The sequence below is a fragment of the Pempheris klunzingeri genome, chromosome 19, assembly GCF_042242105.1.
Source record: "Pempheris klunzingeri isolate RE-2024b chromosome 19, fPemKlu1.hap1, whole genome shotgun sequence".
In the NCBI taxonomy this organism is placed as follows: domain Eukaryota; kingdom Metazoa; phylum Chordata; class Actinopteri; order Acropomatiformes; family Pempheridae; genus Pempheris; species Pempheris klunzingeri.
The window spans coordinates 19,894,063-20,013,855 of record NC_092030.1 but is presented as its reverse complement, the minus strand read 5'-3'; the positions used below and the strand labels follow the sequence as shown (position 1 = coordinate 20,013,855).

At 42.9% G+C, this 119,793-nt stretch overlaps 7 protein-coding genes across 8 annotated transcripts; 4 read left to right on the top strand and 3 right to left on the bottom strand.

The window, feature by feature from the left end:
• Positions 1-6,770: 6,770 nt before the first annotated feature.
• Positions 6,771-58,557, bottom strand: adamts6 (ADAM metallopeptidase with thrombospondin type 1 motif, 6). The gene is made up of 24 exons (XM_070850218.1): positions 58,458-58,557; positions 57,978-58,366; positions 56,047-56,221; positions 55,189-55,412; positions 54,948-55,031; positions 53,112-53,257; positions 50,199-50,242; positions 47,568-47,673; positions 45,672-45,818; positions 40,556-40,697; positions 35,711-35,818; positions 32,463-32,608; positions 30,373-30,436; positions 27,669-27,771; positions 25,770-25,903; positions 21,442-21,565; positions 20,695-20,775; positions 18,844-19,007; positions 17,500-17,638; positions 15,335-15,464; positions 12,696-12,900; positions 12,433-12,609; positions 8,804-8,960; positions 6,771-6,957 (listed from the first exon to the last, which is right to left on the bottom strand). The coding sequence occupies exons 1-24, from the start codon at positions 58,555-58,557 to the stop codon at positions 6,848-6,850; spliced, it is 3,399 nt and encodes a 1,132-aa protein (XP_070706319.1). The 3' UTR covers positions 6,771-6,847.
• Positions 58,558-62,751: 4,194 nt separating this feature from the next.
• Positions 62,752-65,777, top strand: LOC139219176 (placenta-specific gene 8 protein-like). The gene is given in 4 exon segments (XM_070850980.1): positions 62,752-62,789; positions 63,983-64,108; positions 64,173-64,284; positions 65,673-65,777. Coding segments are annotated over 4 exon segments (381 nt in total).
• Positions 65,778-66,894: 1,117 nt separating this feature from the next.
• cops4 (COP9 constitutive photomorphogenic homolog subunit 4 (Arabidopsis)) lies at positions 66,895-71,104 on the bottom strand. Its single transcript, XM_070850326.1, has 10 exons — positions 71,010-71,104; positions 70,379-70,458; positions 70,132-70,283; positions 69,913-70,016; positions 69,678-69,831; positions 69,385-69,535; positions 69,117-69,287; positions 68,731-68,846; positions 68,407-68,491; positions 66,895-67,565 (listed from the first exon to the last, which is right to left on the bottom strand). Exons 1-10 carry the CDS (start codon positions 71,081-71,083, stop codon positions 67,432-67,434), a joined length of 1,221 nt encoding a protein of 406 aa, XP_070706427.1. The 5' UTR covers positions 71,084-71,104; the 3' UTR covers positions 66,895-67,431.
• A 1,166-nt stretch (positions 71,105-72,270) lies between these two features.
• Positions 72,271-81,167, top strand: lin54 (lin-54 DREAM MuvB core complex component). Its single transcript, XM_070850314.1, has 14 exons — positions 72,271-72,374; positions 74,036-74,811; positions 75,571-75,682; positions 75,834-75,964; positions 76,528-76,683; positions 76,941-77,133; positions 77,324-77,397; positions 77,477-77,671; positions 77,780-77,874; positions 78,322-78,393; positions 78,528-78,630; positions 79,149-79,286; positions 79,375-79,577; positions 80,189-81,167. The coding sequence occupies exons 2-14, from the start codon at positions 74,056-74,058 to the stop codon at positions 80,388-80,390; spliced, it is 2,430 nt and encodes an 809-aa protein (XP_070706415.1). The 5' UTR covers positions 72,271-72,374; positions 74,036-74,055; the 3' UTR covers positions 80,391-81,167.
• A 2,995-nt stretch (positions 81,168-84,162) lies between these two features.
• Positions 84,163-88,471, top strand: ppwd1 (peptidylprolyl isomerase domain and WD repeat containing 1). Its single transcript, XM_070850219.1, has 11 exons — positions 84,163-84,309; positions 84,410-84,512; positions 84,951-85,054; positions 85,176-85,296; positions 85,401-85,848; positions 86,148-86,338; positions 86,727-86,916; positions 87,152-87,333; positions 87,420-87,501; positions 87,589-87,771; positions 88,250-88,471. Exons 1-11 carry the CDS (start codon positions 84,177-84,179, stop codon positions 88,391-88,393), a joined length of 1,881 nt encoding a protein of 626 aa, XP_070706320.1. The 5' UTR covers positions 84,163-84,176; the 3' UTR covers positions 88,394-88,471.
• Positions 88,472-88,514: 43 nt separating this feature from the next.
• Positions 88,515-95,393, bottom strand: trim23 (tripartite motif containing 23). The gene is made up of 11 exons (XM_070850220.1): positions 95,295-95,393; positions 94,295-94,457; positions 93,723-93,844; positions 93,356-93,634; positions 93,083-93,265; positions 92,789-93,004; positions 91,832-91,966; positions 91,616-91,745; positions 91,412-91,522; positions 90,372-90,496; positions 88,515-90,274 (listed from the first exon to the last, which is right to left on the bottom strand). The coding sequence occupies exons 1-11, from the start codon at positions 95,391-95,393 to the stop codon at positions 90,095-90,097; spliced, it is 1,743 nt and encodes a 580-aa protein (XP_070706321.1). The 3' UTR covers positions 88,515-90,094.
• A 1,174-nt stretch (positions 95,394-96,567) lies between these two features.
• mzt2b (mitotic spindle organizing protein 2B) lies at positions 96,568-103,353 on the top strand. Of its 2 annotated transcripts, XM_070850222.1 has the most exons (5): positions 96,568-96,609; positions 96,841-97,029; positions 98,425-98,588; positions 100,047-100,184; positions 102,080-103,353. In XM_070850222.1, exons 2-5 carry the CDS (start codon positions 96,854-96,856, stop codon positions 102,223-102,225), a joined length of 624 nt encoding a protein of 207 aa, XP_070706323.1. In that variant the 5' UTR covers positions 96,568-96,609; positions 96,841-96,853; the 3' UTR covers positions 102,226-103,353. The 2 variants fall into 2 exon arrangements, with proteins under 2 accessions (XP_070706323.1, XP_070706324.1); XM_070850223.1 differs by lacking the exon at positions 100,047-100,184.
• The last annotated feature ends 16,440 nt before the right edge of the window (positions 103,354-119,793 follow it).

The window sequence follows — 119,793 nt, the reverse complement described above, 5'->3', positions numbered from 1 at the left end:
GTCCAGTGTCCTGTGACCTGTGTCCTTGGGTGGTGCCTTTGAAGGCCATTGCCACGAGTGGGATCCTGTCTGAACTGGTTGAAATGTTTCTGAATCTGCCCGAGGACCTGGTCTTGTGCTTCAGTCAAGACCTTAAAGTGTTGGTTGTTTCTAGAAAGCAGAATCTGTAGGCGCTTGTTCAGAAACTAATATTGAAGAGTAATGTTCTTACAAGAGACTGTTTTTGTTCCTCGTGGTTACGTCAGGCTTCCAAAAACACACAAATTAAATTGGGCGATCACTCAGAGAGCTCACTGTCCCGTTGACATGCACAGAATAGTCTGTACGTTCGGCTGTGGCCTCCATGTGTGTTTGGTTCACAGCTGATAAGCAGAGCTCAGGGCTGTAGACACTGAAAGAAAACAGCTTTGAAAAGGCCGTGGTGCACAGCTGAAGCATTTCGCCTCACATCTTTGAAGGTGTGAAGGAAAAAACACATCCTCTTGGTATATGTGATGGGGAGGCTGTTGCCCTCTCCTCTGCAGCCAGTGCCCTTCTGGGCTTTGATCTTGTCCGTGGCAGTTCAATCTGGGCCTCAGCTGTGGGAAAGAGCAGCGGGGCTTAACAGTACAGAGCCCAGCAGATAGCAGGTGCTGGAGTCGTGACCTTCCCATCCCAGGCCAGCATTCCTGCCTGTCAGACCCCCCCACCCCCACCCCCCCGGGTCCGTGCATGCACTGTCTCCAGCCACACCATCTGGAGCTGTTTGTCCCGCTGCACTGTGTTCAAATGGAAGAGTGTCCTAAACGCTTCAAGCACTCATCGACGACACCGCGGTACCACAGCAAGTTGGATTAAGAACGATAAAGAGTCAGAGAGCTGTGTTGTTGGTCGCTATGCTCGTCCTCACACCTCCTAGTTGGCGAATAAATACACAAACAGCCGCTGTCTTTAAGTTCAGCGCTGCGGTCAAGAGCAGGGGAGCATTTACTTGAGTGCTGTGCTTAGTCAGGAGTAAATCTGCACTTACATGACTGTTACTTGTTTTGGAAACTTAGGACTTTTACTCCACTACATTTGAAAGACAGATATTAAGCTATAATATTAAACTCCTTCAGTCCTGTGCATGAGCGACTCTCTGCAGAGAAGAGAAGGAGGCGAGACGCTTCACTCATTAACTACTTCCATCATCAGAAAAAACCCTTTTGCTGTGGTAAATGACACAAAGGCTTATGAGGACCATAAAGTGAAAATATTAAATTATGAAGCAAAGCCTGCTTGCAAACAAATGTGGCCAAAGTTTGTTTGCTTTTGGTGCCCAATGGCTCCACAGTTTCCTGGATATGAATCCTTTTGATCCACGACATGACAAAACAATGACAAGTTACAGTTTCAGTTGTGTTTCTGTCGGCAGGTCTGTGGGCTTTGTAGAATATTCTGCAGGCTTTTTATCCGACAGGGTGTATAAACAAATCAGTGCATTCAGTGGTTTGTTTCCGAGTCAGTAGCTTCTGTGAATGCGTTCTAACAGCACAATAATGTGTTGACATTAAAAAAGGAAATGTACTTTTCAATACCAAAGTGTTTCTAAAAGCAAGTACTTTAAATCAAGTTAAAGTGTGACTGGACATTTTGCTCTGTCTTTGGCAGGAGTATCTGTACTTTGACTCAAGTTACAGAGTTGTGATGCTATTTATTCAAATGTGTGACTGTGTTTTGTGCATGTTTCAGTTCCTCCTGTTGATTGTCGGTACCTGATCGCTGCCGTCTTGATATCTTGCACACTTTTGATTTGTCATGCAGCTTGTCGGGGGTTTAATTGCCGATAAGCAACAGCAGTGGCTTCTCTTACTGTCATTAGTTTCCATCTGAGGTGCAGAAAGAGGAGAAATCTGTTCCACATCCTCTCTACACCTCTTACTATAAGCAGCCTTTGAGCTCCACGTCTCGGGGACCTGATGTCTTCGGAAATCACCTCGTCGCTTTTACAAATACATGCGGGACACGTCAGGGAGATTAATATCATCCCTCGACTAGTAAAGTCAACATACTGGAATAAGTGCGTTATACAGTTCTTTTCTGTGGTCGCTCAAAATTCAGTTTCAACTCAATTAAACATTTGGGGCACGTCTGTGGCACACAGAGCCTGTGTTGTCAGTGCAGTGTTCGAGATACTTTACAAATCTTTCTGTCTTCATCACCAGCAGTGGTGACTGTTTCTTGAGTCGACTATACAAGGTAGCCTAAGGAGGAGAAAATTAAGCTTTTTCCTGCCATAGTTTCAGTGTGGAAGCCACACCAGTCTCAGCTGGAGGCAGACAGGCTACCGTGAGCTCATCGTACCATCGAAGTAAAGTAAAAAAAACAAAGCAGTTGATCACTAGAGCTGTGGTCACTATGAGCGGCCTCCACTGTTCCAATAAAGCCTCATGACAACATGTGCTGTCTTGACCTCGCTCTTACTTTCATTGCCTCATCATCTGCAGGCCTCTTGGCCCCGTGCACGCACACAGTATCCAGTGAGCGGCTTACGTTTCTCAGGAAAAACCTTCTGTTTGTATGGTTAATCTACAATGAGCCATCGTCGACGTATGTGCTCACATAATCTTGTGCAAATGTATCGTGCGAAGTAGCCACCTCGGGGCTGTCGGGTCATCTGCAGATACAGAATCTCTCGGCCTGAACTCCATCACCTTCTTTTTTTTCTTCTGCTTGTCGCCCTCAGCTCTGCAGGTTAGGACTAATGTAATCACAGACCCCTGCAGACGGGCCAGCGCGGGAGACAGAAGCTGGGCCAGACGTACAGGTATTCTAAACTGGTTACATTAGACCAAACAGGCCATCTGTCTCCCTCTGTAATTGGACACTGTGGATTAGAAGGAGACGGCAGCGTTTCCCAGCCAAGTGGGCTAGTTACTGTTTATTTGGAATTAATTACCAAGGAGAGTGGAAACCTCACAGCTCCCAAAGAGTGAATCCAGACACTTGAGGCTGGGACAAGAGGAAGGAGAGTGCCATACCAAAGCTAAGGCAACAGAGCCGGGACAGTTCAGAATGGTGTTTGATGGTGCTCACTTAGAATAGCTGACGTTTATTATGTTTGAGTCTCAGATGATGATGCAGCTGGCGTGTCAGAGTTGGGAAGATAAGGACAAAAGCTTTTACAAACGTTGCCCTGCTTCTCCGATTCAGTCACCCTAAACTGAGGCAGCGAATGAATGGATTTCTTCAGCGGTGGTAACGGGTATCCTGGTGTGATGCCATTAGCTTTTCTCATGCTGTGGGTGCTTTCCAAGAGTTGAGTGAAAGGACAAGAGTATATGTCTCTTAAAGCCTGTGAGAACGGAGCATCCACCCTGGCACCGACACCTCTCATCCGATCCTCGGTGTGTGTTGAGCTTTTTCCTCTCACAGGGATCACCGTGCACACGGCTAGAAATGTTGCACAGACGTGTTTTGACAAGCAAGTGCGAAAAAAGAATGAATCCACTCACACAGAGTCTCTTTAAAAGCTGCTCTTTTTATTGTATCTACTTTTAAAAAAAGGGCTGGTGAAGGGCTGTATCACTGCATTTTTTTCACTATGCTAAATTTCAGTTTGCATGCAGTGAAATAAATGTACAAGTGAGACAACGCAATAAATTAGCATATAATTTACATTTGAAAAAAAAAAAAATTAGTAACAGTGTACCAACATTAATACTGAATATAAAATATAAGCAAATAATCACATGATGCTTTTCATTTGTCTTGCACTTTAGGTACAGGTATAAGCAATGTGACATTCAAACATCCAAGTTCACAGCAATGAGTACCAGTTTGATTGATTTCACTTCTCTTTTTCTGGAGGCTCCGTTTCCCACAGCCAGTAGATGAGTTAGTCCAAGCAGTTTGAATTCAACGGACTTCAAATGCTTCTCAGCATCCACTGTCCTTTCCCAACTGCCTCATTCAAGGTTTGGTAACCAATAAAATCTGCTCGACATTGTGATACTGAAGGTGGCTACAAAAAAGTAGCAGCAGCAAAATTAGAAATTAGTTGTTAACAGCTTCGATGAGATCCTTGCACGCTCCTGCGTTGTCTCTCAGATTTCTCACGACTCCTACTGTACCTCCATAACGTAACAAGTGTGATGGAGACGTTTTTACAGGTGTTCCCTTTCACAACCCGGCAGAAAACGTCACCTGGATAAAGGGATCAGTTACAACTGGGTGAGTGTCCATTTTGTTGGTAGCACAAATAACAATACACGGTTAACAATGAAAATTCCCAGTGTGAGGTATAAACAGATACAAACAAAACAATAACATGACCAGCATTTACCAACAGAGATATTGACAAGGATATTATTTCATATTGTTTGGATCCAGCCTCACGTTTAAGCACACTGGAGAGGGCTGAATGGAAGCACCCACTTGATAGCACCAGAAGCCTGGGAAGGCCGTAACCCTCGGAGCGGAGCAGGAGGAAAAGTAGAGGTAAACACAGTACTCCACGGAAATAATCAAATAAAATAACATGAAAGAGAGGGAAAGCACCATTGAGTTGGCTGTTTTTGTGTTGTAGCTGAGGGACAAAGATGATGAGAGGAAAGGGAAAAAGGACAAGGGGGTAACTCTATCTGGAGGGGGTGTCTGAAGCCCGGATACGTGGTCTGGCAACACGTCCATACTGAATGTTGATATGTGTGTATATTTAGCTCTGGCCCCTTACTGACAGGAGCAGTTTGACATTTGGGGAAATACATTTATTCTCTGGTTTTTTGCTGAGACTGATACCGCTCTCATGTCTGTAGCTTAGCTTAGCATAAAGACTGGAGACAGGGGGAAACTCCTAGCATCGTGTTCACTTAACCCTTACTAAAACAAAGTGTGAAACTAAAACTACGCACACTGGAAGTATTTCTACCATCATTAGAGAAGAAGCGGCTGGAAAACGCACCCTGAAATGACTTTTTTCTTTCACCAAATTCAAATTGTTTCGGTCCAGTAACATTTGTACAGCGAGCAACTTTCATAGGAATGAATGCAGCACCGTATTTAAACACGGCATCCAGTTCTCATTACATCCAAATTGAGGACCAATGTGACGTTGCCAGGCAATCAATTGGGTGATTATTTAAAGGTTCAATTTGTAGAATTTAGGGGGACTGTTTGGCAGAAATAGAATAGAACATTAATAATTCTGTTTTCATTAGGGTCTTTCACATCCATATTCAGTGGCTCCTCTTCCACGGTGTTTGCCATGTTTCTACAGTAGCTCAGAGCGGACAAACTGAGGGCCTTTCGTGTTTTTACACTGAAGCGGCAGCTTGAATGCAACAGTTGAAGATGAAAAAGTGGTTGGGTACTGACGAACCAATGACAAATGTTGTGAGCACTAAAATATATTTGAATGGTGAGATCCAAATGAGGTGTTAATTGGTGACCTTTAGAGATGCTGGTAGGTAGGCAGAGCCAGGCTAGCTGTTTCCCCCTGTTTCCAGTCTTTATGCTAAGCTAAGCTAACCACCTCGTTACAGTACAGACATGAGAGTGAATGGTATCGACCGTCTCTTCTAACTCTCGGCAAAACAGCAAATAAGCTCATTTCCCAAAAATATCAAACTATCCCTTTAACAAATCCGTTAACTTGCTGCTGGAATCCAAAAATATGACAGCAAACCAACATTTGATTAAATAGTCGTGCAGCTTGAAGGAGTAAGAAATAGTGACTGAGTGTGATTCCAATGAACAAGCTGCTTCATACAATATGCTCCTTCAAAATGAATCCTTCAATAGTGAACTGAAAGCTCCTCGGCGGGTTGTTTAGTAAAGGCCAGTTTGGTAACAGTGTTTCATGCGGCCCAGGCACAGTCTGACGACATCTTCATGCTACTTTTGGACTAACGACTGACTCTGGGTGAACTTTTATGTGAGTGTTAGGAACTAAGGCACCCATCTGGGGAAAGAAAAGGTGATTTAAAAATCCTCCCATAACCACGTGGTATTTTCTGGTCCTGGATTAACATCATATATAATATACAAATCCTTACAGTATATAAGGGTTTAACTTATGTTACAGTATGTAATATTTTCATTCCAGCACAGAGACATTGAATATGAATTCAATCACATTACATTCCCTTCCATGACAGTAGGCTACTATCTGACACAAACATGATCAGAGGACAATATCTCAGCTCTGTTTGGAATTGTACAATAAATATACAGTACACTGATGGGGTTTCTCTGTCGTGTTTGAGCGGTAAATTGGCAAAGTATTTACACGAAAAAGTGCACCGAAGCCAAAAGTCTGCCTGCCAATAGCACCATCACAGTCATCCCAAAGACGGGAGTCCGACACGTCCAACTCCCATCCCCCTCCGCACGTCTGTCCGCCTCCGGGGTACATCCTCTGCGAGTGATGTGTCCAGCACTTTGGATTCATAAAACAACAAACACGAAGGAAGACTAACAATGATATTAATAATTATTATTATAATAAAAATAACATCACCAACAAATAATCTTCCGAGTTCCACTTCACAGAAGTGAAATTTTTTTTAAAAAACAGTTTGTGTCAGCGTTGTGGGCTGAGCAGTGGTTTGGATTCCACCACGATGGAGGGCAGAAGGATCAGGTGTGACAAACAGGGAAATCCTTACTTTGCTTCCTCTCTTTCGCCAGCGTTGAGCTCTCTCGCCTGTCTCCCACTGGTCCAGAGGGGGTTTTCTGTGTTTTTTTTTTTGTTTTTTTTCAGTCTGCCCTGTTTTCTTCTTTTCTTCTCTTCAGTGCTGCCTCAGCCTCCTTCCATCTTTCTTGCCTTTATCTCTCTCTCTCTCTCTCTCTCTGTCTTTCGCTTCGACTGGCTCTTGTGCCCCCAGGGTCAGTGCCCCTGGCAGGTCTTGCAGCACATCTGTCTGAAGTAGGCACGGCTGCAGAACTTGAACTTCAGCACCAGCGGGCAGTAGGCCACTTTGTTTACATCTTTGCATTCTGGAGAGAGAGAGAGTGAGTGAGAAGACAGAGGAATGTTAATACGTTTTAAATTGGCCTCCTGAATCACCTTTTAATGTCTCATACAGGTCTTAAAAAGAGGACAGCCCAACGGTTGTGACTCTCGTCAGAGCCTCTCACAGGTGAAAACCTCCAGCCCAAACACGACCCTGTAGCCTGAGGTGTACTTTAAGGTCTCTGCAGCGCACTCACGTCGCTCACAGATAATTCTTTATAAGTCTCAAACATGATGGATGCCACCTGAAATCCTGTCCACAAGAAGCACAAGCATCTAGTAGAGAATGTAGCCAGGCTCCGTGATCCAGCAGCAAACAGGTAGATTAAGATTTATTGCCTTCCTTTATTTGATGTTAAGTAACTTAACAGAAACTGCAGACCAATGTTTCAAATAACTCTTCCCCAACTGGCCAATGTTTAAAATAAATAAATCCCATCCATAGAATTGCACCAGTCATCTCAGAAAGTAGGAAAATAAAAACATTAGTACAAAATCTGACTTTTCTTAAGACAATATTAGGGAATAGGCACTAGAGGAAAGCACTTACTACCTTTAATCTTAATCTTCTAATCTTTAATCTTAAATCTAAGAGGAAGCTACGAAAATGGCGGCCACGGTGCAAAAAAAAAAAGTTAATAAAGCAAAGCTGAACGCCAAGCAGACGAAGCTTGTTCCAGAATGAGAGTGAATCCAGGGTTGGCTTTCACCCGCTGGCGAGCACCCTAACCCCGACGCGGTCAGTGGAGCCGGGCAGGAAGGGCCAACTCTGACTGTTGTGTTTACAAACCGCAACTGACAATTCCTACTCACTCTAACTTTAAGGATTCTGGGAATACCTTTAGCACAGTGGGGACTGTTTAAACAACCTTCTGGGTTTTTCACATACAATAATGGTATTGATTTTTCAGTCGAAGTGGACGCTCAGCTCTCGGACGCCGATGTAACGGTGATACACACCGGGGACAAACTGGGGCTAACCTGCTGCATGAGGGCCGGTGCATCCCCCTCAGGCCTCAACAGAAGAAAACTCTGCAACTATACTTGGACGCAGAGGCTGAGACTGAGACAGATCCTGGCCTCGTTCACTAACTGGGCTATCTGCCATCCCTACCATGCACACACACACTCGTACGCACACACAAACTGCTTGCTGGATGCCGGACAGGCAGTGCTTTAAATGCCTTATCACGATCAGAGTGTCTTCCCTTATTAGGTTTTGGCCCCTGCCTCCGCAGAGCCAAATGAAACGAGACATTGCCTCACTGCTGTCCGTAAAGGAACAATTAGCCTACAGCTAATCCCATTAGCCAGCCTGTAAACGCTGCTCACGTTTTCCATTCAGGCTAATCGAAAGGCCCTTCTCGATGCATCTGAATAGCCATCCATCATGTGTAAGTGTATATGGAGGGTTGAGCTGTTTCGCTTTGACCAGGAGCCAACCTCACTGGAAAGATTAATGTAGCTGGCAAAGTGTGGAGGAGTGTGTCATCCAAGCGTGTTTAGGTCATAGTAGAACAGTGAAGATGAAGATAGAGACAGCTTACAACCTTTTCAGTTTTGGGGGGTTTTGTATGAAAGCAGTGCACGTTTGTTCGTTACAATAAGGAAGTTGCACAAACCAGCTGCATTTGCATTTGAAGGAGCAGGAAGCAGATTTAAATAGAAACCTGCGTCCGTCTGGTGACCACACGTTTTATTTTGTGAGCATGATGAAAACTGCAAGCAGACAACTCGTCCAGCCAGCGCTATTAAAGCGTGATGGCAGACTCAGATGTGTGTGTGTGTGTGTGTGTGTGGATGAGCTCGCCATACGTTTCATCAGCTTACCGTCGCCGTTGGAGATGGGGGTGGCGTCGCACTTGCTCTCGCACTGCTGCATGGTGGTGGGTCGGAGGGACTCTGCGCACTCATTAGACGGCTGCCCGGTGTAAGAAAGACACTGCACCGTCCTCATCTGCTGGCCGAGGCCGCACTGGGCCGAACACTGCAGCAGAAGACAGTCAGACTTATTGTCTAAGCAGGAGCATGTTCAGCCCACTGGAGTTTTACAAGGCAAATGAGGACCATCTTTCCTCTGTGACCCTGAGCGTTGTGCTCTCATGCATGCAGACACACACTCAGGCATCCTGAGTTAGCCTTCCACACACACACACACACACATGCATGACTTGATCCAATCAACCAATCATCAGGGCACGGAGGCGGCGAGCAGACCGAGCCAGCCAGAGTCACCTTCCCTTTTGTCTGATTCAGCTGGCTGCATGTCAGTGACTGTGTTTCCTAACTCAGAGTAACCAGGTCAACTGTTGCTCCTGAGGTTTTTTCTCCCCACACACACACACACACACACACACACACACACACACACACAAAAGAAATGTGTGTATGTGTAGAGGAGAAACAGACAGACAGAAAATTGCCTCTTGTTTCTCCTGAGGAATTCCTCTCTAATTCTTTTCAGACTAAGAGCTGAGCTACAAGCAGCGTGCACAGCTGAGGGAGACGAGGGTGAATCATTTCAGATGAAATTATGAGGCCACATCTATTAAGTGCTGCTGGCAGAGAGGCCTCGAGAACTAGAAATACCCTCAATTGATGTTTGGATTGAAATTATTTATGACATCTTTAGGATGGAAAGAATAACTTTCTCCATTAACTGCAACAGGATGAGTTTTTCAGAATATAGAAACGTTGGGTCTTGTGCGTTACATCTGTACGTCAATCATTAGTTTAAACCTGCAATAGCTGATAGTTTTGGCCACTTAAGGGGCTCATTTGCATATCAACACCTAGTTTGTGAACTTCATTAGCAAATAGTTGCTCCTTGTTTGGTCTCCACCCTCTCCTGCGTGGAACATCTGACTCTTTAGCAGAAAAATGTACATCAGGGTCGACTGTCTAACAGCTCAAAGGTCTAAAGTAGCTGACACAACCACACAAATGTTAAATCTATTCACTCACTTACTGCAATGCGATCAAGTCCATTATTTTTCGCGCATTCAACATCTTTTCAACGGTTTGACAGACCGAATATCGTCCAGCTTAAATCAAGGCCAAATGGTTTGGATTGAATCTGATGAACTATGATTAAGTAAAGTTCCTTCCCTTCGCACACAATGAAGATTCATATAAATGCCAAATCGATTTGTTTCCTTTGGATTATATACCTTTAATTACCATTTATTTCTTTGTTTCACCATTTTTTCTTCCTGTAAAGCAATTTGTAACCTCTGTTTTCAAAGGTGCTTACTGCAGGTTTACTGAGGACTGTACTGTATTTAAACTGAATAATTTTGATCATTTGGATGAAAAGCAGCGTTGAGGTGTGGCTCTCTCCCTGTTTTTGTCATCTTAGCTGAAGAATCCATTTGTGTGTTTTTTTTTTTCAAACTTATTATTTCTTTTTAAATGCTCATAGCAGCAGCAAAAGTGATCTAACAAATACAGCTGCAGAAACGAGACAAAAACAAGCAGAAACAAAAAAGTCTGCTTCCTTTTATCTGCTCGTCCATTCTCCTGTGGATGATGCATCCTCGCTGTTTCCTTGCCATAACCAAAAGAACATTCAATAATAATTATGAATGCATACAATCCTCAGTGAGCTGCAGTCTTATTTGGGATTTATTTACAAGGACGTCTCCAAAACCCTGGAGTATTAAATGTTGATGGGTTTTTAAAAAAGCCATCCGAAGATGCCTTTTGCATATGGTCTGCGCTGGCTTGATTTTCAAAGTGATGAAGTAAAACTTTAATAAAAGAACGATTTTATCCAAAGGACTCGCCTTGACCACAGAATTACAGGAGAAAATATTTGTTGATGCATGAAAAAGGTTGTACTGATCCCAAAATGAGCACCTGCGTTTGTTCTACTATCAGTGTGCCAGTTGTAATAAAAACCGAGACTGGTTCTACGGGTGGCCGTTAAACTCCTTTGCAGACTCCAAAAACACCTTCAGCAAAACACAAGCCTCGAATAAAATGGATATCGCCATAATTGCTTTATTTTGGAAGCGCTAAGAAACACACCTGTCAGCCATCATACGTGTGCGCCCATGTAGGAGCGTGTGATGTGAACCCGGCCTTCAACAAGCGGCCGCCCCCCCTCGCTGATGAGAGAACTACCAGGCTTTCTGTCACCTTCAATGATCCTCTCTGGCGGCCTCAGATCAGTGAGCCCGCATGTCATCCCTTCCCAATTAGAGAGCCTTTATTAGGACCCGCTGCCGGCCATGACAGATGGCGTACGTCAATGGTGCGACTTAAGTGGGATTTGAACCGGTGACCTTTTGGCCTGGGAGACCAGGAGCCCGGTAGCTGGCAACAATCTCCCCTTTCTGACGCTTCGAGGGCCGGCCAGCGAGGGAGCGGAGCAGCGGGGGCAAAGCTTGTAATTACAGTCAGAAAAAAAAAGACGGCAGAGGGAGAGGGTTTACCAAACACACACACACACACACACACACACACACACACACACACACACACACACACCTTAAGTGCATGAGAAAGTGCTGTGTAAGAGCAGACTCCAGCTGTTGCTCTACAAGGTATTAACCTCGGCTCGGCGTGACGAGCAGCCCGCTCTTTGATGGACCGCGCTGAGGTTATCAGCCAGGTCTGCTTTGTTTATGACCGTTATTGGCACTGATTGAATTGTAAAGGTGTGTTTACTGATGCCTCTGTGTGTGTGTGTGTGTGTGTGTGTGTGTGTGTACGACGCACATGTGGCCGTTATGAGGAGAAGCCGAGGGAGCGCTGCGACCTAGACTGCCTGACTCTTGACCTTTGACCCCTGACCTGAACAACACAGAGCTAAAACCACAACATCAACTTCAGCAGAGCGACCCGGAGCGACCCACAAAAACCATCTTCTAAACATCAGAGCCCACTGTTTAAAATTCCACTTTTACACTAAATTATTAACAAATCCTACAAAATAACAAGCCATACTTTTTGTAGATACAACTCTCTCTGACGCACGTTTTTTGGCTTCGCCGCCCCAACATGAGTCAGCTGTGTTGTAAAGTGTTCAACAGCTCTGCTGAGCGCACTAAGTCATGTCAGGGTGAGCCCGAGAATGCTACTCCTCGCTCTTCCTCTAAATCGTGTTCCTGGAAGTGATAGAGAGGTCTGGTCTGAGGCAGAGATAAACTTCAAACAGCCAGGAGGATATTACTGCCACTGATCACACACTCCAGGCCTGCTGGAGCACACACACACACACACACAACCTCTACACACACACACACACACACGTCACAGGCCTGCTTAGAACCCCCCATATGTCATCCAGGTGTAAATTATAGTAACCATTCACCAACACATGGAATCTATCTGTGCATCTTTTGTCTTTTAAACATTCAAGCTATCCTTTTAAAGGATTAACTAGCGTACTGTTGTTTGGGAAGCTCTTTTTGCTCTCAGGTCAGGCCGTGAAGCAGCAGAGGTTCTTGTCCTACCTGTCCCCATTCGCCTGGGATCCAGCGAGGAGGAGGGCAGCGTCCTAAACTGCAACGGATGCGGACCGGAGGTTTGTTGTGGCTCGGGCAATGGGCGGGCGGGAAGGTCTTGGTCAGGTCGCTGCTCTTACACAGGGCGATGCGGTGCTTGAAGCCGGGGCCACATTTAGGAGTGCACTGAGGAGGGAGGGGGGAGGCGTGAGACAGACATCTCGACAGCACAACACAACAGAGCTGGAGTCGGTTTGAGAATATCGTTTTACCTCTGACCAATCCAGAGTGACCCACTTCGGCGGGCAGGACTGGTTGTTGCACGACTCTCGCTCGATGGGTCGGTGAGTCAGACAGTGGGTGTCCTCCAGCGTCTCCTCCTCAGCAGGACCAATCTTTCTGATACACAGCACCGTCCTCGTCCTCATCCCGCCGTCACATGTCTTCCCACACTCCGACCAGTCGCCAATAAACCACCTGAAGGAGAGAAACAGGAGTTTGTGACCTGGCAGAGATGCTTAAAGGGGATGTCTTGTGCAAAATACACCTTTTAATTTGAAATATGTATCTAGAGTCTCAATCTATGAGAAAACACCATCCTCTCTGTTTTTCTGCTGCTCTATCGTTCAGTAAATGTTTAGAATTTGCCCGTCCTATGAGAGATCTGTTGAACATGTGACCTCCTTCAGCCCTTAAGTGGGCTGCTGGTACCATCCAGTGAAAACCCAGTTCCCCTTTGCTGTCCGCCATTGTTTTCTTGCTAATGCTAGCTCTGGTAATAAGAAGGTACCAGCAAAGCAGGTGTGTGTGTGTGTGTGTGTGTATAAAAGCACTATTTTATTTGAGATATCACAATCTTATTAATATGAGGATGAAATGGTGTAAACAATGAAAACATTATTATATTAAAAGGTCAAGGTGTGGATGGTTTTTCTTGTGAAGTACTTTCTTACAAGCTCAAGGATGGATCAATACCGGCTGTCCGGGACCCAACTTTGTTTTCTATTGTTTGGTAGTTAGTCTGGTGAACTTGGCGTTAGCTAATGTGGCTCCCCTTCGGACAAATGGGGGTGGGTGGTTCCTGCTCAGGCTTGTGGGAGCTGACCAATCGGGCTTTTCCTGAGCACTACAGCATGTATATAACATATTACAGAACAGAACATGAGTCCTTTAGGTGTCCAGTGTTGTGCCGGGACGCTGAGCTTTTGACCTCCAGAAACATGGACCCAGTCTTATTCCCTTTGTCTACAGAATTAATATCATAAAAGTGCCCAGACAACAGCCCTCCAAACACATCCAGCCTGTGAGATATTACATCATCTGAAGGAATGTATACAGAATTAACGACGTGTTCAAACATCTGTGTTAGCTTTCATTACTAGAGCCCATAAAACCCCGGCTATTCTAAAACAATTGTGTTTACACGGTCTCTTTTAGTCGGCCTTTCCTGAGGCCGCCTTCCTAACAGACACAAATGTCATCTGCGCGCTGTAATTCAATACACAAACGTGTGTTGCAACAGCCTTCAAGTACTAATCAAAATAAATGAGACACCACAAGTCTGCGTCCACTGAATGCAGATGTGAAAATAAATAACCCAAGACTGTAGTCTGAATGTATGAAAACAAATGACCACTTATACAGTAGATTTACGACACTATCAGTTTTTTTGGGCCGAAAGGCACTGACACCCGCTCTCATACGCAAATAACTGTCAGATAACCTGAAACTAATTAACCCGACGCATTTAATCCCTCTTTTTCCAGACATGATTGAAGTGGGTCTGGCCGTGCTTCCAGAGACAGTGTGGGGTTTACAGACACTTGGCCACCAAACACAAGCTCATACTCCACCTGTACACATATATATATTACCTCTGGAGGATTGATAAAGAAGCCAAAACAATCAAACACAGGTGGTCGTTTTTAGGGCTCTAATTTTTGGCTGCAGGCAGACACTGAAAATAGTTAACATATGAAGTTATAAATCACTACCATTTTATTTTATTATTTTCTTCCAAACACATTTCACAAACTCTGGCTCATTGCAGGCGGATTAATATCGCGAGTCAGCCTCATTTTAACGCAGCACCGACTTAAAGCTGCTATACTCCAAACGAGTCTGTAAGTAATGTGAAAGAGAATCATCACCATAAATATGCTTCTAAAATAAGCTGGTAAATACTTTATTTTATCTTTATATTACTTATATACTTTATTTTGGAGAGCAGCTCTTTTACTTAAGGACAAAAGAGTCTGTAAAAGCCCTTTATTGAAAATGTTACTTAAGTAAATGTGAAAAGTTTGATTTTGATGAGCATCAAAATATACTAAAAGTACTCTTTATGCAGAATGACCCATTTCAGAATAATATCTATTATTAGATTATAAATATTGCAGCTTCTACTACTACTAATGATAATAATAATTTATTTATTGAATCTGCAAAGAAACTAAAGATAAATGTAGTGCAGTAAACCGTACAATATGGAGTAGAAGCATAAAGTAGGAGAAAATAGAAGTACTTAAGTACAAGCACCTCAAATTTGTACTTAAGTACTTCAGTAAATGTGTTTGGTTTATGTTCCACCACTGAGAGAAAGACTAAACAAACTGGATAATTGATCAACATAAAGATTATTGGCAGCAATTTTCAGAATCGATAAATTCAAAATTTAAATGCAAATCTTGCTTCCAGTTTCTCAAATGTGAGGATTTTCTTTTTTTGTTTTTCTCTGATGTTGTAAATGAAATGATTTGGTTTATACGGACTGTTTGTCAGACGAGACAAGCTGACTGACGAGTTCACTTTGGGCTCAGGCTACTAATGATTGACATTTTATTACTCATTTATCAATTCATCTAAAAACTGATCCATATGAAAATACTGATGAAGACTCAGTGTTACGTACTCTGGGGGACACGGCTCAGTGTTGCAGTCTCTCTGGTTCTCTGGAGGTTTGCTGTCGGGGTCACAGTAGCTGTTCTGGACCACCGAGTTGTCATCCAGCCTTTTACACACCACCTCCTGCCTCTGGGATCCTACGGGGGGGGGAGGGGGGGGAGCAGAGAAGAGGCCGATCAATAAGGCAGCACGGAGCTCAGCTGATCTCGAACACTCAACCCCTTCAGAAACATGGAAGCCGGCCGCCGTGTCGAGTGCCGTGTTTGAGCGGAGATGGTATCGCTTTCAGTCTGTAGTCAATCCAGACATGTAAATTCCTGATTCTTTGCAGGATATCTTGGCAAATCACTTTTACAGAGCAGAGAGCTCTTTACTTTGGCTTCTAATGGAGAGAGTGAGGGCTACCGTATCGGTGTCACACCTCCCACTGTGTGTGTGTGTGTGAGTGTGTGTGAGTGTGTGTGAGCATGCATGTGCTTTCTGTGCGTCTGTGCATGTGTATATGCCATACCAACTCAGAAAGGGTCTGTTTAGGCCCTCGTGGGACATATCCCACAGCAGACTTGTCTGGCAGATGTAATGAGATATGGATGTGTGTGTGTGTGTGTGTGTGTGTGTGTGTGTGTGTGTGTGTGAAGTATAGAAAATCTACCCATCTGTGCTCGAAGTGAATTACAGTTTGGAGGAATAGTGCAAAGCATGGGGTAAAAGAGTTTCAGTTATAAGGCTGTCAGAAGGTGTTTTTCATAGGTTTTATTACTGCAGTGATATATTAAACGACGCTCCATGATTAGCTGAGCTTGCTGTATCGAATGGGTGTATGATTGAATAACATTTTGCTGATTTAAAGCTCAGCGCGCTCAGAGACACACAGTAGACACAAATTAGATCATTTGGATCAACAATGCAAAGGCATGTTTACAACACTGGAAGGCCATGTGTGCTTCCCCATCTAAGGAAAAGCTTCAAACTTCTGCTCTGGACTTGGAAATCCTTCCTCAGAAAAACCCACATGCTTATTCAGTCATGCTTTTACAAAATATTACAAACCCGTCCAGGCCACACTTGACAACTGGGAAGAAACACTATTTATTGTTACATGAAACCCATTGCTTTTGGGCTAAAAGGTTTGGTTTAGTCATTCTTGAGGCCATGGTCAACATTTCACTGCGGTTTCAGATTTTGAATGTTTGACTTTGTAGGACAAGCGCTCCAGAAGAGCGGCTGTATCTGTGTGCAGCACTGGTAAACCAGAAGCTATGCCGAGCAGCTCATTCACAGAAATTACACCATATTCATTACTCTGGCTACGATATGGAAAATATACATGCTGAATTTATTAGAGGGCTGGATCTCCAGCTATCAAGTAATGATTTTGGAAACCCATTGCAAATTATGATACTGGGTTTCCACACATGGCTCTGCAGCATTTGTGTAATTACTGGTTGGGGAAGATTTACTGAATGACACACACACACAGAAGATATGAAGTAATAAATATTTGAGAAGGGTAGAAATATTCAAAAGGAATTTAAACACCCACAGCGTGTTTTGGTATTCAACACCAAAATGCTTCCAGTGCTCTTTTTCGAAAGGCAACCGGGCCGAACACTGCAGCTCAGCAGAGGGTCGATCATTTAATACTGAAAACCACTTTTATGTGTTTATGAAGCGTTTAACACACAAAAAAGGAACTTAATGATTGAAATAATAACTATGGATTAATCTGGAAATGTTCAAATTGATTTTAAAAGAATACAAAAATTGGAGAGTTTCAGTATTTGGCTGTGATTTAATAAAGAGTAAATGAAAGCATGAAAGGTCTTTTTTTCAAGTGTGCTGACGACTGAAGGGGTTTAGTTTGACACAGGCTGCGTTTTCCGTCCACCTGTTTTTCTGACCTTAGTGGAAACACCAGAAATTCAAAATGAACTTGATGTGTCCCAAAGGCGTTTTTATGCTTGATGGAAGAATTGGTGTATCGATGCGAAGGAAACTTAAACTTAGCAAATAATGACGTGTGAAAAGCTTAAATGTGCACTGAAGAGATGGAAACATCAGATCTGAAGTGATGAAAAGAGTTGAGTAAAGTTTTTGGTACTTGTGATGACACCGTCCCTTTACTCTGCATTTTCTTTTGCTGATTTTCCAGAAAAAAAAGGGAAGACTTACCTCCAGCGCAGGTAGCAGAGCACTCAGACCAGGGCAGGTGGTGCCAGGAGAAGCCCATCTCATTGTCACCACTTCCTGTGCGCTGGATGGGTACGTTGAACTTGTAGCGTATTCCCAGGTTCTGCTCCTGAAGGAGGACCTGAGGGTGGAACACAAGAGATAGTAGGAAGAAAAATAAGGTTAATTTATGGTAACAAATCTTTGTTCAGTATAAAAACAAAAGTCGGAAACATGGTGAAAACACCTCTCTTCATCTTATTATTTATCTGCTCACAAAGCACAAATCACACTGAGCAACTTCAGCATTCATTTGGAGCCACCTGATGAATTAAAGTCCAGGATTCACTCTCCTTTAAGCTGCTGCTGGTCTCCACCTCAGTCTGCTGTTTGGTGCTGAAGGGTGCAGTTGGTTTTTGCTGAAAGCAGCTAAAAATAGCCGATGAAAGACTGAAAAAGCTGTGAGTTTGCTGGTAGTAAAACCAAAACAATGAGCTGAAAGATGCTAAAACCTACAGTATCAGGTGATGTGGGTTTGTCAACACTATCGACCTCTTTCACCTAAAACCTCCGAGTCATTGTTTTATCAGTCCAGATCAGCGAGGCTCCGGTGGGTTTATGTGAGTCCACTGGAGGCAGTGAGACACCGAGGGAGTCAGACCACAGAGGAAAGAAAAAGAAATGGCTAGTGGTGGAGTGGACAGTTGGAAGTCTGTTCCAGTGGTGCTGTGTGGTCTGGTACTTCAGCATTCATGTCAGGGCAGAGACGGCTGAGTATTACGACAGTGGCCTCACATCAACACACAAACATGAAGATCATTTTGAAAAGTGCATTCAAACGTTGTTTTTTTTTTTCATTCGCTCAGGTTGAACTTAATCTTCATCTGTCTGGTCCACAGCTTTACCATTCTGGATCGCTCTCACCCTCTAAAAACCTTCTGTACACGACCTGCTCAGCACTGAACAGCAGGCAGACACAGTTAGATACTAGCTGGTGAACACAGCGGAGCGTTCAGCAGCTAAAGAGCCAGATGTTCCTCTCAGGAATTGGTGGAGACCATAAACAGAGCTAAAAGAGTTTTCACATTCACAAAATGGACACAAACGTGACTTCAAATGAACACCATGCTTCTTTAACTACTGGATGTGTGAATAAGCAGATACATTTGCCACATCAACTTAAAACTGTTCAGGAGACTTTAACGATGTGTTCCTGTGTCGAGGTTACAGTCGGGGAAACAAGCTTCCAGGACAAGCTGCTCCTCTCACTTTGCAACTCTTTGGTAATAAAGAAAACATGCAGTGCTTTTTAAAGTACACAGAGTACAATAAAATACTGTTTATTACCATGACAACCAGGTTTTCGGCGGTAGCTCCCAGCGCCTCTAAAGACTCCGGCTCATCAGAGGGTCTCTTGTAGTGGAAGGCCGTCCCCGCGATGTCGAACTTCCTGGGCCAGTCGATGGTCCACGCTCCGTTGATGTAATAATCATCCCCCTCGGATTTCAGAGCTAGGCAATCACAGAAAAACAAGAAATACTTCTAGAAGGCTGAAATCAAAAGCAGACAGGAACGGTAGCTGAGACAGCAGGTGGAGACAATCATTCGTCGTGATGTCATTGCCGTCGTTCATCTTCATCATCATCAGTTTCAGCCTCCCTGATGTCACTGGCAACTTTCTAACCCTCGACACACACACACACACACACATTGTACATGAAGACATTCACGTGCAGCGACATGTACGTACGTCTAATTTAGGAAGAGAAAGAAAACACACTTCAGGTGAAAGCCTGGAAGAAGCTCATGAATACCACTCTGTCTGGTTGTCAAAACAAAAGTTGGTCTCCAAGCACAACAGATCTGAAAATATCCACTTTTCTCGGCGCTGAAATGAGGCCAAATTGAGGAGAAACCATCCAACTGGTCGCTATTCTGCCTCTCTGGCTCGCGCTCTGCAGAGTCCCCCACTGCAGCATTAGATGAACAATAGTTTACTCCTCTTTAACGTATCACTATCCCCCTTCTCAATGAATTCACCCTCAGCACATCTGCCGCTGATTCTGAGCACAAGTCTTCATAAGCATCCCGGCCTTCTATTTTTATATTATTAGCACACTTAGTTTTTAACTTTGATAAAACTGTGCTGACCTCGATAGCGGGGGCTCCGACGATGCCGCGAAAGAAACATTTTATCATTATCACGAGGGTTCACAGAGGAAATTCATAACAAAGTACAAATTGCTTGGAAGGAAGAATGTAGCCCGACACAATAGCCAAAATTGCACTCTTTAAACTTTGATATATAGACATCATATCCCCCATAATCCTGGTGGACCAGGCAGCTGTCACCACGGCCCTATAAATCTGATGCAGCTCTCTGCTTCAAAGTGTAACTTAAGCCCTCCATCAACACCATCCGCTATAAATTCAACACACTGTCACATGTCTTTCTCTTGTTAATGAAAAGACACAGAACCGGCTTAATTGAATCCGGTTGTTTGATTGTTTTGGGTCTGAAGCTGCCAGTGTTGCAAACAGTTTTTGTTTAGTCTGGAACAGATTGGATGAGCCCGGTGCCAAGACAGCCATGACATGTGTTAAGATTCAGGGATTTATCTTTTTTTTTTTTTTTCTTTAACAGGCTCTGTTTTATGGCTTCACATTAGGCAACAGGAGATTAAACTATGGCATCTTCTAATTTGTGCCTGACAAAGACACAAGGAAATCCCTGGAAATGTGGTTGACACAGAACTGAACAGATAATGTGAAACAGCTTGATGTCGCAAAATTGCCAATTCATCACACTGCAGAGAAAATACTTGGTTTTATGAGATGGAGCGTGTCCAGTCACTCTGGCACACGGTGGTGCTCTGAGCTAAATGCTAACATGCGTGCTAACAATCGCTAATTACACAAAGAGCAGCTGTCATGAGCTTTGCAGGTATTTGGTTGTAAACTGCGATGGATGATGATCTGTAATAAATAAAAATCATGGCCTCATGGTGCTGCTGGAGGAAAGGTGAGGAGATCACCAAAATCTGTGAGCTTCATCCTCTGGGGAGCATGAATGTTTGCACAAAATCTCATCCTATAGAGATATTTCAGTCTCTCTCTCTCTCTCTCTGCACTAGCATGGCTGATAAGAAGTGCACATTAGTCTGATTTTAACTGGATCATACGGAGGCCGACACTCACCGATATAATTCTTGGACATGGCAACTTCTTTGATCTCAATGTGAACGGAGCCTTTTGGGATGTGCACCACCTCCATGTAGCCTGGAAGAACAAGGACGCGTCGTTAAAGTGGTATTTCTTTTATATATATATATTTAAAACAGAGATGAGATGTTACACGTCATGTTAGGTAGGAGTACATATAGAATAAATTCCAAATCACCCAAAAAGGACAAAGCAGGAGGACAAAACAATCCCCTCCTTTTTTTTTTTTTTTTTACAGTCACACACACGCACACACAGTATTTTTAGATGGTTTACTAGCCATACCATAGAAGGAGAAATATGTTTTCTCTCTCTCCTGCTCTCTATAGACGACCCCAGACAGAGAGCCAACTCCTTGTCCCTATCTCTACTCCTGATTTCTTCACTCCATGATGTAATTAATGGGGAAAATATTATGTTTTCATCTATATTCTGACAACATAATTCTAAATAGCCAAAAACATATGCTGTGCTGGTGGGTGACAAAGGCACATTTCCATGAGGGATTATCTTCCTGGCTTCAGGGATGTGTGTTGGCTTCTGGACAAAAGCTACTACGCCAAAAAGACAATGAGTTACTTTGTTTTCTTCACAGTCTCCTTCAGAGACTTAAAGTGTGTCACATGTGCTCATCAAACCAAAACACGCCACCTCTGCTCTTCCTTTTCCACACCGAGTGAATCAAAGACGCCTGACATCTGCTGAATGGAGGTCTGATTTTACCTCCTCTGGGTAGAGACTCGTTGAAGAGTCCCTCCGTTGCCTCGCAGGTGCTGCCGTCCCCTCCACACACACGGCACCGATCCTCCTTCGCATCGGAGCCCAGGATGTTGTCGCAGCCCACGTGCTTTGAAGCCAACAGAGACACAAAGGATTTAGCACCGTTTGACTGTGAAAATAAAGAATACGTGTTAATTATGAATCTCCTCAGGTCAGACTCCAGAGCACAGGCTTCATGCTCTTTAAAGGAACAGTTACACCTTTCGGGAAATGCATTTATTCACTTTCTTGCTAGACGAGATTTAAAGCTAAATCCAGCAGCCAGTTAACTTAGCTTTGCAGCCAGGTATATTTTGTGTTTAATGTACATTTTTATATTTTTATTTGACTTATTATTTAATCCAAACCATGATCTTTTCCTAAACTTAAACAAGACATTTTGGTGCCTAAACCTAACCAACCTGCAACTGAAAACTGATAATAAAAGAAATAGATTATAATAATAACATTTTAGACAATAAAAATGAAAAAGTCTATCTATCTATCTATCTATCTATCTATCCATCTATATCCACTCCCAACAAAAGCACTGTTCTCTCCAGTTTGAGTAACATTTGGTTAAAAACCACAGCACTCAGTTGTTTTAGGAAATAGTTATCTCTCTCTTTTTTTTTAATGAAACTCCACATTTGCGACCTGTTTTATACATTCAGTAGAAACCAATGAGCTTGGGGATTTGTGCTGCAGACAGGGTAGGAGAGTCAAACTACAGAGAGATGGACTAACTTATTGTTGGTTTTGGTCTTTTCGTGGGATTTGTTGACAGAAAGAAAAATATAGAATAACACCAGGCTGATCCTTTAACACGGCTATATTGATAGAAGCAATTACAGCTGTAATTGCTAGTGAGTTGGCAGGTTTTTACACGCAAAGCTCATAAAACATGATGGACTCTGGGTTCATCATGTTTTGTTTGGTTCAAATAAATGTTAATATGGAGGCCGTATGGAGCCCATTAAATCTTTATCTGTGCTCAGTTTGTAGCCATTGTTACTGGGCTGGTAATGCCACGGAGCTTCAAAAGCTGGAACACTGCTATTCAGCACATTGTGATTAAAGGTACGATCTGTGTTTTCATTATTAAATCATTTTTTCATTACTTTTGCCTTGTAAGGGCTGCAACACCAGCAGCACACGGACTCATTAGAGCATTTGCCATATGAAAATATTTGTTACGAGTTAGGCCCACGGTTTACTGCGATGAACCGTATATGCAAAGGAGCGGCGTCCTCAACAAGTTCACTTTCAATGTTTTTCATACATTTTACATCAAAACTTCTGTAAATGTATGAATACTTGGCTTTAACTTGTTATAGATTTATTCCATTGTGGTCTTTCTCTGCTCTTCTGTGGCGTACAGCACAGTTCTTACACTTTCAAAGTATTTTGAAATAATTTTTCACCTGACGTATATGTTTTTAATAATTTCATCAAGTTGCACTATCAAGACTATGTTTTGTTGTATGAAAACAATAAAGTTGTGTTGAACTGCAGTATTAATATGATGTAGATTTTGTTGCACAACAATAACATAAAATAGTCCAGCACTTAAAATATAGGATTAGAATATAATACATATGAAATTTAACATAAAATAGAACAAAATATAGTATTGTGGTAGAAAAATGGTAAAAAAAATGGCAAAAGAAACTGGTTGCTGCTTCTCATATGTGAGGATTTGTTAGTTTTCTCTGTTTTAATTATGGAAAACTTCTATAAAAGACAAGAAAATGTGTTTCACATTTTCACTATCTTCATTTTATGGACCAAACAATTAATCTAGAAAACGATTTGAAGGTTTAATCAATAATGAAAATAACTTATTTATCCATGCAGCGAGCGGATAATGTAACATTAACTGGGAATATTTGGGGCCATTTTCCTCAGACATAGAATTACTAAGAAAAACTGTGTATTTTAACTTACTGTCCAACAAACAATTAACTTAGACCAATAAAGGAATCTCTTATCTTATCTTATCGGGAACACAGGAGAAAGACCCCATTTGAAGACACCGATACAGATGCCCGTGAAATGGCAGACAGAAGTTGTCGTGCACTATAATCTAGTAAATAGGGATTTCAGATTCAGCACCGGTCTCCAAAACTTATCAGCTGTGTGTTAATGGTGTGTGACAAGACAACTGTGAGGATTACTGTTATCACTGACACTTCCACTACTCCTTTAAATCTCTCTGCTCTCTATCACTGTCTCTCCCCCCCCCCTCTCTCTCTCTCTCTCATGCTCTCTGTTATTCGTAATCTCTCTCTCTCTCTGCCTCTCCAGCACCTGTAAACATCATAGCAGTTTTGAGTGTTTCTGAAAGCTTTCCAAGCAGACAGTGTTCTAGCGATTTATCACAGTGTGGCAGTGAACCCGGAGAGCCAGCCTCTGAAATAAAACAACACGCTCTGGATTCAGGCTGGAAATAAACCTGCAATGCTCCTCTGGTAGGAAATATTCCACCTCTTCCCATTAAAACACGCACCATGTTGTGTTTTTATATTAGAATCAGAGTAATGTTGTTGGCACAGATGCTGCACTGTCATGCCAAACAGGAATCAAATTGTACGGTCAGGTGGAAGTCAAAGCAAATACTTAAAGCGAGGAACCAAAAGTTATTTCAGCTGCATCTCAGAAAATACACAAAAACCCTCATCTACACTCACACAAGCTGTACAAAAATGATTTATGCTCATGAAAACAAAGACGGCACTAACTGCCAACTCATTTCAATAAAATGTTATTTTGCCTTGTTATTAAATCAGCCTTTTCAAATACATACAAAATCATTATTCAATCAAAACAATGATTTTTGTGTTTTATTTATCGCAAAAAACAATCCTGGCTGAGGCTGCGGAGCCCTGATAAGAGCAATGCCAGTCATTCGATCACAATCAGCCACAATCAGCGGCTCAAAGGCTCGATTGTTCTTCACTGGAGAATGGTGCGCATTTGTGCTTTTGGCAGTCGTGTTTACGCAATCAGCACCAACCGAACTGTGCAGCCGGAGATAAAAACTAGCATGGAGGCCGAGGGAGCTCCTGCTGGGTCTCCTGCTAACATGTCGCTCTGAGCTGACGTGTGACGAGACACCAGAAGTCACAAACAATCACAAGAGGATAATGTCACAGTGCAGTGGGTCAGTCTGTCATTTCAGGGCAGGAGATGACGGATGTTTTTACTGCATCTGACATCAATAAGAATCATCGATCGTAACTCAATTCTGGGACATTTATTGCATCAACGTGTCATTTCAGATTCTGCAAATGTGGCTGATTTGTCTCAATCAAGCAGGATTGATCACATATTGTATCTGAAAATAAATAATAGAACCTAGAATATGTTTTAAATGGCGCTGAGTAAACTGATTTTATATGATTTGTCATTTTATTCTATTTTTCTGCAGTTTTTTTAACATGTGGCTCGACGCAGAAGATCAGAATGAGCCTCTTATCCACCAGCACTGTGTCTGTGGCAGAAACATTACAATATACTACCTTTACATGAAAAGCTGTAGAATAGAATTTTTTGTGACTGATTTGAGAAAACACATCTCGACTCAAGGTCCACTTATTAGCTTTTTGCAGAGCTTTCAACCACAGTGATACTTACAGTCATAACTCCATCTGCTGAGGGAGACGTGTGGTTGAAAGACCCACAAAAAGCAAGTTAACAGATGCTGAGTTGAGTTTTCCTTGTCAAATAGAATTAGAAAGTTTACTCTCACTGATTTTCAACCTTTTTATTGGCTGACTGGTGGTTAAAGGACAATTTATTCACTAAGCTAAGCTAAACTAAGCTAAGGGGTTCCATCTCAGTTCAAATGCACGTTAGTAAGTGTAAGTGAACACATCACAGTTCAGTCTACTGCCGGTTCATGTGTTACGTTTAGAGCACAGAGGCTTATACACAAGCTACTTTACAAGTTTTACTGCTCAGCAGCCAGTGTGACTAATGTGAAGCATGACTGAGCGAATCAATGCCAACAGGTACCGACTCAGTTCAGTGGGAAGATTCGGTGTTAAAGATTTGTTCATCTGGATAATCGCCTGTATTTTCTCTTCCAAATGAACTGGATTGAGCTCAGAGTTTGTACAACCAGCCTGAATTTAGAAACCGAATTAGGAAAATAAAACCCAGGTTATAGTAAACCACAGTTTTCATTTAAAAGACCTCAATAAAACAGATTATATTTGATGTAATTATGTGGATTTAGGCTTTTAAATGACCAGCAGGTCAACGTATACGTCAAAGCTCTGCTCCCTTACCTTACACTCTCCATTGATGCAGATGTCCAGAGAATCAGCCTGACATCGGGTGCCGTCTATGACTGCAGGAGAGCGCTCTGTGTAGAAGTTATAGCCCTCTGCCAAGCAGTTCAGCGCGCAGGGCTTAACACCACCTGGTTTACACAGAATAAACACAGACAGAGCACGTCGTTATCTAGAGTTCAGCCTGCACACAGAAAACAGACAACACGACCTGAACGCTAATAGAGCAACTCGGAGATAAATGATACATAGAGGCCAGCAAACACCAGTGTTGTCTCAGGACTCGCAGCCAGCTCTGGGATCTCCTTTCGACTTGTTGACAATAATAATCATGTGGAGGAAAGTCAGCGGTGCTCAGATCTAAAACCCAGAGCCTGACGTCACTGCAACACTGAAACCAGAAGAGACAGCGCCGGCTGCCAACAACAATTACAGTGACGCAGTTTATCTGCTGTTTTTACATGACGGCTCCCAGCCCGAAGAACGCTGTAAGTCAGGAGGTGATGGATTTGACAAAACAGACCCCTTTGATAAAAGAGATCTAACTTAAGCTCGTCCATCTTCCACGAAAATAAAAGCTGTGTTTACATGCTTCAAACTTCCATCACTTTGTCTTGTGTTTTTAGTTAAGTGGATATTTTCCATGATCTGCAAGCATCAAGGAGAGAACTTAGGGGAGGGGGATGACACAAGGCCTGTGCTCCTAAACTCCTGCCAATAAATGTGATAGTACAACAGCTCTGACACCCATTCTGGCTCAGTCCGATAGTCAGATAAGAGCTCCAGTCTGTCATGACATGTGTCAGGACATCTGTTCAAAATGTGAAATCTTCCAGGTCGGAGACGCAGCAGATCCAGAAGACCAGCGAGGGTCTTTGAACACAACACGGTGTGCAGGAATCTGAAGAATTCTTTACTCATCAAAGGGAACCTTCCCACTGTTGGTGTTAACTGGGTACACAAGACAGGCCGGCCTGCAGACTGTCATTTGTGACGCAAAAAGGATAACAGGAAGATCTTATAGCTCCACACTTAGAAAAAAAAGAAGAGACTGGCTGCATCAAATATTAGTATGTTCAACCTTTAGCCTACTAAGTGAGGATTTACACATCACTGAATTAAAGCAAGCTGCATCACATAAACTAGTTCTCACATGGAGATGAGTAAATATTTACACCCACTAACGGCCAGGCGTGGCTGTTGAATGGCTAACTGAACTCACTAAGCGTACGTTTGCTGGCATATGAACTGTCATTACTGCTTTTGCACTTGTAACATTTAGATTTTAGAGACTCATTATTGCAGTTTTGCATTTTTCTGAGATGCAGCACACGATAATAATAATAATAATAATAATACTTGAAGTATTCTCTCATACCACAAAAAGTAAATGTTTGAATAATTAAATTAATATCATAAACATGCAGCAACTAGTCGATTAATAGCCTGAACTAGTCACTACTAGTTGACTGGGAAAATCTTTGGACAGGAGCAGAAAAATATGGAATTAGTTGATATATTTCACCTGATATTTATAGTAACAAAAGAAAAAAGTTTATGTGAATAACGTCAGATAAATAACTAGTGAATGTCAGTTAAATTATATTTCCCACTCATTCTTAATGTATGAGAACACTACTAACACATTATGTTTAGTTATGTTCATTTGTTTTAACGTTGATTGCTTTTTTTTCTAGATACCAATATGCACCTCAAATTAGCTCAAATTTTAAGGTAAAACCCAATTTAGTTGATCACTTCTTTACAAACTAGTCAGTAATCACTAAGAACTTACCCTGATGCCTTGATATTTAGTGAAGACTATTTAAATACTTAAGATTCAAAGTCATCGGGGGCTTTAATGGACTTATAAACAGCCTTGTGTGGTGAACTCACCACCAGTGTACGGCTTCCAGTTGTAGTACTTCCCTCGGAAAGGCATGCTGTCAAAATCGGCGCACTGCTTCTCTCGGAAATCACGAGATCCCACAGGACAGGCCTGCGAAGGAGGAGATACTTTAAAATCATACCAGCACACTCTTCTTGGCTCATTTACTGCACATCAAGTATAACTTAACCATTTCATTAATGTCCATATAATATAAAAGTCTGTTAAATGAGTGAATTATCCACCTACGGCAGATAATTGGCTTGAAATCATAAAAGAGATTCATAAGATGGAAACACTGACTCAGCCGATTGGAGGATAGACAACTGGAGGACAAATTAGTTGGAATATTGAACATAACCATTGGTTTCCCTCTTTTATCTTTATTGCTTTCTATTTCACCCCCCTGCTGTTTCTTACCTACGCTTCAGTTACATGATGCTGCATAAAGACTTGCTGTCCATAATAATGTTTTATGTTTGTGATGCTTGGAAACTGTTTTCTTTTGTTGTTATTGACAGGAAGAAGCTTTATTGAGTTTTGTAACCTATCACAGTAAATGCAATACAGACTTTTCAAATCAATTTGCTATTAAACTGCATTACCAAGCGATGGTTATGTAACTTTGACAAAGAAATTGCAGACTTGATGTTAAGTGTGATGGATTACACAACTTAAACAAGCTTTAAGAGTCTGCCAATTGGTTTTCATGCCGTATGGAAATGAAGGGAAACCAATACAAAGCTGGAAGGATTGGAAAAAACATCAATAAATGTAAAAATCTGTGGCATCCCTTCAAAAATAGACATGATTTAAAGGAGCTGGAACTTGCAAGCACACTGCCGTGGTCCTTTCAGATTTCAGAGTTTGCAGGCTAGCATTCAAGGACTCAAGGATTCAAGGAATAAAGGATCTTTACTGTCATACCAGCACACGAAATTAAGTAAATGAAGTATGTTCGAGCATGTTCGAGTGAGTGAAATGTATTTATTCTGCGGAGTTTCTATTTGCAGAGACAACATCATCATTAACAACTGGACAAAGTCTGTACAAGATGTCACATTTTATTTCCAGACTCTAAAACAGACTTGTTTCTTGGAATTCCTAATTGAGAACAGTGTGTTTTGCATTTGGAGGGGGGATTGCTTTGTTTTCATGTGTGGACGTTGCTCCAGTAAGAGGAGGCACAAAAGTGAAGACAAACACTTCACTGGTGCAAAAAGGTCCTTAGAAACCCCAAAAAACTCTCTCCCCCGGGACAAATAAAAGCTCTCAGGTCAAAGCTGTACTTCACATGCTGAAAGTGTTCGGGCCATAGAGGAGGCTGAGCCCCTTTCATTACCACTCAAGTGTTTTGCCAATATGGCAGCTTTAAACTTGCACATCAAACATGCAGATTGAGTAGGAAGAGACAGAATAATATTATTACAAGTGTGTGTTGAAATGTCAACACTGGGCCAAATGAGATTTACTTGTGTCAACATGTGTTTGAGGGGAGAAGAGAAAAAAAAAAGCCTCAGACTAGTAAGTAGTATCATCAGGGCAAAACTTGAAGTGAATGACCAAGTCCTCGGTCTTTGGTGATATTTAGCAAATATTAGCCTGTTAGCAAGCTGAACTAAGATAATGAACATGGTTAACAGAAGCATTTTAGCTCACTGAGCACTTTCAGTCCTGTTCATCTTAAGGGAAGCATGTAACTAAATTGCTGGAATGCCCCTTTAATGGTAATTGTGACTGTGCTAAAGCCACTTACTAACGCTACCAGCCGTCTAACGTAAAGTGACCTCCCACAGGACAGACGTAGTAGCAACAGGAAGGGAGGGAGGCACCATTAACAAATCATATCAGACCACTGATCAGTGTAAAAAATAGCTGCGATATAAACATCAATTTATGCATGTAAGTGTGTGAGTATTTGTCATTGTATGTACATCTGGTGCTCTCACACACACACACACACACACACATTTCCCTGGACAAGGTGTGGTCAGTGTGATGAAATAGCGGTTGGGGATGTTGTTTGTTTTCCAAAGAAAACACTCAGTGCTTGCTCTCAGCTGTTATTTTTAAGACTTGCGGTTAAATGTCCACAAGGGCCTTAACTATTTCAATTTTCACCTTGTGAAAAAAAGCCCACCTAGAAATAGTTGAACAGAGATCTCAACTTGCAGCCATGTTAAATATTTGTTTAAAGCTTTGCTCCAGACCTAAAAAAAAAAAAAAAAAAAAAGCTCTGTGAATTGCTTTTCATGGAATACACTCTGAAACTGTCATCATCGTCGACTCGAGTGAAATGTCGCAAACAATATGTGAACTCTTAAGTGACAAAGAGACGAAAAAACCCAAAGTCACCTGGGGGATATTGAATCACCGCCTGTGCATTTTTATCAGCGTCTGTCCTGCGTTCCAGGGAGACAACATGTCAGAAAGCTTAAAGGCGGTGCGAGGCCGCTAGCTAACATGCTCCTTATAAAGCCTTTCTGAAGATAAGATGTTCTGCAGGGGGGAAAGCAAAGAGGAGGTCCAGCAGTCGTGCTGTGACAGGCCAAATCCATCCCGGGTCAGACCGACTATCTCAGTCCCTTTACAGACCAGAGCAGGGCATCCATCAGGGGGACAGTTTAGTTTCCAAGTCACTTGTATACTTTGTTTTAAATACCAAGCAGACAGAGTAAAACAGGGAGGGAAAAAAGAAATGAAGAAACTCACGTCGGTGTTACAAGATCTGTAACGTTTCCTCTCTCCGAGACAGTACTTCCCTCCTCCAGACGGCCTGAGACACACAGGAGAAACCAATGAGTTGAGGGGGAACAGAAAAGAGAAGGGGGGCATCTTCAACACATCGAGCGCCATAAATTGCGATCGCAAAAATCCTTCAAAGAGACAGAAATCATCCTTGGTGATGTGGTGAGTACATTAGGAAGGGTTTGGCGAGTGCAGGTCATGAAACAGGCCTAAAGAAAAAAAAAAGTCTCTGCCAGAAGACAAAGTGTGTTTGTGCGTTGCCGAGCATGTGTGCCAATGATTCATTCATGAAATCCAAGCTGCTCTAAGAGCTCCTAAGTGTGACATGCCATTTAGATTTGGGAGAGAGACTTTAGTTGTGTAACCTCAGAGCGATTCTTTACTCTTTACATCTCCCCGTCTTCACCACACATCTACTACATCTGTGAAAAGGTTTGTTTTTACTTCTCTTATCACCTCTTTCCTTCTCCTCCTTCATTAGCCGCCCCTCACTCCCGCTCCGTGACTGTGTGAGAGGCTGCTCTGGCTGTGTTTTCTCTGCCTCCCTCCTCTTTGCACTGATGCCTGAGCAGCAGCGATCACCTTACACAGGTGTTCCACATTATGCCGGTGCCTTCTCCTCTCCCCCCCCTTTTTTTCCCCTCTTCACTCTGCTTCACCCTGGCTCTCTCTCGTGTCTTCCCATGACGTGTTTGACGTAATATCTAGCTTCCAAAACAAAGGAATGCAACGCTGGAAGAGGGATAAAGATCCCAAATGTCTACTTGCCAGATGAAGATGCGCTGGACATTGATTTGTCTAGTGAGGACACCTGAGAGGCCTTAAAACAGAACTACACAGCGCTAAAATCTACAGTATAACGTGAGCTGTGCCTTAAGTGATTGCACATGCTACATCAGTCCATCTCAGACAGCATGACGGGATACTTCTGTCCAGGACAACCTCAAAGAACCTTCTCATTTGTCTGCCCTGTTACAGCAAGAGCACGTGTAACTATTGAAAGGAGGAATTACACAGTCTTTGTAAAAAGACTTAAATGACATTTAAGAAACGATGATACCGTTCAAAGGGATTTTTTAAAGCTCTGTGTGTCCTGTACAGTCGTGAAACAGACTGAATAACCAGTTTCGATGGCTTGTTATGAAGTTAAATGCAACCAAAAAGTCATCACACAGAGCTTTAAAGAAAGAGCCAGCAAGGCCACGGTTCCTCTGGAGGAACTTTCCCCAGGAACTAGGAACCTTAGGAGGCCTGCATGTGCTGTAGTGACTCGTGGATGCATAAATCCTGACTTTACGTAGCTCATTAACTTCAGATAAACTATCTTAGCACATTATTTGGTGTCTGTGTGGGGACTCTGTGTTGTAGTGGATCTCTAGATACACTGCATGAATCTCTCCAGTCACGTTTGGTAGATCGGCGATAAGCCAGAAGTGACACAGTGGTTCCTGGATGGATTATAAGAAGAAGTGACGGCTCGGCATAGCGCCTGTGCAGCGCTCTAAAAGGTAGTTACACATATAAGTCACTTCATACATCCGCTACAGAGATATTGTTAAATTACATATGAAGTATTGATGCATTATTCTAACCACCCACAACCTACCCGCTAAGAAAATGTTGATTTTCATGACCCCATCGTTGGTTTTTGTTAAGTTGTGCTTTGACACATCAACATGTAGTTATAAAAATGATGAGTGAAGTCTTTACTTTTTCATGCGTCAGACTAATTTGCCTGATCTTGGTGGACTAAAAGAACCTCTTAGTTCCTTGAAAAAAGCTAAAAGTTCTGGGTACTTTGGATGGAAACGATGCTTAAAGCACTTTTCTTCCCATAGAAAGAAGCCTTTTTCCCAGAGAAATATTTTTCTACTGCTTCAGAGGCAAACTAATTAGCTCTCCTCCCACTCAGATGTAACATACATCCACACACGTGCACACACACACACACACACACACACACACACACACACACACACACACACAAACACACACCTGTAGGCAGGACCTGGATGTGTGTGTTCAGCTTGCTGTGGCTTACTTTGCCTACTTACGCTGGGCTGTCACAGTGCCTCATGGAGGAGGATACACCGCCCCCACAGGTCCTGCTGCACTCCCCCCACATGGACCAGGGCCCCCAGCCTCCGTCCACACTCTGAGGCCAGGTACCGAACGCAACGCACTCCCCCTGGTAGCACCACTGGCCGGGGAGGAGAAGACATACAGACAGGGGCAGGGAAACTTTGGTTATTATGCAGTAGAGCTGAATCATTTCTTTACAGCAAATGTTTTAGAGTCTTCAGTTCAGGCGAAACTCGCTCGAAAAGATGAAAGTTATCACTGCAAAGAACACTTAAAAGTCAGATTTCCATCTTCCAACAGTTACTGTCACTCACTGTCACACTCAATGTGGACTATGCTGAACCTGACTGATGAAGTTTTCTGTCAATAACACGTCCTCTCTCTCTCTCTCTCTCTCTCTCTCTCTCTCTCTCTCTCTCTGCGTCTCGCTTTAACACACACACACACACACACACACACACACTTGTGATTACACTATTACTCACCCTATAATTTCATTTCCGCATTAGTCCTGTTATTTCTCCTCTCTTACCTGCCATTTTCCCTTCTGTCATTACTGTCCTGGCTTCCTCCTTGTTGAGGATTATTGTTGTGGCACAATTCAAGTTGCGCCCTTTTTTATTAATAAAGGAATAGTTCAACAAGCTTATTGGCTCGCTTTCCGAGAGTAAAATGAGATGATTGGTATCAATTTCGTGTCTCATTGGAGCTAGACTAATAAGTAACACACACTTACAAATGAAATGTTGAATTCACGAGCAGTCAAACAAACCCTTCCTTAGCTCGGTCTTAGTCTGCTGTGGTCGCTGACTTATTGCATCCAAGAAATGTAAATGTTAAAAAGATGTGTAAACAGAAATGAAGCAAAAAAACAATAATTTGTGGTTTTAGGGGTTATTTATAAGCTGTAACTGTTCCTTGGCAAACGACAGCTGGGAGCAGTGACAGTGCAAAGTATCACAGTGTTCGTACAGAGACTCCAAACTAAAACCTGTGCTCACGGACTGAATTTAGCAACCTCCGCTACAGCTGGAAACATGCTAAGCTATGCCAAGCTAAGCTGACCATGTCCTAGTTTTATTTCTTTATACTCTCTCTCTCTATTAGATCTGAGTGTTGGAAGGAGCAACACATTTGTTATCAGTACACTTTCACATGCTTAATGCTAGTATGTATACAATTCTATATTCATAAACAGGGCAGAGGCAGAATATAACAGTAATATAATATAACTTATGATCTTAGTTAACATTTAAGATAAGGAGGGAAGTAGTTTAAGTCGTCTCCAGGAGGTAAAAGGACCCTTAGGCTGTGTGGTTCCAGGGTATTTCCCAAAATGTTGTGCTGCTCCTTTAACTTAAACCATTATGTTATCAAAGCTTAATTCACAGAACAGCTTCTTATTCTGACTTAACATGTTTTTGTGTTTTTCTGTAATGTTTCCTCGGCTCTCTGAGGAGCTTTCACAGGCAGGTGTGCGGCGTTTCAGGAGTGTTTTAAGCCTCGTGCTAAGCTGTTGGGAGTTCCAGAGGGAAGCGGGGATCAGAGGCGGCCCTTTGTCTCTCCAACTGTGTCAGTAGGTTAAGAACCCAGAGAGACCGGGACAGTCAAGGTGAGGGCTGCGCAGGGCCACTGTCCTCTTTCTCTGACTTACTCATTCACGTTCTGAGACGCTGTCAAAACAAGATTAGCAGTGGGAGAGAGGAGAGAGGCAACGGGGAGATGGGGAGAAGGACGGAGGGATCAGGACACAGAGGGGAAGCTGACCGTCAGAGACACCGAGCGGTGGGAGATGACGTCTGCCGTCCACCTTGAGTATATATCTGTGCGTTCATTTGAGCGCTGTAAAAACACAAAGAGCTCCTCTCTGCTGGTCAGTTTCTGTCTCTCTCCCACCTCCCTCTGCCCTCTCCCCCAGCCTCTCTCTCCCTGTCTCCCTGCTCCTGTTGGAAGGGCCTCTCTCCATTACACGCTGGGTGAGAAATGGCTGACATTCATATTCCTTTGAAGCTGTCCCCGGCAGGGGCAGACAGGGTATGCCACTGGCTCTCCTAAAGCTGCTCCAAAAGCTGTTCCAAAGCCCCCCAGGCTCAACCTGGGGCCCCCTGTGTTGTCCAGGACCCTGTCCGTGGGCCCCGGTCCTCAAAGGCTCCACTGAGCTAATGGTAATCACGGGTGACAGCTCGTGACACTCTCCTATTCTTCCCTTTTAGACCTCGGACCATCCGGTGACAATGGCTGCCGTAATCCGTGTTAAAACTGTCTCCCCTAACCTGGCTGGCATCAACAGTGGGCTGATGACCTAAAGCCTGGCTTGCTTGCATGTGTGTGTGTGTGTGTGTGTGTGTGTGTGTGTGTATGTGTGTGAGAGAGTGTGTGTGTGGTAGCACCCATTGCATGAGTGCACACTCAGGGAATGGTACCCCTTCCCAGAGTGGAGCACATCCAAGTCGAGGCAGTGAGGTACCACTGGCTGAGGCTAATTTCAGCGCACAGAGGAGGGTACTGATCACCAGGTACTGCTCCAACTACGTGTGCACTGGTTAAAGGGACAGTTCTAAAAAAAAAAAAAAACACTTTCTCACTTCACCTCTATTATTTTTATGCAGATTTTCATTTAATTAAATACATCTGAGATTTCTGCCTCAACCAAAATATAACAAAGGTGAATGGACTTTGATTTGTGGTGCTCACTGGATTAAAAAAAAAAAAAATCAGCTTTCTAGAAGCAAAATTCCAGTTATTCTCCAGCTCTCAATAGATTTAATGGGGACTGTATTTTTGGTAGATGGTCCTGCTGCTAAAAAGTGATTATTCAGAGAAACGTCACAACCAAGGCTCCCAGAGTCACTTCATTTCAAAGGAACTGCTATCAGCTCCTTCGTGGGCGGCTCAGAGCCCCATCAGAACAGCATCCGACTGTAAAACATCACAATATTTCTCATGACCCGTCCTGAAGGCGGGGGAGATGCATCCAGTCACATGTGATTGAGGCCGTTGTTATAAACGCAAAAGTTGTAGTAGCTAGTACAGATATCATGATGGTCAGAGATGTGTATGTTGGATGTCATCTGTCACCTGATCTTAACAACACAGGTGAGGGAGGTGTATTGAAAAGGATACGTATCCATAGATACCATTCAAAGTAGGTGAGAAAATCAGCTTTTTTTTGGGTAACTTGGTGAAGCTTTAAATGTATGAGACTCATTCAGTGACTTACCCCTTTCTCAATGCTGCCAGTCTGGCACAGAGTCCCCTCTGCAGCAGGGATACTGTTGGTTACACAGCGGTTGCTTTTGCTAAGGCACCAGAGCTCTCTACACACTTCCTAGGAAAGAAGGCAAAAGCAAGTTGGTCAGAATAAATCAATTCAGCAGACTGGGGGGTGGATTGCTGGATGAGGGTGAGGATGATTTATCTGTAGCTTCTGGAGGTTTTCCTCTTAGTGTTTTTCCTCTGCGCTTTGACAGCTGTGAGAGAAAAACGAAAAACACAAACAGCATGGAAATACATCTATAAATCTACACGATTCCAGATCAAATCAGAGGATGCGAGGAGCTGATGAGACCACATCAAGACCGCTGTGAGGCATCTAACTTCAAGAGCCCATATGCTTTGGATCACAGAGCATCTTGAGCAATACGCCAAGGGTCACCGGGTGCTCTTAATGTTCTCTTATGAGAAATGAAGAGTCAGCTGGATCAACACCATGACTAACGTTTGCTCACGTTCACCTCAGGACCACACGGGACCGTGACATCAGTTCAAGAAATCCAATTTCTGCTTCTTAGGGGAAATCAAGAGTGAGCAATAGGCCTCCCAAGTCTTAGATAAAGACGACTTGTAGGCCTAACAAATATCTTTAGTATTACTGAGTGGTCTGAATAAACATCATATCTCCGTCTTCTCCTCCTCACTCCTCAGTCCAGAACATAAGGAGAATCCATTTAGATTACTAAAGGAAGGGAGTGTGTGTGAGAGGGAGATAGCGGGTAGACAGCACTAAGTTGCCCCCAAATAAATAAAACTATAAAGTGAACACATGTTACAAGGACAGCTCTGCACAACCTCGCATTAGATTTCCCATTAAACCAAACTGGGTCGTCTCGCGCCTCGTCTTCAAAGGCTTTTACGGGACAATTGTGTACGGCAGAAGAGCAGGCCCATGAAAAAGAGTTATGATCCCGAGCATAGATTCTGACCCCTGGGGTTAGTAAATATGCCACAGCCCCGCAGCTCCCTGAGCCTATCCAGATTAAATAAAGCAGCAAACTGCCACTCTCTGGTTGCAGCGACTCCCCTCTGCCAGCTGGTTTCAATAAGCCGCCCCGCTGCTCCATTCACTATCTCGGCCCCGCTAAAAGGTCAGCGGCCCGTACCTTAACGAACATGGATGTGGGCCTGATGGATTTACGCTACGAGAGAACAAGCCGGCGATAAAAAGGCCGGGGGCGCTCAGTCAGGGCCGCGCTAATTTAGCCATCTAAGGCTGTTTGTTTTTCATCCCCTCAGCTTCCAGTGTCTGGAAAACACAGACTGAGTGAGAAGTTGGAAGTAGTCGTTGGAAACAAATGATCGCTATAAATTACCCAAAGTTCCTCTCTTTCGACATGTGTATTACGTTTCCCACCTCTGACACAGTCTCATGCTGTGATTTAAAGTCTGTGATACCCCACGGCTCTGAAGGTGTCGTCGGCCATATTCAGTGAAATATTACTATTGTGTTGCTTTACATCACCGGTTCTCTACCTCTTTTGGTGACCAAAGCAATAGACACTGTTGCCCATAGAGTTGGAGTAATAGATATACACTTATTATATTATATTATATTATATACACTTTATTGATCAAGAATTAATCACATTGTCACAATCATTTCATGAGAAGAGGTAAAAAAAACATTATGGGTAACAGTGTATATTATGATTTGCCGGATTGGACGGACGCCAAACAGCCCAATTAGAGTCTCAAACCCACCAAATCATCATAAAAGCAGCCCAGTTATCGCCACCAAGTCTTCTGGACAACAGAGATAACAAAAAATAATAAACTGAAAACAACAAACGTAAGCGTCTGCAGCCGTGCTACCGGCTCTGTGAGACTGTTCGCAGCTAACTGCATGTTGATGTTTAGCAGATCACCATCTTAGTTTACTGTGTTAACGAGCTAACACTTGCTAATTAGCGCTAAACACGAAGTACAGCTGAGGCTGATGGGAAGTTTTGCAGAAGCGTTGGACAAATTCACATTTTGGCTTGATGATGGCTAAATCTTACAAATTGCACCTTTAATGTCTGCACTGCAACCCATCCCGTTATTTTCGAGATAATTCACTCGAACTCAAGGTGATGCTAGAAGGAAGATTATCACTATGCTCCATCCTCTGGACACCATGAACGAGTGCACAAAATCAAAATGCCAATCCTCTGATCAGAGATTTGGAGTAATTTTATTGGTTAATCGTTATCAGATGTCATCATGAGAAGCACCAAATGGTACAAAAAGCAGCCCGCGACTACCAACTATTTCACAAGAAAGAAGCAAAGAAAATGCAATTTAATCTAATTTAGCAGCAGAATTTGTTTTTCTCTTATTTCCAAACCCCCTTTAATCATCTCGCGACCCTTTGAAGGGTCCGGGCCCCGCTGGTTGGGAACCGCTGCCCTACATTGCTGTTCACAGTTTAACCCAGTTGAACAGGACACGCTGGGGTTACGTGTGGTGGTAAATTTCCATCCTGTCCTGAGGATGAAGGAATATGGCGCAGATTTGTGTCCAATTTTAGAGTTTTCTGTGGTTGAAAAAAGCAACAAATCATTTTGTTATCTTACAGTCGAAGCCAAACTCGTTGTATCAGTGAAATATTACAACTACAACATGAGCGTATGACATTATTTATTGGAATATTAGAGATAAACTCTGATATGCTTCGCTTCCTCTCCCAACACGAGTGATAATGAAAAAAATAGACGTCCAAATGTGGAAAAGTTTGAGAAGTTATGGCTGAGCGTTGGCTTTTGTGGTCACGTCTGTGCCGTGAGCAGTCGCAGAAGGCACCTCTCTCACAGATGGCTGTGTGAAACAGATCTGATTGTCAGATGAAAAACTCCAATCTAGCTCTGTTGAATCAGCGCTGGAATCCAGTCCGCTCATAAATGTGTGTCTTTCATGCTGATCTAAAACCACAATTATGAGCTTAGGAGCCAAAATAACAGGGCTTGATTTGGGGCCTGTTATAATCTGCTGTCAGATATTTCTTTCAATGAAATGAAATAACTCCCATGATCTCAGCTAATCTCTGTCCAACCATTTTTTTGTTCCCCATCGTGTGCCCAAATATTTTATGTAATGCAAAACAATATCACGTTATTGTTCATTAAATCTTTGAGGATTCTTTCCACCGTTGTTCCTCGTCTTTCACTGCCTTTGTCACTTTGTATGTACTGAGGTTTTCTCATTACTCGGGCGCGGTGGTGGTGGAGGGGGGGGGTCATTATCATTACAGACTTAAAACACAGAGGAGGGGAGTGTTGACTTCAATCCTTCATCTCTTTGTCTGGGAAGTTTGTAGATTAAAAAGAAGAATAAGGTAATGTGTGGAAAGACGCCTCCGAACCAGCTCTGGTTATCAGACAATAATAAAACAATAATCTTCCTCTGCCCTTTAATCTCGACCAGGAAATATAAACCTTGAGAAAACTGTTATTATCCCATTAAGGATGGAACCAAGGTTAATAGTTACATTAGCTTGTAAGAGAGTTTGCTAGTTTAGTTAAATTTTTTTTGAAAATACTTAGTTTTGATTCAGTTTTCATTAGTTTTAGGTTTTTTTTTTTGTGATATTTGTTGGTATTTATCAGGGTTGGGATTCAACCAAACTACATTGTCTTCATTGATCCTCCAGGTCTCTCTGTGTAGGGATCCTTTCAGACTAAACCTGGCTAAAACAAACACTTTTAGTGGACGTCCCAAAGGATTATGTTGCAAAATATGGTTTAAAGTTACCGGGATGATCCTTTAACAGGATTAGCACATTTTTTTGACGCATACATGAAAAAAAAGAACGGCAAAGATATTAACAAAACAAGCTCTTTTGCCTGCACTTTTGAGACGGTCCCTAACTGTGAAGCCGCGCAGGTGCCAAACTTCACCACTGAGGATCATGAGGTAATAAATAACACCTGTGCAACAGCAGTCAGGCTTCATCCTGCACTGCAACAACAAAGCTGATGAAAAAGTGATGAGAGGTTACAGAGGAGGAGGCTCGCTGGGTGTTTGATTTGATATTAATTTAAGATTATTCACGTCATCATGGAAAGTCACGCTGCCGTGGCTACCAACAGTTCCTGTTTACACCGTTACCATAGAAACAGACCTGGATTACTTTTCATACTGAAGAAAAAAGTCTGAATCAGACGATTATAAGATCAGAAGTTATAAGTAGTTTGTTTTTCTGTGATTTCTGGGGCTCCAACTACAATTTCTTTCTCATTATTTTCTAAAAAATGGTATAATTGTTCGGTCTATAAGCTCTCAGCAATTATAAAAAACTCCTAAAAGTATTTAAAGTTCAAGCAACAGTCCAAAAACCCAAAGATAATCAGTTTTACTATCACAAACGACAAAGACATGAAGTGAATCCACATGAAATGTTCTCACTTTTGGTTTCAAACAAAGACTTAACAATTACTTGATTATCTAAAATAGTTGCAGATACATTTTCTGTTGTTCCACCATTCAGTTAAGCTCTAACTGACTGCATGCTGTGGATTGGTTTACATTCCTAACATCCACTCCTTCTCCCAAGTACAGTCCAGCCCTGTGTGGGTGCTTCGGTGATGCTACAGTGAGAAGTGTTTGACCACACCATCCCATGATCCCGTCTGAAAATGTAAAATTGTGAACTACAAAACTAAGACCTGACTGTGATTGTGGTCTGTACTAAACAAGCAGGTTCCTCTATGTCTGGATGCTGTGGCACACTTTACCTTTATCCTACTGCAAGGATCCCTTTACATAAGTGAGAAGAGGACAAGTGGTCACGTGAAAGATGCTGGTTTCTTACCCCATACTTGCACTGGCGTGAGGAGGCTCCGTACTGGAAGCGACACTGCTCGTCTGCATCGTACACCTGCCCCGGGGCCACTGTTGGGTACAGGAAGTCTCGTTTCAGAGGTTCATTGTCCAGACACGTCCCCCGACCTGAGCTGTCAAAAAAACAAACCTACAATAGGATTGTTTCTTACACAAAGAAACCTTTCTACACTTGGCTGATGGCAGAGTTTGAAATGCCAAGATTGGACGATTACAGCCCCCCCCCCCCCCACTCCCTTCTCTTTAAGACCTTGGCTGGTGCTGTTTGACTCGTTTAATTTTACCACCAAACTACTGTTGTAGGAAGCTTGTCAGAGATCTCAAATGACATGTAGTTAATGTTGATATCACACATCAACGCCTCCTCATCAAAGGGGGTGTTGAAAGCACAAGGAGGGACATTTTACCAGAGGCGCAGACGGCCGACCTGCCTGCCTTAACAGACCAGCCCCCTCTGATTATATGTCACTGCTTATACTGAGTCCACAGAGCAGCCAATAAAAAACAGAGCAGGGAAAGGAAGAGAAAAATCTGGAGCGAGCTCCGGGTCATATGTCCGGGCCTCGGATCATGTTTAGTCTGTTTTGTCAGATAGAAATATGCACACTCGCAAGGAACTTTCTAGTAGCTGAAAAATAAAAATCCTTGAGCGAAGGAGCACACAGAGTGCGTCTGTTAATTCCGGGTTGAGATGCTGATGCTTCTCTTTCCCCATCACCCAGCTCACAGAATCACATTTTGTATTATTCTTTTGACCTTTTGCCAACATGTAAGACGCTAAAATCACACGACAGACGAGTGCCAGTAAACAACCTCCTCGGCTTCTCCCTGAGTCAGAGGTTTTCTCTCAAGGCAAAATATTACTACGACTATTTACTATGACGCTGAGCTCCTTCCAGCTGCGGCAGCTGCAACGTGCAGTGGAGCGCTTCCCATCCCTCGAAAGGAAAAGTGGGCCTGGTGACAACGATAATGTAGAACTCGGCTTTATGGTTGAGCAAACGGGCTCAGAATACATTGGACGTTGGACAGTTTGGAGGCATTTCTCTCTGATTTCTGCCTGATAGGTTGAAGTTGAACAGGAGTTCATCTGCGATGCTCACAGGAGTGAAAGTGTCCAATATAGAGTGCTGCAGGAACAAGTCCTAAAACCCAGAAATGACTTTTCTCACTTCCAGTCCCCTCGTCTGGAAGTAGTTTCATGAACGGGTTTTTGGTTAAATGCCTGAAATAAGCTCTGTGGTTAACACAAGCTTAAGAGATCTTATTGTTCTACCATATAAAACACACCAGAGAATGTCCCACTGGTGAATTTTGCAGGTTTTACGTGTCCTGAAAAAAGGTGGTTGCTAACAGGTGGCTGCATGACACAACACAGGTTGTCTGCTGATACTCACTAGTCCGCTTTTACAGCCTCTAGTTGTGTTTACACTTGTTCTCCTGCAAACTGTGCTGGATCAGAGTTTTTTCACATTGTAGTTAGTTGGGTTGTAGCCTCACGTTAGCTTTTTACCACGGGGCAACTTTTGTTTGCCACAGAGATCATTTTCTGTGATAATCCAAAATCCCTTTGGCTTTTTGTCGAGGGAACCAGGGCGACGATAACTTCCAAGTCGACCCACAAGAAAGTGTCACCCCTGCAGCTCTTCATTAAAAAGTTATGAGACACTTTCTGGATTAACTACGTCCTCACAACTCTTGTATTTTAAGTGCATCTCAAATGTTCCAGACTGAGAACAGAAAAACACTCTCTTCCTGCTTGTCCCTCTTCCTCTTTCTTCCTCTCTCCATCCTCTGTCCTCAGTTGCTGAATAGAATAATCCCATTTCTTGGCTCCTGCTTCTTGGAGGACCCTCTCATCATGGAGAGAGAGAGAGAGAGACACACAACCCGGTCTCTGAGGGACCCAGACTCCCCGTGCGCTGAGGGCAAGCCTCACTATTTATTGGTTTGGAGGGAGACAAAATAGTCAAAGTTTAAACATAGAGGCTATTATTTGACATCGTCGCAAAGGCTTCCTGTCCGGTGGATTCAGCCAAATTCATTATGCTGAGCGGAAATATCCTTTAATAAGCGAGAACATCAGCAATCCCTGAACTCTGACACCAGTCACTCATGTAGATATTAACCAAGCTGGTTGGATCCAACCAGTGTTAAGACAGCAGCATGATTAAATCAGACTAACCTCACAATTATCGTAAGGCACAAGTCACAAGAGGCTTTATGTGGTCTCTGAGAGTTCGGTAAGCCCAAACTGCCTGCCTTTTAACATTTATAACAAACTGGCATGCAGACTTGGGAGAATAAACTATGACTGAACTGTGAGTGCATTCATAAACCATTCCTAAAAAACCCAAACAAAGCACCACATATTGCTTTAGCAAGACGGTGAATCTAGGCCAACACCGCAGCCAACGTTGTTTACTTGGCGGGGAGAAGCATGTGCGATATCCAAAACTCTGATTGAGGGAGAGAAAGGGAGGATAATTGGAGTTTACAGACAGAACCCTTTTGTAAGAAACATAAAAGCTAAAGGCAATAAAACAAAAATGAAAAGAAAAAAAAGCGAAAGACTGTTACAAACATGGGTGTAATATAGGCTGAGCGATACGTGTTTCGGCTCAGAAAACAAGCAAAACAGCTTTGTCTCTTTTTTGTTAAGAGCGCAGCTTTGGTCATTCTCAGACACTCGAGCCAGAAATGGACAGAAACCCGACGGAGCAGCAGAGAAGCAGCTCTTTGTGTCCCAGTTGGAAGCTGGCATATAATACTGTCATCTCTGTCACAAGTGCTGTTCACTAAACCTCCTCTAACAGCTTTCAGCCGGAAACATCATCTGACAACCACGGCCGCTATTATCGGCTTTCTTGGAGGGCCTCGCTAACTAAACATGAATACACAAACAGACACACACAAAGGCACACCGCAGACTTGCAACGCATCCAACCGACACTTCCCCACAAGGTTGTATATTAGGATTTGCAAGCAGCACTCAGGTCTTAGTGATGAGCAATCAAGCTGAACTGCAGGGAGAAAAACCCTCGACAGGAAGATGGAAAAAGAAGGATTTTTTAGCTAGAGGTGCCTTTGGCGCAGCGGAGAAGAGGTTATAAATTGAGATATTTGCAATTCCCTCTGCTTCTTTGCAGGGGAAAGCTTAAATAAGCATGCTCTATTAACCACAATGCAGTAAGAGATCAAACTTTGAATGAGAATAATGTGTCCTTTGTGTTTCTGTTGCACAAACCTGCGCTTTTCCACCGAATCAGAGCGTGCCACACAAACTGACGTACACAGACACATGCATGTTATAATGCACAAGCATGCATATTAGGAGGGCAGAGCAATAAGTAAAGCTGACTATGCTGAAAGACCCTCAACCAGCCTGTTAGACTGAGGGGTTGTTTGGTAAGATTCAGTTAAGAATCGGCGAGCAGGTGAGGCTGATCCTGCCCTCTCACCCCTTCTATAAGTTCCTAAATCTGTTTCTACTTCTCTCCATCTCCAGTGCGATCAGAGAACCAAGGCTGTTGTAGCAGATAAACCCTATTTGAGTAGAATGAACTCCTGCATGAGCCCCTTTCGGACGGTGACGCTGCCGACGTGTTGAGTGTGGCAGCAGGAGTGTGTCCTCATTATAAACCTCCACGTCACCGCATGACCACCTCTGGATCTCTACTAGATCCTGTTCTTCTTCTGTTTGAAAATAGCCCTTTTAAGAGCAACAAACGTAAAGGCGGTGACATAATATCACCTTATAAAGTTGATATGAAAGATGTTCTAGCAGACAATAGCCTATTAACAATCCAACAGACATACAATACCAATATTAGCACTGAGTCTGGCCACCTGCTGATTATTAGTTTGATTAAAGAATATTGAACACACTGAATTTTAGCTCTGTTTTTGGTCTCCACCATCTCCTTTTGGAAATATCTGGTTATTTAGCTGCTAAATGTTCCACCATGTTCACAACATAGTCGCTAGCTTTGTTTGTCCTTTAGTTCATTTATCTGAGTTTTTTCACATAAGGCAGTTGCGAGTCCTGACTCCTTTCACATTAGAAATAATCATTACATCCGACATTATTAGAAAACTATTGATTGGAGCAGCTTTAACCTGATTCACTCAGAGCTGTATCCGCACACGTCCTGCACAGTCAACGTGGCTCGTTGCTGTGAGCCAGTAATTGCTCAGAGTTTGTGTTACAGAGTGTTACAAAGATGAAGAGTCCTTGACCACATTCTGTGACGGTTAAAGAAGGACGGAGAAGAATAGCCGCATGTTTCCCATCTGTGTGAACAATCCTGACCACTTTGTGATTGTTGTTCCTACACAATGACGCCGTTTCCCAGCAGAGCCCAGAGCTGAGTTTGTGGAGAAATGTCAGCTCAGTCCACAGCCAAACGGTCCGAGTCCGAGTGAAATCTATCACAGATTTTATTTGGGTGGCTCTAGGTGCAGGAATCAGAGTGGTATCATTTAGCTCATGCAGTCTTGTAATCATTACAGGTATCTTTTCACTGCCAGACTCTAAAGCCCAGCTCCAGATGTTTTATCTGGCCTTCTCTAACTCAAAACTAGAAACCTGTGTACGTTTTTTTTTTTTTTTTAACCGTGCCAGGCTGGCATGATTCAGCCAGCAGTCCCTCACTCTGCCAAATGTCACCGCTTTACTCCTCAGTTTATTTGTGTACTTGCCTTCTATGACCTATCCACAAAACAGCGGGGCAGTGGTTGTAGGCAGCTGGCCTACACATCACCACTGAGCACCGCATGAGCTCCACCATCACCCGCCTTGTGGTGCAAGGATGCAAGGGTGGAAGGCACCCGGTTATCATACACAGCCACAAGGAGGTCTGGCAGGAGTTTTAGTGATGAAATGGATGTGAATAAGTGTGGAAGGACTTGCTTACAACACAGGCTGGCGGGTCACCACAAGGCCCAGCCAGTGGTAGCGAGTTGTAAAGCGTGGCGGCTGCAAGCGAGCAGGAAAACAGGCATGCACCTTTTTCTTTACTGCACACACACACACACACACACACACACACAGGCAGTCTCACAGGGAACAACCATCGTCCACTTACTCGAGAAAGCTGGTGATGTAGTCTTTGCTGCAGGCAGACCAGGAGAAGGGGTTGGTGTTGGCTGTGATGTGAGCGGCCATCAGTTTGGCTGTCTCGTGGCCTTTGGTGCCGCAGGAATTCCCGATGCCATCATGGTTCATTCCAAAACTGTAACACACAGAATAAATGCTGGAATTAAAGCAGCTGGGTTTGATGGTGATGGTCAGTAACCATTGGGCTAAAAGTGATCCTCTCTTTGGGAGTTAACTGTACAGTTCAGATGGGATGAGAGTGGACAGTCCGGGGTGCTGGCTGGCTGCAGGATGCCTCCCTCAGCGGTCCTGGCTGTAAAGATCAAGCTCTGAGGCTCTGAAACAGCTGTGTGGAGGAGAGCCGGGGGTCAAGGGTCAAACCCTGTCTGGAGCTCAGCAGGAACGAAAAAGTTCTAATCACCACTCTGATGCCTGCCTGTCAATCACCGCCTGCAGGTCTGAGCAGGCCTTGGGGGAGAGTCACCGCCGAGTGGAGCGAGGACGACGGTCCTTTAGATCAGACGCTGCACCGGAGAACAGAGGGAGCCCCAAAACCCAAACAGCTCCCGACCTTGTGGTCTGTTATGAAAAGCTGCTCAAGAATTTATTTCACACTGAGGACTGAAAATAAATCATTTTAACAATTCATGTAAAAAAAAAAACCTTATCTGTCTGGATATCATTTGAATGAAAATCTCCCGTTACAGCAGGATGTCAAAGCTTACTTTTCCTCACAGGCCAGGAGCACAAATCAGCTCTAATGTATATAACAAACCCAACCACATCGCACAGCCTGAACCTGTTTTTCTAAGGCTGGCGTTTATGACATCTTACCCTATTCTGGAAATAAATCAGCTCGGTTGAAACCCCGCTGCAGTGTTTTTTTTATACATCCTCTAGAAGCAGAGACTATTTTTACAACTGCCCCACAACAGAAGCAGACACGAGACATAATAAAGGAAATCGCCATCGCGCTGAACCCTCTCGAGAGGGATACGTAGACTAATACATCATCATTATTTTGCTTTATATTCAAGAAGAAAGAGCCAGAGGTATGTGGACACTGACATTTGCATGAGGAAATATGTGGAGATACGGCCCAAGACGTCTGCAGAGGGGGGTGGAAAGGCTACATGTAGGTCTGGCGAGCTCAAGCACTAAGAAATGTTTATTTAAGATCAATTATTAGAGCACATGAGTTGTGAAAGTGATAAAAGGTTTGATGTTTGATTTGCGATAAAAGGATCTGAGGCAAAAGAAGGAACCCCACTTGAAACACTATGGACGTCTTCCAGGAGAGGCCGTCTTTGTTATCCCAAAGCTGAAGCGACATCGTGCCCTCACACTGTCAGATATCATAACACAGGATGTTCACATCTGCATGAGGAACCTGAGGCAAACACTCCTGCAGGGGATCTTTAAGAATACATCTGTGGTTCTTATACGGGCATCAGGTTATGTTTTAAGGTGGGGCATCAAACTTCTATCTAGAACAAATTTCCTGCATTTCTACACAAACTAACCTTCTGTATTAAGTCAAGAAACAGGCACCTGTACTAGTCCAGATTAGCTGGATTGAGGGTGCAATGAAGGCCAGTATATAAGTGGGTGAACTGGGACGGGAAATGGTTATTTCATATTTGAAATGATGTTTATACAAACATCATGTATCAAGGTTGCAGGCTGTTCCTCATGTCAAGCTGTAAGATAATGACTGTGAAGCCAGTCTGCAAGAGAAATAAAGAGCCTTATAACTGTGGCCAGCTGACTTCCTAAACTGTTCCTCTGGGTCAGTGTTTCCCAAACTGCAGCCGGCCCCCTCTCCAAAAATGTATTGTCTGCTTTTATGTGTAATAGTAGGATCTTAAAAAGTCTTAAAACTCACTTGTGGCCGATCTCATGCGCGATGGTGAAAGCAGAACCGAGGCCGATGTCTTCATTGATGCTGCAGCTCCTCTCCGGCTCGCACATTCCAGCCACCGAGGCCAAGCCTAGACACACACACACACACACACACACACACACACACACACACAAACATACAAATACAGGGTCAAGACGCAGCATTCTTAGGAGTCATGGTCATAAAATTGGGATTCCATGCATGTGATCTCCTGTTCACCAGCGGGAGTTCAGTTTAGCATCACGGGCTGGACGTCTTTTTTTTCCTTTTATTCCTCACAAACTACAGCGGCTGCTGGAAAATGTCTAGACATGGGTTAGATTTATACATTTCAATTCATGTAACAAGGGATTGCCTAAGATGCGAGCCAAGGAAGGCAATATAAGAACCCCCTCACCAACACCAGTACCCCACCAGAAACCTGTCAGAAAATATAGATGTTTTCCTCATTTCAGAAGTGGAGTCGGAGAACGACGGCGAGGGGGGACAGAAAGGGAGAGGGGACGCTGCTTAAAGTTAAAACATCTCCACAATCCAGGTGTTGCGGGTCCTTTTTTCCTAAAGCCTGACAGGTCAGATAGGGAGACAGGAGGCAATTCTTCACAGATTACATCTACAGGTGACTGCAGAGTGGATCATATGACAGCGCAAAGCAGGTGTGTGTGTGTGTGTGTGTTGGGGGATGTGCATTAATGTGTGTGAAGGCAGGAGCATTTTAATTCTGTAGTTTTTAACACTTATTCCTTGTTTTATGCAGCCATGCAGGCAGGTCTGAGATATCTGAAGACTTCTGCCTCCTCTCCAGTACAATGCAGTTTCATTTGTGGTTTAACAGCAACTTTTGTTTTCTTAGAAGTGTCCCTGATGGTCTGGATAATCCTCAGACCTTAACCTTAACCAAATCTGTGATAGAAAATACAAATTAATCGGTCAATCTGATTTTTTTTTTTTTTTATGTGAACATTGATAAAGAGCATAAAAACACACTGATGGACGCCCATTTCACCGTCAACAGTTTTCAGTTGGGACTTCTCTCTACAGAGCGAGAGGCAGATATCTGTAATAAAAGCTGAATGGAGGTGTGAGCGAGATGTTAAATTAAATTAAGATTTTGTCTTGCATGCACAGGCACATGTCTTGCACGGGTGAAACATGCGACACACCTGCATTTGCACTCGTGAACAGCTGCGCAAATCACGTTCTGGTGGTCAGTGCGGCTTCAGATTTTCCCGTATGGTTTGCGTGAACTCCCTGGCTCCCTGCTAAAAGTGGCATGGCTTTTGTATCCTCTTTACTAAGAGGCTAAACAAGAATAGACTCGCAAATCAGGAGGCCACTGAAACCATTACTGCGGGGAGAAGAGGGAGCCTGAAGGTGAAGAAAGAAGGAGGAGAGGGAGGGAAAGGAAGGAGGGTGGCTACTCTACGATTAGTTTAAGAATGTGAGAATGTGTGAGTGTGTGTGAGAGTGTGGGTCGTGGGTGAGTGCAAACACACACAAACACACACACACACACACACACACAGAGACACACACACACGGACACACTACACTGCAAGTTGTTTTCTTAACGCCAGGGTGGACTGTGTATTATCTCCAGCCCCGTGATTACTCGGCGACCCTAAAGGCCAGCGATCTGACCCTGGAGCATGATCCCCGAAGAGGAGAGGGAGGGGAGGAGAGGGAGGAGGAGAGGAGAGGGGGGGGCGGTGGGAGGGTGGGTTGAGACAACGAGGAAGCCAAGCAGATGCCAGGGCAATTAAAGCGACCGGGGAATGTGACGAATGCGGTCAATCTGTCAAACCACCCCTGAAGTCACAATATTACCTCCAAGATATACTGTGGTGCCTGCGGGGCCTTGACAGAGATAAGATGGGGAGAGAAGGGATGGGTGGGTAGGAGGTCTGGGGTTGAGGATGGGTTGAAGAGGAGCAGAGATAGGAGGAGGAGGGAAGGAGGAGGGGGGGGGGGGTCTCTGCCACTGCTTGCTGTCCTTTTTTCCACCCCCAATACCGCCACAACCAGCATATCACCCACTCTATCTCCCTCCTGCATTCTCCAACACTCCCTGTAATTGTTCTTTTCCACTTCCATTTTCCTTTCAACTCCTCCTCCTCTTCTCCATCTTCCCCTCTTTATCCCTCATTTCTCCTCCCCCCGCCTCAAGTCTCCCTCAACACATACCTTTTCCTTGTCTCTCTCTCAACCCCCGCGGTGGAAGCGTAAACACCTTAGACAAACTGAGGTTAGAGGCGGAGGAGATGGGCAGAGCGCTTTAATGAACCGGAGCCCGGCCGTCCGGGCTCAGGGCTCGACCGACAGAGGGGAGTCACTGAGGAGCTATAATAACACAAGTGAAAACATCCTTCTCATTATGTCTCACAGGAGCCGTCTGGTGCTCTCCTAAAGGAGACTGCGAAGGTTTGCTAACTAAGGTTTGTCTGAGGACACGTTGAAGGCCGAGCGTGAAAATGAAAACCTCTCTAGAGGGAAAAAGAGCAGAATGAACTCCTAAACCAGAGAATCATATGGTCAGCATCAGATAAGATTACCAATCTGGCATGAAAACACATGTTAACACACATAAACCTTCCTCCGCTTTATCCCACTCACCTAAGGTACCGCAGGGTTTGTTCTTGTAGGTGCAGATGTCGTACCTGAGGACAGGAAAAAAAGGGAAAGAACACAAATGATTTACTAACTAGCTCCACTGGCTCCATCCTCTCTGTGTTTATTCACAGTCTGGCGAGATATAATCTAAACCTTTAGCATAACAACAGCATGTAATGAAGTGGTTCTTAGTTCCCTCCTCCATCTATATCATGAGGCGAACACACGGTGCTCAGGCCTGAATGAGAATAAAGTGAAAGGCTTCGCTCGGGCTGCGTCCCTCCCGCTAACCCCCGTAACTCACATGCAGGTAATCCAATAGAGCGGAGGGAGAAAAAGGCCACAGAGCCTTAAGAACACATCATACATTTCAAATGAATGATCCAATCATTGCTAAAGCTTTTAATCTATTAAAACCAAGGGCAGAGCAAATTTAATTTCACCCTCCTTCCCCTCTCTCTCCACTTCTCTCTCTCTCCACTCTCTCTCTCCTCCTCCTCCTTTCTTCTAGCGAGGTACAATCGTGACCTCGTTTAGGACATCTATTTGTTAGGATTTACTTCTCTAATTTCTCTCAGCGTCCTTTTCTGATGATGATGATGATGGAGATTCATTTCAGTGGAGGTTTCGTGTGTCCTGCTGGTGCATCTCTGCAGGGGATCTAAACTAGAACTAGTAGTAGCAGCATCAGCGTCCTGTGAGCCTGGTTGTAACAACAGACCACGAGGGCCTCCGTCCATCTTATAATGATATTATTACTTTATATTTGTCAGTAAGTACATTTCATTTGAGTGTTGAGGTTGGAATTGGCTTCACATCATTATGTATTCTAATGTTTGCGGATTAAATTTCATATTATTCATCTGAATCTGCAAAGTAACTTATAACTGAAGGTATCAAACAAAGTCTAAACTGGAAATACTCACGTTAAGCAGAGGTACCTCCAAATTGTGCTTAAATACAGTTTCTTAAAGCCCAAGTATCATCTTCAAGTGTCTTGCTTTGTCTGACCAACACTCCAAAAGCAACAGATATTCAGTTTATGTTAAGAGAAAATAACTATAAAATAGTTTACAGTTGGTTAAGTTATTGCTGATTTACTTTGAGCTGAGTGCTGCAAACATCAACCACCTTCAAAATCATTCTGAACCTTTTTAGCCGCATTCCTCCATTGTAAGGAATGTCTGACTGCTCCTCCAGACATGGTGGTTAATGAGGGCTTCCTGGTGTCTACCATCAGCTATTTATACTATCTCCAATGTTAGCATCTCTGCGCTCAGCTGGTGCCTCCTCCCCACAGCTTATTATCTCATTATCTCTCGCCTACTGTTTTTACTCAGTATCAACCAAAACTATATTTACTCCACAGTCAGCAGTGTTTCATCATATGGAATTATCTCCATATATCACAGGCAACGCCAAACAGGAGACGTGCGCCATCTATATGCAATAATGGCTTCTACAAAACTGACATTAGTGCCACCTGCAGGCAATGAACAGAACTGCAGTTTTCCTTTACATCGTGGCTGTTAGCATGTGTTTTTGAGGTTTTACAACACGCTAACATTGGTTCACTAAAATTAAATCATTCATAATGTTACGAGCCATGTTATGAAGCTTTATGAGGCTTCACCTAAGCTTGTACTTGAGCTAAACGCTAAAGTATTTTGCAGGTATACAGGTAAGCATTGGACAAATTGAAATTTTGACCAGATTTTTTCTTTAAAAAATAAAGCGCTACCTGCCCAACACCAAACAGGAGACAAAGTTAGCAACCAGCTAGCGAAGAAACCTGCACATCTAGCAAGCTAAAGTTTTCTCAGGTGCTGTTGACGACCAAAACAGAGCTAAAAGAAAGGGAATACAAGCTCAGCTATATTTGTTAGGGGTGATGATGTTGCTCTGTGTTTGCTTGATGTATAAACAGGCAACTGTTTGATAACACGTTATATTAAATGATTTTATGCGGCAATGATGCCAAAAATGGCGTCATGCATCATTAAATACTCTGAAATCTGCAGGTCTGAACTGCTGCCTCTTTCCTTCCCTTATAGGTGGTGCAGGACAGCATGTGGACTATCAGCAGGCTGCTAAGCATGAATGAGGAGCTTTGTAAGTTGCAGGCCAGTTCAACGAGGTGTCTGGTATCTAAAAACAATGACAAGAGGCTGTCACAACAAGCAACAGAAACTACAGCCACAGAGAGACGTGAACCCCGTGGCCATTGGATCCAGACTCATCTAAGAAGTCTTTGGTGCTGCTGCTCAGTGAAGCTGAAACCAACAGTAAAAACAGGAGCCGGAGGAGCTGGAGAACATCTGCTGACAGACAACAAGCAAGAGCACACTAATGATAGAAAGGTTGTTTTGTACAGAGCCCAGAGAGTCAAAAAGCTTGGCTTTAACCCGTGTCAATCACAGAACGACATCCTCTCTCTAGACAAAGCCAGTGGGGGGGAGGTATATACTTTAGTTGCTAGGTTATATGGCCAAAACAGCTCTGGCAACAATGACGCCTATTCCAGGTAATGACAGAGTTTTGCTGTTTTATAGTAACACCCTTGACATAAATTGCTGTGTGACAGGTACAGTAAGTCTAAAACAGTAGAACTTTATTTTCAGCTTTATTCCCACCAGCTTCAACAGCTACAGTGAAAGTTTATGCACAAAAACTGTGACGTTTGTAGGATTTAGTGCTGAAGCTGCTGGCCACCTCTACCAGGAAACACACACACACACAGTCAAGCCATGACTGCACAGCTTTTAAGTGCCAAGAGCACAGAAAATAACCTGCAACCTATTTGCTGAAAATGAGAAAATTAGTGCTTCTTACAATGAAATTAACACCTGAAAGAAACAACTCTCTGACTGCATGAGGGCTCACGGCTCACACCTGTGCACACGAGTCTACACTTACCGGGTGATTAGGACAGCGTTGTCGTGATGGGCCATCCCATTTTCAGGAATGCTGTTTCCATCGCCGTGATGAGACAGGATGGACTTCTGCCACTTACAGAAGCTGTCCAGAGACTTGTCAGCATGATGGTTAATCTCCAGGTTAGGCTGCAACAGACAACACAACATACATGCGATACAGTGCAACATGACAAAATATTCCACAACATAAAACATGTCATGTCCTCAAATGTCATAAAAAATCACATCTTATGGTATCAGATGTATCAAGTTCTGTCTTAGTGCACTGTGTCGTATCACGTCATGTCATTTCTTGTCATATCTTTATGTGTCCTGTCGTATTATGTCAACTTGTACTGTATTGTGTAGTGTCGTTGTTGTTTACTGTATTTATAATATCGTATTGTGTTGTATGGTATCATGGTTTATTGTCACATCTTACTGAATCGTGTTGTGTCCCGACGTTTCATATTCTGTCATAACGGATCAAGTCAAGTCTTTTTCACGGCACGTATCATGTCGTGTTATACTGCGTCCTGTCGGGTCCTGGTATGTCATTTTACTCTGCATCGTGTCGGATCAAGTTTTGTCTTCATTTATCGAGTCATATTACGTTGTGTCCTGTGAGGTCACATCGTGTCTTCCTGCACTGTGTCGTATCATATCATATTACATACTGCACAATACCAAACACTTCAAAGTATACTTTTTATGTATAAGTTAAAGTTATCACAGCATGTGACACGTGGGAGTCATGTGGGCAAGTGGTTACACTGCTAATATAACTTCCTGATACTGCGCCTGGTTCAATTACAGCCAAGTACCTCAGCTGCCTTTTGTACTCTTATATCCTTTGGGTTTCGACTATCCACTGACTAATCCAGGCAAAATTTTAAGAATATATATAAAAAGTATGACTGACTCTTAGTACCATGTGTTGATAGTGCTAACCTGTGAGCTCCCATGCTGCCAAAGCAGAACAATCACCTGCATGAGTTATTCTGAGGAGTATTGTACTGGGAGCAGAGGGAGGTTAGATGACCAGTTATTGGAACAGCAAAAACTTCTAAGAGAAGTTGCAGTGGCAGCAAAGGTAAAACTATTTATAGCAGGAGTTTGATGAGTCAAAGAAAAGAGCAGAACTAGGACTTACATTACTAGAAAAAAAGAAACGTGGAAAGAAGACTAGCAGGAAAAGAAGGAGTTTGGGAAGTCTGTAAAATACATCTACTTCCACGAACATAATGGGTTCAGCTATAGCAAAGTATTGCATCACCAGGCGACGATGCAGCGCTGATTTCAGCTTGCCCGCTGATTAATTACAACATAACATACTGAACAACTCAACAGCCCATCAGTGACTCACTTTCACCATAAAATGTTGCTTGTTTCGTAGCTGTGTTTTCTATTTATCCAAAACAAGGGCAGACTTCCCTATTGGATCAAAATGTGGCTCCATTATACATGAAAACTTGGACCTGATGCTACATAAAGAGCCACTATGACCCCTTCAAAAAAAAAAAAAAAAAGCAGATGCTAGGAAGGTACTCTGTTTCTCCCATCACACATGTACAGTGTATGTAAGAATCCTCAATCGAGGCTCCCTGAGGGAAGACGCCGGAGCACATCTTTCATCTGAAGTGGTGGCCATATGGTGAAGAGTCTCTCTCTTCCCTTCCACCACGGCAATCACATAAAATACTGCAGCTCACTCACGCCAAGCACATCAGTTATACACTGACTACAGGTGAGGGTACAGACACGTATAAAAAGAGCTCACGGTAACAACACCTGGGATTATACAGCACGTACAGAAGGTGAAGAGAATATTTCTTACCTGATCTTCAGTCAGAACAATCAGCCGGGTCACAATAATGTTCACAACATTCCCTAGACTGGCATCACGGTAAAGTTTGGCAACCTGACCTCCAGAAAAGAAGAAAAGACACAAAGTCAGACAAATTGTGTCCATGTGTTGCAGCATCTGACCTTCAACTATTAGTGCCACACAGCAGACTGCATGCTCAACGTGTGCGGCAGACAATCACAACAGGACCAAAAAGTAGGATCAAACTTACAATATTCATTACAGACAGGATGTAGTGCTCAATGTCTTTGCGTCCGTGGTAGCCGACCATCATTTTATCAGCGACCACAAGTGTCTCCACGAAGCGCTCGCTGCTGACGGAGCGCCTCTGTCTGTGGGTGCTGTTCGACTGCTCGCTGTCGTTTTGGGGTGCGGGGGACGAGTGGACCGGGGAAGGCGTGCTGAACTGGCAAGGTGCACTGCTTTTAATGAGGTCTGCGAACGAAAGAGGGGCACGGACGGGTTATTACAAAGCGTTCTACTTCAAGACTGAAGATGCATTATGTGTTGGAGACAGAGCCGGTTTGGAGATAGCAGACGCACGTAGGAAATCTGCCCCTTTGAACCTTGCAGCTAAAGCCTTTGCTTTATGACCCAGATGCTCTGGGAAAAAGCTATAAGATGGTACATGTTAGGGCTTGCTAGCTTCCTGGCGATGACAGCCTTTGCTGTTTCTTATAAGACCTTGGCCCAAATACCTAAATATCCACCTGGTTCTTTTTCCAATTCGTCATATCTCAGCAGACACAGCATTTGGTGGAGTTGTTTGAATTCTAAAATCTGAACATGATTGTTGGTTCTATAAATAGGATTCGTGCTTCTATAAAAGTCAGAGCCAAGAACTCCTTATGCACTGAAGGGCCTTTTATGAAGGCTGGAGTGAGAGTTTTTCTTACAGGTTGAAAGGTGTCCAGGCCAGGAGCAACTATAGCACACAAGAGACCCGGTCATGTCTAACAGAACCTGGGCCTAGAACCAAACCAGCACTTCCTCTAACCTGCTATGTATAGTTATTCCTTTACGTCAGTTCCACCCACACAGAGTCCAACCCAGATGGAGGTTCACCAACCTGAAATGCCACAGCTGAACTCCTGGCTAGGCTCTTGTGGTGAGGGAATGGCAGACATTTTATAAATAACATGTTGCTGTGCTTCTTCCAGGTTCCATTCACTGGAGGTGGCGGAGGATATGTTCTTTAATGGCTCTATCAAATACTGTTCTTCCTCTGTTGTTATAACACCGTGCTTGTTGGGGGAGAAAATCAGTGAAAGAAACAGGTCACAAACACGAGCAAACACTGCTGCTAAATGCATAAATCATGACAAAGTGATGCTTTGTAATCGTTTCTATTTCTAACTATTCTGTGTACTTTCATTCTATTAAAGGTGCACTCTGGCTACTGTGCACAGGGCAGCTCAGTTCACCTGTAACTGTGTGCTCAGACAGGATGAAAAGCACAATTTTCAGGCGACATGATTGCACACAAAGTCAACAGAGAGGTGTGATGAGATGAAGATTCGCCACCAAGGGTGCTGAAAAGTTCTGAAAAGACGTGACGCTGGAAGATGAGTTGAAAAAGGAGACAGACTGGAGGAAAATAACTGATTTGGGTGAGTTCTGAGTTTAGTCAACTGGAGATCTGGAGTCTGACAAAAGATGCTGTGGAGGTGCATTATGGGAAATGTAGGAACCAGCATTTTATGGATACTATAGACTAAAAGTCAGGATCTCTCAGTCTTTGCTGCTTAGACTTTGCCCCTCCTTTCTTTATTGTGTCTCTTGCAAGCCTTCCAACTTGTGGAAGTGTAGCACTTAATAGCTGGAGCACCCCTTTAAAGAACTAATATATTCCCTCATGTAATCCCCTTTCCCTGATGGGGTCATGTTTTAGCACACATAATAGATTAGTTACAAGTCCGCAATTAAATTTAAGAACCCCCTAACAATCAATTACATCCAGACCAACATTAAAAACGCTGGTCTTTGCCCCTCAGCGTCCCCTGTGGAGCATAAACGGTGAGAAGTCCTTCGAAATGGGTTTGTAGCAAACACTTGGCCGGGCTCTGTAAAGCCTCCAATGAAAGCAATTAAGCGCACATCACACCAGCACACAGAAAAACATATTCGATTTAGGGTTTTAATAGCGTGTGATGTCAAGATCTCAAACTGTCCAGACAGCTGATTACATTAAAGCACAGACACAGTTTTGTCCATTTTTGGTGCTGTTAGAAAAAAAGGCAAACACTAATTCAATTTATGATACTCTGTGTAGGTCTTGCCAACACATTTGGCCACATGTTTTCTCCACATGATTACATTTGCCAATAAGAAGCAGGGCCTTTTTTCCCTTCTTTAGAGTTATTCTGAACCAAGGAGGGATAACAGCTATTAAAAAGTCTTCCAATTTCTTGATTAGCAAAGAGAAGCTGGACAGTCACACAGTCTGTGGATCAAAGCCCGTGGACTAAAAGCTTAGACAGGATAATTAGATGCCTTGTTAGTGCTGTTCAGTTTGTTTCTGAACGGAGCACTTGGAGTAATATCTGTGATTTAGACACATTATTTTACACATCACAAAAAGGGATCAACTAAAAAGAAGAAATGATCTCAACTCCCGAGGCTTTTAAACGTCTGAGGGTGATATTTAACGCACAAATAGATAGAAAAAGCTCTGGTGCTCATCGCTAACAGATCACCGGGATGATCTGATTTTTCTCCATGAGCATCACCTCGCTCCAAGCTGCCTGCAGACTCAGCGTGCCAGATGGAAGGAAGCCAAGATTCTGTTAAGCAAACTACAATTGGTCTAATCCTTTGGCGCTGCGTCTGAAAGATTGGCTGACATGAGAGCAGCACAGGCTAGGTATATATTAGTAGTCTGACATTAGAGTTGGGTTTGTTTGAGGTAAGCGGTGCAAACTCTTTGTGGCTCAAAGGGCAGCTGGAGAGCGTGAACCGGTCACTTGGAATACGGACAAATAAGTCACCCGTGGTACTCACCAGGCCCCTGCAGTTGCTGAGTGCCACTCTGGTCGTGCTGTGCTGATTTTGCAAGAATCCAACATAGTGACAGTTATCTACCATGTTGTGGCGCCACTCCAGCCCTTCTTTACCCCAATACTCCACGGTAAAATGTTTTGACACCAGGTGGGGGTTGAGTGTCAGGTTTAAGTGAAAGTGCTTTCCGTAGGCTGACAGTCTGTAGAACAGCCGGGACTCTGGGGGGTCCGGGTCCAACGCGGGCAGCTGTCCCATCATGGGGTCCACCGCCCCGCGTCTCCGTCGCCCCGGCCGGTGGTGCTTCACAGTGTAGCTCAGGAACTCTCCGTTCTCATCCACCCGCACCGGGACAGTCAACTGGTAGTGCTGCAGGTAGGACAGGAACTCCTCTTTTACAGGAGAAAGAAGAGAAGACAAGATGAGATAATGAACGGGTTAGAACAGAAAACGCTAAGATCCTCCTGTCCGCCTACATCATACCTTGAGAGTTGTGTGAAAGTCTGTTGATGCTTTGAAATTCAGAAGCAGCCATCACCACCAGGCTCAGTGTCCAAGTCAGCGTCTTCCACAAAATTTCCATAATTCAGGGAAAGCTGTGACATGGGGCGAGGGGTAGAGGGTGCTACAAACGGGTTAAAAGCAAACGATCGGTCCGATGCCACACCATAACAAGTCCATGGTTTTTCTCCTTCACTTAAATGTTCGCGTCGTGCTCGAGGGCTCATCCAGGTCTCAGATTTCTCCTGAAGGCGAGCACTTCCACATCTCACTGGCCTCTGGATTCATGTCAGCGGCTCGTAGAAAACACAGTAATCCATCAGACACAGTCACTCTCAGGTGTAACTCCAAACAGGAAGCTCTATATTGGAAACTTGCCTTGACTGATCCATCTGCATTCCTGTGGAGGAGATCAATCAGAGGTTAAATGACCTTTTATCTCTTGGGATTCATCAGATTACTGTCTGTGGCAGATCTTAGACGATTAGCTCATTAATTGATTCCTCAACATATGCTGTTTGCAGCTTCACCAATGTGAGGATGTGCTGCTTGTTGCTGGTTTGTTTCATTTGAAACTGACTATCTGTGGATTCCAGGCTGCTGGTTGGACCAAAAATAAAAGCTATTTGAAGTTGCCACCTTGAGCTCTGATTGGCATTTCCCACTATTACCACATTTTCTAAACCAAACCATTCATTGATTAAGCAGCAGGTCAAACAATAATGGACATTTACATCAAGGCTGAATGATTTGATCTCAAATCATTCATCAAGTCTGACCAACAGAACCCAAATGAGGCAAAGCAACACAGTTCTGCTGCTGGAACCAAGAAGAAATGACTGAAATGATCCATCGATTATCAGAAACAGTCTGCTGGTGCACAAATCAGTTAACAGACTAGCTGCTGCAGCTTTAATGGAAATAATCTGCTATGAATGAATGAAAGTCGAATGCAAAGTTGAACATCTGATAATTCAGTGCCTCAGTGACTGCTGGCCTTCAGAGCCACAGTGACAAACACGAGGCTCTGCAGCCTCACTGAAGCGCAGTAACCTCATTAAAATGGACGCGTAAATCTTACAACTAGTCGACCTGATAGAAGCTGTGCACATTGTGCTTTTACTCACTGACGCGCTTCACGGCAGCATGTGCAAACTAGACTAGTATAAACAAACGTCAGCGGATCCAGGTGATAGACGGATGGTGTCCAATGAAAAGTGACCGGGCTCCAAACACGGATGACAGCCTTTAGTGGAGATGAGTGTGTGTGTGTGTGTGTGTGTGTGTGTGTGTGTGTGTGTGTCTTCAGCTCCGGCGCTCCAGACAGACAGCGCTACTTACTTGGCCACGCTGACCCAGACAGTTGGCAGGCGGCCCGTGTGCATTACACCGGTACCTCAAACACAACCCTGCAGGAGCGTCTGCAAATCAAAATAAACCACCTGACGTCGCTCCGGAGCGTTTAGGTGTCGCTGCAAAAGGCGTGAAGCTGCTCTGTCGGTTACTTTGCAGATGTGGAGCCGTGCCGCTGCGTAACTTACACCCTGCAAAGTAGATCCTGTGCGTAAATGTTTCCCAAAGCGCACCCCCCCCCCCCCCCCCTCTAAAAGAAAATCACTCTGGACTCGCAGAGCCAAAACGAGCCGTGCAACTGGCTAAATGCTGGTTTGTAAACACACAAGTCTGCATTCCCTGAGAGAGGCTTTCACCGCTAACACGACACACACACACACACACACACACACACACACACACAGTGTAAACCAACACATAGTTACCACGCTCATCTTCATTGTCAGCCCCGGTCCAAGTGTGCAGGGAGCGCTCAGGACAAAAGACTTCTGCAGCTCTGAAGTTCCGCACACAAACCTCTGCTGCTCTCCTCTTCTCATCTCCTTCTGGACTCTGCCATCCTCTAAAACTGCAGTGTGAGTCTTCCCCTCAGACCCCGGGAGCAGCAGCAGTATCTCACAACCAGACACTGTCACCAAAAACAACAACAACAAAAAAAAAGAAGCAGTTATTCAGAGTCTTGGATGGTGTCCAGCAGAAGGGTCTATTTTCAGCCTATCTGTCCGTCTTTATAATCTACACTTTGTGCTCTTGATGGTGGCTCAGAGTGGCTTAAAAAAAGTGAGTTGAGGCTGCAGAGGGTTGTTCTGCCACCTCAGGAACCGCCACAGCTCACTGCTGGAGAGAAGAGTGCATGCACACAGCAGCAGGAGTTTGGCTGGGGGAGCTGCTCCTCCTCACTACATTGCAGAGACCGGCTATGTCCCAGTCCCGGACAACTTCAAATTGGCAGCTTTTTCAGCCTGTGTGGGGGGGAGGAGGAGGAGGAGGAGGAGGAGGGTGGGTGGGTGGGTAGGGGAGTGCTGGGTGGGTGGGGGTGGGGGGGTAGTTGGGTTTGGGGTGGGGGGTGACGTCAGTGCAGATGTGCCTCCATCAGCTGTGCGCATGTCTATCAGTGCTGCCCTGAAATAACACTAAGTCTCACAAAGTTCAGCTCCTAATACAGTGGAGGTGTGTGTGTGTGTGTGTGTGTGTGTGTGTGTGTGCTGTAGTAAAAGGAGCAATACCACATTTCATAAATACTAGATTATATGTTCATGCTGATGTGCTTATAGAGATTATTTAACTAAAAAATGCTGTGCAGTCTTTAGGTTGTTTGTTCTCATGACAACATGTTAATATTTAGTTATTTTGAAGTTATTTGTTGTTTTTTAAAGTTATTTATTTATTTATTTGTGATTAAATTTATTCTATCATTAAGTTTTTTATTGTATTGGTAGAACTTTAATGTTGGATCAGAGGTGGGGAGGGAGGGAGGGAGGGAGGGAGGGAGGTGAGCTGATGACTCCTTAAAGATGATTTCATATTTCATTGTACTTGTTAAATAAATAAATACATTTATCAAACTGAAAAAGACTACGGCCGTGTATTCAAAACTTACATTTCATGCAACTTCCTACTTCCCCTCGACGCTTCAGAGGGAAACACCGTCATGTTTACTTCACTACATTTGTTGGACAACTTTAGTGACTTTGCTGATTAAGACGTGACATTATGCTGAAGTTATAAAACACTTTGACAAAATACTTTCAGTCCTGTGTTAAATACGTTACTTAAGTAAAAGTACATGAGTTTAATTAGCCAAAGTACTAAGAGCAGATTAATGCACTGTGATTGCTCTGAAATGATATCAGAGTATTAGATTACTTATTGTTACATGCATTAATGTGTAAATTGAATATTAATGTTTTACTATACTTAAGCCGAGTAACTAAAATGCACTTATTAACTTTTCACCACTGTTTACTTGTGACCCTTTATATGAAAAATATTGTCTAGTTGAGGCTTTTTGTCGTATCTGAGGTAGACAGACACATTAAAGAGTTAAACAGTTAAAACGATAGTAGAGAAATCACAAACATGACTAGAAAAGTGTGTCAGAACTGTGTTTTGTCTTCTCTCCTCTCCCATTAATCATCGGACGACCCCTCAGATTTATCTGGTGACCCTTCGGAGGGGCCCAACCCCCAGGTTGGGGACCACTGGACTAAACTGTCTGACTGTATATAAAGTAGTTCAGAGAGTCTCCACCTGGAGCTGCTCCAACAGTAACATGCTGCTCTGACACTGATGCATCAGTCTTATATCCGTCACAGGCTTTTTCCTGCAAAACAACCACTTTCACTCATTCTAAGTATATTACGCTGATTTTACTCTGCTTCAGTGGGACTTACCTGTACAGTAACACCAACTAACTGAATCGTAGCAGAGCAGAAGTGTAAAGTGGCACAAAAACACCTCAAAATTGTATTTGAGTAAATGTACTTTGCAGTTTAAATCCTGGAGCCGTAATTGTGCACAGAAGACGGTGATGTGACCTACAGCAGACGATCGCCCAGCAACCACAAATATCAACAAGGAACAATATCAGAAAAAAGAGCACATATTCTGACATTTGTTTGGCACTAACTTTGAATTTAACTAATGAAAACTTGCTGTCAGGCTAAAAAAAACATGTGCAAGTTTTAACTTTAACCCTGTTGTGTCCTGACATGAATTAAAGATAAAATAGTTCCAGGCTCTGAACGCACTGATTTATCACAATAACTAATTAGGTTTTAAAGTTCGATATCCGAATCACTGGATCTGCTAAGTCTGATGAGAGTATTTCAAGGGTATTTAAGAGTGGAGGTTAATGGCAGCCTCGTGTATTTTGGTGTAATTTCGCCCACGTCTATCTTTAGTCTGTAGGAAATTGAAAATCATGCCTATTCCTGAGTTCCAGTTACAGCTGCTCATTATGTAGGAGCCTATATCATTACAGCCAGGTCGTCATTACATGCTCTCCCACATGGCCTGACAAGGTGTCCTCCAGTTTGTGGGAAGCAGCGCCACCATGTGTCTGAAAGGAGCACAGCAAGGCTTCAAAATGCACGAGGAGCGACGTGTTTGGAAATGATTTTTGCAGCTGTAATATTAATCCAGAGACATTAGATTTAACAGGAAAACACATTTTACTGCATAATCAGTGCTCTTACATGTCACACTTTAAAAAGTTATAATAATAGTTACATATTTTTACTTAAGTGAAGTTTTTGAATGCAGGTTTTAGTACTTTGAGAAAAGGATCTGAAGACCAACACAAGCAGCATAAAATCCAAGAACTTCATTATTGTACTTAAGTGCACTTAGTTACTTTGTACAACTGCTTTTGTTGTCAAAATAAATCAGAAAAGAAACGTTGAAAGCCTCTTTGTTGCTGCAGACTAAGATGTATTTTTAATTCCCAGTAGTTTAGCATGTTTTTCCTCAAAGGCTCAAACACTGGAAATAGTCAAACCATGAAAGAAATCAGCAAGAACTCTTTAGAAGCTCAGTAATTGTCGTGATGCCCTGATGAGGCTGCCATTAACACATTAGGGACGCTGATGGATAAAAGAAGAGCCTTGCTGGGCTGTTAACAACAACGTGGAGCCACAATATTTATATAATTCTAGAGATAGTGGATGTAAAGATGTGGAAATTAAATCCAGAGCTCCAGTTTGAATCATCAGTAGTTCTGTTTGCCTCTAAAGTTTTACATTTAAACCTAAAACCATGAGATAAAACATGTTGTGGGTGTTATCGATAACACGTGTGTTTAGTGGGACTTATCTCTGAACAATAAAGCAGTAACAAAGTGTGTCCACCTGCTTTCATCGGCTATAAGGACTCACGGTGCCTCTGCTGTGAATCTTTGCCATCCATGAGCCTCCTTCGTCAGCCTCAGCGTCCTTCAGCCCTCCATCCATCTGGTAAGATTTACCTCCTGACGACCGCTTGACTGGGAATCCCAACCTGATAACTTGTGTTTGAGTTGTTTGATGTTAAAAAGAGGTCTAGTTTTATCTCTGCTGGGGAAAAATACACAGGTAATGATCACAAAATAGGCCCTGCAGCTCAGGAACGGCGATAAGAACAAACTAAATCAGAAACAAACCCTTTTCATCCTGCAGCTTTCCTCCTGATCATGGCTGTGACCAACCAACCAACCAACCAGGCAGATTCGAGCGCTCTGACTTCCAGACCGGCCTGTGAGATTTCTGTGATGACTGTGGAACCTGTGAGCACCCCCCAGGCTGCATTTTGCATGCGAGATGTAGATTTCTTGTTTGATTCCTCACACGTCTCTTTTACCTTAAAACCGTGCTGCTTCGTGTGCCTCGGCTGCTCCATCGCCAGCGACATGGACGAGTGCTGCCTGTGTGGCCTGAGCGTGGCCATCTGCAGCGTCTACAGGACCAGATACAACATCAGAGTAAGTCTGCAGTGGGCTGACTCCCTCTGGACTATGTACCAACACAACTACATTATCATCAGGTGACACTGAGAGTGAAAGTACAGCCTGTAGTTGTGGGTATGACACTTGTAAAACAGTTGGACCCTTGTGACTCCATGTTTAAGATCTTTGTTTGTACTAATGTGCTTAAGAAAAGTCCTGCTCAGTATTATCAGCATCATTTACTAAAAGTAAGTCAAATGTCCTCAGAGTGGCATTAATAGATTAATCCATCAGTGTCATTAGTCCCAGTGGTTTCCAACCTAGGGGTCGGGCCCCTCTAAAGGGTCACCAGATAAATTTGAGGGGTCGTGATTGATTGGAGTGAAAAATGGAAAAATGCAGTTCTGATGCACAAATCTGTTTTTGTTTTTTTAGGCGTTTCGCTCTGAATAATTTTACCTGTTCGGACCTCAAACAGTCACCCAACATCAGCTTTTCCAAAGTCAAATCTAAGCACTTTTCAAGCACCTCATGGCTGTGGTAACTTAAATATGTCAACTTTACTCTCTTCAACTTAGTTTATTTCTTCTTCTGTCTATCTCTCAGTTTATTAGATTAATATTTCAAGAAGTTTTAAGCACATTATTCAAGATCAAAGCACTTTTCAAACCTTGAAAACACAGCATTTGAGCATTTTCAAGGATTTCCAGCACCTGTGGAAACTGTGCATCTAAAGAGGTTTGGTGGAAAAGTAACTAAGTACACTGCTTTTTGTAGGTCAAAGACTTTGGGAGCCAATTTTTTAATCTTTTTTATAAATGTGTTATAAAAGTTTCAAGAAATAAACTAATTTATGAGAGAAAAACGTTGGACAATAAAAGTTGTAAATTTACGTTCAGATAAAAGTTGTAAATTTCGGAGAAAAAACTCACAAATTTATGAGAAGAAAAAACGTAAAAATTTACGAGGAAAAAAACCTTGAAAATTCAAAGAGTGTGTGAAAAAATCTCAGAAATTCTCTGACGGTGAAGTAAAACCGGGGAAAAGAGTTTCTGGAATAAAATCGCTTATATTTTCTTATTGCTACATCCAATTTCAAATCTGATTAGGTCACGGCTCCTTGGCTCCTGCCTTAAATTTTAGAGGTTTTTCTCGCAAATTTATGGCTTTAATCTTGAAAATTTGAGTTTTTTCCCGGAAAATGACCAAAAAATAAATAAAAAGAACCGTTTATCTACATTGGCGCCTATAAGCTGTCACACTGACCTTTGGGTTGGTGTAAAATTTACAGCCTTGGACTCAACTTCCTCCTCAGCAAATTAAAGTCAAGTCAATTAAAGCATCTGTGTAATCCTGTGATTACGTACACGATGCATTCAGGTACTTCTGAATCAGACCAGTGTCAGTGGTACCTGTGTTTCCAGGGCTCACTGTGCAATGACTTCATGGCGGTTGGGTGCTGCCCACTGTGTGCCACCTGCCAACTGAAGAGAGATATTGACCGCAGGAAGGAGCAAAGCATTTTCTAAACGGGTGAGCATCTTCTTATTAAAACAAAAACAACAGCTCATATATGCTGTTATGCTGCATGTTTATGGAGCTGTTGAAATGATGGAAAATCACATGTGTGCTTTATATCTTCTAGATGCTGTCTCAGCACCAGACAAGTTGTAAATCTGCCTGAGTGCTGTGCTTATTGAAGCATTTATAAATACAGGCCACCCTGCCTCTGGTAAAGATGTTAAATTGCCTACAAAGTATAGGATATAGCATCATCGAGCCTTTAATGGGGTCGTAAATTAACCATCATTGTGATTTTTTCTGTATCAACTCTAATCCTCTGGGGGGAACGACACCCACCTCCTCCAGCTGGTTAAACATTAGTCAAGAGTGGAAAATGGCGCCACGAGTTACTGCTTCTGTTATAAATCTAATTTTATCTCTGAGGGATGTGGAGACTAACTGTTTAAACCTTGGTTACAGATACATGTCTGTGTTCAACTGGTTGGGTAGTTACAGATATATCTCATGTTAAACTAGACAGGAACTAGCAGCTTTATGATACGATACTTCATATACATTGAGACGATTCTTAACAACTTCAACTTCTGCGCAAGAACATCGAGAGCAACGAAAAACTTTCAAAATCCTTTGACAAGAACAAAACCAACACTGAACAAATACTAGTTGTTAATAATACAGGTAATAATGCAGGAACAGGCCTTTTTCCACAGCAGACTTTTTGATGTTTTGACAGGAAACACACACACGTGCATCTCAGACATGGTGGGGGTGTTGCACAAGGCTGGTTCCAGTACAGCCTGCTGACACACCTAAATGGAATAGAGCCATAAATAACTCATCTATACTTTCCCATTAATCATAAATCAGCTGTGAGGAAAAGCTTCAGGACATCCGGCGCACTGAAGTGTCTGTTTCATGTATGTACAGAGGTGTGCAGCACTGCTCATCAGCTGTTCGTCAGATGATGAACTCATCACTGAGCAGCAACATTAACTCTGCATCTACGACTAGAAAGTCAGATAAATTAACTTTTTTTCTTTTACATATTTAGGGCACTGCTGATTTTAACTACCTAAACTAAACTAAACTAAACCTAAAGAAAATGACACGACCGTGATGCTGGACAATTTCTCTCAGCTTTGAATTTAATTTCTCTTTGCTGAAATTTCACAAGTGCGGATTGAGAAGTTTTACATGACGCCACAAATCAAGACCCACTTGATGACAGATGTTGCTGTGTAATTATGTTATATTGAAAACACATGAACGTGTCGCGACTCAAAAAGCTTAAAACAGACCAGTTGTTTACTTCTTCCACTTCTTTTTGACCCTGTTACATGTCCGCTATCTGAATGATCGCATCCACATTTTTCACATGCCGAGTAAATAATATGAAGTCACACTTAATGTTACATAATATCCCTCCTGTGAATACATCTATGCCAGATACGGATCGGAAATATTGAGCAACATTGAACTACTTTTCCTGTGGGCAAAAGTAAAAAATAAAACAGTGTTCAAAGTGATGGTGATACCAGAGGCTCCTCGTTGGGCGTTTCCATCACTGGGACTGAAGTGGTGACGCTTTCGACCAGGAAGACAACACTAAGGGAGCAGTTTAAGGGATTTCTTTTTTTTGTGTGGGAGTGGTGGGGATGTTTACTGGGTCATCTGGGTTTCCATTGCCTGTGCGGCCCACTCTGGAGCGGCCTGACGGATCTTTTCTAAGAGGTTGTTGACTTGGAAACACAGAGACTGGATCTGTTTGTCCCATGTAGGGAGGGGTTCACGTGCTGCCAGAAATAAAGGAGGAAAACAAAAAGATTAGAAGCCAGGGCATTGAACACGTTTGAAGAGGCTGCCCCCTACTGGCTGAGGATGGACAGTTAATTAATAGACTCAACATTAGGTCATAAAAAAACCACTGACTTCTTGTACTGTTAGATGCAACGTCTCTAATAAACATGTCCTCTTTTCTTTTCTTTTTTTTTTTTAAATGTCTTTTAGTCCGTCTGGAAAATAATTTGTGAGGCACCAAGACAGTTAAATTAACATGCTAGTGCAGTAGATATCAGCCTTATTTCTGTGGTTAATGCAGATGTGGATTTTTAAACTTGGGCTCTATTCTTACGTATTTTGGATTGTCTCAGCCGTAATGCAATGTAACTGTGCCTCAAAGCTTGTCCACTAAAAGAGCTTGTTTGATCCACTGACAGGCTCAGAGTGTTATTCTAAGTGTGTGACAGCATCATGGAGAGGATCCCTACAGAGAGAGACCTGGAAGATCCTTTTGGTTTAACCAGAAATGGACATAACAGTAATTTTACCAACTGGAACAGTTGCTGGTCTTCCACTGCCTTGATGGGTCAGTTTGTTTCTTACTGTCTTAATATAAAAGAACCAATTTCCTGCCGATCCTCGTTAGAACCCATAATTACATTGAATTTTATTTTGCTGTCAATGCCTATGTGCCATGTTTGCTACAATAGTCTTCAATATATAAAATGTTTTCATGACAATTCTCTCCACCCATCCGTCCATTAATATCAAAACACATAGTGGAAACTATCTTCTTTAAGCGTTCTTATTATGTTCCTATGGATAGCACTGTAGGAGCAGGAGGGTGTTACTCACTCTCAAAGTGTACGATGCCATCTATCTGGTCGATGAAGCCGTTCATGCGTCCTTCGGTGATCATCTGGGAGGCGATTTTCTCAGCCTACAGACAAGCAAAGGAAGTTAACATCTCAGCATCATGGGAAAATGAACAGCTGCACAAATGATGTTTGGTAAGTAAAGGGGACGCTTAATACGAGCAGAAAGAGCATTATCTGGATTTAACACATTTCCATCACAGAGCTGAATAGAAAAACTAGTTGGATGGTTAGAATTTATTTGAGCCTTCATGAACAAACAGTGAAGTTATTTTATATTATACATCTTAAATCAATGTCTCACTTTTGCTGGAGGGATTTCCAACAGTGCTCCTAGTTCTTCAAAAGTGATGTTGTTGTAGAGTTTGCTAGCAGACAGAAGGTTGTGTTCAATCACTGCTCTGTCAAGGATGCTGGAGCCTGAGAGAGAGAACAAACCACCTCGGTTACATTCACACTTTTGTTATGAACCTCACAGACTGACGGTCAGATTCCTTTTATATCTTGCTTCAGATACATTCTGCTCTTCATGTCTCTGCTTACACTGATAATGTCTTGAATACTTTTTGATCGTCTCTAAATGTATTCAGCCCATCAGATGGAGAAAACTGACCAGGTGGTGTTAAAATCAGCCCACCTCCCCAAAAGAAATATTCCAATGAAGTTGCAGACTGAATTAAGCAGCCTCACCATCTGCTGTAGTGGCTTTCTGGTGAGGCATCAGCATGGCAGCAAACTCCTGCAGCTGGTTTCCTCTAATAATACGGTCCAGGTACATCTTCTCCAGAATACCGTAGGCGGCCAGCTGCTGACAGCGCTCATCCTTAAAAAGAGTGGCCAACATACGGGAGCGCTGCTGGCCTACAACAAATGACAACATGTTTGGTATGAAACATGAATCTCAGCAATTCAGATTTAGATTCTCTTTGAAAATGTAAACTGAAAACCATTAGTCTACCTGCAGAGGCCAGTATGGTGCAGTTTAGGGCATGCTTCAGTGCCTCCAGGCGCTCGCTTTCATGGACAATTGACTTATAAGACAGCTCGTTGTATCTTTGTGCAGCTTCGATGAACTTCCTCCTGAAGTCTAGGACTCTGGCATAGCACACCTGAGAAGGAAAACCACATGTAAAACTGATCCAAGCAACTGGAGACATAATTTATCCCCATTATGTTTCATCTAAGAACTGTTTTTTAGCAATTGCAAAAATGACAGTGAAGCAGATGCACCCGGTGGTGGTGAACTCTTACCTTATAGTGTATTTGCAGCTGTTCATTAGAGGACTCATTCTGAAGTAATGAGGCTCTGTTGATGTAGGCCTCTGCCTGCACTGGATCATCATCCTCCAGGTAGAGACGGGCAATTTTCAGGTATGTGTCCAACTTATAGTCTACATTGTATTGCCTAAGGGAGGAAATAAGAGGGTATTTAAAGATCTGGAAAGTGTTACAGGCCAGGAAATAAATCCGCCACTAGCTTGCTTACTTCTGTCCTGTTTCCAGGGGAATGCCAACTAAAACCTGGGCAGCATTTCTCCAGTCTCCCTCCTTCTCATAAATGGTTGCTAAGTGCTGTCTGATTGAGGCGACCTAAGGACGTGTAAGAACACAAGTTAATTACACGTTTCAAATAAGAATACTGACATTTAACTGAGTGAAAGACAAACAACGTGTTCAGGCTGTGAGAGACTGTAAGGGCATTTACTTGTTCCTCAAAGGAGATGACCCTCGGCTGAATCTTTTCCAAGGTGAAGTGATACACTGCTTTGGCTGTGGCGTCGGGCAGGCTGGGCAGATGTGTGCAGAAATCAGTGAGCAGCTGCCTCGAGATGACGAGACTGACATTTTCATTGACCACTGTAACAGAAGGATAAAGTAAGACATCCCAACTCCAAATGTGCTAAACATGCAAAAGGTGCTGATCGTGTATGAAGGACGCAGGCACAGCATACTTGCTTCAACAAAGGCCTTCAAGGACTCCAGCTGATCTGCATCTGTAAACTGAATGGCCTTGTCCAAAATTTGTCGATATCTGCAAGACATTTAACAGGTTAGAAGCAACAATGGTTTTTAGTGCAGGCTGAGATGGTACAAATATGATCCACAGACACACTCTGTGTCACAGCCAAACACTAGTCTGAAGAGTACAAACATAAAGGTTAAAAAGACACTAGAAGGCTGTGATTAAAATGGAAACTAAAACAAAAGTAAGTGTCCAATTAGCATTAGTATCTTTAAGATAGAAGCTTTCTTAACGAGTTCAACCTGTTTTACAGCTGTGTTGTGCACAGTACCAACTGTGTAGCTAATGAACAGTCGCTATTATATACAAATGTGATATATAAGTAACGTCAATGTTAGCCTCGCCGCTTTTACGCTTGCTTGGACGTGATTTCACAGTTTAATGGTGCCTAACTGAATGTATGGCTAAATGCAGCTAGGTAGCTAACGTTAGCTTAGCTTGGTCTATCACAGCTATCTCATTGCTAGCTAACCGTTACTGTGGCGTTGACGTTTGAGTTCGGAAAGGCGTATAGCTACAATTAGGACTCAAAGTGGTCTTTCATAATTAACGTTACATACTTGGCCGCAAGATCTTTGTGAGATCCGCTTGAATTCATCAACTGTGCAAGCTCCTGTCTCACTTCGGTCGCCATTGTCGCTCCTCGGAGTGTCAACAACAGCAGCTTCCTCTGCCAAGAGGGGAGAGAGACTTCCGGTCTGCGTCCCACAGCGTGCGGAGCTCGAGCGGTCCTCCAACACGAAGCGAGTGCGAGTTCTGCCGAAGAGGAGCGAGTTCTGCCGAAGAGGAGCGAGTTCTGCCGAAGCGAATCATGGTTTAAAATCAGTAAACAAACATTTTATGAATATTAAGAGCGATTAAGACTAGCAGTGGTGGAATACACTAATTATACCCACTAAAGTAACTTACTGCAGCCTGCTGAAGTACAAATTTGAGGTATTTGTACTTCACTGGAGTATTTTCTTCTCATGACACTTTACACTTCACTGCTCCACATCAGTTCAGAAAATATCTTACTTTTCACTCCACTGCAATAATTTGACAGCTTTAGTTACTGTATAATTTAAGATTTTTGCACACAAAGCATTTGATAAAGGTTTAGTCGATTAATTGTTTGACAGAAAATGAACTGGCAGCTATTTTGACCATCATTTCATTGTTTTTTATTCAAAAATAACAAACATTTCACGATTCTAATTTGTCTAATGTTTGGATTTGCTGCTTTTGCTTTTAATGACTTTAATGTCTTCAGGTTTGGGCTGCTGAATGGACAAAATAAACATTGTGAGAGTGTCACTTTCGAATAAAGGTTTATCTTATCTTATCTTATCTTATACATGTGTTACAATGCAAGAATAGTATAAGGAAGTAGTACAGTTATCTTTGAACAAGATATTTCTTTTTATTTTTTATATTGTATACTAGTCTTATGTTATATTATTCTATTCTAGATTGTACATATTTTATATTTTCATATAATGTTTCCTTTTTTGCTAGTGTTTTTGTGCCTAAAGTGTTGTTGTGTTGTCTTGTGGTGGCTGTTTGTTGTCTGTGGTCTGTCTGTCTGTCTGTCTGTACTGCTGCTGTGACAAAATGATTTCCTGTGAAGGATCAATAAAGGAACTATTCTATTCTAAAAAGAGTATTGCACAGTATTATGATAAATATCAAACATATATATTTGACTTAAACAAAAAGCTAAATTGTTTTTTTTTAAATGACTTTATTAAAAAAAGTAGTGTTTTTGCTGCTGGAGATGTGCTGTAGCTTTAAGGGCTACGTAGTGGTGACGTATGGCGTTGAGGGCGTGGCCGAGTCGACTTGTGAAATGTCAGGGAGGAATGGCGCTCGGCGCGGTATTTTGAACAATCGCCTTTTCCTTTCCTTGTTTTATCTGGAAACGTTGCCCAGCGTAAAAACCTCGGGTAAGCATGGCTGTGTTGTCGGCCCGTCCTAGTGTTCGCCACACGGTATCCGAGTAGGAAGCCGCACACTTAAGAAACGTGTTCAGTGCTGAGAGATATAATGTTGTGCTAGCTAGCTTGGGTTAGCAAGCTCAGCAAGTTTGCTAGTACAGTTGTCCAGCCCGCTGGGCTGATGATGATGATGATGATGATGATGATGATGGTGGTGGTGATGATAAAGATGGTTAAGGGTAGACACCAGTGAGGAGGGGCAGGATATTACCTGCTCATTAAATACAGTTTGCTCAGTCCTGAGACAAAGTTTAGTGTGTGCTAGCAGACAGTTTGATAGCAGATGGTGCAAATATGTGACCAGTGAAGTTACTGCGTCCAAATGCAAATGAAAAGTAAAAGCTAACTTAGCTGAACACGGTTATTAAGAGTTATTGGGGTGTTAGGGGACTCCTGCATGAGCTGCTCCTCCTGCACAAGTTAGCTTGACTGTTAGCTGCTTCTTTTTCTGGGTTACAAACGGACCTTGTACGTGTATCTTGTCTGGGTTAAAAATAGGACTTGCCTGGTGTTTAACTAAAATATATATAATTTGTAACTGGATAGGCCACGTTAACTTTACTCACCGCCTCCAAGAACAGGCTTTACGTGCTGCTGCATAAATATATAGATGAAATTGGGTTGAGTGACTTGTTGGGTGAATGCAGATGGATGTCTCAAGTGACAGGAGGCATTATTGAAAGCTAGCACTGTTTACGTTGTCACAGTCTGCTGAAATAGTTAGTTGCTTGCTCGTAGCGCACATTGAGCAGGAAGCATCGCCCTCAGCTGACATGTAGCTGGTGTTTTGTGGGGAACTATTGTGGGTAAACGTCCCAGCTCAGTGGTAAATGGCATTAAACACGCTCCCTCATTCGCAGTTGCTCAGTGTTAGCCGCAGTGCTAACAGAGTTGATGACGAGGGAAAAATGGCGGATCTTTCGAAATCCAACCCCAGCCTGAAATAGTAACGCAGGAAGCAAACAGCTTGTCGCTTTTTTCTCACTGTTTGCTCCAAACGGGATTGTTTATGGAGGTGTTTTTCTTTTGCATTAATGAGTGCAGCTCTCGGTTGGCTTGGAAACAAACCAGAGCAGTTAGCTGTGTGTGTGTATATGTGTGTGTGTGTGTGTGTGGTTCAGGGTTCATATGTGCGTTTCGGTGGATTAATGTTGAGCAGAGTGCAGCAGGACAAAGATAAGGCTGAGATGATCGCTGCGGCCTAGCTAACCCAGCATCAGCTGTCACCCTGGGTCAAAAGCAGCTGAGCTCGGACGTGTCTCGTGCCTCATTCCTCCATTGATTTTAATCTCACGTGATTACTGAAAACTAGTGTCCAGGTAGCTGTGTGAAGTTATCACTCCGGGGGTTTTTGCTGTGAATATAACTCGCTAGCGTTAATCTCTTTATTAGTTTTGCAGATCAGTGCATTAGTAATGAATAATATATTTATATGTTGGAAGTGTAAATCTTATTGATGTGTGAGCTCTGTGAATTATGCCTGTGACATATCTAAGTGCATGCATTTAGATAATAAACATGTTTCTTAAAGATTCCTGTATGTTTAGATCTGGTCAGTTCAGAAAATGTACATATCTTTGACACATTTTTTACAATGATTGGATTGGCAGAGAGCTGAGACTTTGCAAGCATGGATGTGGTGTCACCAGAGCTCAACAGCCTCCTTCCTGATGAGATCATGGATACTGAGGCCATAGAGGACATCCCTCACTCCCAACCGGACGGCACCACGGTCAAGCCAGAGCCCAGTGATGATACATCGGTCCCCATGGAAACGGATGCACCCGCGGCTTCAGAAAATTTGGGCCTCTGTTCGCACCCCACCTCAACAGAACACACTCAGGTTCTGATCACCGCCACCGCCACAGACTCCACACCTAGCATCAGCTCTGGAGGGCAGCTTCCTCTGTCAATATCCAGCACCTCGTCGCCCCTTCTTACCCTCAAACCAGCCATGGTGACTTCCACAGCCACTACCAAAACTACAGATAGTTTGACTGGGAGCAGTGTCTCTACAAGTGGGTTACAGAAGCTCACGGCTCCATTTACCATCTCTGCCGCAAACCACCAGATCATTCTCAACAAGGTGGCCTCATCTCAAGCCACAGAAGCAGCAAAGTCTGCAGGTACTCAACCCCAGGTCATTAAGCAGGAGGGACAAAAACTTTTGGTTACAGCGATAGGAAAGTCGGGGCAACCTATAGTGCTGCAGTTACCCCACACAGGAAGCAAGCCTGGTGTTTCACAGACTTCAGGAGAGAACAAATCTCAAGCCCCACAGTTTAAAGTGGTGACTATTGGTGGGAGGACGGAGCTGAAACCTGTGGTGGGGAGTCCTAGCAACCAGCTGACCACATTACAGGCCCAGCAGCTGAAGACCGTACAGGTAACACTGATTGTTTTCTGTTGCAGTGCAATATTAAAACTGATGAATGTCTATTATTTTCTAATATAGAATCACAGGCATTTGATAATTTGCCATATTAGTGTTAAATTAAACATAATTGCTAATGCAAATTTTCGTATTGGCCAGTATGACTGCTTAGAAACTATTTAGTAGCTATAAACCACTGTAATAAAAACATGACTGGCTTTGTTGGATTGGATTTCAGTCTTTTCCATCCATGGATGAGTGTTGGATGGCTTATCAATCAACATCATTGTAGGCTGTGATGCTCTAAGCTGACATTAAACAGCATCAGTTGAGAACAGCTGATCGTGTCAGCAGCTTTCTCCTACTGGGAATGTGAGAAAGCCCTAAAAAGCAGCATTACCATGTTCGTGTTATCATTATTCTTATTTTTTTTAAATGTGGCGTTATGGCGTCACCTGAGGGCTGTACTACAAATCTAGTTCAACATTGCCAGGCTTTGTTTGGATGAGCTGGCTCCACAAAACCCCAATCAGAGATAGTTGGTATCACATTGGTGCTGATTCAGTCCAGTGGATCATTAAGTGGATCAGGTATTGGCCAGATGTGACTGATTTACACTAAATACTATTTCTTAGTCATCTCATTAAAACTGCACAAGCTTAGAAAGAATGCTCAGTGATGTCTACAGGTTTTAAATCAGCAAGATGAGATGAAAACAAAACAAAACAATGTGAACAGAATGCACGTAAATGTTACTGAATATCTCCACAGATTGCTAAGAAAACACCAACATCCTCTGCTGCACCAATCAAGTTTATCATCACAAAAACTGTTAACAGCAAAGGTCTAAGTCCTCAGACATCAGTAGCTCCTGTTATCGCAGGTGAGTTTACTTTATCACATTATTGTCATGTGATTACTGCGAACACTGTTGTATGTTTGTCAGTGAAGTAAAAACCTGTAAACAAGTGTCAGCGTCTCTCCTGCGTGCTGTTTCTGCTGCAATTAAGCCAAGTTTTGCCATGTGTTCACAGGACGGGTTCTGACGCAGACCTCCCCGGTGATGCCCCCGAGGACCATCACTCTTTCCGAGCCCCACAACACAAATATACAAAGCATGCCCGGCAAAAAGATTGCTATTTCACCCCTTAAGACTCCCAGCAAGGTAAATTCTTCAAACCATTGCTCATTAACCAAATAAAGGACTAATTTTCTCTTCGTCCTGTTGCGTTTCCTGCTTATTTTCAGACAAGCTGCAGGTGTCTAGAAATTACGTAGTCAAGCTTAAGTTGGTCACAACTTGACTTGGCAGGACTAGCAGGAAAAGCTCAGGTGTCGTTAATGACCTTGATGACATTCCAGTTCAGAGTGCCTGCAGGTCTTGTCATTCACAAGTGACACACCTACAGCAATAATTCATGTTATTATGTACATCTGTGTTTGACAAACTAAAACGCCCACTGTGAGGAAGCTCGGTTACACTTTACGAATATCATGGGAACATTTCAGCCGTCTTTTCATTCCGTTTCTGCAAGCACATGCAGCCTTACTCCATGACTGTAACCTCCAGCTTCCTGCATTTCAACACCCAATCTAGGCCTGTTTTAGCTGTGTGGGCCAAACGTTAATAATGTGAGATGTTACTATCAGATATCGTATCTATGAAGCGGTTGCTCTGTTCAGTGGCTGCACCAGTCATACCGGATACTATCTGTTTGTCTCTGCCAGGTGACTGTAGTATCTGTGGCTTCCCCGACCTCCAACGCCTCTCAGAAGTCAGTGGCGCTGCCCGTCAATGTAGCACTTGGCCAGCAGATCCTGACGGTCCAGCAGTCCACAGCCGCATCCCCAGTCAAGGTGGCCGCCAGCCAAACCACGGCACAGGTGAGATGAAAACAGAGCTGGCTTGTTTGTCTGCCCTGGTGCATCATTTGGTCTGAAAATGTAGCTTGTTTTGTCCGACACACAACACGGTACCACGTGCAACAAAGGTCAAAGGCGACAATTACTTTTCATACTATATTTTGAAAATAAAAACACTGGACGTCAGGACTCCTTTTCAAGCTTTTTTTAATCTGCTAAACATTAGAACACTGATTTAAGTGTAAATCTGTCCTCCTGGTGTTTATGAACATTTTCAGAATATCAAATCAGTGCAGCCTGTCGCCGTGGGAGGCTCCCAGTTCAAGACCATCATCCCACTGGCCACCCAGCCAAATGTGCAGCAGATTCAGGTGCCAGGTAGCAGGTTCCACTACGTCCGCCTCGTCACGGCAACCACAGCTAGCAGCACGGGACAGGCCAGCGGTCCCAGCACCAGCTCGATACAGACAGGTAAAGAGACTCAATCACCCATGCAGGGTCCATCTGTCCTCAGGAAGCGCTCGCTAGCAATTGTACCTGCTTTAAGCATTAAATTATCATGATCCTTGAAAGTGCTTGAACACTACTGTTGCAGAGTTTCATGAAGCCTGTATTTAGCAACAGTACATGTAGAAGTTCACCAGCTCATGATGTCCCACAGCTAAACCGATGGTGGTGAGCACAGGAGCAGTCAGGATGTCTGTCCCCATCGTCCCAGCACAGACCATCAAACAGGTAACTTCTCATGTTCATTCAGACAGAGCTGCGTGTCAAATGCCTCTTGAGCTGCATTCATGGATCGTATTCCTTGTAGGTGGCGCCGAAGCCCATGACATCAGCAGCAGTAGTAACCTCCACTCAGACCCAGCAACGCCTAATCATGCCTGCAACTCCACTACCCCAGATCCAGCCCAACTTCACCAACCTCCCTCCAGGCACCGTCCTGGCACCAGCTCCCGGAGGGGGGAACGTGGGCTATGCAGTCGTGCCAGCACAATATGTCACTCAGGTTAGAGGCGTACAGGAGTTTTTTATTCATTCGTTTGATTTTAAAGTCGCTGCTCTTTGATATTCATGTGTTGAGCGTCTTCTGTTGTGTGACCTGCCTCTGCTGTAGCTCCAGCAGTCACCATTCGTGACCCTCGCCAGCAGCAGCTCTGGTTTCCCTGCGTCCACTGGGATCCAGACTCAGGCCAGATTGCCACTTAATGGGTAAGGAAGCACATGAAGGCAGTTATTTGATATGAGACAGACCAACTAGATCACTGATCTCCTGTTTAAAACAGACAAGAAAATGAAATCTACATAAGTAACCGTTGTGTTAACTAATCCAGAAGCTTGAGAAATGTAGTTTTAAATAAAGTTTGTATTTGCCAAAAAGCTATAATGTGATTCTTTTTAGTAGTGATTATTAAATAATCTCATTTCATAAGAACAAATCTTAAATGAAAGCACTGAATCATTTGTTTTACAAAATAGGAACTAAGTTGCGAGTACACCACAGCGTCCCCACATTTCCTCTGTGCCTCTTCACCGTACAGTAGTACAATCTGAATGTTTTTCTTCAGTTTAACTGAAATGTAGGTAAAAGATTATGCTGCTCTAGTTGATTGGATGAATGTGCTTCGACTTCATTTAACATTTTTCATTGGCTCACAGTTTGTCCACAGCAGAAACGACCTCAAGACCGAGGAAACCCTGCAACTGCACCAAGTCACAGTGTCTGAAACTGTAAGTATGACGGTGGGATGTGGTTTAGAGCCATTTGTTCTTGACCTTTCAGTATACTAGGCGTGTAAATGTATGAACTACCCTCAAAGTAAGTTTTATTTTATTAAGCAGATCTCTGTTATTTTCCCCCTTAGATACTGTGACTGCTTTGCAAATGGAGAGTTCTGCAATAATTGTAACTGCAATAACTGCTTCAATAACCTGGAACACGAAACGGAGCGTCTCAAAGCCATAAAGGTAAAGTGGAGGTTTATGAGTTGCTTCCTGTCAGACAGATGAATGAAGTAGGACTGGGTGACATCACATCTTAGTATTTTTGGACTGAATACTTATACACGATATATGTATCTCTGTATTTTCTAGTACGAACACTAAATGTTCAGTCCCAAGTCAAAGCTACATGAGATGTTTTTACTGAAACAGAGGAAGAGAAGCTGCTGACAATCACACAGAGAAATGAGTGCAGTTGTCTCCTGTAACACAGCATTTTGAAATATGTCAGAGGCATATCACCTGTGTTTAATAGGGATAGATAACATCTCGAGGAAATAAGTTGTGAATGTGGGGGAGAGAGGCAATCACTGGCACAGCCTTACAGAGTGTTTTAGCACAATATCAGACTATATCTATATACTATATCTATATAAATGGTATTGTCTTAATCTATATCCTATTTGGAAATATATCCATATGCTGTGAAAAGTTCATATATACAGTCCAGCCCTGGATTCAAGGTGAAAATGTGTTTCTCACAGACGTGTCTGGACCGGAACCCAGAGGCCTTCAAACCTAAGATTGGTAAAGGCAAAGAGGGCGAGTCAGACCGTCGACACAGCAAAGGCTGCAACTGCAAACGATCAGGCTGCCTGAAGAACTACTGCGAGTGCTACGAGGTGGGTTTTCTCTCTCCGCTGCTCCAGCTCCATGTTGACTCAACGGACTGTCGCTTACGTTCTCGTATTCCTTCCTTTCACCTCTCAGGCGAAAATCATGTGCTCGTCCATTTGTAAGTGCATCGGCTGCAAGAACTTTGAGGAGAGCCCGGAGAGGAAGACTCTGATGCACTTGGCTGACGCAGCAGAAGTGAGAGTGCAGCAGCAGACGGCAGCGAAGACCAAGCTGTCCTCACAGATCTCAGATCTGCTCACGAGGACGACACCAGTTATTTCAAGTGGCGGCGGGAGGTACCGTAACACTTCTCTCTACTGTTATAAATTATTATAACAGCTTGTTTTTATAGTGAGCATTTTTTCCTTGACCGTGAGTCACAGATGAATAATAGACCAAAGCATGAATAGAACCATGGAAGTCCTAAAGAAGACAAGTATAGAAATAGATTAATATTAAATCAATAGCAACACTAAATTATCAAGACCCTTTTCTCCTAAATAAAGCACAAACAAATGGTCACTGATGACAACATCAATACAGCTACATTTCTGTGGGTATAAAGGCTTTTGGCATTTATAGTAATAATTTAGATGTGGTGATTAAGGCTTAGAGTCAGGTACCTAAAAAGTACTTGAGTTTTACTCTTTAAGAAAATGCACAAACTCTGGTAAAGCATTTTGCACTTCACCAAATCTTAACTCGTTCTAACTGCATGGTGAAAGTTTAGTCTTATGTTTAAGACTCAAACGACAACTGTAGTTCACCACCTCTGCTGATAGCTAATATAACTTACTTACACTTACAGTGATTTTGAGTATAAACACTCAGGTGCCAGTTTGTTAGGAACGCTGAACCCAATACAGTTTGATATAACATTTGACATTTGATCCCCCCCCCCCTGCAGGATGCCATATACGTTCGTAACGAAGGAGGTGCTTGAAGCGACGTGCGAGTGTCTGCTGGAACAGGCCAAAAAGGCAGAACAGACTCATCAGCCTCAGGTGGAAGCGGAGCGGATGATCCTGGAGGAGTTCGGACACTGCCTCATGAGGATAATCAGCTCCGCGGGGAAAGCCAAAGCAGACTGTGCCTCCATCAACTGCTAGGCCGAGCGCTCTGGCTTCGGACCCCTGGGGTTTCTCTCCTGCAGGGAAACAGGTTGTCCCCCTCATCAAAAGGTGGAACAATGGCCTGAGAGCAGATTCCCCTGCCTCGGGGAAGCGAAGGCCAGCTGGAATAATAAACACAAACTGAAGGACAAGTGGAGCCAGCAGACCTCCTCTGATGGACCTCTACAACTGCTCTCACTCTTGTTCACCTGGCTGCGATGGACAGAAGTGACTCTGAGCGAGTTAGTGCTGAACAGGAGCTTCACCGTTTCCTCACTTTCTTTTCCCCACAGGGCCCCTATGGGATCTGTTTCCTCCAACCTTTTGTTCTTCCATTCTCTTCTTTTTTCTTCTTTTCTTTCCCCCGTTTTTTTTTGAGGTTTTCGAAAAAGAAATGCCTGTAATTTTTATGTATTCGGTATATTTGTGCTTACAGTAGACAAAGAACATGTATCTTTTGATATTTATTTTGACAAGTATTTGTAATCATTGTGCGCTAATATTGTGTGGCTTCTAGTGCTGCAAACTGTTAATTATTAACCAAGGCTAGGCTAAATTGTTACCATGAAAATGAGTAGCTGCAATCTTAGGTTTGATCCTAATGGTAATTTTAGGAGTACACACACACATAATGCATTATGCACACTCACAAACACACACAGCACTGCTCAAAATAGATGGATTATGGCTAGACTGGCAGGGGTACACATTTATTCTGGTGCAGTTTTCTGTTTTATTAGTCACATGCTTACTGTACATTAAAAACGCCATGAATGAAAAAATAATAGACTTGTTAACACTTGTTCCTGTTTAGGGGCGAGCAGGTTGTTGGAATACGTGAAGAAAGAGCAAATCAGTCCTGAAACCGGTCTGATGTCACATGGATGACATCCGTTTGGATATTTCATAGCAGGAGAAGCACACACATATCTACCCATGTCACTTTTTAGAGACTTACCTGTAACCACAACCACTGTTTGCTTCACCTATTCCAACCTTTAACTAACTAACTCTAACCTTAACCACTGAAATCAGCATTTTTCTAAACTGGGGATGCAGCTTTTGTCCTCTGTCGTCTGTAGCCTGAAATGTGACCCAAACACAGCAGAGCAGAGTTATACTTTTCCTCAAGTCGCTCTGGGAAACCAAAAGAGCCTGAAAATAGTCTGTGATGCAGGCAACACGTCACGCACAGCTCCACAGTAGTATTACACAAAGTTCAGGACAGAAAAACATCTTAAATCACATTTACTGATGTTATTGTGTATAAAACTGACAAACATTTACCTTTTGTTAAACCACCTGCTCTGTTAATTACATTTTAATGCTCACGCAGTTTGGTCTAGAAAAATATAGATCCCCTGCAGCAGGCGGCGGTGTTATACACAAAACTAAAACTGTCAATATTAGAAGGAGGAGGAGAAGAAGAAGCAGCAACTGAAGAAGGAGGAGGAGAAGAAGAAGAAGAAGCAGCAGCAGTAGCAGCAGAAGAAGAAGACGAAGGTTTGGTTGTGGGACTGTTGCACGTCTGAGATCTTTAGGAAAATGTAATTCTTGGAGATGAGAACAATTAGATTTAAGTTAAAAGTGTGTTACAAATGCACATTAAGTGCATACTGTATAAAACTAGTCGGTATGGGCAGCTAGCTAGCTGGCTAGCTGTTCTGCTCAGCGTGGTTTTGAAACGGGGCAGAAATTGTCCATCTGCACTAATAATTAGGTAAGTTTATTTAAAATTAGATCCTTCATTTCTCTGTTTTTTGGTGATAATTACTAGTAAATGGCACAAATAGCCCACAGAGCGGAGAACACCCACCACCGCCAGAGCACGTGGTCACGAAAAGTCAGTTTGAGAGAAGCGTCACGCCAAACCCTTATTCAAATATTGGTTTTTTTGGTATGAACTCGCATATCGATCGAGATTCATTACTCAACATATCAAAACTCAAACATTTTCTTACATTTAAGCAGTAACTCTTAAATTCGGCGTACATTATATAATTAAAATGCATGTTTTATATACAATAATGTGTATGTGTATAAATGGTGTTTCCAAATATCTTGTTTTGACAGATTAACTGAAGAAAACGGGAGGTTCCAGTTCAATGAGCCGTGTGGACCTGACATTCACGTATGTTTTGCTATCATGTCATTTATGTAACAAAGTGAATAGACATCCCAATGATTATATCAATCACTACCCATCTGACCCACTCTTATGTGTGGGGAAGATTATCAGGAAACTTCTAAATGAGGGTTTGGTCATTCATTTTCATCACACTGTGTGTGTGAGTGTTTCTGTTGAGCTTGGCTTAATATCTACGTTCTTCTTTTAGGGTCGACCTGCTGAAGTGGAAACAAGTTCAGGTGATACAACTACATCTACCATGAGCACTTGAGTGGTTTGCTTTGTTTTTGAGTTATTCATTGTTAAATAAAGGGATTGTGAAGCACTGTTGGTGTTTGTGTGTGTTTTATATTTTTGGATGATGGGGTTTCTTTGGGAAGTTTTCTGACTTGATGAAAGAATCTCATGTAGTTACATTTAAGCCTCCTTTTACTGACTGATTGGAAGTACTGTTACATTCACTCAAATTCTGTGCTGCTGTACAATATTGAGGTACTTGAGCATTTTCATTTGATGCTATTTTACATTATTATACTTTATTTATCGGATGTCTGGGTAGTTTTACATACAAATGCATTATTTAAGCTTTTTGCTATGTAACAAATTCTCAAGAAGTGACGTGTTAGTCAAGTTTATATCTTTTCTCCCATTAGTCATCTTAAGGCCCCTCAGATTTACGTTGTTACCCTTTGGCCTCATCCGCAAGGCCCAAGATGCCCCCCGAACACAGACTCCTATTCTGCCCCCAAAGTCTCTACACTTATATTTTTCTTGGACGTTGCACATATTCTATATACTTTATATTGTGAGCCTTTGCTCATTCCATAGTTAATATTTTGCACATTCATGCACAAATTGTGCAACTCTTTAAAACACTGAAACCCATTTTCACATATTTTTGATATATAGTGTGTGTGTGTGTGTATGTATGTGTGTGTGTGTATATATATATATATATATATACATATATATATATATACTGTAAATATTTCTATCTTTTTCTTGACTTGCAGCATTTCCTATATTTTTTTTCAAATGATCTATCAATGTTTATTGTTATGCACCAAAATACCAAGACAAACTTATTTGTATGTGTGAACTAATCAGCATAAAACTCCTGCAGCAGCTACAACAGTAAAATGCTGCTTAGTTAGCATGCTAGCATAGTTAGCATGCTAGCAGGTAAACGCAAGTAAGTCATTTAAGAGAGGGGGTTCTAAATAAAGAAAACAATGGGGTTTTTTTTCGAAAATTAACATTTAAATTAGTTTTGTAGGTTTAACATTAAACATTTAATAAATAACTAATAAACATGAGCATCAACTTGCACATATGATGGTGACAGACAAATCACCACAAATTGTGTAAACTCCCCCTACAGTTGACTTTTGGTTTGACCCAAGTGTTCCATCATAATACACCTCCGGAAACAACAGAGTACTTTTGTTCCCTCTACAGTTACAACACTTCTAATAAAATCTGATGGAGACATTCCTCAAATATAAAGTCTCCAGGAAAATTAAGGTAGCACACTGCGTAGGTGTTCAGAAAATATTTCAGCGTATTAATGAGTTATTCAGAGAGAAAATTCAGAAGTCCCGGCGTCGAACGGAAGTACCGTAACCAGGAAAGGACCACACGGAAGGTTGGCAGCAATGGCGGCGGCTGAAAACAATGTGGAACTTAAACGAAAAGCAGATGATAATCAGGACGGATATGGAGACGGTGAAGAGGATGAGTGGGTCGGACCCATGCCAAGCGAAGCTACAAAGACCAAGAAAAGGAAAGGTTCGTCTCCGGCAGTTTGTTGCTAAGGGATGCTAATCATGCTAACCATGCTAACCAAACTCCCGCTAACTTCTGGATGTTTTTGTTTTGTTTCTCTCAGTGCTTGAATTTGAGCGTGTGTATCTGGACAACCTCCCCTCTGCCGCAATGTATGAGCGGAGCTACATGCACAGAGACGTTATCACACACATAGTTTGTACCAAGTAAGTGTGTTCAAGCTTTACTGGTTCCAAAAGCCCATTCACACATGTCATGCTTTGCTGATGGGGGTTTGCAGACTAACTGAGTAATCCCACTTCTATGTATTCTTCACGTACAGTCACAATTATATGACTCATTTATTAACATCCTAAATATACAGTATAAACCAGCATTTCATTTATGTGTTAGCATTTATACTTTTGCCAAACTGAGGTTTCAGGAACAATATTATAAACACTTTAATTAGTTTATTATAGTGGCTTAATGCACCTTTTTATAATTAAAGTTATCTCCCGTTACAAAAAGCTGCACAGGATGTATGATACTCCTGAATCAGTCAAAACATAATAATGATCTGAGAATATTTAAGCAGGTTTGCATGTCTTTATGTCTCAGTCCAGACTCGGTGTCTCATAAAAGTACTATTTTCTTTTTTCCAGGACAGACTTCATTATCACGGCCAGCCAGGACGGCCATGTCAAGTTTTGGAAGAAGAAGGAGGAGGAGGGAATAGAGTTTGTCAAACACTTCAGAAGTCATCTGAGTATGATCACATGATCATAATCACAATCTGTGTTTATTAGATGGCAAAAGCCAAGAAGGGATAAAATGCTACCTTTCCTGCTTTTGGAACGATGAGTACATTGATTGTGTGTTTTCTGCAGGTGTGATAGAAAGCATCGCAGTCAGTGCTGAAGGGGCCCTCTGCTGTTCTGTTGGTGATGATCAGGCCATGAAAGTATTTGATGTTGTCAACTTTGACATGATCAATATGCTGAAGCTGGGGTGAGTCTAAATTCCAAATTAGTCACACCTCGTGTGTGTAGAACCTGTTTACAAAGATGTGTTGATGTGTTCACCCCAGTGTAACATGATGTGTGTGTGTGTAGCTTCCAACCAGGCCAGGCAGAGTGGATCTACAATCCTGGTGACGCCATTTCCACGGTGGCTTGCTCAGAAAAATCCACAGGGAAGATCTTCATCTATGATGGAAGGGGAGGCAACCAGCCCCTCCACGTCTTCGACAAGATGCACTCCTCCCCGCTGTCCCAAATCCGCCTGAATCCCAAATTTAGAGTCATCGTCTCTGCGGACAAAGCGGGAATGCTGGAATACTGGACTGGCCTCCCACATGAATTCAGGTTCCCCAAGCATGTGCGCTGGGAATATAAAACGGACACAGACTTGTATGAGTTTGCAAAACACAAAACCTATCCCACCAGTCTGGCATTTTCTCCTGATGGGACGAAAATGGCCACCATTGCTTCTGATAGGAAAGTCAGGATCTTCCGCTTCCTAACAGGAAAACTGATGAGAGTGTTCGATGAATCATTAACGGTAAGTTCTCACACATCGCTCAGCCTGGCTCTTTACTGCTGGGTTAATTCTAGTCAAGTAGAAAATCTTGGTCAGTTGAACAGACAGACAGATGATTATTTCACCTCTACGCTCTGGTGGTGAATTTCAGCACCCCAACACAATAAATACACACAAAAAAATCCTATTTAAAGCATTTCTCCCAGTGAAAGTAACACCAGCTGTGAGAATTTGGTCTGAAAAGAGCACATCAACCGACCGACCAGAGGGTGTGAGCCGTAGCTAATCCACATGCTTCTCGCACCTTGATGTTGCACCAGATGTTCACAGAGCTGCAGCAGATGAGGCAGCAGCTGCCCGACATGGAGTTTGGGCGGCGAATGGCTGTGGAGAGAGAGCTGGAGAAGGTGGATGGTATCCGACTGACAAATATCATCTTTGACGAGACCGGCCACTTTGTGCTCTATGGGACCATGCTGGGCATCAAGGTCATCAACGTGGAGACCAACAGGTACGCTCACATGAAGGTGGAGCAAGACAGTGTGCTTCAGGGTTTTCTTCAGGAAAGTAGTTAATTATCCAGATCTTGAAGTATCTCATCTCCTGATCTATTTAGTTTATAGGCGAGTGTCTAAACTGAAGCCACACTAATTAAATTTGTGGCACATGTAAACATAACTCGTCCCTTTTAAAACGGTTCAGGAAACCCAGTGCTTTTTAAAGGAAAGCAGTGGAACAGTGAAGTAGATGATGTCAGTGTAAATTTAAGATTAGACAAGATCAGAACAGGAAGTCTAAAGTAGTCAACACACCGAAGGACCTTCATTACCTCAACCTACCTTCATTTCCTTAAATAAATGTCAAATATCAAATAAATGTTTCACGGTCTTGCTCCCCAGATGTGTGCGCATCCTCGGGAAGTTGGAGAACATTCGTGTGGTCCAGCTAAGTTTGTTCCAGGGGGTCGCAAAGGCCATGGAAGTGGCACCCACTGTAGAGATGAAGGCATCGGACAACCCTGCCTTAGACAACGTGGAGCCCGACCCGACCATATTCTGCACCGCGTTCAAGAAGAACCGCTTCTACATGGTGAGAGAGACAACATGGCATTCAAATGTAGAAACAGGGGTGGCCAAGAAATGTCAAATCTGATCTGTGAGGTCTGACCTTTTGTCAAATCCTGTTTTTTTGTTTCATGACCACATTTTCACTCCACTACGACGACGTGACTGTGAGATTGGACCAAATCATCTATTTGGAGTCGCCCCCCTGTGAAGGTGATGCTACACATTTTTTTACTCTTCTCCTCTCTGTCTCGTTTAAGTTCTCAAAGAGAGAACCAGAGGATACGAAGAGCGCAGACTCCGACAGAGACATCTTTAACGAGAAGCCCTCGAAGGAAGAGGTGATGGCTGCCACGCAGGCCGAGGGCCCCAAGAGGGTGTCCGACAGCGCCATCATTCACACCACCATGGGAGACATCCACATCAAGCTTTTCCCCGTGGAGTACGTCTGTGAACATTATTCCTTTGTTCTTAAATCGTCTTTCCACTGAACAGGACAGTGACAGGTCTTTGCTCTGTTGTCTCTAGATGTCCTAAAACCGTGGAGAACTTCTGCGTTCACAGCAGGAACGGCTACTACAACGGTCATGTGTTCCACAGAGTGATCAAGGTAAGTTCTCTCCTCCGGTTAATAAGACGCATTCAGGCGCTAATCCGTAAAATCTGACGCTGCATTACCTTCTGTCTTTGTGTGCAGGGTTTTATGATCCAGACAGGAGACCCCACAGGCACAGGCATGGGAGGGGAGAGCATCTGGGGAGGAGAGTTTGAGGACGAGTTCCACGCCACGCTGAGGCACGACCGCCCGTACACGCTCAGCATGGCGAACGGAGGCCCCGGCACCAACGGCTCACAGTTTTTCATCACTGTTGTACCGACTGTAAGTTTCCGCAGTACAGTTCACAGTGGCTTGGTTTGTTAACGTGCTGGCAAAATTCCCAAGGACAATCTGACGTAATAACGTTCCCAGTGTGGCACGAGTCAGTCACGTAAAGGCTGAATGCATGTATGAAGTGGTTAGTATTGAGGCAGCTTTAGCACAGCCAACCAGAGTCCTGAACAGTAAGAGAGTCTGGTGGCTTTGATGCGAACGAAGGGAAAGAGAGCAGCTATAGTTCCCAGCTGAAACGAGCTCTCTGACAGCTGACATTCTAAATATAGCGGCTTAAAGACATTTTCTTCTCCTGCCGTCCACAGCAGCACATCACTCAACCAGACCATAACCTCATACAGCCCCACGTCATATAATCTGAACTAGAACAGCCGCATGAGGCCAACATTACAGATTCCACGTCTGAGAAGAGCTTAAAACATCCCGTCTGTGATATTAACGTGCTTCTGCCTCTTTCTTTGCTCAGCCTTGGCTCGACAACAAGCACACCGTGTTTGGAAGGTGTACGAAGGGCATGGAGGCTGTCCAGAGGATCTCCAACGTCAAAGTAAACCCCAAGACCGACAAACCGTACGAGGACATCAGCATCATCAACATCACCATAAAGTGATTGGATGTCCTCGTAGTGTCCTGTACAGTGATGCCTTTTTTTATCAGAATGAATTATTAAAGAATGCTTTGAGTGTGATTGTAGGCGTCAGTTACCTCAAAGAAAAAACCCACCAGACAAATAAGGTCAATTTGTTTATTTTACAGCATCACATTATGAATAATTTACAAAAGCCATTATCAAGTCCACTGGTAACAAAGGTTTCGATGAGCATTGTGCTTCTACGTCTCTCAAAAACAAATGGAAATGTTTTCACAAACTATGTGGAAAAGGCTTTTCACACGTGCATTTTTTTTTTTTTTAATTTGTATTTTTATACATAGATACAAGTAGTAAACATTACATAGCAATGAATAAAGATTAAATCAAAGTCAAATGATGCTTCCTTAATAACAAGACAAGTGTCAGTGTTAGGTTTAATCACTAAGTTTCACATTACGTTATTACTGAAGGCTGCAGAGTGACGGTGTACCGTCTCATGAGCACTCCAGACAGATGTTTAAATAGGAATATTTTCACAAGACTTTTTTTATTTGCAGTGAGATTAATACTCGGAGTCGCCTAAGAGACAGCAGATGGTTAATTTGCTTCCGAATGAAAACCGGTAGTGAGGCAGCAAACGAGTGCATTCCACAGATTCTGTGAGACGAGACTCTCCACTAAAACGGAGGCAGAATCGGTGCACTAGGATTCATTTCTCACAGCAGCCTCGCATCGAAGTAACGCTCACGTTTCCCACTCATAAATAAGTTCAGTAAACAGTTCTGTAACAGAAAACACTACATTCAAGCCAAAACTCTACTGGTGCGCCATTCCAAGACCAGCTGTGGCATTAAATAGCTTCATATATTAAAAAAAAGACCAACTTGTACACAGTTTAAAGACCCCATGAAACATCGACTGCTATTGCTTACATTGGATGTCAAGGCAAAGTGAGAAAACAGTCAAACTCTGAACATTTGACCATCAGTTTGAAGCCACTGGAAGTCCTCGTTTCAACCACAGTGGACGTGTCTGTTCCATCTCACTTAACCTGCAAAGCTACTCAATTTAGCTGAAGTGTTTTCTGAGTTAATCTGACGCCAGAGTCTACTGAGTCAACGGAAAAGTACGCAAATTATACATTATCATTACAATACAGACTACTCTGCATTTAGTTACGCTTACTGTCACATATAGTGCTGGTTATGATGAGTAATGTGAGATAGAAAACACAGATGGAGTCCACTCTGGCAGGGCACAAGGAGCATTTTTAACATTTTACTGGACCTAAGTTAACAAGCTATAGATACCAGAGAAACAGCTCGGCTCTTCAAAAGGTTAGAACAAAGAAAAACGAAAGGAAGTAGTGTGTTAGGTTGTGAAAGCTGCCTTAGAAATGAAGCAGGATGGGAGTTTGTAGTCTTAACTCAGGATTCAGGGCCGGTGAGTATATTTCTCAGAGGCCGGGGGAGGGAGGGGGGGGGGTGACTTTAAGATGTCGTATATCCAGGTTCTTGATTCAGTGAAGCAAGAGAGTATTTACATCTTTGTTTTCTTTGCCCACTATGGTGCACAAAGAAGGAAAGATGAGGAGGGCAGGCTTAAAGCTGCAGTCTTTAGAGTTCATGTTTGGGAGTGGAGGGAGGACCGGTGAACAAGGCTCAGAGGCTGGGGGGTTTGGGAGAGTCAGTGTGGGCCAGGAAAGCAATCTTGTGACATTTAGGCGACGTCCAGGACACCGGCGGCCACCAGCTGTCTGGAGAGCCAATCCAGCCCCTCGTGGAGGCCCATCCCGCTGCGGGCGTCGCAGCCCTGAATGTGCCAGCTCCTCCCACAGCACAGCTTGTGTAGGCTCAGCAGCTCCGTCATCTCCTCCACGGACACGACGCCGGGGACGTCCTGCAAACACGCAAACTGATGATAAACTCTGAGCTGTGCCGTGGTTATTTAGATTCTCGTGTGTGTGTGCGTGTCGGCCTACATATCGTTTCAGTACCTGTTTGTTTGCGAAGATGAGCAACAAGGCGTCTCTCAGCTCCTTCTCCGTCAGCAGCTTGGCCAGCTCGCTGTGAGCCTCCATGAGTCTGTCCCTGTGGCAGCTGTCGATCACAAACACCACGGCTGCACAAGCACAAGACAGAACACATCAAGTAAATAATAGTTTCTTTTCTATGAAGTTAATAGAAATTATTTCCTTCAAGGGTGCATGAGTACTTCTTTTTTTGACATTACTGGTGGTGTTATTAAACTCTAATTCAGCTACTGGACTCCATTACTGGGCCTAAAAAAGTATGAAAACTCCTTTTGTAGTTTTCATGTTTTATCGTCTTCCAATGTTAACTTAAAGTAGTTGTATGGTTTTATCACACATCTAAATTATTACTATAAATGCACCTGAGAAAAATGAAGACGGGTTGATTTCACAGGTTTACATGAGCGACTTTCAATTTAACAGCACTTTTGTAGGAGCACATTCAAATTCAAGCCTTTTTCAAACCTTGAAAACATGATCGAGCTAAAATCGAGCACTTTCTATGAATTCAATCAACGTAGTTTTAATGAGTCTTTGATGACATTGATAAACAGAAAAAGACCCTTTAATATCTTTATGAAAATAGATGCAGTATTTAGTAGATGTACAGTAGGTGAGGATCTAAAGGCTCTGTATTTTGTATATTCTTCAAATGAATAGAAAACAGCTTCAGATGATGCATTTTCATCTACCTACAGAAACTCACTAATAAGTCAGTTTACACGTAAAACACCTTTTGTTATTAATAGTACGTGTTTCCATCTGAACCGAGCTGCTGTTTTATTTCCGTCCTCTGTGTCAGGACGCTCCGGCATGAACAAGATCAAACTGCCAAAGTGTTTTGGTACTTTTGAGCGATTTCTGCACACTAAAATATACATAATGAAGATATATATAATTTAAAAACGTATATATTTAGTGCTATGTGCTAAAACAAAAACACAGGGAATGCTAAACGCTGTTTTGGATAATATAAAGAGTAAGTCTGCATGTACAGACGATACCTTGAGTGTTCAGATAATAGTGCTTCCAGAGGGGTCTGAGCTTGTGTTTTCCACCCACGTCCCAGATGGTGAATTTCAAGTTCTTGTATTCGACAGTCTCCACATTGAAACCTACGAGGAGAGAATGAAAACAGCACTGAATACTGAAGAGATCTGTGCCGTGGATGACCTCACGTGAGCCCACTGTGCCGCGGGGTCACTTACCGATGGTCGGGATGGGTTGCATGAACTCATCCTGCTTCAGCTTGAAGAGGATGGTGGTTTTTCCAGCTCCGTCGAGCCCGAGGGTCACTACCCGGATCTCCATCTTAGGACCAATGTGGACCCGGTTGTCCTGAAACCGAAAACACATTTTTATCTGGATTGTTGCGTACTGGAGGTCAACCGAGCTCTGTGCCGTCGGTGACAGGCAGTGCGTACCTTAGTGAAGGTGACGGGGATGCCTGCATCCAGCTGGATGTGATCTGCCAGCTCTGTGAACTGGTGCTGCTGCTTCTGAAGTGTCTCCAGCAAACAGTTGATCTCCTGCTTCGCCAGCACAACTCTGCAGTCATCCTACAGCAGGAAGGAAGCAGCATGTGTCAGGCCCATCGCTGCACTGCCGGCCCATTCTGGAGGCCTAATCTTTAAAGGGAAACTGCACATTTTCTCCTGGCTTTGTATCATTACCATGTGAGCGGCGTGTGCAAATGAACAATGTTTAACTTTCCACCAGCCGACGCTCTGGGATTGTTGTTTAACCAGCAGATTATACTTTTACATTTTTTGTACAATCTGCAGCCCTGAAGCCACGTTAAGAAATCACTGTTACTTGCCTGAAGTCAATTAATCATTTAATCATTAGTGGTTATCAAATAACAACAAAGACCAAAGTTAACTTTTTTTATAGTAAATATAGTTTTTAGATTTCTCTACACACACACACACACACACAAACACAAGAAAATAAAAATCCATCTAAAAGTTTAACATAGAGCTTTTGCAGCGTTCGACCTCAAACAAACCACTGCAGGCTGTGAAGCTTGTCTGAGATCTCTGACGACTAAAAGCAGGACTCAGTTATTCTGCAGTCGAGTGGGAGGAGAGTACGACTCTGTGAGCTGCATGAGTCAGCTGCAGCCCTGAGCACAGGTAACACCAGGGAATCACTTTATGGAGTTTGTTTTTAAGGGAACAGGGATTAAAACCTTAAATCAGGTGTGGTGTAATGAACAGATCTACTTGCCTGACGTGGTTTTTTACTTGCTCAGGGAGCTCTGGGTGCAGAGGAAAGCTAAACATCGTTCATTTACATTTACTACCCCACTATGATGAGACGAAGCCGGATGAAAACGGGCAAAGTTTCCCTTTAGAGACGTCAGTCTGTTCATCTCCCACCTGCTGAAGTGTTTTCTCACAGTGCAGGCAGGCGGTGGACACCTGAGACAGCAGGATGGTCATGTCCTCCTGCTGCTGCCGCAGCCAGATCAGCCTCTCCCTGACGTGAGCGTCCACCACGCTGAGCGCCATCTCCTCCTGCCGGCACAGAGTCTCGTGGAGGTCAGCGAAGTAAGCTCGCACACAGGACCGTGCGCTCTCTGCGGTGCCGGGGACCTGAGGAAGACGCTGCGTGTTAGTGCTGATGCCGGAAGAACACTACAATCACGGCTACAAAAGGAAGGCGTCTCTCACGTGTTCGGTGTGTGCCATGCCGACTCCGTCCTCCACTATCTGCTCTCCGCCTTCTATTTGCTGCACGATGCCCACCAGCTTCCTCGAGTACTCGGACACTTCATCTGTGAAGGTGCGGATGCAGTGGGCCATGTCCAGAATGGACGCTCGGATCTGATTAGCTTCGGTCTCAAGAACAGCGTGCTGAAAAGAGAGTTGGAGAGCACATGAGCACGTCTCTTTGTATGAGGATGCCGAACATGAGACCGGTGACTGGAGCTCGTTTTCAGCTACCTTGTGTCCCTGGTGCTTGCCGTACTCCTTGCACACGCAGCACATGAGCGGCCCCGACTGGCAGGCCTCCTCCAGGCAGACGAACTCGATGGCGTGGACCTGATGCTGTGGGCACAGGGTCTTCTCATGAGGCTTGTCAGCCAGCGGCACCCGACGGTGTTTGGCCAGCGTGCGGGTGGAGTGGGTGAGCTGGGAGCACTCGGCACACAGGTGGGTGGCACACACGGTGCAGTACATAGAGGCCGTGTGGCTCTCGTCCTCGTCACACCGGATTATACACTGATTGAAAGGAAGAGTTGTGAATGAAAGGTGCAGTAGGTGTGGGGGGGGTGGTGCATCTGTGGGAGTAAAACCGCCGCTCTCTTACTTCTCCCATGCCTTTCAGGGCGTCCTCCGCCATCCCCGACTGGTTGGAGGCTCCATTCTGGAGACGCTCCAAGAGTTCAAGCAGCGCAAAGTTTTTCTTCAGACCCCAAACTCCAGAGTCGCCTAAACACACGTTTAAAAAACAGGAAAATCTAAATAGTAAACAGTGAAAGGTGATCTGTCATCACATCTACATACACCTTTAGGGGCTTTTAATCAGCTTTGCTTCGATGTTGCTGAATGTTTCTGCCATAAGTTCAGAGGAAGAAAACCCCTGAAGGTCCCTGGATGTACGATCCTCTGTTGGTTTGACCTGAAAGGATGAAATCTTTCTCCAGGCAGACACACACACGCTCTCTGGAGTCTCACAGCAGTCGAAAGTGGTTCACATGATCCTTTTTTATCATCGTAAGATATGCCTGTTTACCTCTGTTCCTGCTTTATCACTGTACAGAGCAAAGCTGGTCAGAATGAAACTTGACCTCCAACCAAAGTATCTAAACAACTGGCCAAGATAAAAAAGGGGCAGATGCCTAAACATGTTATTGCAGCAGCAGAAAAGGTGCCACTCACCCAGCTCAGTGACCTGTCTGTCGAAGGGGCAGCGGACCGCTCGGCCGTGGAGGGGCAGCCGGGTGAGACAGTCGTGGCACACTGTGTGACCACAGAGCAGAAGACGAGGGACTTTGTCCCCCTGGAGGGAGAAGACGTCCTCACACACACCACACTCCAGCACCTGGGAAGAAACACACAGCTTGGTCAGCAAGTTTTCCTCTTTAAAGTTTTCTTTGGGAGGACAGAAGGTGTTGTATACTTTACAGATTAAAAAGACCTTTAAGGCAAATTGTAATTTGCGATTTGAGGGTGTATAAATAAAACTGGACTTGATTTGATGAACTCCCATTAAAACCCAGAATGTTACAGAGAAATCTGAAGTCTGGGGGGAGAAACATTTAATAAAAGACATGATGAGAGTGACACCTAACAAGAGAACATAGAAAAGCCAAATCAAAGAGTCTCAGGATGAGCTACAGTCACCTTGATCCTGTGTTACAGATGCTTAACCCCCCTGATTTCCAGCTGTGATGTTCAAACAAATGCTATGTTGCCATCTGCAGACGCATTTTCCAGACAAGTGGGATTTAACTTGCATGCAAGCTGCGCAGGGACTTAAATCGAGGCGAGCTGCGGTCCCCCACAGCTAGTGCAGCTAGCAGAGCCCAGTTAGCATGCAGCAGACACACACACACACACACACACACACACACACACACACACACACACACACACACACACACACACACACACACACACACACACACACACACACACACAGCTGACCCATCTGTGAAATACGGCCGCAAAACAGCCCCTTCTGGTGCAACTTTTACACGAAGCTCGTATGAAATCTGTGCCACTGTTTGGCACCCAGAGCCGCCAACGCAGCAGCATTCAGCCAAAACCAGCAGCCACGCAGGGCTAGCCTGCTGTCGGCGCTTCGGGCGGACAAAGCAAACGACACGAGCACTGCGGACATTATCCAGCTGCGGATGTTAGTGCCAGTGTTTACAACCTTCACCGTGCTTCCACTGGCTCCCCTCCCGTGTCGGATGCAGGGCTCCATCGTCGCCACGGCGCCCTGCTTGTTTATTCCTGCTGCAGCGGCGGCCATTCTTGGACGACAGCGCAGAGAACAGAGCAGGTGCGAGAGGACTATCCCGCAAGTACTTCCGGTTTCGCTCTGTCAAACCCCATTAGCGTACAAAGCCGTTCTGTCGTCTTTTAGGTGTTGTTTTTCCTCGTAATCATACAATGAACTTCGTTAGCGTGTCGTAAATGTATGTAATGTGATACGAGACCGATACTTTAACAATTGTCTCTCAAAGAGAGCGAGAAACATTACGATGCCATCTACTGCCCTTCTTTGAGGCGCATGCGCAGTATGAAAATCCTCAATTTTCCTGACCTGTCAGATTATATATATTTTTATACATTAATATATACTTAAATTATCTTGTGATACCATGTCATAAAACATGATTTCTTATATGTTGTAAGAATAAATCATTATTACCTATTTATTTAATACACACTGCCCAAACAAGGACAACAAGACTGAACAAATAATATATTGGAAAATATTATAGCTTTTACTTCACTTCATTTATCTGTCAACTTTGAACCCAGTCATTCGTTGAAAATGATCAACAGATTAATCCTAAATTTTTCAGCAACATGAAATGAAGTTTTTTCCAATCAAATAGTTTATAACACCTCATAAAATTGCTGCATTGGCAAAAAAAACAACAACAACTGGTAATCTATATAAAATAAAATATGTTAATTGCAATTGAAGGAAAACACAACACGTGTTTACAAGGAAAAAAAGGCTTAGAAACTGATTGTCTGCAGAAATGAGTCGGTCACTTGATCATGTGTTAAATCTACATCCTTCCCATAATTAATGTGTTATGGGAAGGACTAATCTGTCTCATCCATTGTGTAGAAGCTTGGCCTCTTTTTCCAAAACACTGGATTACATGTTTTGCAAGCAAGGACAGATCTATAAATGCTAGTTGATTTTTACTATTTACTATAATTGTGTTTCTACCGATATAAACAGAAAAAGCTTATAAGGGTCAAGAAAGACTTGTTTAGAAATAATCTCCTCCGTAAGAACTGAGTACTTTTACTTTTAAAAATTAAAATACATTTTCCTGATTTATACTTTCATAGTTAAAAAATAAATAAATAAATGCTGGAAATGAATTCGTGCTGACTACAAATCCCATAAGACAACACGGGTTGTGTCTCCTAGTGATGACGTATTCAAGACGCGCCGCTCCTCACCATTCTCTGAACGCTCACAGCTGCTAATTTAACGGCAGGTGTGTTTTCCACTTGAGTATGACAGTTATTTGATGTGTGAATCAGTCTGGAGGTCATGTGTTTGTTAATATTTAGACAGCAGGTCGAAACAAGTTAACATTTTGGGGTGTTTCCACTCCGGGCGGGAAGCTACTAGCTAGCTGATGGTGCACCACAGGCTCGTGTACACAGATTTATTGACTTGATTTGAATTGAACTTTATTTATTCATATTCTTCCACGTCCACTCAGGCAGCTGTCACCGATGTCTCAACAAGCCCCACCAACGCTGCCCTCGGCCCCGGACTCCCCCGGGCTGGTGGTGACCAGTAACGTGCAGAAATATGCCATAAAGAAGAAGAAAGTCCTGAGTGCTGAGGAGGCAGAGCTGTTTGAACTGACGCAGGCTGCAGGGATCACTGTGGACCAGGAGGTCTTCAAGTAAGTGAGAGTCACTCAAGTAGGTGGGCACCTACTAGGCCACCACAGGTATCCATTAAAAACACATGAGAGGTTCTCAAAATACAATAAATTATTGATGATTATCAATAATCTATTTGGTTTGTGGCCATCAGGTGTTAGCAGCTCCACCAGACAGACAGACATCTCCTCTCTAAATGTCTCAGATGTTTAGATACAAGACTAGTTTACTACAATAGTGCCTTATTTATTTATTTATTTATTTATTCATTTATTTTTGGCAATGTGGAACTGTGCTCACTTTTTACTGATTTCACTGCATCATTTTATTGTTTCACAGACTTTTATTATTTATTTGTCCATTTTATTGTTTGTCAGTTGAATGTGAGAGCTACTGGATACCTGTTTCCCCTAATAGATAGATAGATAGATAGATCGATAGATAGATCTATCTATGATGGGTTGCCTCAAAAAGGTAAAATTATACAATATTTAAAGAATTAAAGTCAGCAAAGATCTGAAAGTCCAACAGAAAAAATACTTAAAAATAAAATAAGAATAAAAATATAAAGTAATGACCTCAGATTTACCTTGTGACCCATTTGACGGGGGCACATCGTTATATTGGGAACCTCTGGATAAGCCATAGATAGATTTTTACACCCAAACCATAACCCTGTCTACTAATACCAGTTTTGAATGCTGGACTCTTACTTGAAGTGGAGTACTTTTACATTAACTACCTTTTACATGCACAAAAGATTCCAGTTTTAGCCCTTAAAGACAATATAAGCTTAGGCCTTTTACACGGCTAATCAAAATCAACATGTCCCTCATATTCCTCTTTACATGCAGCCATTCTTTTTCTAAGTTTACCACCGTTGGTGAACTTGTTTAACACTGTGATCCTCTTTCATTCCTTCATCGACCTTCTTGAAAGGTGGGAATTGCGATATTTGCGCCTATCCAAAAAAACAGTCTGTCAAAATATTTAAAAGTAGGTGTGTGTTTCTCCTTCCAGTCAGAAATGTGTGTTTATTTGCCCCAGCCAACTGCTGGACAGTTGGTTTGTTTCCAACGCACAGGCAAGAGGTCGTGTGTCGCAAACTGGTTAAAAACCTCAACTGAAATGCAAATCCAGAAGGCTCTATGTACATGTCCAAATAATGTGCTTAAAACCTGAATGTTATCTTAATAAGAAAATGCTACACTGAGAATATCCAAACTGAATGTGCTGTTATAACATGAACCGCATCATATTTGGAGCATTAGCGTGCACGTAAACATAGTCTTTGTTGTGTTGGTGCACGATGCTTCTACCACCCCTGCAGAAACGTGACGTTTGTGCACATGGAGTAATTCACAGCGGGAAACACTGACTTCACACTCTTCCACGTCCTGTTGCTGCCCTTCCAGGATCATCGTGGACTTGTTAAAGATGAACGTGGCTCCTCAGGCCGTCTTCCAGACTCTGAAGGCAATGTGCGCAGGCCAGAGGTTGGCCGAGAGCTGCAGCAGCGCGGAGTCCTCAGCCGCCTCCCACACGGCTAACATCGCCACAGCACCCACAGAGGCCAGAGGTTAGAGCCGTCCTCCGAGCATTAAGGGTCATTGTAGCCCGCGTGCTACTAGAAATAGTGCAGGTGGAAGCTGCCCCATACAGTCCAGAGCAGAGGCCCAATAAGTCCTTTTTTTTTTTTTTTTTCACAGCCAGCATGATATAGAAATATAAATCATATTTTAAAGTGAAGACTTTTAGGGTATTATAGGGTAAGTAATGTACTGCGGTGAATGGGGCATTCAATTTTGACCACCTGCAAAGGTCATAATAAAATAAATATCTCTATCACTTTAAGTGTACATTATACTTGCAGCCAGTCAGAAAGCCCTTTTCTACACATCTGAACTTATTCTTTATTTTTTTTTCTTCACTCTCTCGAAAGCCACCACACCCCATTGACAAAAACAATAATTTTACCTTGCATAACACGGGACCTGCTACTCTGCTTTGGGCTCGATAGGTTAGTTTGCTCATGTTGTTTTGTGACTATTCTGTTTTTAAATGTTTAGTTTGGGTCTAAAGAAACGTGTTATTTCACTCATCGAGGCAACGGCAGTGCAGCAAACTTCTACATTCTGTGAGCTAAAATTGCTGTTTTTGTCAATGGAGTCTGGTTGCTTTGATGCAGGCCAAGCAAGACGGTGATCAGTTCTGTCTGAAAAGGCTGCCTGATGGCAGTGTACTCTAAATATAGCATATTTAAACTGATATTGATTTTTGATTCTATTTTTTAGACCTACCTTTTTTTTTTTTTTTGGTGGCTAAAATGTTTTCCTGCTGCCTCCGTCCACTTCAGTACATCGCTGAGTGTCCGTGCCGACTCTCCTGTCTCCCCTCCAAACAGGGGGTGTGCTGACAGCTTTCTACTGTAGGGAATACACTGACTATGGATAAACACCTCATGCAACCACACTTCAAATCATCTGAACTATCCCTGTAAGGTCAGGGCAAGGGTTAGGTCTAGAAAAGCAGTGGTTATAGCTGAGGTTGGTCTCCAAGAAATGAATTCAAGTCAGTGTAATGTCTTCTGAAGTGATGGAAACATGACTGTGTGTGTGTGTGTGTGTCCCTTTTCTACAAAGTGAAAGTGTAAAGAGCTCAAGGTCTGCAGCACACAGGCTCCCAGCTTTTCATAAAAAAGTGTAGAAAAGGCCACGACTTTCAGAATTTTCAAATGTTTTTTTCTGACTGTTGTTACCTTTTCAGTTTGCTCTTGCTATTATTCCTGCGCTCTTTGCTTCTCTTCCCTTTTTCCAAGCATGTGAAATATTCACATTCCTCCACTTAAGTGCTGCTGTACAGACTGTAGTAGAGATTCTTGTCCTGCACTCTGCACCGCCTGAGACCAAGGATGTACAATAGATAGTCATAAAAAGGAATAGAAGCTGATCTTCACTGTGTGCATGTCTCAATCCTTTCTAATTTCTTTTCTATCCCCTTTGAATTCTATTTTTTCTGCTCGTCTTGTGTCCTGAAGAAGAGGACTCTTTGGTCTCTGGAAAGAGCCCTAAGCCTCCTGCAGCTCCTCCCTCAGCGTCTGGCCCCAGAGCCACGAGGGTCAACACTAAGATAGTGGTCTACGGCCCCCAAGACTCTAGCTCTCCTCACTCTCAAGGTCCCCGCTGGCACTCTGTGCCGTACACCTCCGCCTGTCTGCCTGCCTGCCTGCCTGCCTGCCTGCCTGCCTTTCTTATATCAGTGTTGTGTACTAGATGCTTGCTGTTTGGATCTGGGTTGTGCAGAAACTACATGCTATCATTCTTCATTTCATGATTCTACTGAGTGGAAACTGTGTGTGTGTGCATGTGGACATGCATGCGTGTGCGTGTGGACTAGAAAAGAAGTGGACATATTCACTTGCCAATGGATGCGTTTGAAGGGTGTTTATACACATTTTGGGTGATGTTTTAACATTTCTGATCAACAAGTACAGGAAAATATTACATTTTTTACAATTACATTTATATGATTCTGAGTTGATTCACAAAGAATTTCTTAACGTTGTGGTTCCTCCTAGTCAAACATACTGAGCCAACCGAACGGAGAGGATAGAAATCTATACTGTGAGCAAAGCAGTTTAATTCAAACAGCCCACATATTGGGTTTAATCGTAGTATTTTTGGGGAAAAGCAGCTTGACAGTGCTGATACAGTATGTGATACGTACTGTAACACGTTAAGGGGATAGTTTGGATAATGTGGGGGGAGCAAAAAAATGTATTTTAGCCACCAAAATAAAAAAGGCCAATGGATAAGTACCTCACACAACCCCACTCCAAATCTGAACTATCCCTTTAATGTTTTCATGTTTTTAGTCTGCTGCAGTGTGAAACAGTACTGGCAGTTAAACTTACTGGTCAAGGTCATCGCTTGAGCGAAACAAACAAAGCAGAGAAAAGTGTGTGGGAGCACAGGTTTTTTTTTTTTTTTTCTTCCATGAAAAAAAAAAAAAAAAAGTTAAGGTCTAACTAGAACTGTGATCTCAGAGAGAAAACATGGGGAGATTGGCTGAGGGCTACTTTACTGGTGCAGAAATCATAAACAGGTGCTCTTTGGATTCAAGGGACAAGACTTGGGTTAGACTTGTACTTCAGTAAGTCATAACCAAAAAAATACCAAAGGCACACTGCTTTGCAAAAATTAAAAAGCCTTCAATCAATGTACTTGGTGTCTATGCATTTTTGTAAAGCTGTGCACCTTGGCTTTTTTTTTTTTTTTTTTTGGTTAGGACTTGTTGATCACAGAGCAAAATACAACTGTAATCACTTGAAACATCTGACTTGCAGCCGTCTTCAGTAATGTGAGCGATGCAGCCCTGAGACTAACCACAGCATGTCATCATACAAAACTATGTCAGAGTTTTATGTAGATGTGTGAAGGTTTATTGAGGTAGTGAAATATTAGGTCATTATTAGAACTTTATTACAAGATGATGATAAATGCCAAATCATAGTGTAACATTAGCAAACAGGGGAGAGTCGTAAAGTCAGTGAACTGAAATCTCTCTCTGACATTTGCTAATGTTAGCCACCGTAAGCTGCCGCTCATACCAGACCGAATGAGACTGTGGAAGTAAACCCCTGAGAGTACTGAGTGTAGCAAGGGTGTGTTTTATTACTTACTTTTTAAATTGTAAGGAAGAATTTATTTCTCCTCTCAGATGTAACGCGTTCTCAAGTCTCTTGAGACGCACTGAATCATCACACTTCATTGTTGCTAAAAGCCCTTTCTAGTCACTTTATGGTTCTTGCTACAGTCAAGTGTGCAGTGTTGATGTGCAGCGCTATAAATTGTAGTTAAAAGAAGGTAAGAAATCTCAACCGTTCCCTCTCCTCTATATAAAACAACATTCTTCATTTGCATCTTTTGCCTGCTGGTGCCCCTTTTCCATTTTCCATGTTGTTTGGAACATGTGAAGCAACAATCACAGTAACTCGACGTCCGCCTGCTCCTTTTTTTTTTTTTTTTTTTTTTTTTGAACTCTGTGTGTTTGCTTGCTTTGTGTCGGCAGTGCGCGGCAAAGCCGGAGCGAGCCACAGTGAGAAGAGCAGAGAGGCCTCCAGCCAGCGAGTGCAGCGGCAGCCCAGCGCCACCAGAGGGCAGAAGACCAAGAGCTCCGGCAGCAGTAGCTCCTCCTCACAGATAAACTCCACATAAGGCTCAGGTCAATATGAGAGCGCTTGTAAATATGTCGTTTACCTTACATTTAACTTATCTGTATGTCTTATTGTGGAGCCTAGTTTAAAGGGCCAGTTCACCTGAAATAATGACAAAAACCCCCAATTCAAATACATGTTTTCTCATTATGGGATCTGTTTTATCCACCTTGGTTTTGAGATAACTGCCACCTAAACCTCAATACAGTGGAGGACAAAAGAAATGCAGCATTGACACATGACCGTTTTAAGATTCCCCAGTCTTTCCACAAAGTCCGGATAACTCTGGATCAGGGGTCTTCAAAGTGTAACACAGTTGGCAACCTAAAATCAAGAGAAGAGCATCACTCCCAACACCCCTGTCTGCTCAGGTGTCAAATATATACTAAAGAAACATCCTTGAAATTATAAATTCAACAGGTTCGGTGATTTATAATGTGGTGCAGTTTAAGTCCCGTTCTTTGAGCCTGTACTTGTTGGCACCGTTTAAAAGTTTGCCGGATTAGCTGCTAGCAGTTCCTGTTTGCAGTCCACCCATGGGTGCACAGACACCCGTCACTGGATTACTCTGATGCTGAAGAAAACTTAAAAACGTGATGATTCTCTGACAAGTTCTGGAGTTATGAAGCAACTCCTCCTATTAGCAGGTTTCTGGATGTTTATCTGAGACGCTGAGACACTGATATCCTCGGAAAGTGAGTCACACTGAATCTGTGTGTGTTTACATTTGTCTGAGTAATCAGGTGCACCTGATGTCTCCCTCTTTGCCCCCCACCCCCCCATTCAACTCTCCCTTTCGGTTTGAAAACCTCTGCCCTGGATAATCCAGACAGTCAGATATCTCAAACCATGGAGGATTAAACAGAATCTACCTGGCAGCATGAATGGACGGACGCAACTGATGTTAAGCGAGAAATTTGGGTGAACTGATCCTTCAGCGTTCTAACAAAATGTATAAAAACCTCCTGGTTCTGGCTCAGGCAGGTGTTACTGTCAGTGAGTGAAGCCTTTTGTCTGGTTGTTTTATGAGAATGACGAAGGAAACGTTTTTTTTTTTTTTTCCTACCTGAAAAATGAAGATGTCTGTATTCAATGTGCGACTTTTTATATAATGATCAATGTTAAATAAATCAAATAACATCACACCTGTTAAAGTCGAGCCTTTTTATCTCTAACTTTACCTCCTCATACTGAGTTGGCGCCTCGCTTTGACTGAATCAGTCAACACTAACAATCCTCCTTAAATGGGATCAGTTCATCCCTAATATTTGTTGTGTCGTACTTTTCTTCTTTTTAAATGAGATTTTCTGTTATTTAGTTTTTACACCATCTTCTAAGACACGACAGCAGACTGAGTCCTTTCTGTGCTGGATGGCAACAGTCACCTTCAGACGTGGTCTGTGTTTTCTCTTTGTCGGGCCCTGAATGAGTAGCTGTCCTGTCTTTCTCTTATTTAATGGTTGATAATACAGCCAGAACCTTGACTGATACATTCTGTCACGGTCTAATTTTTTACTTTTTATTTTTCTGTCCCTCGGTTGTGAGCAGGAATGCGTGCGGGAGGGCGACTTATTTATTTATTTCTTTTGTAAAAGTTTGGGTTTTGATGCTTGTGCCTCCTTTTTGTTCTGAATCGTCTCCCTTGCTGTCACATGGGGGCAGTAGAAGCACGCTGCAATTAATGGCATCAGCCAGTGTGCCCAAATCCTATTATTTATTTTATCTTTCAGCCTTTTTGTAACTGGCTAACTTGCTATCATGAATGAGAGTGAATCTGAAATGAATGCATTTCGTGTGTATTTGAAACAAAGCATCCTGTCATTCACAAGCCGACACCTCAGAGGTGATGCACAGAGAGGCAGAGCAGTGAGATGCTGTGTGTGTGTGTGTGTGTGTGTGTGTGTGTGTGTGTGTGTGTGTGTGTGTGTGTGTGTGTGTGTGTGTGTGTGTGTGTGTGTGTGTGTGTGTGTGTGTGTGTGTGTGTGTGTGTGTGTGTGTGTGTGTGTGTGTGTGTGTGTGTGTGTGTGTGTGTGTGTGTAGCCGTCTTATGAGGCAGGCTGCAGGGCTTTATGTAGCTGCAGGTCTTTTATGTGGCCGTTTGTCCTGTTTATGTGTTCCTGCCTCTCCTCTCCTCTCCTCTGTGCTCTGCATTGATGGCAGTGTGCCTGTAATTGATGGCACCTTATTGCTGTGGTGTAGCAGGTTTAATGGGGCTTGACAGAGCAAGGGAAAGCATCATGCAACCAGGGAGGGAACTTAACCCTTTCACGCTCAAAACCCACCCTCCATCCCTGCTCTCCTCCTCCTCCGCCGCCTCCCTCGCCTGTTTTTCTGGTCTCTGCGCCCTCCCCCTGCACATCAGTGCATGCAAACACAAATGAGAATACAAATAGGCCCTCGGTGATTAGCTTGTTTACTATTCCTACTGTTATCAGTGGTCATGGTAATGGCAGTTTGGTTCATGATCAAGGAAGCTCAGACACCCCTCTGACTCCACTTCCCAAAATAAATACTCACCAGCTGTTGGTGCTCGCCGTTGTTTTGCTCAGAGGAACCTAAATGTGTTTGACAAAGGTAAATGGCTGGGAAATTATTTCTTCAAACTTGCTGCCAGACTGTAGTTCCTGACGTGACCCACAGGGGCCAGTGTGGCTCCAAGCTACCGCCGGGGCCCCTCCACTATGTTGGATTTCCATTGGCATCTACTCCAGCTTTTTGGATGTGTTTATTTTGTTATGAGGGAATTTCATGGCTGGTGCAGAGTCCTCCATTAAATGGGAAGTGTTATCCTTCACTCAGGCGCACCCTGCACGCTCAGGCATGTGAATTAGTGCGCGCGTGTACACACTGTATGCACCATTAATCAATAGAGACGATGAAATGATGCTATTGTGTGCGAGGCAAGGCGAACGGCACATTGAATAATGAGCTAGTCAAAGCTGTTGGCAAATCATTAATGTAAGGTGTTGGTCTAAACCTGGTTCTCACACTCTCTCTGTGCAAGCTGTTCCCAGGTGACAAAAAACTGGGGAGAGGCACTATTTTAGGAGCCGATATCACACCTTTCCTTCATTTTTTTTTTTTTTTTTTTTAAACCCCCCCATCACTTATATTCCCTCCCGAGTGTCTTTCTCTGTGAAAGCAGTTGGGTGGGGTGTGGAGGAATATCATCCTGTTTTCTTTCCCCCCTCCTGTCTTTCCTATTTCTCTCGGGTATTATCCTTTCCTGTGAACTCTTGGTCCACATTTCTGTCTAAATTTATAGGCCACTTTCCCCTCACTTGTTGTCTCTCTACATTCACTCCCTCCTCTAACCCCTTCACTCTCCATCATCACGCCTGCCCCTCCTCTCCCCTCCATCCACTCCCCGCCATCACCCTCCTTGCCAGGCTGGCTGCAGATTGGCTATTTCCTGCACGCGCCCAGTAGAGCCCTTATCAGAGGTAGAGTGCTGATTGTTGGTCTGTCTCTCAGGCTGACTGACAGTTCGGGCTGCGCTGCTGAAATGCCTGATTTGGTCAATGTTTGTCTGTGGGGCCTTATCTCCACACCTTATATTAACTGCCTTGACAGTATGTGCAGGCAGTCTCTCTCCATCTTGTTGCACCCCCTCCCCTCCCCTCTCTCTCTCTCTTCCTCCCCCACGCCTCCCTCCACCCTCTGTCTCTATCTCCATTCGCTCTCTATACTTTCTGCTACGCACCATAGTCTTTCAACCACCAGCTAAACACTTCCACGCTGATCCTCCTCCATCATTCTTCATCTCGCAGCTGGATCAGCATCTTGGAAAAGACCATAAGCGCCGATTTATTTCTTATTTCTTTCAAAAGCAGTAATGCAGCTAACATTCTTCGAGGGTCAGTTCACTCAAACAGCCCCCCCCAAACTTACTGTTAGTGGCACCAAGCCATGCAGATGTTTCTTGGTTTCACCCTCTGAGGTTTGTGATGCCAATTCAATACGCTAGATTTGAATTGAGGGATGACAAAATTGTTTCCAGGAACAACGTCCAGGTCACTCAGTTGACAGCGTGTCCTGTGGATTCTTCAGGGGACTCTTGTAGGAAATGTTTAATTTCTTTAAAAAAAAAAAAAAGTCTTGAGGCTGTGAGACAACAGCCCCCCAAAAAGAAAGTGTTTTAATTACTTGAAGTTTTCACATATTTTCTACAGGTGTTATTTAAACTGAGCCTTGTTTGTTTGTTTGTTTGTTTTGTATTTTAAGGAAATTGTTCTGGAAATAATCAACTTCTTACAAAAGTGTAACTAAAATAATGAAAAGCTTGGTCGCTCCTCTTCCCTGTAATTAGTCTAATTAGTAGATGACACACTTCTCTCCAGGAAACTTCCCAGGAAATTATCAGGACTTTACATGCCTGTAAATTAAGCTTGAGATGCTGAGAAAAGATTAAATCGACTGCACGGTGCAGTTGACAGCTCTGAAAAAGGTAGTAAGTAGACCTTGAGTTGCTGTTTTATTTCCCACCTTATCGAGCAAAATGCTGTTTCAAAGTTAAGTATTTTAAAGGGAGAGGCGATACAGATTTAGTGACCTCCGTGTTGTCAGTCGTAGCTGTGGCCCTGAAATTCACCTCTGTTTTGGAGTGTGAAATACAAAATCATCTGCATGGTTCGATACCACTGCAGATTGGTGACAAGTGTTCCCTTTAAGGATTCTCTTGCACAATTCCCTTTTAATAGTGGTGAACAAAAATCCAGAAACTACTTAAAAAATGTTCTTTTTAAAGGAATTTCTTAATTACACACTCTATTAATGTTCTTTAAAAAGCCCTAAAGTTAGAATTTATTGACACAAGCACATATACGGCCATATTGCCAGCCTTGTTGTGTGACGCTGAGCTGATGTCATTTAGCCTCCCTATAGCAAAGTGCCTCTCTTTTGCTCTCTGTGGATACACAGTTAGTTACTCCAGTGATTTAACCCTAACATGAGTATAATAAACACTAACTGCACTGACAGGACTTAACCAACACATACACGGAGAATCTGGACCCAAAAGCTCCTTCTACTTTTTGTTAAGTAGCGCTTATCGACAGAGACTGAGGAGGTAACCATGGCCTCTTAAGCGTTATTTATTTATTCACTTTATTAGCAAGAGGCTGTTCATTCCGTCTGTTAATGGCAGCTGTGGGAACGAATAGAGTTCACACTCACTTGGACCCCCATTGTGTGGCAGGCTGTCAGGTTACACACACACGCATACAAACACTTGTACACAAAAGGCGAGACACTCTGCACAGCTGCCTGCAAGTTGTGTCTTGGATTAATTGTTTTTCTGAAATCACTGTAGTTCGGTATTACTGCAGAAAGGTGCCTCTAAGCTGTGTGAACTGTCTGCTCTTGCCGTCCTGACGATATAAGGTGTGACACGGCTCTTTAACCGGCTGACTGCATCAACTGTCACATTTAGTTTCATTAATTTATGCTCAGCATACCTTAATTGGCTGCACTCTGGAGCCCTTTTTTTGTGAATTCCTGCACAAGATTGCACTTTTCTGCACTGATTCTCAGGGAAGTCACTGAAACATTAAAGGGTCGTTTTGACATTTCCGTCTCTGAAGGTTTTGCCTGTGTCTCTGACACTGGGAGGTGAGCGGAAGTTCATTTGTGCTGCTGAAAGTGGTGTAAAAATTTATTTTACAAGCAACAGTTCTCACTGGAACTATTTTCTACTGAAGAAATAGTCCCAGGCAGGACGTAGCTGTTGGTGACTTTACATCAGGTTTGTAGTTTCACTCATCTTTGTTCCTCATGAGTTGAATCGGAGTGCTGTAGAGATTTTAGTGTCTTCCAAACACAAAACGGTCCATTAGACAGATGTATGATGCTTCACATGGTGAAGAAGATCCACATTATGATGCTTTGTTACCATAAATTTAGTATGAACTTTGTGGTGATATGCAATACCTAAATAACTGGTGAATTAATGGCATTCAATCGGCAATTTACATAAAATTAATTGACGACAATCGGCACAGATGTCAGAAGGTGCTGCTTGTTTTCTGTTTTATATTATTGAACATTATGTCATTGGACTGTTGGTCGGCCTAAACTAGTATCACCAGTGGTTGAATGTAACCAACCACACAGAAACTGTACTTCTGTGCAGTTTAGAGGTGCTGAGGTGAGGATTTCCACTGGACGCTACAGTAGCTGCAAACATTACTACATTTCATTTTGCATGTATTAACCACTTTGATTACTGGTCACTTTACTCATATAATTTGATGCATTTAGGGCTTTTAGTTTTGATGCTTTTAGTAAATGCAGCTAATAATACTGACATACCTTTGCCTGTCTAGCGTACTTGGATTTTACAGCGTGGTATTTCTACTTAAGTAAGGGATCTGAGTAAACTTCCTCCTCCACTGGACGTCAGCCCGGTCTCCCAGGACTTATTTTGCGTTATTTTCTGATCAATTGATTAAAAAAGTAACGGACACATTACTTGTGGGTGTAGCAAGACGAGAGCATCCTGAACTCTTATTCTTATTATTATCAATTCTATGTAAAGAATTTTTAAAAATGAGGCTTTGGATCGTAGAGGATGGTTGCAGGGTGCGCTGCCAGCCTCATGGCCTCAGTATTTCTAAAATCGTGGCCCCGGACATGCTGTTGAGGAGTTTGCTTCATACTTGATCTATGTGAGGTATATTGTAACGCCACAAATAGGTGTGAGAGCTGTTAAAAGGAAAATCAACAATCACTGTGCTGTGGATTACGAGCTGCTAATTGACTAAAGAATAAACAAGGAAGAAAAGAGTTTAATCAGTTCCCAATTAAGACATTTGCAAAGGTGTGTGTGTGTGTTACGGTGCTCCAAATTCCTTTTAATTAAAGCAACGACAGAGGTTACTAGTCTATCTTTGTCTCCGGTGTATTTCAATATTGTATTTCTATTCTGTGTATTTCAACTGCGCCGATTTCAATTGGCTTTAATTATGTGTATTTGATAAATACACCTTCAGTTTACATTGTGAGAACTTCCATCAATAGCAGCAGGAGAACAGTAACGACAATTAAGAGCTTTTTATGAGTTTACTTTTCTCATCTTGATGTCTCTTTTGTGCTCATTCTAAATGTTTGTTTTGATCTCTGAAAGATTCCCTCTTTTCAGGGTGTTCATCTGATGGTGTTAGCTTGCACTGCTGTGTGTGTGTGTGTGTGTGTGTGTGTGTGTGTGTGTGTGTGTGTGTGTGTGTGTGTGTGTGTGTGTGTGTGTGTGTGTGTGTGTGTGTGTGTGTGTGTGTGTGTGTGTGTGTGTGTGTGTGTGTGTGTGTGTGTGTGTGTGTGTGTGTGTGTGTGTGTGTGTGTGTGTGTGCGCCTCCCCAGATGTGTGCATGGCTGCTGTTAAAGAAACCAGTGGTGTTGCAGGACTGCATCCCCCCCCTGAGGAATCCATTACATGTCAGTGGTGTTATGTCACGTCATGTCACTGCCCTGACTCACTGACACAATGCCCGCGTGAGTGTTTTGCATCTGTAAAGGCAGATAATGTACATTTCCTCCCCTGGTTTGTGTATGTGTGCATGTGCAGGAACATGGCTATGCTGCACGCTGTCCTGTGCATGTGTTGACCGTGCACCCCAACAGACTGCTGTGCTGCTTGCCCATTGTGTTGGCTCCTCACACTCTGGTTCGCTGGAATAATGCCAACAACCACCCCCATTGTACCCCAGCTGAAGAGAATGAAAAGAGCGCTCTCTCAGACGCACACACGCGCACATTCACCTGTCTGTCAAACCGCATGGCAAAAGCCATACAATTACCCTATAACATGATGAATATTTACATACACTGCCGTTCCTGCTAAGGTCAACGCTATTTTCATTCAGCTCCTTTTATGCCTCAGTGATCCGACTGCGTCCACGACGTTGCACCTGAATTTAGAAGTTTGATTTTAATTTGAGATTTGACAGTTTGTTAATGAATGTGGGGGCATCCTGGTGTCTCGGTGGGCTGAACAGTCTGACTGCTGTGTTATGGTTTCAAACGGGGGTCCTGGGACCTGTGATGCAAGTCATCCTCGCATCTCTCCTGGCTCGTCCTTCTATTTGCTCTCCATTAAAACATTAGACAGACGGCTCAATTTGGCCACATCTGGGTAACCCTGCTTCCACTGCAGCACAATGGAGGTGGAAGGAATTTGTTTTTCTGGTTTAAAGGGGGTAACGAAACATTTTTTTTATTTTTTAATTCAATGGGAAATCTTAAAAAAAGAAACAAAAGACAGAAACAATGTCCACAGAACCCACTAAAGAGTTTTCAATGGAGCTACTTTCAATCATAAAACTAGACCCTTTTTGATGGTGGATAATCCCGACTGGAAAAAACATTGAGCGTTTTGTTTTTCACTGCTGTGAGCGCCACAAATGGATTTCCCTCCTCTCCATTTTATTTCATGTATCTTAGTTTTTCTATCTGCGTGGCCAAATATCACGAGTAGTGGGTGAGAAAATGTTTTTTTTTTTTTTTTAAAGTAATTTGGGCGAACTGAGCCTTTAAATTGTATACACCAATTAAAAAATGGTCTGTAATGAGAGAAATACTGCGACGGCCCACATTTTTCAAGATTTCTCCCTTTTTTTTTTCATTTTTTTAGCCAAATCTTGGATACTAAAAACCAAACGTCACTTCTCTTTGTGTCCTCGGCTCTTACGCTGTTCTCTCTCTCTCTCACCATTTCTGCTTTTTCTTCCCGTCTCCTCTGACTTTCCTCTTTTTATTTTTTTTAAAAACAACAAAAAAAACAAACCTCCTTCCCTCCTGTCTCTTGCAGCCTGCTAGCACCCTCATATTCCTTCTCACTCCCTCTATCTCTCCCCCCTCCCTGCTCCTCCTCCCTCTATACACTAACCTCCCCCCACTCCTCTCCTCACCCTCCCTCTCTCCCTCTTGCTTTTCCCCTGGCAGGCTAGTGATTGACACTTACAAATTACCCGGCGGCAGTGGCATTGTGTGTGACCCCTCTCTCTCATCTCCAGCCCGCCGCCGTTTTGTCATCTAATTACTGTGAATCCCCGGCCTGCTCCCCACTGCTGCATTTTTAATATGCCTGCTGGCCCCCCCTCCTCTCCTTCTCCCCCTTCTCCCTCTCTCTCACACACACACAATCCCCCTCTTCCATTCACCTGCAGCCTACTTTACCTGCTTCTCTGTCCAATACTTGGAGTGCAACCATCGTCTCTATATCCTCCCGTGCACCCTCCGAGTGTTTTTTCTCCACCACCTCCATTATCACACCATCACCTCTTCTGCCTCCTCCTCCTCTCCTCTCTCCTCCTCCTCCTCTGTGGAGTGTCACTCCATCCCACACAGTGACCACTTCATGTCAATCTCACTGTTTGCATTTCAGTTTTCAGTAGAATCATTAAAGTGTTTGGTAAACATGTTGTTCAGTTCACATGATCAATATGCCGTAATGACTGTGCGGTGGCTTATAGGAGTTTTCTGGTTTCAACTCATCAGTCTCCTATTTTCATTACATTCAGTTGCCCGTATAGATTTGGTGAGTTGTAGTTCATTGTTTGTATGCAATGCAAAACATCTCAAAATGTTTCTCTACTGTTCTGCATGCTTTCTTTGTAAGTGTGCCTATAGTATATTAATATTTTATTAATTACATCTTCATAGTTCCAATCCAGTGCATGAAAGCTATTGCTAATTTTCAAACTACGGCTGCTCTGTTTATGATTTTCTTTTCTTAAAATCGTGCAATAAATGTGACAATCTGCTGCACAGAATACCAAAGCACAAAGCCATTCTTTCGTCTCAAGATTACAAATTTAAGAGCCACATTACATCTTTCTGGAGGGAAAAAAAAGCATTAAGTTGCTGTACAGTTTGCCAAGTGGAATAAATAATTACACCAAGCATTGAAAAGCATTTAAAAACATTCAGTCCTCATATTTTCCCTCCCACGAGCATGCAGTGTCATCCATAGGCACAGATTTTTTTCGCTCATATTTCCTCTCATACCTGGGCCTCGCATAGACTTCCTACCTATTTCTGTGTGTGTGTGTGTGTGTGTGCTGTCCATGGCTCAGCTGCCCACAGCCAGACTGAGCTCCCCTGCCGATCCCCATCTTCCAGCTAGAAATCAGCAGAGCATGGCAGGCTGCTGCTGCTACAGCACAGCTCCAGAGGAAGGAGGGAAGGGAGGAACAGAGAGAGCTGAAGGAGATAAAGACAAACGGAAAGAGAGGAGCAAGGTGTTTGGAGAGGTAGAATTCATTTTGAGTGTTTTTGTTGTCTTTGATTGCATTGTTCTGCAGATCGGAAAGTTTTATTTAGACTGCAGGCGGCGACTGATGCCTCGCTGCGAGGCTGGAACAGACGTGGAGGCAGCCAGGCCGGGTAGGGGCCGACCTGCCCCTCCACCTTCTGATGTTGCTCCAGGGCGTGGTAGGATTTAGCATGGCCTCATTACCTTGTCATGAGTTTGGAGAAATATGGGCCTCCTGAGAGGGGCTCAGGGACGTGGACTGATGAAAAGAGAAAGGGAAGGGGAGCTGACAGCAGACGCATGGAGAACGTAAAAAAAAAAAAAAAAAAGGAGGGAGGAGGTGGGATGAATGAGGAAAAGGAGAGGTGAGAGAAGGAGGGTAATTGAGAGAGAAAGGGAGGAGAGATGTTGGCAGAGTTGGAAAAATAGAGAGAAGATGGGGAGGGATGGAGTATGGCGGGGAGTGGCGAAACTAATGGTCCTGCCTGGAGAGATAGTAGTCAATCAATCATCTTTAAACAAAAGCAGCAGGCCCAGGAGAATATTTAAGAGGTGCTTATTTAATTAAAAGTCCCTTTGCTCATATTTATGGGCCATCCTTCCTTCAAATATTAACCTTCCAGGTCCTGGGAGGCCTCGGCCTGGACGGGGCAACAGAGCTGAGCTCACAGAGGAAAATACAGTCGGCCATTCACATGAAGACGTTACTCAGCACCAGTGTCACATTTCCTCACACAACTTCTTTACCCCAACATGTGCATGAATTACTTTTCAGTGCTGGAAGGAGTCGGGACCTTTACCCTTAAGTAGAAGTAGCAGTAATAAATACTATGATATTTCTACAATAATCAAAACACACTTGACGTATATAAAAACTAAATGTACTCATTATGCAGAATGGCCCAATTCAGAATCATATATAGTGTATTATTGAGTTATACATCTTGATGCATTACAGGAGACTTTATTGCAGACTAATTTCAAATACTTTATATACTGTTGGGTAGCTTAATCTCTAATATATAATTTATTTACTGATTTATGTTAATAATCTTAATCTGCAAAGTAATTTAAGATTTGAAATGTAAATGTTATGGAATAAAAGCACAATATTTGCCTCAGCAGTGCCGTAGTAGAAGTATAAAGCAGCATGAAATGGAAATACAGTAAGTAAAGTCCACAGAATCTGAGGAGTAAATGTACTTAGTTACTGTCCACCACTGATTATTTGTCACAAAAAGAGACTGTGTGTGAACAGGAGCAGGAAGTTTTACTTAAATAAGAAGCATCATCAGATAATTATACTTTAAGTTTAAAGATTGAAAACACTCATTATGCAGAAGAGTGTTATATTATATTATTGGATAATTAATACTGATGGATTCATGTGTATGTAGATTTCTAATATTACAGCTGGTCACATGTCGGTGGTTAAATCCACAACATCGCATCATATTTTATATAAAGATTGTTTTTTTTTTGAGCACTTTTTTATGCACTGGTCATTTGTCTTCTTTCAGACATTTACATGTAGCTGTTTATCTGACCACACACCAGACTTCTCCTAAATTCATAGCAGTTTTCTCCATAAATCTCCACTTAAGCACCAAACTTTCCAGTTTTGTTCCTCTCTATACATTTCTCTGACATTTTGTTTTGACGGAGGGGGTTTGTTCATGTATCATTCATGACCTGATTTATAGAACATTGTATTCCTTAAAATAGGGCAATTTTTTTTTTTTTATGGCTCTTGAAAGTATTTTCTGATTCATGGAGTCATAAGAATATTTAAATTCAACATTTCAGAAAACTCCTAACACGAAAAAAAGAATTCTCTTAATGAAAGTTTACCCTGTTCACCTTTAGTGTCTTACCCTTAATCTCAGAGTTATTAGAAACTCAGGACGCAGTTAATAATTGTTTTTATCGTCAGGTAATGTGTTGGTTATTTTTCCAGTTTCTCTGATTGATTGATTGGTTTGGGGTTAAATGGCAAACATCCTCACATTGTCTGAGAGGATGTTTGTGTACAATGGAAATATTTAAGTACAGTACTTGGGTAAATGTACTTTACTCCAAAGACACAAAGAGAATAAGTGGCAATGAAGTATCAGAATTCTGTGTCTTAACTTTCTCATATTTTAGCTTTAACAGAGAAACCTTGTGAAGCTCAAACAAAACAGAGATCACTCGGCTAGTCAGGAAGGTGTAAATATACCTAACTTCCTAAATCCTTGATAAAAATCTCAGCTGTCGTTTGGAGCCGACATCAAACGGAGGAACGGGTTTCTTCCCTCCGACATCAGACACGTTCTCACTTATTCACACACATCTTCAGGCTGCGGCGACTAATCAACGCTTCACAATGTTTTCAGTTTCTAATGAGAATGAGATCACAGGTAATGTGCACTTAAGATCTTGAAAAACACTCCACTTTACATAACTGTTTTATGAACCGGTGCTCACTTTGTGGAAGCACCTCACTATGTTCAAGCACCCACCTGGGGAGTGGTTGCTCATTACATTTGGTGATACTAACACATAATGCCTGCATTGCTTTAGCTAATACTGTGCATCTGTGGCATTTCTCCGCTATGACTCTATTTACTGCGTTCATCAGTTTGAAATTATCAACAGTTCAACACGAGAAGAATGAAAAGGAAAGTCATGTTTATTTCTATAGCTTTATGTTTATGAAAACCACTATTTTAACGTGTGTATATATACAAGTGCCAAGGGAGTTTGAGGGCGACGGTTTGCTTTGGTGTCGATTGATCAATAAACTTTTGTTTTAAAGTGGCTAAAATCAACATTTTCAGTAGTTTTATGGCTCACGACTGCACTGTTCTGGTTCACTCTCGACATTCGTCAGCTTCCCGACACAGCAGGTAGTCGTTTTCAGGGAAACGGTAGTGCCCGGCACTAACCAGCATAGATACACAGAGCCAGATATTTCCCTCAGGAGATGGTGGGGACCAAAAACGGAGCTAAAATGATGGTAATGAATGATAATGTTGCTGCATTTCTGCTGGATGTGAACTCAGGCAGATGTTTGTCATGCTGCTGCTTTTTTGTCCCACTGTATACATCATCACATGAGATCTTTGTTGGTATGTGGTGTAAATACAAATTACTTCTCTAACAACACACAGAATTGAAAATGGATTTGAATGTTCGGTTCAGCTAAATTCTGTGGTTGCTCCCTGACTGATGGGGTTCAACTAGCATGTATATCTCTGCCATAGAGCATGTGCCTGTTTAGCTCTTCTAGACTTTACAAATGTTATCAGACTGAAAGGATCAAATTCTGATAGTGAATCTAGTCATTTTGCAGGGGGTTGATTTGCAGACATCTCTATTACAATGTAAGTCTGTATTAAGTATTAAAGCAGCATTACCCAAACAAGCATTGTGAAATAAGATGATATAAAAAATAAACCAGATGATCCAGTGTAATTGTATGTAAGAAAAGTAAGAGAACTTCTTATATCAGCAGTCTGAACACACACTCTTGTTTGTGTGTTTATAGGCTACAAGACAGTGGCAGGAGGTGAAGATCATCCGGTGGGGAGCCACAGAGACACATGATGCATGGTCGGAGCTGTCTGGAGCTGTAGGGGTGCTGTGTGCTGACGGCCACTGGGAGTTCAGCGGCTGCATGGGAGAGTTTAGCTGAAGCTGAAGATGTGCATCATTCAGGATGGGTAAGTCGAGGAAAACCTTCCTGCCAGAAATAATTGGGTTTTTTTTTTAAGAAGGCCCACAAGCAGTGACCTACAGTCACTGAATAAAGCAAATGTTTTTATGTGATATTCAGAATATGTGTGCATTTTTGGGAAAATACAGCTGAAGAAACAATCTCACTGTAATAAGCCCACAAAAAAAAATCAATTATGCAGGATGATGATTAAGATCTCCATCTTATGGGCGATAAAATAACAGGTTAGTGAAGATTTAATAGGAGGAATGAATGAGAAAGATGCACCCAGCTTAATGTCTGTGACCGTTTTAGTCAACGTGTACAAAAACCTGAATGAATCTAAAGTGCATTCATAGTTTCCTCTCTCTCTTTAGTTAAAGCTGCAGTAAATGATGAATGAAACGCATAACTTTATAATGTTGACACAGCAAACATGTTTGTACACATTAAGCAGATATGGAGCATTGGCTTTATCCTAAAACAAGCTAAACGAGCATGAGGTGAAAATTGTGGCTGCCCGGCTAAAAAAGGACACTGATGAGAGCAGACTGAACCAAAACGGCAAATGAACGGGGTGTAAAACCAAAACAAAGAGCTGAAACACACTAAAAGAGAACTGCAGTGTCTGAGGGTTCGTCTTTCACATTACACACAGTCATGTCATCAACATACTGATTATAGCAGCTTTGAAGAGAAGTAAACTACTGTGTTTTGTCCTGTATTTGCTTTGATTGACAGGCCTGTCAAGCTATCAAGTACAGTTTATGTTGACGTGATTCTTAGGTGATGTATTTGGAGAGAGTGCCTTAATATTAAGTCCAACAATTGATGTAACAGCTAATAGTTGAACCTACAAATATATCTAAGCGTTTAATGCCACAATCGTGCTGCTTGCTTGCAATCTTGTTTGTTCTTTCCTCTGATTTATTTACTTGTTTTTTTGTTCTGTAGCTGAATATTTAATACAATCGGTAAATGTAGTTCTGTGACTATGGAGCTGGTAGAAAACTACTCACACACACACACACACACACACAAACTTACAAGAGTCCATACTCAATGCTATATCAGAATTGATTGCACTTTATTGTTGGGTGTACCGAACACTTTGTCCCACTATACCTCAGGGACACATTATATCTGTGTCAATCATCTTTAGATCGTCTTCATCGTATTTAAGGTATGAATGCAGTCATTCAGGCAACAAATTACTACTGTTTGATCTTTTTGCTCCCGGCACATTTTAGAAGTGGTTTGAAAATGCATTTAAAGGCCATGCATTGTAGAACTCCATGATACATCATATTAAACTCTCAAATCTCTACTTTTCAAGTGTCTTTGACTATTTTTCAAGGCCTCTAAGTAATCAAATAAAAAAAAAAATCTGCCCATGGAACAGTTTTTCATACACTATGGACATTTCTATATTGTCTCATTTATTAGGTTAGGTGATGTGCCATATTGTTTTTACAGAAATCAGCGTTATTCCTCTTAACATGTTTATTTTTACTATATTTTATGAATATCTGTTATTCATTTCTTTGCCTGTTAAAATACTTTTAAAAATGAATCCAGTTTTACTGAAGATACAAACATGTACCAGTACAGTTTCCAGTTATCCACTATCCACCTTATTGCTTTTTTTTAACTGGTTAGATATGAATTATGGCACAAACGCTTGTTTAGAAAACATCCAAATACTCAGTATTTTGTCTTTAGTGGGAAAGGTAACATCTTGTACACGGTCACATCGTCTAGGCGCTGTTTTATTTTCTGTTATATTGTGTTTGCTGTGCATTAATGCACGAGGGAGAGAAGGGGAATTCAAGTGGATCCTACTGAAAAATATATAAAGGACAAAATGCAGGGGAGGGGGGGGGCAGGAGGAAGGAGAGCCACAGTGCACATTAAGAGATAGAGAGAGAAAAGAGAGGGGGGGTGAATAAGTATTTGTATTTGTGAAGGAGGGACAGACAAACAGACCACAGACAGACAGACAGACACAGAGAGAGAGAGAGGGAGAGAGAGGGAGAGAGAGAGGGAGAGAGAGAGGGAGGGGGGGGTTGTTGCTGGAAAGCGTGAAGACAATAATGTAAACTGACACTTTAGAAATGAGATGCCGGTTGCCTTGGCAACAGGCCCTGGGCTAGGGGCTACCGGGAAAGGGGTGAGAATGGGTGAGGGCGAGCGAGCGCGGGTGAGGAGGGCTGCAAAGAGGGCCGAGATAGTGAGTAAATTATGTTTGATTAGAAGCGCAGTCATTTGAAGAGAGCAGAGAAAAGCCTCTGGTGACGCATCCAGCAATCAGTGGAAGAGCAGGAATGTGCTGCTGTGTTGTGCAGACGGCAGGAACGCTCTGCAGGAAGCAGCTCCACGCTTCTGGAGACCTCAAGCAGCACTGCTGCTTATTTCAGGTCACAGAAAACAAATAGTCTGTTTGTTTACGTGTGTTAGCGGTGAGGCATCATCGTATTAGCTCAGATATCAAAGGCCACTAAGCGTCACAGGTTGTCACATGTTAGGATGCTACACTGTTTATTTATGCTCTGATAAATGTAGGATAGTATCCAGTAACTAGCTTTTTTGATAAGTTTGTCTCATTATAATGCAGTTCTAAGGGCATTTTAAGCGTTTATTAATGTTCAATATTCATGTTATTTAATTATAACTTACTGATGCCTCACAACAAGAAGCTTCCAGGTTGGTCAGCTCAGGCCTTTTTGAGTTTGTATGTTCTCCCAGGTACTCCGGCTTCCTCCCACAGTCCAAAGACATGCAGGTTAGGTTAATTGGACACTCTAAATTGCTCTATGTGTGTGTGTATGTGCCCTGTGATTGACTGGCGACCTGTCCAGAGTGTACCCCACCTCCCACCCAGTGTCAGCTGGGATTGGCTCCAGCCCCCCTGCAACCCTTACGGATAAGCGGTAATGGATAATGAATGAATTTCTCCTGTGAAGCCATTTTTACATTAAATTATGTTACTGTATTTCACTTCATTCACAGCTTATAGTATAGTTGCTGAAAATGACCAGTACCAGTGTCTGCTTACGTCTACCTTACTGAGCATTATAAACCATACAGATATATCATATATATATTGGTTTTGGGCTTAAATAATATAGAATATCCTCTAATCTAGGTCTTCTGTAGTCCTTCAACAATCCCAGTTATGGCTCAGACCACAGAGAGATGTTGCTGAAGGAGCGAGCTGCATTCATTTCTGCATGTCAGCATCCAGTAATAGTATTACACCATCTTAAATAAGGTCACTGTAAATGAGCACACAATGCTGCACATATGATATGTGGCATGAGTGTAGGACATTTTTAATTTAGACACTATGTGCCACTGTTATGAAGCGACACAATGATGCCGCTGTCATCGTTTTTCAGCTTTATGCAGCACAAGTCAACTAAAATGAGCAGCCAGCCGATTTAGTTCACTAATCTTTAATAAAGGATGAATACAAACGGCTTAGTGTTCTTTACTGCCCTGTCATGTTTGTTGCATTCAACGCAAAAATAAGTATTTACAGCTCAACATTTGTCTCGACGGTATCTTCTGTAGATGATATGAATCCATATATTAGAAGACGTGATGCATATTTTAGAACAACACTT

Excerpts from the sequence above, each read along its gene's own strand:
- adamts6 (XM_070850218.1), bottom strand. The coding sequence starts at position 58,557 with ATGGAAATTTTGTGGAAGACGCTGACTTGGACACTGAGCCTGGTGGTG. Across the intron at positions 53,258-54,947 it reads TTGTTCTGACTGAAGATCAG|CCTAACCTGGAGATTAACCA; the intron begins GTAAGAAATATT and ends TGTCTGTTGCAG. Across the intron at positions 15,465-17,499 it reads CTCTGCTACCTGCGCTGGAG|GATCCCAGAGGCAGGAGGTG; the intron begins GTAAGTCTTCCC and ends CCCCCCCCGTAG.
- cops4 (XM_070850326.1), bottom strand. The coding sequence starts at position 71,083 with ATGGCGACCGAAGTGAGACAGGAGCTTGCACAGTTGATGAATTCAAGC. Across the intron at positions 69,536-69,677 it reads AGCTGCAAATACACTATAAG|GTGTGCTATGCCAGAGTCCT; the intron begins GTAAGAGTTCAC and ends TTTCCTTCTCAG. Across the intron at positions 68,847-69,116 it reads GAAAGCCACTACAGCAGATG|GCTCCAGCATCCTTGACAGA; the intron begins GTGAGGCTGCTT and ends TCTCTCTCTCAG.
- lin54 (XM_070850314.1), top strand. The coding sequence starts at position 74,056 with ATGGATGTGGTGTCACCAGAGCTCAACAGCCTCCTTCCTGATGAGATC. Across the intron at positions 77,134-77,323 it reads CACCAGCTCGATACAGACAG|CTAAACCGATGGTGGTGAGC; the intron begins GTAAAGAGACTC and ends GATGTCCCACAG. Across the intron at positions 78,394-78,527 it reads AAGTCACAGTGTCTGAAACT|ATACTGTGACTGCTTTGCAA; the intron begins GTAAGTATGACG and ends TTTCCCCCTTAG.
- ppwd1 (XM_070850219.1), top strand. The coding sequence starts at position 84,177 with ATGGCGGCGGCTGAAAACAATGTGGAACTTAAACGAAAAGCAGATGAT. Across the intron at positions 84,310-84,409 it reads AAAGACCAAGAAAAGGAAAG|TGCTTGAATTTGAGCGTGTG; the intron begins GTTCGTCTCCGG and ends TGTTTCTCTCAG. Across the intron at positions 87,772-88,249 it reads TCATCACTGTTGTACCGACT|CCTTGGCTCGACAACAAGCA; the intron begins GTAAGTTTCCGC and ends TTCTTTGCTCAG.
- trim23 (XM_070850220.1), bottom strand. The coding sequence starts at position 95,393 with ATGGCCGCCGCTGCAGCAGGAATAAACAAGCAGGGCGCCGTGGCGACG. Across the intron at positions 91,967-92,788 it reads GTGAGAAAACACTTCAGCAG|GATGACTGCAGAGTTGTGCT; the intron begins GTGGGAGATGAA and ends TTCCTGCTGTAG. Across the intron at positions 90,497-91,411 it reads CTATTATCTGAACACTCAAG|CCGTGGTGTTTGTGATCGAC; the intron begins GTATCGTCTGTA and ends GTGCTTGTGCAG.
- mzt2b (XM_070850222.1), top strand. The coding sequence starts at position 96,854 with ATGTCTCAACAAGCCCCACCAACGCTGCCCTCGGCCCCGGACTCCCCC. Across the intron at positions 98,589-100,046 it reads AGCACCCACAGAGGCCAGAG|AAGAGGACTCTTTGGTCTCT; the intron begins GTTAGAGCCGTC and ends TGTGTCCTGAAG. Across the intron at positions 100,185-102,079 it reads TAGCTCTCCTCACTCTCAAG|TGCGCGGCAAAGCCGGAGCG; the intron begins GTCCCCGCTGGC and ends TTGTGTCGGCAG.